At 39.9% G+C, this 144179-nt stretch overlaps 5 protein-coding genes and 1 pseudogene across 5 annotated transcripts; 3 read left to right on the forward strand and 3 right to left on the reverse strand.

Moving 5' to 3' along the window:
• Positions 1-12424: 12424 nt before the first annotated feature.
• LOC135714669 (carboxypeptidase B1-like) lies at positions 12425-14020 on the reverse strand. Its single transcript, XM_065238050.1, has 3 exons — positions 13874-14020; positions 13593-13808; positions 12425-13530 (listed from the first exon to the last, which is right to left on the reverse strand). Exons 1-3 carry the CDS (start codon positions 13942-13944, stop codon positions 12582-12584), a joined length of 1236 nt encoding a protein of 411 aa, XP_065094122.1. The 5' UTR covers positions 13945-14020; the 3' UTR covers positions 12425-12581.
• Positions 14021-23041: 9021 nt separating this feature from the next.
• On the reverse strand, positions 23042-24450 carry LOC135714657 (carboxypeptidase B1-like; annotated as a pseudogene).
• Positions 24451-38003: 13553 nt separating this feature from the next.
• Positions 38004-39543, reverse strand: LOC135714666 (carboxypeptidase B-like). Its single transcript, XM_065238048.1, has 5 exons — positions 39427-39543; positions 39167-39364; positions 38829-39104; positions 38522-38762; positions 38004-38457 (listed from the first exon to the last, which is right to left on the reverse strand). The coding sequence occupies exons 1-5, from the start codon at positions 39498-39500 to the stop codon at positions 38008-38010; spliced, it is 1239 nt and encodes a 412-aa protein (XP_065094120.1). The 5' UTR covers positions 39501-39543; the 3' UTR covers positions 38004-38007.
• Positions 39544-47037: 7494 nt separating this feature from the next.
• On the forward strand, positions 47038-48544 carry LOC135714661 (carboxypeptidase B-like). The gene is made up of 3 exons (XM_065238041.1): positions 47038-47177; positions 47230-47962; positions 48023-48544. Exons 1-3 carry the CDS (start codon positions 47089-47091, stop codon positions 48542-48544), a joined length of 1344 nt encoding a protein of 447 aa, XP_065094113.1. The 5' UTR covers positions 47038-47088.
• Positions 48545-75484: 26940 nt separating this feature from the next.
• On the forward strand, positions 75485-76998 carry LOC135714663 (carboxypeptidase B-like). Its single transcript, XM_065238044.1, has 3 exons — positions 75485-75620; positions 75675-76407; positions 76465-76998. Exons 1-3 carry the CDS (start codon positions 75532-75534, stop codon positions 76963-76965), a joined length of 1323 nt encoding a protein of 440 aa, XP_065094116.1. The 5' UTR covers positions 75485-75531; the 3' UTR covers positions 76966-76998.
• Positions 76999-77132: 134 nt separating this feature from the next.
• On the forward strand, positions 77133-94159 carry LOC135714664 (carboxypeptidase B-like). Its single transcript, XM_065238046.1, has 4 exons — positions 77133-77249; positions 77328-77537; positions 93088-93363; positions 93425-94159. Exons 1-4 carry the CDS (start codon positions 77173-77175, stop codon positions 94140-94142), a joined length of 1281 nt encoding a protein of 426 aa, XP_065094118.1. The 5' UTR covers positions 77133-77172; the 3' UTR covers positions 94143-94159.
• The last annotated feature ends 50020 nt before the right edge of the window (positions 94160-144179 follow it).

Here is a 144179-nt window from a genome sequence, read left to right on the forward strand (position 1 = left end):
CAATTTGCTATCGAGGGTGAGACCAAGGTAGGCTACTTCACTCGACCATTCAATGGGAGTGCTATCAAGATGGATCTTGACGTTAGCAGGCGGAACAAGCCGAGGTGAATTCGAGTGTGGAAACATAATGGTTTGTGTTTTAGCATGCATTGATACAAATCTTCCAGCTCTTGAAATAGTCGGACAGAACATTCAGGCCTGATTGTAGTTTACTCGCCAGAGCACGGATCACTCGACCCTTATCTGCGAACATTGACAGGATACCACCACCCGGCAGGGGAGGAACGTCTGATGTGAAAATGTTGAATAGGATAGGCCCAAGCAGGCTACCCTGAGGGACCCCTGCATCCTGCATCAACGTTGAACGTATCAGAGGGGACATTGTTCAAGTAGACCTGGAATGATCTGCCCGACAAGTAGTTTTTGATGATCTTCACGAGGTAGATCGGAAAGTTGTATCGATGCAGCTTGTACATTAGACCATCATGCAAGACATTGTCGAACGCCTTCTCGACATCCAACAATGCCATGGCAGATGTATTGGAAACGGACTTATTCCGCTTGATGATGTTAGTAACCCGTGCGAGTTGGTGGATGGTAGAGTGGCCTTTCTTAAACCCGAACTGCTCTTTGAGACAGATGTTATTATCATTTGAAAACACCAGTAGACGGCTGAGTATCAATTTTTCGAATAGTTTCGAGATGAAGGAAAAGAGGCTGATGGGGCGATAGCTTTTGGCACTAGTAGGATATTTGCCAGGCTTGTGTATTGGAATCTCTTTGGCTAACTTCCAGCATGCAGGGAAGTAGCCAAGCTCCAAACATTTGTTGAAGATAAGGGTAAGATGGTTGAAGAAGTCAATACTCAAGTTTTTCAACTCGAGGTTGACTACACCATCCATACCCACTGCCTTCATGTTTTTAGTGCTTCTAACAGCTGCTATCACCTCATCAGCCGATATTCTACTATCATCATGCACTACTACGGGGGTGTCAGCGACTCTAGACATTGCCTCCAGAACGGCAGTCCCATGGGGGCTCACCATGGTTTGGCCAAGCTTATGTGAAATCACAAAATGTTGGCCAAGAGCATTGGCCTTTTCAACTGGGGTTATGAGTAGGGATGGGTCCAAGTTCTGGTCAACAGAGGAAAGCGGAGGGATCGGCCTCGGCTTATTTTTAAAAATTTTGGTCATCTTCCAAAATGGTTTTGCACAATCTGGGAGAGAGCGAATCTTGTTGGCAAAATCGTTATTTCTGAGTTCCACCCAGCGTTGCCAGATTGTTTTCATGATTATCGGCATCAAATGATTTAAAAATCAGTATTTATCGGTATTCACTATTTTAATTAATTTTAATTTTTTTCAAACTTTTGGACTAAACTCGAAAGATGTACTTTCCATGTTAGTTGGAAGAAATTTCTGGGAAATATTTGAATTAGTCTCTTAATGGTACCGACAAAACTTCCAAAGGAAGAATAAAGAAGATGTCGTGGAGGAAGTTTGAAGGAAATTCTAAAAGATTTCGAAAAAAACATCCGATGGGGATCTTTTAAGACAAATATTGAGAAACTTCTGGCAAATTTTTGTAGAAACTTTCGGAAAAAATCCAGAAGCCAACCAAGTTTGGAAATCGCAATCCAATCCCGGAGGTGCCATTTCCAGGGGAAGTCAGGAGAAGCTCGGAAAAACCTTCCAATAAGTCGGAAAAAATACTACGGAGAGTGACTTATGGAGAAACTTCCAGAGGAATACGAAAGAAACTTCTGGGAGAACTCGATAGATACATCCGGTAGAACTTTAATTGAACTTCCTGGAGAAGACGGAAGAAACTTCCAGAAGACACTGGGAGAAACTTCCTAAGGTAGATTGGAAGAAACTTCTGGAAAAAGTCGGACGCCAGAAGGCGTACACTACAGTTGAAAGATACTTCAAGGAGAAGATTGGAAAATATCTGGAAGAAATAGATTTCTGGGGGATGTTAGCACGTTCCAGCAATTTTCCTGAGATTAAACATCCCTGAAAATCCCACAATTTCCCTGAGGTTTTCGGAACATTCCTGAATTGAACTTCGAAATATCCCATAATTCCCCGGAACTCCTTGAAAGTTCTTGCAATTTTTCTAAAGTTTATGGGTCTGTTTGAAGTTCTCTGATCATCTTCGAAGTACTGGGAACTTCCCTGATTATTATGGAACTACCGGAAAATCTCTTATCTTCTTTAAAAGTCCCTGGATCTTCATTAGTGCTTTCAATCATTGTTTTTTAAATTAATGAATATCAGCATAAAAGTTCTCTGATCTTCCCGATTTCTTAATTTTTTTTAAAGTTCTCGAAACTGCCGATAAAAACACTGAGCTTCCCTTAAAATGTTCTCACAATTTTCTAATGTTCATGTAACTTCCCTTACGTTTCTAACATTTTCACGAACCTCTTGGAACTCAACTGAAGTTTTCGGAAATTCCCTGAGTTTCTCGGAACTCATTTAAAGGTTCAGAAATCTCCTTGAATTTATATGTCCTGATGTTCTCAGAGCTTCCCTAAAGTTATCTCAATTCTCCTGAAACAAATGGAACTATCCTGAAAACCATTAAATTTCTTTGAAGTTCTTTGGGCTTGTGAAGTTTCCAAAATATTTCAGTTTCCTTAAGTTCATTGAAGTTCTCTGGGCTTTCCTGAGATTCCCAAGTTCTCAAATTTGAACAGAAGTTAACGAAACTGTCCAAACTATTCTAAAGTTTTAGAACTTCTGAACAGTTCCTAAATTTTCCTGAAACTAATGGAACCGCAATAATACTCTGGAAGCATTTCTGAAGTTCCGGAAAAGTTGAAAAAACTGACAGAAGGAGACGGAATAACCTTTCGAGCGAAGCCAGAAAAAACTTCCAAGGGAAGTCGAAATAGCTTTCCGGAAGGAATCAGAAAATAACTTACAGGGCAGGGTAAGGTGGACGGAAATTCCTAGGGAAAGTTGGAGGAAACTTCAAAGGGAAGATTAAAGAAATTTCAGGAAGTTCAAAAATTAACGTTTTTATGGGCCTATTTTTCCACTGAATAACAGTATTTCCCGATTAACAGAAATTATTGGGATGAACCATCAGCTGTTTCTCGGCTCCTTGGTTACCAAAAAACGCGAGAAAATGGAAGCCTCTTAGTCGAAAGAGTATCAAGCATAAGACATTTTTGAAGATGACATTTGTTTAGAGCAGCCTCAAAAATTTTAATTTTCAAGAAGATAAAAGTCTATCATAAAGTTTCCTCTGACAATTCAGTGCGGGCAGGCAGTTATCATTTTGATTATTAATAAAAAATCGGTATAAATCGGTACTAAAACTCAAAACTCGGTATTCTGAGAAACCTTTTCTGTATATCGGTATCAAGTTTGAAAATCGGTATAAATACCGATAAATCGGTATACCTGTCAACGCTGATTCCACCATCCTGGCCTGGATAATTTTGGTTAGCCTATTGACATTGGTCTTCAAGTGGGGCAGCCCAGAACGCTGGAACTGCCTACGAATGGTGTTACGGAGCCTGATAAGATCTTTGGTTGGGCTGTCAAGGTTCAGAGTATGACTCACCTGTCTGGATGCTGGTACGTGTTGCTCCCTGGCACGGGATATCGCCTTTTCGATGGTTTGCAGACACTGATCGACTTCTTCGAACGACTCCGGTAGGATGTCGTAATCGATTGCTGTGTCCACACAGCGCTGATATTGCTGCCAGTTGACACGATGGTAATTTCGCCGGGAAACTTGAAACCTATTGGCCGAGGAATCTAGTTTGGCCACCACCGGATAGTGGTCCGAGGTCAGTTCCTGATGGGCGATAGGTTGAGAGATGTTATCGCCAATGTTGCTGATGAAGATGTCGATGGTGGCATGAGCTGCGGATCGACTCAACCGGGTGGGAGTGTCCGGCCACAGGATGTTGTAGTGGGCTTCCTGCAGATCGTTGTACAAGATTGTGCCGTTCTGGTTTCGCCGACTATTGCCCCAGGCTTGATGCTTGGCGTTCAGGTCGCCAGCGATGACGAAATTTTGCCGCCGTCGTGTTAGCTTGACGATGTATCTTCGAAGGTCTGCGGTCGAGCCGTCCCTAATGTTGGTTTGCTTGGGGCAGTAGACCGCGATGATGGTGATTGGACCAAGCGATGTGCTCACCTCATCTCCGATGACTTCGATAAATTTCAGCTGGAAACCCGAAAGTCGGGAAGGAAGACATTCAGCTCGGGCTTCAAGTGAGTCTCGGTGATGACGGCTATGTCGATGTGCCGTTCGTTGAGAAAGTGAGGTGAATGGAGAATCGTCGACAGGTTCACCTGAGACAGCAGCAGCGTATGATAAACCAGGGGCGGTGGATGAACCTGGAATTGGCTGGGCCGCAGCAGCAGCGAGACGATGCTGAACTGTCCGACTGTTGGGAATCATTTGGATACTCGCAGGATTGGCTTGTTGGTTGTTGAGCGGAAGCGGGGCTAGGTTCGGAACATGTCAACAGGGCTGGAGAGCTGGGTACTGGACTTCCGTGAGTACAGGAGGCGAACAATGAATACGGAGGCGACCGACCTGGTTGTTGATTGTAGGCTTCCGGCGGATATAATATACTTCTTCTTCTTCTTCGCTTTTCAAGCTTATTGCATATCGCATATTAGCTTATTGCGTGCTCTCAACTTAGTGTTCTAGATGCACTTCCACCACCACCATTTTTGCATTGGTATAATTGTGTGGCAAGTCCAATCATACTTCTATGCCCAGGGAATTCGAGAAATTTTCCAACCCGAAAAATTCCTAGACCGGACCGGGAATTGAACCCAGCCACCTCCAGCATGGTCTTGCTTTGTAGCTGCGCCTTTACTGACTGAGCTAAGGGAGGCCCCAGGATATAATATACGGATATAACTAATGAACTCCATTCGCTTGGGACATCCGCGATTGGAGACTTGGTGGTTTCCACCGCAGTTGAAACACGTTGACTCGATGTCAGCATCTTGCTCACAGGACGCAGTTGAGTGAGTTCCAGCACACTTTCCGCAGTTTGTCTTCATATGGCGGTTTTTGGTGCCATGGCCATAGGAGAGGCAGTTCATACACTGCGTAACATCACGATGTTGGGGTTTGTATTGTTCCCAACTGATGATGACCTGAAACAGGTCCCGGATTTTGGATCTCAGAGCCGCAAGACTGATGGATCACTTCGTGAAGTGCACCAGGAACAATTGGTCACAGAAACTGGTATTGTTGATGGAACGCCGGTTTATCTGGAACACGGCCTCAGGTTTGAGCCGCTCCAGCTCGGATTTCACCGCAGCCGCTTCGAACGACGGTAATCCACGCAAAACCACCTTCAGTGGCTTGCTCGATGGCAGATCATGCGTGAAGAAGTCCACGTTGTTGTCCTTTAGGAAACATTCTATTTGATTGTACTCCTCCAGGCTGGAGGACATGATTTTGGTACCGATGCTGCAAAGCTTGAAGCGAGGCAGCAGCTTGTGTTTTGCTAGTTCGGCACCCAGCTTGGCAACATCCTTCACCGGCGTGAAAAGCGGGGGAATCCGCTCTCTTCGTGCAATGGGAACGGCGTCACCATTGCCATTTTCTTCCGGGAGTACTGCATAAAGGGTGTCCACGATGAAATTGCCACACTATGAAATTGCTCTAACTTTTTAACCGTTGGGTAGAATTTAATGAAAATTTGGGTGGATTTAGTTCATAGTGCATTATTTACATCCTGCAAGTTTTAAAGTCCTGTGATCAAAACTCGCGGAAATGGAGTCGAAAGAACAGCTCGTGCGTTATAAAATCTTGCGCATTCATCACGAGAACAAGGATCTCTCGCATCGTTCCATCGCTAAAACGTTGGGAATCGCGAATTCCACGGTGTCGCGAGTGATTAAGCGGTTCGAGGAACGGTTGACCACCGATCGGAAGCCCAGAAGTGAAGGAAAAAGTATTCCGTACAACACCAAAAATCACAACCGCGTAGTTGGGGCCTTCAACCGAAATCCGAACGCCTCCGTTAGGGATGTGGCTAAGAAGCTGCACCTAAGCCGAAGTTTTGTCCAGAAGACCAAAACTAAGGCTGGGCTTCGAACGTTCAAGGTACAAAAGGCCCCTAATCGCGACGAGAAGCAGAACAAGTCCGCCAAAACCCGTGCCAGGAAGTTGTACCTCAACATGCTGACGAAAATTGAATGCTGCATCATGGACGACGAAACATATGTGAAGGCCGACTTCAAACAGATCCCCGGCAACCTGTTTTCACGGCCAAGGATAAGTTCAGCGTTCCGGAGCATGTCCCCACTCAGAAGATGTCCAAATTTGCGAAGAAATTCCTGGTTTGGCAAGCCATCTGCACGTGCGGGAAGCGGAGTGCACCTTTCGTGACCCAGGACACGATGAACGGACAGGTGTACATAAAAGAGTGCCTCCAGAAGCGGCTGCTTCCTCTCCTGAAGGCCCACAACGTCCCAACAATCTTCTGGCCGGATTTGGCCTCATGCCACTACTCCAAGGACGTGCTGAAGTGGTTGCGGACAATAAGGTCAATTTCGTGCCGAAAATGTTCAACCCTCCCAACACTCCGGAGCTCCGCCCCATCGAGAAGTACTGGGCGATTATGAAGCAGCACCTTCTTAAACGACCTATGGCAGTGAAGACAGTCGAGGAAGTGAAGAAAGTATGGGTTTACATGCAAAAAACGGTTGATTCACAGGTTGTGCAGAATCTTATGGCCGGGGTTAAGGCCAAGGTGCGGGCATTTGCGTATGGACTGTAAATAAAATACGAGTAAAATGGTAAAATGAAGTTTAATAGTTATTTCTCAATCCCTGAAAATTTGATGGCAATCGGATGAAAACTCGAATTTTGCGAATCAATTTTGTGTGTGGCAATTTCATCGTGGACACCCTTTACTGGTTGGCTTGCAGTACCCGTTTTCCGGCGTCATCCTGCGATGCGCTGGGCTTGATTAACAATTTCTTTGAAGGGCCCGCTGCTGTTTCATTGGCACTATTACGCACAATTTGTTTCGTGTTTGCAAGTTCAAGTTAACTTGCCAGAACGCGAGAAGGTGGCGACACTTCCACGGCGCAACGCGACAGCACAAAACGAAACAAAATCGAAACGAGAACTCGAGCGAAAATACGGACTGAATGAACAGCTCAACAGTCGAGACAAGAATATGAGTATATTATCGGACTCGTATGAAACATTCAAAGGACTTCGACAAGACGATAGTCTTTGCTGTCTCCTGTTTAACATTGGACTAGAAGGTATTATGGAACGTGCGTACTTCAAAGAAAACGATCGATAGATGACGATGATACACACGGCATATGTGATTTTACAAGACATTGTAAAATCAAGCGTGACAGCGACCATTTCTAGATAGAGCTGGAATTAGGGCGTAACAGCTTTTGTAAACAATGACTTCTCTCGTTGATTTCAATTAACTCAAGGTACGCCTACACAAACCAACATATCCATCGAGTAGGGGAAGTCTTCCCCTACTCGATAGTGATGTCGATTTGCCAGGGAGAGTCATGACTTTCGAGAAAGCATCAAGAGAAGTCATTGTTTACAAAAGCTGTTACGCCCTAATTCCAGCTCTATCAAGATTTGTGGATTCTAGCAATCTTGTCCATAACATGTGGGCTACGATCTTCAGTAAAACCAGCCAGTTTACTGACGAACTTGACGTTGTCGGAACAACGATGCATTCTAAGATGCTATTGGCCGTGATAGAGCTCGCATAAGCAGAAGTGTGATATTCGATGGAGATGAGTTTGGGGTGGTGATGATGTCACCAACTACAGCAGATAGATTAGGAGCCGCATTATTGCCGGAATTCGTGCATACTATGTACTGTGGCAAACTATGGTACGCTAAATATCATCATCAACACTCAGGTAACCCACTCTCTCGATTCACTAACATGGAACCAAATATACTACACGGTAAGAAAAAAGTACCCAACGGCCAGTTCACTTTTACCTACTTTTGACTAGTTTGTCTCCTTTTCTCCTTCTAATGTTGTCAAAAACGGAGGAGCAAAACCACCCAACAGGGGTAGTAACGTGTGGGAACCCAACGTTGAGTATAATAATATTTACCTACTGTTGGGTACAACTAACTTACTTTTGCGTTGAAAGCTAGTGGAAAATTCCATACGAATTGCACACAAGTAAATGAAAACTACTTTGACCCGCTTTACCTATTTTTGGGTTCCTGCACTATAGTGCCGAGATGAGTGAAAAGAACTTACTTTTGGGTACTTTTTTCTAACCGTGTACATTAACAATATAGGTCACTTCTGGCATCCCCATACATTTCTCGGGAGACGTAACAACTAACTCCATCTATGGATGAAAAAGGCCCCCAATCAAACATTTTGTCAAATTTGATTCAAATCGGTTTATCGTGTATCTCATATTGTCAAGCAGCTGACAGTGCCAACCCATGTCAGGTAGAATAGATCCGGCAATGTGAATTTGTCGTCTCTCTCATTCTCCCGCTGCACTTATGGAACAGTGAGTTTGACGTCAAACTCGCAGTTCCATTCCAGAGCGAGAGAATGAAAGAGACAGCCGGACCTGATCTCTATGACATTGAGTGCCAACTGCGAGGTAACTGTCAAAACAACAGATTCTGTTCGTTCATTTCTCTTCTCAAAACAATCATTCGCCGAAATTTTCCAAGAACATTGCCAACGATTTGGCCTCGAGCTGTTTTATTCTATCATGGTATCAATCCATTGCTTCAAGGGTAAGTGAATTTAGTGAAAATTTCATTATCGCGATCATTGCCTTATTTTCTTATTTAAAGCTTGATTGAATATGTTCCCTGCTCAACTTCGACGAAAACCAACTTGGACTTGTACAAGTACTTTGTGCAACAATATGGTGATGAAACGTCGAAGGAATTCCCGGCAGCTTATTGTTATTCTGTGAAACAATGTCTACTGGTTCGGTTACTGCAATTAAGAATCGTTGCAGGGGAGCAGGAGAATGATCGACAAAGCTGATTATCGGTATGAAAGTATCTGCTACGCTTACTTATCAATTGATTGATAAATTGTTCAATCATATTTTTAGATTTCAACTGCATGTTTGGCACACACACACATTCGGTTTGAATATCTTTGCCCACGTAGTTTCCGTTCTTTGTTGCGTTGCAGCTCTACGAGCACGCGATCACTTATTTTCGCTGATTGCGAAGCTAAGGATGCCTTCAGCTTACTAACTTCTGCGTTAAGAGATCGAACTCTTGCTTTTAATTTGGAAGCTTGCTTCTGTTTGGATCGTAGGTTCTTTTTTAGTTCTACATTTTGTTGCTCCACCAAAACTAATCGTTCCATGCATGAGACTATGCGGTTGACTTCCCCACAGTAGTCGTGATCATGATCTATTTTCGGTGCCTTGATAGAATTGCTGCGTGTGTTATCGTTTACAACTGTAACAGTGTCTTCGTGTAGCCCACCTACTTCAACCTCAGCAGCTATCTCAATTTCATGTTCATTGAAGTAATTAGGATTTAGGATCGGTTCTTCGCAGGTACTGTCAGTGTTTGAAGACGTTTTTGTTTCGTAACTTCCAATTTGTCCACTTTCTGCCTCACCCGGATACAGAGATGGACGAGCATGTAGAAATAAACTGAAATTATCAATAATATTAGCAGATTTGAGTCAACAATAATACACTTCATACCAACCCTTGAGATTTATTGTTTGGGTTGTAGAAATCCGAGTCTCTAAAGTGTTTGGAGCAAATAAGGCTACTCTTGCTGACTGAGGGGTTCCGGCAAAAGCTCACCCAGGCCTCAACGTCCCTGAAATGTAGAATGGAAATCATAAGGAAAACGTTGTTTTACGGCATGCATTTTCGAACCTGTTTGTGCAATGAATTCGGTAGAATGAACACGAAGATGCTCTAACTTTTGCGCTGGAACATTCGGTTACCGCACACAAAGTACGACCCATACTGGCAACTATATATTTCTTCAAAGTACTTGAAAAATAGTTTTTTTTCTCACTGCGATCCTATATTCAATCAAGCCGTCAGCAGAAAAATGGAAATGGAACTGATTGTTTATGTTATTATGGTTTGACAATTAGGTGACAGAAGAGACGTCATTTGATATGGATGATATTAACAGTGTAGTGGTTGCCTTTTTCACCGTCAAAGCGCTCGTGTCGACCGAAAATTAGGTCGCCTGAGAAATGAAGGGTGACCTATATTGTTAATGTAGTATATTTGATGGAACCCTCATACTGTAACCGATCACTCGATCGAACCTCAAAACACAATCACGAACTGCCTTTGGTGTCAACGATCACGTTCTCGTCGCCTGGAGATCGTTGCAGTCTTAGAAAAGCTGATCCAAAAACCAAAAATAATAGTTGATAGTCGATAGCGAAAAACTAATAGGTGAAACCCAACGTTTAGAGGAAGAATAGGAAATAGCTGGAGTGATTGGACAGCCACAACTAGCCCCGATCTAAGCCTGACAGGATGCCGCGTAACGTGGGTAAATCACCCTTTCGTGGTACGTTACAGGATGACTGGTTCAAACTAGGGGAACTCATCTTAGTCCTTGTTACTTTTTATGCCTTGTTGACAGTGAAAAGACTCGGCTTTGTCCACCGAGGATGATCTTGAAACAAGGAAAACATAAGTTAGCTTGGGGCAAGACAGCTTTTGATCATGAGTAATATCTGAGTTAATTTTGAGTAACTCGCGTTGCTCAACATCAAATACGCATAGCAACCAATACTGTCAAGCAATGCAAATTTACGAATTTCAACAACTTTCGCCAATGGAAGGGCAATTGCACTTTCGTATTGTACGTGTACGAATGGAACTACAAGCTGCCCCTCAAAATCGATGGAAGATTTTTATTGTGACCTTACGGAACAGTCAGAGATGTTTGCCTTTACTGCCATGTTGACGACGTTCGAGTACTACAAACATTAGCAACCACATAGTACGGATTCTGATGGACAATCCCAGTGCAGCTTCAAAACAATATCAAAGGGACCTTCGGACAATCCAAAGAGGGAACATGGACTATCCCAGGAGAGATTCCGGACAATCCCAGGGAGGATTTCACTCAATATTAAGAGGGAATCATGACAGTCCATGGGGGACTCCAAACAATCCAGTTAATTCAAAAGGAGATTCTGGACAGTCCCAGTATGAACAAATTAGATGTGGTGGTTCCTGCATCCTATCGACAATCGCTTATTGACAAACTTCATATAAGTTTAAGAATAGAATCAACTATGAAGTTGGTGAAATGGGAAAGAATTTCCACTTGCAGCGGTAGCCAGTAGGACTTCTGATGGTAATCTGAGGATACTGTTGGAACGGACAGTTGATGAAGCTTCTGTTGAACGATGGAAGAAATTTGCGGGAGAGGGTTGAAGATTCATCGAGGGCAAGTTTAAAAAAATTTCCGGGACATATTGGAAGAAACTTCCATACAAAGTCGGCCGAAACCTCCTAAATCCCTTCCGAAGAAGCTAGTCGAAATTTTCAATGGGAAGTTAGAAGAAACTTCCAGAAAATTTCGGAAATTTTTTTCGAAGGGAATTCTGGGGACGTTCAAATTTTAATAAATAACTACCGTAAATTATAACTGGTCCACTTGCTAAAGATATTTCCCAATTCCCGGGAATTCCCGGGATGAGTCTTCAGCTATTTTCAGATTCCCGAGTAGCTAGAAATGGCTGGGAAATTCAAACACAAACAAAACCACACCAACAAAAACTTTAAAGACTTTACACTTTACCCATGGATCCATAGAAAGCAAAAGATGCCTAAGCAACCGCTGGCCTGGACAAGATCCATCTTACTTGAATGAATGAAAACTAAATCTTGAAATCAAAACATTCTGTCAGACGCCGATTGTTTGAACATCGTTTGATGAAAAATGGCTACTTTGTTTATTTTTGAGTAAATATGAGTAACTCAAAATGACTCACTGCTAATATATTAACTCTGAGTACAGTTGTCTTGCCCCTTGTAAGTTAGTTAGTAGCGGTGCCGGTGGTGTAGTGGTAAGCGTGATTACCTCTCACCCCAGCAGACCTGGGTTCAATCACAGTCGGCGCTGCCGGCTCTCTTTAGAAGGCGTGATCAGAGATTTCAGGCCTCAGAAAATCCCGATTGAACCCAGGCCCTTTGGAGTGAGAGGCAGTCATGCTTACACCACCGGCGCTGACTCAACAACTTTGTTCTGGATAAGTTTGGAAAAATAGCAGAAGCAATGCTACGAAGCAAACTTAAAATGCAAATTCCTCGGCTTGCTGGTTTGTGCTATGAGGCAGACTTGCCATGAGTGACAGTTATCATTAAATGGTTTAATTACAATGGTTTATAGCAACATTAGAATGATAAAAGCTACCCTGTTCAGTTAAACCGCAAGCCAAGATGTCTGAAAATGGTATTCTCAGTTCAGAAGACACGAATTGCAAAATTCAAGTAGCGAAGAATTCAATTAAAAGTGGATTTCTATAGGTAATGCAACAAGCGTTATGACATCCCTTGTAAAGTACAGTTTTCCACTGCCTATCGTCAATTTATTCAGAATTTTTGCGCAACTTTCAATGCCATAGCTTTGATACCGACCCAGCTCTCCTTCACGCTAGCCTCTATAGCCGAAGGAGGAGGATTGAATCCACCGGTGCCACCACCGGGCAGTTCCATGGTGATTGAAATTGGAACTTCGGCTACTGCGTATGCCCAGTCATCACTTCCACCGGAAGCAGCGTACAGGACGTTGGTTGAACTTCCCACGGTGTATCTCGATCCAGTAGCCTGCTTGATAGCCGCTGCGCCAGCTTGAGCCACCTCGTCAATATCTTCCCATGTTTCCGGAAGATCGCTGGTCCATCCCCAAGGATACAGCAGGTAGTTTCCATACGAATGAAGCGTTAGATAGAACTTACAGCTTCCCTTCAGCTTGTTTAGAGCATCACGAATGGCCTGGGTTTCCGGTTCGGAGAAAGCAGTATCACCACGATAGGTATCCGAACAGTCAGAGTTCGATGCACCAACTTCTCCCCAATGAAAATCAAAGTTCCGGTTTCCGTCGGTTCCCTTGCAAATGCCAGCAGGTTTACGAGTCTTGCGCCAAAAACGATCCGATTCGTGGGAGAATTCATATCCGTCGGGGTTCACAACCGGAAGAATGATCCAAGTCAGATTTGACAGGACGTCCTGATTTTCATTCGCATGCTCAACCAGTTGATCGATAGCGTACAAAGCTGTGGCAGGAGCAATCCACTCACGGGCGTGAATTCCAGCATCCAAGAAGATAACGGCATTGTTGGGTTTCTTGTTGATCGTGATTGTCTTGAGAGACCGGCCTTCGTGTGATTTGCTCACCTCCTCTACGCTAACTTGAGACGAGTACTTCCTAGCCAAATCTTCCAAGTACTTATTGATGTCATCGTGACGCAGATAGTTGTTCAAGATGTTGGCATCACGATGATGGCTACGTGGAAGCACTTCGTTGTAACTATCAAGCGTGCTGAAATATAATAGGAACTCATTATTGATGCACTAGTAAAACCTAAGCCATTGTGTAGGTACCTTTCAACATCAGTGATTAGCTCTCGGTAATGCAAGCCATGCTTGACAAGTTGGATGAGGAAAGATCGTTGGTCCTTTGGGGCTACGAGAACCCGTGCTTCATCGCCCAACTGTCTGCTGAGATGCCAGAAGTCAAGATCGAAACTCGATTCCTGAAGCTGACGAAGCACATCAGCATCTTGCTGGGTTTCCTGTACAACTGCGTACACCTTGTAGCTGCAGAAGATCAATGGTTAAATTTTAACACCAATGAACACACATTGTAAAATTTTCACTCTTACCCTTCGTACGATCGCTTGGCGGCCACCACAGCAAGCACGACTAACAAAGGCACCACTATCCTTGGAACCATTTTCCGTTGTTGACGATGATTGTAAAACTGCACTTTACTTGCGATGCTATCGGTGCACGAAATGAGACTAGTAATAATGCTCGAAGGGTACTTGTTCTTTTATACACTGTTTGTGCGATTATGATGTGATTAGTGATAACGTTACTATTTGTTGATAGCTGTCGTGTTTACAGAGAGATCAAACTAATATTGAGTGCACTTCAATCCAGGCCTCGCGTGTACAGGAGCGGGCTTTGAATGATATGGATTTGAATTGTTTTTTTTTCTGTTTGATGTGAATTAGTAGGATTTGTCATGATAGAGGTTATGAGCGATTTAAAAATTCGTCGTGTACCCAAGGATAGGGATGATGTGATGAGATAATAGCTTCGTTGATCTGTATAATCGAGCGTTGACTCGAGGTTGCATCATATAAAATGTGATGCTTTCGGTTAAAGTGTAATTGTAAAGGGTGATTTGTTGGATTACCTTTGAACGAAGGGTTTCACAGGATGTTGAGAGGTTATCAGTTTAGTATTAACATCGTTGGAGGCCACGTACGGTTTGGTTTGGTAGAAAGTAAGTTGGATAGGTTAGTTCCAAGATGAGCAACCGGCATTCCATGAGATGTGTAATCACTCAAAATAGTTGTCTCTTGAATACGTAGAACCAGATCTACGGTAGAGTGATTGAAATCGCTTCTCTGAACAATTTGCAATGCTTTTTAAATTTTTTGAAAACGTTTTAAAATCTTTCAAATTATGATTTTAGAATAACGAAATTTTCAAGAACACCATTTTCAAAAACACAAAATAAAAAAAATAATGCTTATCTGAGATCTGACCCTTCTTAGGTATTGATTTCATGTGTCGTATGATTGATTTTGGCCCGGGAAACTACCAAATGTTCGGATATGTCTAATGTGATCCTTGGTACCTGGGTCACCACCATTGTACTAGTTTTTAAATTCTCCTGTGATTTGAGGTGTCTCTTGATGGGTTTTAGTCCAAGTCAGTAACTGATCACTTCCCCTGGGCTATATACAGTCCGGATGTGTTCAGTGTGGTCCTTGATGTGTGCACTTGATATAGCCACCATTGCACTTATTTTTGAAATCGTATGTAACTTGAACTGTTGCAAGATGGGTTTTGGGTCAAGTTAGATGTTTGTTGCATCCAGTTCTTTCCAGTAGTTACTGAGAAACACTTCGCTCTAAACTGTGGAACGAAGAAATTCTGGAAACTTTTGAGAAGCTCTCGAAACTTTGGAAGAGTTTAGAGAAGCTTGAGAACATTTAGGTAAATCTCGATAACTTCAAGTATTTTTGGGAAAGTATAAGTAACTTCAGAAATGCTCAGAAAGATGTTTAAAGAAATCAAGCGTAACTATTCAAATCGACGTATCTGCTTTTGTAAAGAATCAATCGACGGTTTTTGGAGAAATGCAGATAACTGTGTAGAAGTTCAGCGATCTTGAAGAAGTTAGTTGATTAGTTATTTTTATTTTCAAAACATTCAGTGAAAGGCTGGTTGGTCTTGGACTTTGGAGAAATAAATTGTGATTTGGATTTAGATAAGAGGGTTGGAATTGCAGCAGTGTTCGTTATGGCAAACGGTACACTGAATTAAAGTGATGTGTTTGTGTTAAGAATCAAATTTAGAATGTGAAGGGGCCTAAATCTAAATTGTTCTGCTCAGATTATAATGATTATGATAGTAGTCTACCACTCATTGTAGCACGCAAACTAGTCTGATAGCTGTGGGCTCTTCTCACTGTTGAACTTGATCAAGCTTAATAACCTCTGATTGTCATCAGCAAATCGCTGTATGAAGGGCCAAAAACGAACTTGAAATGAGCCATCCAACAAGAAGATGGGGAGAAGAGCCCGCCCTTTATCCACGAAATATTAGCAACAGGATGTTGACATCTTCACTCTCTCCATCCAAATCGCTTCAATTGGGTGCAGTGATGGTCCCTCCTCATCCCGAATTTTTGATATATAGTAATATGTAATATAATAACCAAATCATCAGAAGTATATCGTCAACAAAAATATGTGAGTCGATTGAAATCTGCCGAAAATAAATGAGGGCTAAGTTGATTCTTAACATAGAAGCGTAGATGGATAGGTGAAGTCAAAGAATCAAAGGTGTTGACATGCAGAATCAGAAATCGTCGAGATTGAATGGGCATGTTTAAATATTGTTGATCTAATTACCTATAGTATAAATTTGCATTTCATCTAGCTATGATTGTTGTCAATAAAACTTACATTTCGATGAAGATGATGTTACCTATTTTACCTTTTATGTTATACCAATCATCACAGAAGCCAACCTTGAATCGTAGACCAGGTCCATTAACAATACATTCGTTCCGAGAAGGGGCTCTATAGTACCACTCATACTGTACACGGTAAGAAAAAAGTGCCCAAAAGTAAGTTCTTTTCACTCATCTTGGTACTATAGTGCAGGAACCCAAAAGTAGTTAAAGCGGGTCAAAGTAGTTTTCATTTACTTGTTTGCAATTCGTATGAAATTTTCCACTAGTGTTCTACCCAAAAGCAAGTTAGTTGTACCCAAAAGTAGGTAAATATGATTATACTCTAAGTTGGGTTCGCACACTTTACTATCCCTGTTGTGTGGTATTGCTCCTCCATTTTTGACAACATTAGAAGGAGAAAAGGAGACTAGTCAAAAGTAGGTAAAAGTGAAGTGGCCGTTGGGTACTTTTTTCTTACCGTGTATAATCATTTTCTTCTTCTTCTTCAAGTTCACTCATTACCCGAAATGAACGCTTCGTGCATCATAGATTTGATATGGTTAGTAATAACCTACAATGCTACAATGTTCTGCTCAGTAAGTAAAAAGGTCACTCTAAGGCCAACCGAGATCTTCATATCACATCACATCACTAATAATCGAGTTGTAACCTAGGCCTGGCGAAGAAGTAATGATTTTTGGACCAATTTGAACTGTCAAAATTGGAAAACTTTTTACTGTTATTTTAAGAAGGAAACAGATATGAGCTATTGAAATCTGAGTGAAAGTCAATCGTTATTTTTTTCGGAAATAACTTAAGAAAAATATGTATTTTCTGGACTTGGTTTTTATTCAGTACTTATCAATATCTAATCAAAACCAACAAAATTTTAAACTGGAAAAATCTTACATCATCAAAGATTTGCTACTGATTAATCTTTTCTTAATTTAACTTCTGTATGTTTTTCAAACGATATTAAATCAAATATAATGGCCCCCCAATTTTCCTGATGGTACCTTGGAGTTCATCCGATGTTTAAAAAAGAACCTCTGATGGTCACGGTACTTCCTTTGAAATCTTTAAATTTCCCTGAACATCTCTGGAATTGCCTAAAGCTCCCGCCATTTTTGTGGAATTCTAGGAACGTCCTGAAGTCTTAAAAATTTCCATAATGTTCTCGAAACTTCTTTAACATTTTCGTAGTTTCCCTGAAATTAATGGCACTGTTCTAAGGTTCTCTAATCAGTTCTTGAAATTCTCGTTCTTCTGAGTTCTCTGTACTTCTATCAAGTTCACATTTTTTTTTTAGTTTTTTAAACATCACTGAAGTTCTGCGGACTACTTGCAAATATCGGAGTTTCTTAAAATCTCGTTATTTTGCTGAAATCAATAAATTTGCAATGATCTTTCGTGACATTCCCTCAATTCTCGAAACAGCCCTACGAAACATTTTTTAATATGTTTTTGCATTTTCCTGATGTTCTCAGAATTTCTCTGAAGTTTTCTGATCTTTCCTGACGTTATCTGGAATTCTATGAAGTTCCTGCAGTTTTCCTGAACTTTAAAAACTTCCTTTGAGTTCTTTTTTGTGGAATTCCCTGAAATTTTTATTTAAGTTCCCGCTATTTACCTGAAGTCAACACGAAATAATAAATGCCGTTCTAAGACTTTCAAATTATAGAAACAAATTCATCATAATTTAAAATTTTCCCCAATAGTGGCTTTTCTTATGTTAGCGATACTACCAGAAACATCTCTGAACTTCCTTGGATGCCCTGAATTTATCAATATATTTTAAAAGCCACGGTAATTTGACTATAGTAGTGCCTTGAAGTTCTTTGGTATTACTTGAAGTTCCCGTAATTTTACTTACGAAAACTTCTTAAAAGCTAACGGGACTTTGTCTAAACATTCTAATTTTTCCTGGACTTCTCTGGATATCCATGAAGTTTCCTAAACTCTCGTAGTATCCATTGGCGTAGCTGGAGGGGACCTCGATAATTCTGGAGGGGACCTAGATAATTCTGAAGGGGGCCAAGATAATTCTAGAGGGGGACTGGGCCCCCTGGCACTCCCATTAGCTATGCCAATTGTAGTATCTCATAATTCCTTGGAACTCCATGAAACTTGTTACAATGTTCCTTAAATTGGAACTGCTTTGAAGATCTCTGATCGTCCTTGAAATACTCGGAACTTCCCTAAATATAATAAATCCAACAATCAATACGAAACTAACGATTTTAAATTGGCTCACTACTTGACTAGCCTATTGGCCCCAAGCAAAAGATTAACGTACCCCATTCTAGTCGAAATTCTACTACTACACAATGTTTGTTTTGATTCGCTATGAAAGTTTGACAGATAAAATGAGGGGGTTATTTCGGGACCTTCTAGTCTAGTTGGTTCTTGAAACTACCATGACAATCATGGAATTCCCTTAAAATCTGTTCACAATTTCCAGATGTTCATGTTTCTTTCCAGAATTGTAATTAAAATCTCGGAACTTCATAAATTCCCTGAATTGTCCAGAACTTGAAGTTCCTGCAATTTCCATGAAATTCGTTGGTTCTTTGATTTGTCTTAATAATCTCGGAGCATTCCTAAAGTGGTCCTAAAGTTTTTGGTACTGCTCTGAAATAAATTGAAGCTCCCAAATTTCCAATGAAGTTTTTTAAAAGTTCTATGAAGATCTGTGGACTACTTGGAAATTCTCAGAACTATTTTAGGGTTCTCGAAATTGTCCTGAAGTTCATGGAAATCACCGACAAACTGACATGAAACTTAAACTTAACTTTCGCTCGAAAATCTATAACGACCGATTCAAATGTGCAGCGATACCATCTGTCAAAACCATAGAAACTCTTCATCTAGATAAAAATAAATTGCTTGTCCAGAATAGATCACACACGAACCAATCCATACATTTTGCACTTGTGTTCATGGCTTAGAGAAACGTTTTCCGCGAACACGGAGACAGATGTCGGTAGTGTGCATTGAGGAGAAATTTCGTGATAATTTCTATGGTCATTCATGTCGGTTTGTCGGTGATGCAATTTATGATCAAAGCACAAAACTGACATCTGCCGCCGTATTCGCGGAAAATGTTTACCCGCGATCACACGTGCAATTTTTTTTTAGTTGGTTCAAGTCTAATCTATTCTGCATAAATTATTTTTATCTAGATAAAACATTTCTATGGTTTTGACAGATGGCATCGGCCGTTATGGATTCTCGATCAAGAGCTAAGCATAAGTTTCATGTCGCTTTTTCGGTGCTTCCATCGTCGATACCTCACAAATCATAATAGACGGGTGCACGGCTGGATTTGAGGTCACTCACTCAAGATAAAATCTATTGACGGCAATCGAATGTGCAGGAATACAGGCGCACCTGCGTAGGATATCGCACCCATTCAAACACACATGGGCCGGGACCAACGGCTTTACTTCCCTTCCGAAGGAAGACGTGACCAGAAATTTTTATGCCTCAGAAAAATCCCACCGACCTCAGCTGGGATTGAACCCAGACCCATTGGGGTGAGAAAGCAGTCAAGCTTACCACTACACCACCGGCTCCGGCCACACTCAAATCCATCAGTGCACTCGTCTATTCATTCATGCAAATTGACGTGACCAACATATTGAGGATTGTCTCATATCTCCGATGTTATTATGACCAGGGCTGGCAAATGTCATTTTCAATGAAAGATCTCACGCGATATTTACAGAGATACTTCGGTCACTATCATTGGATGAGAAAATGATGATAGAGATTTTCTTCAAAATCTCATCGAATTTTTTGCCATGACAGAACGTGACAGTGTTGTTATCATCGTAATTACTAGCTCATTTAATGCTATTAAAGTTACTTGTACCGAACAAATCTTAATAATATATTCACTCCACCGATTACATACGGTTGTTTGCTTAAATTCATCTAAATCAGTTAGAAATGTTGATGGCAAAACCGCATAAGAATTATTCTCATGAGTGCTTGATCATTGAAAAATGACAAGAAAGCTAATGATAGGTAGTTTCGTCTCGTGATGGTGAGAGGACCTGTTTTCTCATCGTCACATGACGACCATGATATTTACCAGCTCTGATTATGACTGACAAACCGACATGAATGACCAAACAAATTACCATGACATTTCTGATCAAAGCACAAAACTGATATCTGCCTCCGTGTTCGCAGAAAATCTTCATCCTGGCCACGAATACGGGTACAAAATTTATGAGTTGGTTCGTGTCTAATCTATTCCGGAAAATTATTTTTATCTATATAAAAAGAATACTGCATGGAGATGAAAAACTATCCAAAATTAAGTACTATTCACTCAATTCTCGGGTTCAGCCTAATAACCCACATTTGAGTAAATCGCATATAGCAGTTTCCATTTAACACCAGGAAAAACAAAATTACTTGCACACATAATCTAGCTCTGTAAAATCTCCAACATTCGGCATTTACTTTTGCTGATATATCTGCAAAATATCTGTTTGTTAACTGATATCTCAGCAAAATGTTATTTGTTAGCTGAGTCTAGGCAATTGCTTTACTGAATCTCAGCAAAATAAATTGCAGAATCACTTGGCTGTTGGAATCTCAGCGCAAAATTTTAAGTGTATAATCTTCCTAAAATTAAGTTTAATTCACGTAAATTTGAGAATATGCAATTTACTCAAAAGTAACTTATTAGGCTCAACTATATCCACTGACAAACCGACATAAATGACCATAGCAAAAACAGTAAATTTTTCGACCAAAACACACTACTGACATCTGGCTCCGTGTTCGCGGGAAATATTTAGCTAAGCCATGAACCCGCATGCAAAAGTTATGGATTGGTTCGTGTCTGATCTATTCTGGACAAATTATTTTTATCTAGATCAAAAAATCCTATGGTTTTGACAGTTCGGATCACTACAGATTTAAATCGGCCGTTTACGATTTTCGAGCATAAGTCAGAATTAAGTGTCATGTCGGTTTGTCGGTGCTATATCGTTGGGTAAAATCTCTCGTTCCTTTATTGACAACAATAACGAGTGCAAGTGAGAGGCTCAACTCAAAATTAAATAAAAAGAACTCAAATTTTGGGTAGTATTTTTTATCCGTATATGGTTTTGACAGATGGGATCACTGCACATTTGAATCGGCCGTTATGGATTCTCGATCAAGAGTTAAGTTTAAGTTTCATGTCGGTTTGTCAGTGTTATTACTTTGCTTGATTTAATGATTGTTTGCTAGAAATCAGCGATGAAAGTCAAAAGTGACAGTTACGTTATGTTGAGGTATATCTGTATACATTTCAACAACCTAATTCCGATCCTTAACCCCTTCAAACCTTCCCCTTTGCATACAACATAACCGCATTCGGCACCTCGCGGTTGTTCACCTCGAGGAAATCGATAATCTTATTTTTGCAAAATCCCCTCTAATCTTCAGGTAGTTGTCCTCCGCTTGCAGTCGATTGAACAGTTCCACAAGTGACAAACCGACTTGACGCTTAATTTTGGCTTATTCCCAAAAATCGTGAACCGCCGATTTAAATGTACAGTGATCCAAACTGTCAAAACCATAGGATTTTTAGATCTAGATAAAAATTATTTGTCCAGAATACATCAGACACGAACCAATTCATAACTTTTGCATGGAGGTTAATGGCTTAGCTAAATATTTCCCGCGAACACTGAGCCAGATGTCAGTAGTGTGCTTTGGTCAGAAATTGTATTGTTTTTGCTATGGTTATTCATGTCAGTTTGTCGGTGGTTCCACGGCACCGCAGCCTCGCAGTCATTATCGCTGTCATACTGTTCCATAATCAACGCCAACCAACGCGTGTTTCCGGTTTCAGGAGGATCCGCCGATGAGCTTCGGAATCGACTTGGACCAGGACTATACAATCAGTGTTTTAGGAAAAGATTTGCTTTGCTTTGCCCAGTTTGCTTATTAAGGTAAAATTTCCGTGATGCAGCAGTGATTTTAGACTGGATAGGGGAAATAGCTCTAATGGTGGCCTATGCATCTAAGATTGGGCCCATCGCTAAAAATCTGCTATTTATCAATTTTATCTAGATGAACGCGTCATTGGGACGGTACTGGAGAGTTTTGGTCGCTATTGAAAATTTAGTCCATTGCTGAATTTATGTATGGGCCAAAATTAGGGGCATTTAGGCCGACATTTCATCCATTTCCCTTATATCAATTTATCTTATTGCTCTTCGTTTTCTTGTACAATCACAAACAAACAATTACAAAAGTCATTTAAACTTCAAGGTTGCTCGATTGGTACGCTTTGGCACAGCTTAAACATTCGGCACAGATTGAGGTGTGCATAGCTTATTACCCCTTGAAGACGGAAGAACCTTTCGACTGAAGCCAGATGAAGCTTCCAAGGGAAGTCGAAATAACTATCCGGTAGGAGTTGGAAAACAACTTACAAACTGGAAGAAAACTCCAGGTGAAAGTTGAAAAAACTTCGGTCTGGACGCTGGCTCGATACTTAATTCACCCTCCTCGCGTTAGTTGATATACAAAGTGACGAAACCTTCGTTTTTCCTGATTTAAATTGATTTACAATTGATAGTTTAATTCTGTTATTTGCTCCGAATACTTTGATTATAGCACGTACCTACAAATTCTACACGATGATAGGAAACTTTGTCATAACAATGAAAAATGGCTTTTCCAATTAGTTCAGGAATGTCGGCTTTATTGCGAATTTCCAATGACATTCTATTGTGACCACTCGGATGATAAACCTACATAATCACTGCTATAAATAAACATTTAGTAGAGATTACTCAGCCACTTGAAACCTTCCAACTGGCAAAACCGACCTATCGCAGTTACTCTATACCTGGATTTCCACCGTCTTGAGTGCCATTGCCCGGATTCCGGTAAATGCCTCCTCGAGAAATGGTTTAATGTTTGATTCGGCCGGGTGAAATCCCCTCTCATCGCCGGGCAGTTCCATTGTGATGGCGACCGGAATTCCTGCGACGGCTAGTGCGTAGTCATCACTGGCACCTGCCGCTTCGTAAAGTACCCTGGCCGCTCCACCTACTTTGTAGTCTGTGCTATGCGATCGTTTCATGGCGGACGCTCCGGCTCGTGCCACCGCGTCCATGCTTCTCCACTTTCGGGGAAGGTCTTTTTTGTAGCCCCACGGGTAGAGCAGCATTCGTCCGTAGGAATGCAGCGTAAGATATAACTTCACTATGTTGTTCTTGGATAGCAGCTGATCGCGAACGGCTTGCGTCTCCGGTTCCGAAAATGGCATCGGTCCGGCAAAGGTGTTGACGCATTCGTATCGGGATGAACCTTTTTCTCCCCAGTGGAAATCAAAGTTTCGATTCCCGTCCGTACCGGTGCAACGTTTAAATGGGCGTCTCGTTTTGCGCCAATATTTGTTCGTTTTGAGTGAGTACTCGTAGCCGTCCGGGTTGACGAGAGGCAAAATAATCCACGTGAGATTATTCAGCAAATCACGATTTTCATTCACGTGCTGAACTAATCGATTCATCAGGTATAGGGCAGTTGCTGGAGCTATCCATTCCCTGGCATGGATTCCGGCATCGATGAGTATTGCTTTGGATTGTTGGCCGCTTGAAATGGTAACGGTTCGTAGAGGCCTTCCTTGGTACGATTTACCGACAATTGTCACGGTAACCAAATCCGCATATTTACGTCCCAGGTAATCAATGTATTTATTAATTTCGTTGAAGTCCAAATATCTACTGGTAAAATCCAACGAATCTGTAGATCGATACTTAGCATTTCGTTCCGATCGGGCACTGTTTGCACACTCAGTTATGTTTGAATTTCTAACGTAGAATCCCAATCGATTGCGTATTAACTCCTTCCGAAACAAATATTCGACTTCATCTGGTACTAGCACGTGCGCTTCTTCATTAATCAAAGTCGTGAGCAGCCAGAAGTCCAACGACTCATTGTTATTACTAAGCGATCGCAAATATTGTGCTTGGCCTTCGGATTTTGGCACTACTCCATACAGTTTCGCTGCCCTAGAAAGCAGAATATTATCACATGTTGCACAGGTTGTAAATCATATAGCACTGGAAAACGCTGATAGCGGAACAGGTAAATTGAAAACTATTACCCTACCTATTGCATGCTGCACTACTAACGGAGATTGTCGTTTCGATACTGATAGCGTGGAGAAGTAGAAATGCAAACCGAAACATTTTTCCGTGGCCGGTTTCGTTTGTACTGAGCTAAAATCGACTCAGGAGCTATCATATATGAGCTTTAAAAGCTGTCAATTGTTATGGAAGTATATATATCGAGAGCTGGGTGACGATCACAGATTTTATGCAGATTGTACGGCTGATTGAGGGGTGTTTATCGACGGTGTTGCCGTGGTTTGCGGTATGAATATATTTATTGGCAAAAGCTCTCGAAATAGGTAACGAACGATCGTGCAACGATCGGAATAGTTAATAAGCGCAGTGAGTGACCATAATGCCAAGACGCGTGTGCCTAGCGCGAGTGTGTATTTAGAACTGAGTCTCATATCGGATTCGTGGGTGATATGTTTGATTTATGCTAACGACTATTTGAACTTTATTTAAGTGCTTCTATAATTAGATTAAGCCTTTTGATAGCTAGGAATGATGCATTTGAATTGGCTTATTTGGTTTTTTTTTACTATCGGAGTGGTCTTCAGATTCATTCACATAGGATATTTGGATATTGCAAAAATAAAATTAAAATTAAAATTTAGAAACAGGAGAAACATTTCACAAAAGAAAGTTTTAAGATATACAAATAAAACTTTTACAATTTTTTTCTCAGTGAAAACCATTCCGGGTAACGGTATCCGTTTCTATTGGCCAGCATAAAAAGCGGGCAAGGCAGAAATAATCCGATTGCGGGTTCGGATTCTCATAAATAGGTTCACCTGCTTTCTTTAGCAGTTCGTCGTTACCAAGAATGTTGGATTGATTATAGTGGCTAAATCCAGTCGCTGAGTCAGGGCCTCCGGCAATCCTCACCACATAACCGATCGGTACGTTTCTGAAGTCGGCACAGAGTTCAATGATCTTGGATCTTACGTCATCTAGTTCGAGGACCCGTTCGACATCGTTCTTTATTAAATTCCGAACGGAAACGGAGGTCGACAGATAAACGTTTTCCGAGTTAGGTGAAAAACCGATATGAAATCATATCTGCCTAAGATACCTGAAACTTTATGCCAAATTCGTTTTATATATTTTGATATAAACAGCTCTGTTAAAATTGACTAACAATTTTCGGTTATTTCAGAAAATTGTTTCATAGTAGAGTTAACCCAAGTAAAAAAAATGGGGAATTAAACGATTAAAATCACTTCCAAGTTCCGTAAAGTTCAAATAAAGTTCCTATCGAACCTTCAAGTTCCATGAAGTTCAAATAAAGTTCCGACAGAACTTTCAAGCTCCATAAAGTTCAAATAAAGTTCCGACAGAACTTTCAAGCCACATGAAGCAATCCGCACAAGTCTTTATTAGTAACAAAATTTAATGTACGTAAATATGAACTGATCAGTGGCCCAAAAAAATCATAGTTCTTATATTTATGCAGTGCATTAACGTTCAATGCAAAAATAAAAAAATAAATAAAAAGTAATTTCTTGGATTCGAACCCGTGTATTCGGCATGCGATCTACGAACGCTAACCACTGGGTCACAAGTGTGTTGGAATATCATGCGGGCAAACACCAATTTAAAATTCATCAAGGTGTTGTGTTTCGTATTCAATTCAGCCAGCTGGCACTGAAAACTCCAACAGTAGGCGGGACAACAGCTCACTTTACTATATCTTAGAAGACGCAGCGGTTCGTGGTGGGGCTCTCACGCAGAAGGACTGGGTTTAATTTCAAGCAGCTCTAATTCTACTACTAACACCGACAAACCGACATGAAACTTTAAACTTTAACTCTTGTTCGAAAATTCATAACAGCCGATTCAAATGTGAAGCGAATCTTATCTGTCAAAACCATAGAAATTTTTAACTAGATAAAAATAATTTGTCCAGAATAGATTAGACACGAACCAACTCATAAAATTTGCACGCGTGTTCGTGGCTAGGATAAACATTTTCCGCGAACACGGCGGCAGATGCCACTTTTGTGCTTTGATCAGAAATTTAATTGTAATTTGTATGGTCATTCATTTCGGTTTGTCGGTGCTACTAATGCTGATAAATCATTACACATTAATACCTGCATTTAGAAATAACTCTCATAAAAGTGCGAGCTATAAATATAGAGGACAAAAACCTTTTTTACTTTATTTTCTAAAAGTTCCGTTAAAGTTCCGCCAGAAGCTGCTTAGAATGCTCTTGAAATATGATACCGGAACTTTCAAGTTCTTATAACGAATTAAAAATGAGGCTGCTTAGAATTCTATAGACTACCTCCAACCAAGCTGCTTAAGCCACAAATAGCCTTTTATCAGAACTTTTGGTTACTTGGGAAAGCATTATTATTCGCCACCCTTAATTCTTTTTTTCGTTTACACCAGTGATATCAATTGTTTGTTCAGAACTGCAAAATAAGTTATATCATCAAATTTAAATAAATAACATTCGTTTTGAATTAATGAGTACGAAGTTTAATAACCTCTAATTGTACCAAAACCAAAAACGAATCCATGAGCTACATCGCTCACATGCATCCACGTGATAAATGTGAATCTCCTTCCAACAACAGGATCATACAACCGGTAAAAAAACAGGTCTTCCAAAAGGAGGATTTCCCAATGAGTGGGAAGAAGAGCCCGCCCTCTTTCCACGAAATGTTAAAGACAGGGAGTTGACATTTCCATTCTCCCCATTCATTTCGCTTCAATCGGGTGCCGTGGTGGACCGTCCCGTACCCAGCATATAATCCACCACGGCTCCATCGGCCGACAACGCATCTGTTGCCGTTAGCGCTGTAAACGTAGCTCATCTCCTGCGCAGAATGTTCGAGGACTACGGACCAAGGTAGATTCGTTGTTTTTGTCCGCTAGCGAGAGTGATAATGATGTCATTGTATTGACGGAGACCTGGCTCGGAGACCGTTTATACAGTATTCAGCTGTTCGGGAATGCCTTTTCGGTTTATCACAGACCGTAATGCCCTGAACAGTGCAAAAACACGTGGTGGAGGTGTCCTAATCGCTGTTTACGATGCTCTAGAACAGCTGTGGGTTAGAATCACTACGCCAAGTCGAGTAATTAGTGTAGGCGTGATCTATTTGATCTATCTGCTAGTTCAACGCTTATCGACGGTTTCGCTTTACATGGCCTTACGCAGATCAATGGGTTATCGAATAGGATCGCTTGCTTTCTAGATCTAACGAAGCTGCAACACTGGCATGCACCATTTTGGAAGCCATAGAACCTCTGATCTTTCTTGATGCAGACCATCCTGCTTTAGACGTCCTGATGAACCTCCCAGCGCCAATCATTTTTGAGGATTGTTCCGAAAATAATCGTACACTGAATTTTAGTGCTGCTATTTCCGGTATCGACTGGCGACCATTAGAATCAGCTGGATGTGTTGACGATGCCGTTGAATATTTCAATCAAATGATTTGGGATATCATGGCTAAATTTGTACCTATTACCCGCACCACTTGCGTCGACTGAAACGGTATACGACTAAATCGCTACAAAGATACTGCCAAAATCGTTCGTACATTACGAAGCAGGATTTCAATCGTACAAGTAACCTATTGGAAATACAACAGATTCCTGTATCGACGATATGTCTTACGTACGCAATCATCTCTTCACAGAAATCCAAAGCGTTTGTCAGTTCATCTCGGTGAGCAAACCGCTAAATCTGAATCGGAGAAATGCCGCCTTTTTGCTCAAAATTTCATGGGTTCGTTCAATGAATCTTCGGCCTCACCAAATCAAGTCACGATTGCTATAAGCGATTCTCCAAGAGATGCATTTGAGCTCTTCAACGGTTGAAACTCTCGTTTGCTGCCGGCCCAGACGGCATTCCGGCGTCCGTTCTGAAGCTGTTTTCGGAGTCGTTGCTCACTCCCTTGGTGAAGCTATTTAATCTGTCATTACAGGAGAGCATGCTTGGCATACACAGTTTTCGTCACGAACTGCTCATTTGCTAATAACTTTGCACACAGTTGACGGAACATACTTCTTTTTGAAGCAATAGATAGAATAGAGTGTAAGCTTGTTATAGATATGGAAAAAAAGTATATTTTAATGCTAGTAGTAAACTGTATTTGTTTTTGCGTTGTAAAAATGAGGTGAGAAATGCTCACTACACATCTCGGAATTTAAGTGTTAAATTGATTAGTGTTGATTCAAATATTAAGCTTTACCTAATCTTCGCATATCTATAGTAAACTATGAGCCTAATCTATCAATTACTGTAAAGAAAAATAAATTTCAACATCTGTGTGAAAAGTTATTACCAAATGAGCAGTTGGTGTGTACAACTGTGCATGCCAAGCATGCAGGAGAGTAAATTTCCTGAGGCGTGAACATTTTCGTATATGTTCCCCATCCACAAGAAAGGTGATAAAAGGAATGTCCACAATTACAGAGGCATCACATCACCATGTTGCTACTCCAAAGTATTCGAGATCATCATCAAGAGGCGCTCTTCAGCTCTTGTAAAAATTACATTTCCACGGCTTAGCATGGATTCTACTCAAAACGGTCCGTTACAACCAGAGTGTAAAATTATTGACTGCTTAGGCTGAGTGTGAAAGCACTACACTATTCAATTCATTGCTCTGTCTAGACCGTTTGTGCCAACCAGGGCCCCACAAAGTCACTTTCAATCGAAAATCGTCAAGTGACGATGAAGCTGTCAACCATCACTTTCAATTGAAAGTCATTCTGTCTTCTCTTCGAGCAGATCGCCGTCAACATCAGTATGGGTATGTTTTTAATCGGGGTGACGTCTAGTGATCGAAAATTGATATGCGGCGCTATTTATAAATCCAAGATGGCGGCTTCCAGTTTAATGTCGTTTTCGTTTTTGCGGTGTAGCACTGGTGTAGTGTAAGCAGGAATAACCGCGAGCCTTTGACAGCTCAACACCATTTGTTTGTAAACAAAGGTGCATCCTATATCTACACCCTAAAATATTTCGGTGTACGGCAGTGTAGCACCAGTGTAGCTACACCGCAAAAACGAAAACGGCATAAGAAAAAGTGGGAAATGCTGTCAAATACGTGATGTCTAGAGGATGAAAATCGATATCCGACGCCATTTTGAAATCGAAGATGGCAGCTTCCGATTTACGAAAAAGTGGAAATACAGTCAAATACACATCAAAATTGATATTTTTGTAATGAGTATGAAATGTATAGATCGAAAATTGATATGCGGCGCCAATTCTAAATCCAAGATGGCGGCTTCCGATTTCAGAACAAGTGGGAAATATTGTCAAATACCCATCAATATAGGTATTTTCGCAATCGTGATGGCATCTAGAGGCTGAAAATCGATATCCGACGCCATTTTGAAATCCATGATGGCGGCTTCCGGTTTATAACCCGTTCACATCACAGTCTATATCACGTAATATAGGCTGTCTTGCAATAAGCACTCATATATAGGATTTCCAGTGAAAACTAGATGTATGAGTGCTCATTGCAAGACACCGTATTTCACGTGATATACGCTGTTATGTGAACGGAGTATTAAGAAATAGTTGTAAGTTCTATCAAATACCCATACAAACGATTTTTTTTAGAAACAGGGTAACGTCTGGAAGCCGGAAATCAATATCCGACGCCGAAAATTGATGTCACGCCGTCTTTAAACCCAAGATGGCGGCTTTGGTTCAGAAAAACTGTGAAATACTGTCCAATACCGATCAATGTTGGTTTTTTGAAACCGGACTGACATCTAGAAGCTAGAAATAGATGTGTGACGCCATCTTGAAATTAAAGTGGGTGTAACGGTTTGTATCGATAATTGGAGGCGAACCAGCCTAAGGCTGAAAGCCTCCTAAATAAAGCTAAATTAATTAATTAATTTGTATCGATACAGGTAGCAACACGCATTGATTATGGAGACGGATTCCCCAATGTTTTCAGTAACGGGTTTCAGATGAAGAAGATGATAACGAAAGATACAAAACGAGTCGGTAGGTAGAAAAACCGAGCATGACGAGTCGGTCGGGGAGTTGTATTTGGAACGCGGAATTGATCGGACGGTAAACGGGAAGAGTCAAATATAAAACGTTACAATGGCGACGCGGATGAAAATTGGTGGGTAAATTAGAAAATTAATGTGATTCTATCGAGAAAAAAAACAGTGTCTGGGAGATAATGCAAAGTAATAATAAAAAAAAAAGGTTTTTCATTGCGACAACCAATGCATTTAATATAAAATGTGTGAAAAAAAAGCACATGGCGTTCTGCGAGAAAAAAATACTATGTGGAAAAAAGTGGTTGGAAAAGATGGCGTCGAATACAGAGTGAATAGAACAACAACAACAAAAATTTAGCTGAAAAACAATGCATTACCATGAAAATGCAAGAAATGTCAACGTATTTTTATGTTATTTTTTTTGGAAACAAATTCAGTGAAAAAAAATGCATACGGCAAAGAAAAATTTCACAGCACAAAAAAAAAAAACACCATCGAGTTTAGAATGTTATGCTAGCAGTTGAAGGTGTGAGAGCTTCAGCGTGGAATTTTTTTTTAAAGTGTTGCTTTGTGCAATGCTTGATAGAATGTTTGTTTCGTACAGAGTTATGCTTCGTGCAGAATTTTGCTTTGTGCAGACTAGAGATTTGCTTCGTGCAAGGTTATGTTTTGAGCAAAGTTGTGCTTCACACAGAGTTATGCTACGTGCAAGGTTGGGCTTGCTTCGTGCAGAGTTATGCTTCGTGCGAGTTATGCTTCGTGCGAGTTATGCTTCGAGTAAGGTTATGCTTCGTGCGAGATTTGCTTCGTTAAAGGCAATGATTGAAGCGGAGTTGTGCTACGTAAAAAACAAAAAAAAAAATGTGCTCGTACTGAGTTATGCTTAGAGAAAGGTTATGTTGATTACGATGAAACCGGAAACATTGTGGTGCTTCAGAGCTGGAATATGAATAGAACTGCTTAATTTTTGAGAAACGATAGTATGGAAGGATGGAGTATTTGTGTAAGTATTAGTATTTTTTTCCTGATTTTTTTTTGCAGATGCGGCTGTAATGCCAGCGTTAAAAGTTTTTAACGATCCCAGGAATGATTGGTTAAAGTGGAAAAGAGCGTTTGAACGATTCGTAAAAGCAAATAATGTGGATTCGGATATGGAAAAATATGATCTCTTACTGGTACTAGGTGGCATTGAGCTTCAATCGTATTACGATAAAGTTCTAAAATGGGAAGTACAAAGTCCAGCGAATGATGGAAGCGGAGAACTAGTTCTTCTGCAATTCGATTCAGCTATTACGTCACTCGATAAATACTTCGCACCACAGTCGAAAAAACGATTCGAGCGGCATCTTTTTCGAGCCATGAAGCAAGAAGATCAAGAACCATTTGAAGAATTTGTGTTCAGATTACAAGATCAAGCGAATAGATGTACGTTCGCGGATGTCGATGATATGATTGTTGACCAGATAATTGAAGGTTGCAAATCATCTGATCCCAAAAAGCGGCTTTTGACAGAGGATGTGACGCTGAACAGCTCAATTACTCTAGGTAAGATACTCGAAGAAGTACAGAGGCAGACCAAGAAATACGAAAGGCCTCCATCGATGATCGTACAGCGCATATCAAACTATAAAGCTGAACCGTCTAGCAGTGGCCAGAGTAATGTGAGGAAATGCTATAACTGCAATAGATCCGGCCATTTCGCAAAAGAAATAGAAAAGTGTCCAGCGAAAAATTCTGCGTGTCATAATTGCGGTACAAAAGGGCATTTTAAGATATGTTGCCGCAAACGCAAACGAGATGAGACCGGTTTTCGTAAAGGATACCAAAACAAACGTGTCAGCGCAATTTCAACGACAAGTGAGCATAATAAAGCTGTTTTCTTTGTTAGCCACGACGAGTTGAACGAAGTACTTTTTATGGACATTGGGGGCATAGTTACATCTATGCTGATCGATTCAGGATCTCCAGCGAATATCATTAACGGCCAAACATTCGAGTTTTTGAGGACTAACAACACACATATTTTGAATGAAAAGAGCCCCCAGCGAGATGACCTGCAACTGAAGTCGTTTGCCTCCGATGAAAACATTGTGTTCAGTGATGCTTTCGAAGCAGAAATCAAGATTCCTGGTGAGGATTCTGGAATTTGGTCTCATATTCTAGTAGCTCCACGAGGCCAAACGAATCTTCTTAGCAAAAGCACAGCATTTGCTTTGGGTGTACTTAAAATTGGCTACAATGTGAACCAGATTAGTGCAAACAGTGTTGTCGATCAACTCGAAGAATTCCCAAAGGTACCAAACGTTCAACTCAAAATCCAGATTGATGATAAAGTTCAACCTATTGTACAAGCTGTACGGAGATTCCCTATCGCTATGGAGGCTGACGTGGAGAACACAATACAGGAACTTCTACAAAAGAACATCATCGAGCGGGCAGAAGGACCATTGACATGGGTCTTTCCTTTAGTACCCATTCGTAAGAATGACGGAAGAATTCGTCTATGCGTGGACATGAGAGCGGCAAACAAGGCAGTGCATTGAGAAAATTTTCCAATTCCCAATATCGACGTGGCAATGGCTTCAATTCCCAAGGTATGTAATACTTTTATAAAAAAATATAAATAAATAAATGTGGAGTTGGTTGGAAATGCTAACATGAAGCTTTAGTGTGATGATTTATTAGCTAGAGAATGATCTTTAGAAGAGGGTAGGTGGATAGTTCCGTTAGAGTACGGCAGTATGAAAATTGAATAGAAGTTGAAAATGAGCGAAGGGCCATTAAAGCGACAGTTTTCAAGATGACGCACATTTTTGCCTAGCCCGTACGATGTACGCGGGGACTTGAAGTATGTCTCCAAGTCCACAGGCTTCATAAACATAAACATAAACTTTGTCGGAAAATTCATTCCCAATCTTGCTGCTATGACACGTCACATGCGATCATTGCTAGTGAAGAAGAGTTCATTTACTTGGAGTGAAGAGTATTCACTGGAACTAGAAGCTATCAAAGCAATACTGGAAAAGGTTGAATCTCTAGAATATTTCGATCCTAATGACGAAAGACTATTGACAACAGATGCTAGTCCGTTTGGATTAGGTGCCATTTTATCAAATTAAAGATGGTATTCCAAGAACAATATCTTGCATTTCGAAGAGTTTGGCAGACCATGAAAAAAAGTACTATCAAACGGAAAAAGAGTGCCTCGCTATAATATGGGCAATGGAAAAGCTTTACATTTATCTCTACGGAATTCATTTCACGTTGGTGACGGATTGTAAACCACTGAAATATTTGTTTAACAAATCGCAGTCTAAACCATCAGCTCGAATTGAACGTTGGATTTTGCGGTTATTGAGTTTCGATTTTACCGTTAAATACGAACCAGGAGAACGAAATTTAGCAGATTCATTGTCTAGATTGTCACAAGGATTACAATGTCCTCAAGGCGAACCTGATGTTATTGTGTGGCTGTCGGAGCAAGTACGACCAACCGCTTTAAGTATAAACGATATTGCAAAAGCGTCTCTCGAGGATGATGAGCTTCAGAAAGTGAAAAATGCCATGTATTCAGGAAACTGGGCTGATGTTCCAGGGGTTATAAAACTGCCACTATTAAAGATGATTTATCACTGTATGGGGAATTGATCCTTCGGGGTGACAGAATTGTTGTACCTTAGGGTTTAAGAGAACATGTCATAAATCTTGTACACCGTGGACATCAGGGAGGCACCTCCATGAAAACGCAACTAAGGGCTAAAGTTTGGTTCCCAGCAATGGACAAGATGATAGATTTCTTTCTACAAAATTGCAAACCCTGCAAAATGACATCCCTTCCCGATAAAACTAATCCTATGTCCCGGAGAGTTCCTACACAGCCATGGCAAGACCTTGCTATAGATTTTAAAGAAGGCCTTCCCGGAGATATATCTCTGCTTGTTGTAGTTTGTTATACTTCTCGGTTCATCCAAATCGAAGCAATGAAGCCAGCGACTACTCAACGAGTTATAGGAGCACTTTTGAAAATGTTTAGCTCGTTTGGAATTCCTAGATCGATTACAGCCGATAACGGTCCCCAATTCAAGGCACTTGAATTCAAGAACTTCTGTCTCAGTTATGGGATACATCTTAACCTTTCTACTCCATATTGGCCTGAGCAAAATGGTGCCGTAGAAAGGCAGATGCGCAACATAGGGAAACGGGTAAAGATCAGTTCCATTCAGAACACTGACTGGAAAACTGACTTGTACGAATACTTGATCCTATATCACTCAACTCCTCAAGAGACTACTGGAATTTCACCGAGTAGAATGATGCTCGGAAGAGAAATTTACAACGGAACACCATCAATTCATCAGCCTCCGGCATTATTTTTGGAACCTAGCAAAGACAAGGATATGGCGTTGAAGGAGTATCACAAGCAGAAGGCAGATGAGCAGTGCCAGGCTAAACATCATAAGTTGGAAAGGGGAGGTACAGTATTGCAACGGAACCTAAAGAAAGGAGCATTACAGCCAAATTTCTCAGAACAAGAGTCTGAAGTCGTGGACATCGAAGGAAGTGCTGTTCAGATAAAATCCAACGAGACAGGTAAAAGTTACATCCGAAATAGCACACATCTTAAGAAGATGGATAAGCGATCAGAGTTGCCGGAAAAGCAAGACAACGCGACACCACGATCAACACATACGGGGACAATGACAAATGAAGAAGATGGAGAGTTGTTGACCGACAACAGAGACACTTCGACAACAAACAGTCGTATGATGTTGGAAAGACAGTGAAGGGCTCCAGCTAAATATGAAGATTATGTACTGTAAACTGGTAAGTGAAGTTATACAAGACTCATAAAATATTCATTCAACAGAAAATTTTGAATGTTAATTGAATTAAAAAAAAAGGAGGGATGTAACGGTTTGTATCGATACAGGTAGCAACACGCATTGATTATGGAGACGGATTCCCCAATGTTTTTAGTAACGGGTTTGAGATGAAGAAGATGATAACGAAAGAGACAAAACGAGTCGGTAGGTAGAAAGACCGAGCATGACGAGTCGGTCGGGGAGTTGTATTTGGAACGCGGAATTGATCGGACGGAAAACGGGAAGAGTCAAATATAAAACGTTACAGTGGGTAGCTTCCAATTTCAGAAGAAGTGTCAAATAGCCTACAAATGCCATCATATATCGATTTTCAGCATCTGCGCGTGGTCTCCGTTCCGAAAATACCCAGATCTTAGGGTATTTGACACTTTTTTCTGAAACCCGATGGCCGCCATATTGGATTCCAAAATGGCATCGGATATCGATTTTTGGTATCTACACGTTGTCCCCATTCCGAAAATACTAATATTGTAGGGTAGTTGACACTTTCTGAACCCTGATGGCTACCATATTGGATTCCAGTGTGATATCTGATATCGATTTTCGGCATCTACGCGTTGTCCCTGTTCTGAAAATAATCATATTGTAGGGTATTTTAAACCTTTTCTGAAACCCTATGTCCGCCATATGGGAGTCCAACGTAGCATCGGATATCGATTTTCGGCAGCCAGGCGTTGTCTCCGTGCCGAAAATACCCATATTGTAGGATATTTGACACTTTTTCTGAAACCCGATGGCCGCCATTTTGGATTCCAAAATAACATCGAGTATCGATTTTCTGCAGCTTCGTGTCGTCCTCGTTCCGAAAATACTCATATAGTGGGGTGTTTGCGACTTTACCTGACCCCGACGGCCGCCATCTTGGAGTCCAGAATGGCCTCGTTAATTTAATTTTCGTTTCATATAAAATAATATATTTTCACTGCATATAATCTGGATGCCATCCATCTGAAGCACTCGACGAACGAAACAAGTGATAGTCCAGTCATGTTTGAAAAGAGGAATGTTCATCATGCACCGTTTGAAAAATTCATGTAAATTTCTGCGAGATATAGTGCACATAAAATTAACGCTAGATTTGGCATAACTTTACGCGATATTTAGTGTAAATTTAAGCGCAATATCGCATAAATTTGGAATATTGTATGCAAGCTTGTAAACGATTCCACTGTTTATGCCAAGTAAAGCTCAAAATTAAACGAATGGAGATTTTACGCGATAGTTAACATTCAGAATTTTTTTCTGTGTGGCATTTTTCCATAGAAAATCCTTTTGAGCAAGCTTGAGAAATTCGGAGTGTCTGGATCCTTCATCTCGTGGTTCAAATCTTACCTTACATTGCGTTAAGCTTGGAGCTTCTCGTTCTGAAGTGTTCACGACCGTTTCCGGTGTTCTTCAAGAAAATAATCTGGGACCCCTTCTGTTCCCGCTTTTCGTCAACGAACTTTCGTGTCTACTGCCACCGACGATATCAAAATGTATATGGTTATCAATTGCATCGCTGATTGTGAGGAGTTACAGCTGATTGTGGATCGTATGCAGAGTTGGTGCTCCCGTATCTTCTTGACATTCAGCATAAACAAGTTCAATGTGATATCATTTCATCGCAAACGAAACGATATTATTTTATTATTCCATATCCGGGCAAACGTAAGAGAGGATAAGCCAGATCAAAGATTTGGGAGTAACACTCGACTGTGAATTGATATTCTCACCGCACTACAATGACATCCTGACTAAAGCTAACAGGCAGCTTGGCTTTATGTTCAAAATATCTGAAGACTTTCGCGATCCGCTTTGTCTGCGGGCGCTGTATTGTTTGTTGGTACGTTCAATCTTAGAGTATAGAGCTGTCGTCTGCTGCCCGTAGCAAGCATGCTGGATAGCCAGATTTGAGAGTGTACAGAGAAAGTTTGTTCGCTACGCGCTTCTTCATCTGCCCTGGCGTGACACGGCTAACTTACGTGGATCGCTGTCGTCTGCTTGGAATTGACACCTTGGAACGAAGAAGACGGAACGTGCAAGTTGTGTTTGCTGTTAAGATCATTCCCAGCGAGATTGATTCCCCCGAATTACTTCGGCAGCTTTTGTTTTACGCACCTTAGAGAGTCCCGCTGTCTAAATTTTGTACATCTCGCAACTCGTAACCGGCAATATGGGTTGAATGAACCTATCCTTGTCGTCGCTAATGCCTTCAATGACGTCTATGGCATCGTTTGACTTTAATTTGCCGTTAACCCTTTTTATTAGAAGACTGTCCTGAATTAGAACGAGCCTTGTTTTTGTTTCAGTTAAAGTTTTTTAATTCATTAAGACGACCATATGTCAGATAAATCATTGAAACAATACATAAATAATTGTTAATTTGATTTAACCTTTGATCGGAATTTTCAGTGAACCGTCAGAATGTAAAATAATAATAATTTTTCAAACCTTTTAATAAGCAATCATTAAATTTGAATTTTAAGAAAATATTTGTGGCTTTATTTGTTTTCTGCTGGTACTGTGTGAATATACTCGATTTTCTCCGTAAATTTTACTTAAATCATAATTTGGGTTTTCCAAATCTTTAAATCCGATTATCTCCGAAAACATTGCCCTATTCGCGATTTGATGGGTCTGTCTGTATCTTCATACCCGATTTTCTTCGTAAATTTTGGCCTAAATTATGAGTTAGGTTTTCCAAATCTTTAAACCCGTTTATCTTTTAGCTCTCTTAGCTTAATCATTTATCACCCAAGAAGAAAATATAAGGAAGTTTACATGAAATGCAATCTGCTTCTGCTTCTGAGGAAGTCTACTTTATTGTTCTAAATATCCTCAGCCATTGATTTATAGATTTGGAAAGCAGCCTGAGCTACCCGTTGGATTTCAGTTGCCGGTAAGTCGAATCCTTGATTGCCTCCTCCAGTCAACTCCAGCGTGAAGCCATACGTGAATCCGCCCGCTCCAACAGCGTAATCATCGCTGGCTCCGTAGGCAGTGTACAGAATTTCCGCGCTGTTTCCAACAGTATAATCAGGACCGCCAACGGCCAGGACGGCAGATCTAGCCTTTTGTCCCATGGCAATATGTTCAACAGCGTTTGAAACCGGAATGAAAGGCCACGCATAGCCAAATGGATACAGAATCAAATCCCCGTAAGTATGCACGGCTAGATAAAGCGTCAAATTGTTTCTGTAGCGGTTCATCAGGGACACCAAAGCCTGGGTTTCTTTTTCCGATGCTGCGATCGCGCCAGCATAGGTATCAGAGCAAGCCTGAAAGAGAATGAAGTCACATGGTCTGTTCATTTTCAAACGTTATGCTTCAAAAGAGACTTACGTTGGCGCTGAAGTTCCACATGTAATCAAAGTTACGGTTTAGATCAACACCCGTACATAGAATGGTAACCGGGAATCGGTTCTTACGCCACATGCGGTTAGAAGTGTGACTGAATTCGTAGCCGTCTGGATTTGCAACTGGAACAATGACCCAATCGTTGACCAGCATATCCGCGTACATATCGCTGTGCTCGACCAATTCGTGAATCAAATACATTACAGACATAATTGCACCCCATTCACTAGCAAACGGAAGGATAGAATGAAAACAAAGGTACTAGAAGTAATGATTGCAGAAGGATTCTTACCGAGCGTGAACTCCACCATCGATGAATACGACGGGCTTTGATCCGCTGACCTGTCCGTTAGTGGTAGCGATAGTGATAGATTTGATTTCGCGATTTTCGTGAGTCTGGCCAATAACTTCAACCGAAACCAGACTTGGATATTCAGCAGCCAATTCGTCCATATAGTCGTAGATCTCCTGTGTACGCCAAAAGTGTTCAAAGTCGACGGTGCTTCGGCCGGAGACAACTCGTGCCCTTCGGTACTCCTGATCATATTTACGTTCAGCCTCAATGGTTCTGTGAAACAATATACTCTTTAATTATATAATCCTGGCATATGCACCTTCAAATTCACATACGTTTCCACATCATCGATGATTAATTCGTGCGAAAAATGATTTGCTTTTAGGAAATTTTCAAACTTCTCCTGCAACTGAGGGTGGATCATGACTCGTCGTCCGGATGGATCCCAAAAGTCAACACCGTCCACGTCTTCCCATCGTTTAAGCTGAGCCAGTTGTTCTTTCGCAGCAACCTGGATCTGGTAAACTTTGTAACTGAAACGGAAATGCAAGTTCAGGAATTCCACTCGGTGCACTGCAGCAGTTTTGAAAATTACTTCCTATACGACACCTGCTCGGCAGTGGCCAAAACGGCCAAAGCCAGCATCACGAAAGCTACCGTGCACTTCATTCTAACCCTGCACCTTTACCAAACTTATCGCATTGGCTTCTGTGCTGAATGCCGTTTGCTGTTTTATAGCTGAATCATAATCTTGGACGTTCCGCATGTAGATAATATTCTGATACGATTGACGAAAAAGTGATTGAACGGGTCACATAATAGTGTTCGATACAGGAAAATATTCTTGCTATGTCGTATTTTCCATTCGTGAATAATTTAAAAAGTTATCTCTAGCAGAGCTTTAGATAATTCTATGGTTGTGTATGATTTTGTCAGATGATTGAAGTGACATATCTGAACTGTAAGCATGATTACATTTGTCATATTTCGATACTTTTCAATGCCGGTTTAGGTAACCATATTTCCGATGTCCGTCATCATAAATTCTCTGAGAAAACCCAACCAGGCGATTATCGCTATCAGATACTAGTATCTAATGGTTTCGATTGTTTTCATTGCGCTCGTCATCAACTGAGTTATCAATCCCTTTTGTGTCGTTTTTATTGAAAATGTCTGGATTTAATTAAAGTATTTATTTGCACATAACAGTATAAATAGGCTGTCGACAGATGCAGGCCACTCTCGATGTGTGTCACGAGATCGTCTGTTTACTCGGCAGCAAACCATTTTATGGTCCTCCTCATTGTTCTTCATCAGCAGTTCTTTCGGTCGATGCGTCGTCGACTTTGGAAAACAATCGTTTCGTTATGAGTGTGTGAGTGCTGACCACGTTTTGCGTCCATTGCTGCAATGGAAGCACTTTGCCCCAGCGATACTGCCACTGGAAGCGGATCCCGTTCTGATGGAGGAGACTTATTGGATAGTGGCTCTGTAAAGTTAATTCAGTTGAGCCTAATCGTGTTGAGAGGGTTCTTGTCCTTGGGCGCCATCGGCACGTTGTTGGCGGCACACCACTCTATGGCCTTTTTTCCGTAATGGTAGGGTGCCAAATCCGGTTTTTTAAATGCACGATTAAAATAAATGCGTTAAGTCGACTAAATTTTGATCGTAACACCCTTTACATATTTTTCAACCGGTAGCTTTTATAATCTTATACCCCGTTCACATTACAGCCTATATCACGTAATATAGGCTGTTTTGCAATGAGCACTCATACATAGGATTTCCAGTGAAAACTAGATGTATGAGTAATCATTGCAAGACATCGTATATCACGTGATATACGCTGTAATGTGAACGTGGTATTAACCTTTCAGCAATGGCGTAGCTAGAAAATTTATCTGTAGGGGCCTAGGAGGAGGACTGTCATATTTTTTTTTTATTTTGCCAAACTATAGTTAAATAAAAACTCGCGAAGATACTATTCAAACAAATTGAAAAAGAACAGAAAATCAAAGTTTCTATGAAAATACGTACTTTTGAGAACTAATTTTTCTCAAATATTAAGAAATTCAACCCCACGTGTGGATTCAGCAAGTTATATTCTATAAAGTACAAGCCTTTTTTCAAAGATAGTAGGAGCCAAAATTCAGTTCGGCAAAACAGAAGAATCAAAATTCTATGATAATACCTACTGTTGTAATTATTAACTACATAGGTTCGTCCTTCACGTATGGATTCAACAAGTTCCACTATATAAAATCAAAGCACACATTTCAAACGATAGAACCGAAATCCAACCAGGCTTAAAAAAAGTAGAAGGGTCTGTGCCTAGGGGCACGAACGGAAGCTTGACATAGGACCGCTAGTGGGCGGAATAAATGTGAAGAGCATTTAGTTCTTTTAATTGATCTATTATCTATTATCTCAACTCTTTCCGTTTTTGAATTGTAGGCGTACCAAATTTGTAGTAAACTTTTTCAAAGAGAAAGTTGATTAAGAGAATCAATCAAAATCCCTTGCACCCCTGCTTCCAAGTTTGGTTACAAGATTACAACTCTGGAGAGCATTTTGTGTGGTCGTTGGTTCTGAATATGGACAAACAAGCACAGATATAAAACAGCAAAAAAAGGTTATCTTCCATTTAATTCCACTTAATTAATTTCGGTATCCATGACAGATACGTATTTCGACTACAATGTGCAATCTTCATCACTGTCATTCCCACTAAAGAATACAGGTTAAAGCAGAATGATGTGCAACCAAGTGGTATAAAAGCTACAAAGACTCCTCCCATTATGAGTAGTTTGCTATCAAGTAGCGACACTGGCTCTTTTCTTTTTGCGTACACGACGAATGAGAAAGACCCAAATTTGAGTTTAGTTCACTCATAATCGCCAAAAATGCAGGAACTCAGCGATGAGTAAATTTGTCTCATGGTTTCCTGTGGAAAACCTAAAAAATCTGCCAGAAAATGAGGAAGTTGACGAAAATTTTATTCAGTCTCGAAGTAGTACCAATAAACAATCTTTACTGTTCTCAAATTTGGGAATTTTTCCCTGGAAAATCCTGGAAAAAACCTGGAAAAACATGAGGAAAATTTACTGATCGCTGCACTTTATTTCTTATTTCTGAGATAACTAACCTCAAATTTGGGTCGTTCTCATTCGCCGTGATATCACCTTGAAAGATATCGGCGCTGGTGATTAGCGTGATTACCTCTCATCCCAGCAGGCCTGGGTCCAATCTCAGTCGGCGCCACCGGCATGTTCTAAGGCATAACATCTCTGATCAGACACAAATCTTGGACGGTTGTGACACCACTCATGAAATTGAAACTCCTGGTTTACTGGACTGCAACAAACGTGAAGTTCCAGTTTTTTTTTGTTATAAGTTTTGTGAGAGCTGATATCTGTACTCTTGAAATTTTTATGTGGTAATGAGATTGATCCTCAGCGATTCAACTTCAAAACGCTCAAAATAAATACACGCACAAAAACGGAGTGCACAATTTTGCATCAATGTTATGCAACATTTCATGATTGATCGAGATGATATCAATTAGTCATGAATCCCTCCAATAAGTTCTCGGTACATATTTTATCTACCGATTGAACAAATAAAAAAAAATACTAAGGCTGTGTTCCATTCGGAAAATTTTCAAATGTGTGCTGAAAATACCTGGGACGAGATGATTCAAGGAGAAAGTCGGCGAAGAGAATCTTGTCAGTGTTACTTAACACCTAATGCAATGTTCAGCTTGAATTGTTTCGCTTAGCTGTAGCAATGTAAACAGAAAATCGATGAAGAGAATCGAACATTACAAGTAGGCCCTCTTGAACGCTCACTATTTATGATAAAAGAGATAAGCATTGCAAGTCCCTCCTACTTGAAGAATTATGCAATCGAATGGCTTGCTATGCCTCGCCCCCATCAGCAAAAAAAAAGACTGGGGTTGTATAAACCGTTCTACAGCATAATTTTCCAAGTAGGAGGGACTTTCATAGCTAATCTAAAAGCATAAATAGTGGTACCGTCTGATAATTTCAGTGCTTGGTACAGAAAACTGTAATCTGTGTAGGAAAATCCTTTTTATCGCCACAGAAACACCCGGTTCCCGTTTTCTTATGCAATATAATGAATGTGCGTTTACAAAACGCACGAAATCCTAAAAAAAAACATATTAACAAGAATTTTGACGTACGACTACGTTTGTGATTTCTGTATGGGGGTACACTTTGTGAAAACCGAAAATGGAACATGTAACAAAATTATGAAAGATTTTGATCGTCAACAACCAGCTCCTCCTGGACCAATTTCAATAATTTTATCACCAATCGATCAGAAATATTTTGGCGCATTTGAAAATTGCACGAATGAAAATTATCACCGATTGCCTGCGAAAATCGATTTCCCTAACACAGATTTCAAAGTTGAATTCCACCCGGTCTCACCACACGGTGTTTATTCAATCACCGCGTGGTGAGTGGTGGTGTTCTCCAGTGCACAACAAAAGGCTCCCCGCAAGCAGCTAGCTATCAAGGCTGCCCTCAACCGATGATCGGATTCAGTTCCAATCACCGTGTGTGGTGGTGTCCGGTCATCGGCAACAGCAGCAGTGCTTTCGGGCGTGGCGTTGAATATTGTTCTCCAGTACACAACGAAAGGCTGCCTGCAAGCAACGAGCTGCGCCCACATGAGCAGCCATAGAAGGAGGAAGTAGCCGCTCCGCTATTGATCGGAATCAGTAGCTCTTCGTGAGTCACTGTGGGGCATCTATGTCAAGCGCGTCATACCATAAAGTATAAACAGAGATAACCACGCTCAAGTTCCTATTCCTACGCAAAACACAAGTTACTGCTGCAGTTAACAAATAAGATTCACGTCACCATTGTGTACAACCCCATTATTTTACATATGTACCGAGAATTACATGGAGGGATTTGAAGCTAAAATGTTCTGATCGCGAAATATTGACGATCAATACCAAAATTTCGCAAAATGTCCAATCCGTTTTGTGTGGTGTGTGCTGCTGATTTTCAGTGTTGCCCAATGATTGGGGAACTTTTATAAATAACGTAGTAGTTGAGGGAGGAGAGGGGTTTCAGAAGTTGAGACCGGCCATGTATTAGGTGTATTGCAAAACGCGCTCCGAAGGGGGGTTAATTTGTCAAAAATATACGTAATTTATGGATGGCCCTAATTTTACTTCCTAGCAATGGGCAAGTTAAATTTAACTCGTGGTTAAAAGTGACAGATGAGTTATCCAATAACCCTGCTATACGAGCGTGGTTATTTCGGACCGACTAGAAGTTAAACTTTGGTAACCGTGGCTGAGTTGTTTGAAAACTGATCAATTTCCGGCATTTTCGAACATTGAAAATAACTTTCGAAATGTCACGATTAACCACGAGTTAAATTTAACTCGGCAATTGGTACACAGCCCACGAAGTATTTCTCGATTACTTTTTCGAAGGGACGTATCAGCTTTTTTAAACAACGTATTTGATCGTCGATTTTTCGTAACTGGTAGCTAACCCACGCATGCTAATACTACCATCAGATAGAGGAAATTTTCCCCTACCTGATATAGTGGTGTTAGTATGTGCGGTGAGCCAAACCGACGATAAAATGCGTTGTTTACAAAAGCTGATATGTCCTTTCGAAAAAAGTAATCGAGATTTACAGTTATCATTCAGGCAAGGAGCGCTTGTGCCATTGAGGTGACTCCGCTACCAGTAGCCAGTAATCTCGACGGGAACGACGCGCAAAGTTTGAGGTGCAAAAATCGAACGCTGCGCGCTTGACAGGAACCGCCTTCCTACTGCTGCTGCTGCTGCCGCTACCTGCTTACCCGCCGTCCGAAGCGAAAATGAGTTGAGGCACATTAGCAGCACTGTTTTATAACTTCTCAGATTCAAGCAGCACGATTTGCAACCAAATGGTACTCGATTATTACGACTGGGTTTGGGGAGAACGTTTATTTCATGAAAGCAGTGATAAAATTATCACTTTTTATTTGTACATTTTTAAAACAGTTTTTTTTATGAAAAATTGAAGAAGCGTTTATTGTAACAGTTCACGAGAGTTATTTTCTATCGATTGGTGTATTTGGATTTTAGTTTCATCTATAAATGACAAAGTTATAAGCGTTCAAAATCTTGCACCTTTTCGTGACGGACGCAATTTTAGATTTTCGATTTACCCCAGTACCTTCCCGTAAGACGTAGTTTACGTCAAAAAATGGGGATGTATCACAATAGATCAGAAAAATGGTCGCAGTGATGAAAACACCCGACCAGGATTAAAGAAATAGTTCACGAAGTCCTGTAGACAGTTCTTTAAATTCGGTTGTAACCCAAATCGCGCACGATCTGTCTTTAGAAATGTTCAGACCTAGTTACTCTAGAAATCCCCCAGAACACCATGATGTCTTTTGAACTACTCTCAACTTATAACAAAGTTTTCAGGAATCAGGATCGACCTCCTCTGAAGTGAAAAAAATCCGAACAATTTTCCCCCAGCTTACGGTACCTTCAATGTTTCAATTCAAGATAACCATCCTCATCGGTCGTGTTATGTCTGTGCAATTAAATTGATAAGCACTGAACGCGATTTTTTTTTATGAACCCGACTGGGTAAGATAACGCATTAATTGCATATTCAGCTAGATAGTTTACGTGGAAGATAACATGGGCAAGGCGCATGGTACGAAAAAGGGTACGAAATATTGGACTTAGAGACTTTCTATGGCGATGTTTATTACGCAGAATGGTAAAATTCATACACTGTGATCACATTGGCGGAAATCACAATTTTAGCGCCCCTTGGTGAGCTGTCAATTTGTTAGTTATGTGTCAAAAAGCGAAGTGATTATTTTGAAGTATATTCGATTTAAAAATCATTATGCTCACGAAATGAAGCTCTTTCAGATGATGTTCAGCACAGGGGTTGAAACAGTTGACGAAACAGTTGACAGTCTGTTTGTATTCGAACACTCATGCTCTACCGTCGTCTCTCTCACGCAACACGAGCGGTAGAATAACATTCGAGCTAAAAGAAAATTATCAAAATAGCTATCATATAACATGTGTGATTTCGTTGTAATTCCTTAATTTGGTGTAAATCAAACCATTTCTGATCAGAAATATTATTACTAGGACATCATTACTTGCTATTTTCAGAATTCACACAAGTACAACATCAGCAGCTCTTAATATGAGAAAAACTAAAATACATACATACGTGACGGTCTTCGGCGACCGTATCGTGTAACAGAGCCTGTCATATGACATTTTAGTTTGGTACTGTACTATGATAGCTTGTTTTGCAAGTGTCGGAGGCAGTCAATTATCACAGAAAATGTGTCGACTACCGTGACCGCTTACAAGACTGGTTCAGCAACAGATATTTTATTTATTTTTTTCAAAATTAAAAAGCTCTATTGGGTTCTTTATGATTTTTGAGGTAAATCCATATTCGTAATCTGCATTAAAAGTGGAACCGAAATCCAAAATTTCCTCAATTTTGGTACAATGGAACTATTCAAAATTAGTGCTATTACATTAACAAAAATCACCATCGTAGCACCCCTAGGTGGGATTTTGTATGGGAGCAAGCTGTAAATCTGTTAGTTTAGTGTCAAACAGTGAAGTTATTCGAGATGAAAGTCTAAGGGTTAGAAAAAATATCGTTGTGCTCAGAAAACGAAGCCGTAAAAATCGATATTTTTTTTTCAAAATTAAAATGCTATAAAGATCCCAATTGTGCGGGAAATTGATACTGACTTGATAATGCCATGAGTGTAAACTTAAATTTCATTTCACATAATGTAGGCACCAGAGAGAAGTATTCCTTACAAGTTTGCTAGCAAGATGGGTGTTTCGTACAATATTTAAGATCTTCCATTACATATCTCATGACTTTACACGTTATTTTTAAAACGTGTGTAACGTAAAGCGCTCCATTTATGTGCATCATAATCAATTTAAATTTACTCTACTTGTTCCATCTATGCAGGTTTGAGATAACACTATGAAATGTTTCCCTTGTTGTGGGGATTCCTCTTGGCGATGGTTCCCAACTCAAATGGGTGCGATGGGTCAAAAACGATTCGTTCCATCTAATAACATTTGCGTGCTAACAAAGCAGATGCTATAAAAGTCCAATAAACCGGTTGTTTTGTGTCGAAGTTGTACGTCGAGCGATCGTCTGTTGCTTGGTTTATCAGTTGGACGGTCGCGCTCATTCCGTTAGGATGATACAGATTTTTGGTGCAGTTTGGCTGCTATCAGCTCTGTTGGCCTCTGCTTTCAGTGCAGATGATATCGCGGTCTCGTATAAAAAGTAATTTGCGCTTAGTTTGTTTTGTGACAGTAGCTGACATTCTCTTTTTCAGTTATAAACTGTACGATGTGCAACCGTCGACACGTGCTGAATTGGAGCTGCTTCACCGGGTGAGCAGCGAGTTGGATTTGGATTTCTGGAGTCCACCTGCTCTTGATCGAAATTCATCGGTGATGGTTAGTCCTTGGAACGATGATTCATTGAAGGCGTACCTGAGTGATCATAACGTCAAGCATCGAGTTTTATACGACGACGTTCAAAGTGTGATTGATCGTGAACATGTTTACAACCAAAACCGTGCTCGCAAGCGTCGTAGCGTTGAACAGACTGACAAAAGAGCTAGTTTTGATTACTTTTGGTCCATGGACGAGATCTATCAGTACTTGGACTATCTTGCGTTAGAGTATCCAAGTTTAGTGCGCTTGAAGGACTACGGTAAATCATATGAAGGCCGCCCGATAAAAGTCATCACTATCAGTACTAACGGAGAGGTGGATGATTTTCGTCCAATTGTGCTAATTGACGGTGGAATTCATGCTCGGGAATGGGCGGGGCATATGTCTGTGCTTTACCTGATCCATCAATTGGTGGAGCGTTCTGCGGAGAACATGGATCTGTTGAACAAAACCAACTGGGTTATCATGCCGGTGGTTAATCCGGATGGCTATGTGTACACGTATGAACATAATCGATTGTGGAGGAAAAATAGAGCACCAGTCAATATGCTCTGCATCGGAACGGATTTGAACAGGAATTTTCCATTTAGGTGGAAGTATTATGATAGTGTAAGTATCAATTCTCCTTCACATGGTTGTCATCATACTGAACTACAACACTGATTTTAGCAATGTTCATCTGGATATGCAGGTCCCACACCTGGATCAGAGTTGGAAACACGAGCCGTCATGCTGATGATGGCGAATTATGCAAAAGCTACCAAGGTCTACTTGGCGGTACATTCATGCGGAGACTACATCCTATATCCCTATGGGTACGACTACGTTGATGCACCGAATAAGGTTCAATTGCAGGAACTGGGAGACAAGGCCGCTGAGGCCATCAAAGCGATCGGTGGCCCTGAATATGCCGTCGGAAGTGCATCTTTCTTGCTCTATCCAGCCAACGGAAGCGATGATTTTATCTACGGTAGCTACGGTGTTGAGTACGTATACACGCTGGAATTGTCGTGTGGCGCCATGGTCAGTGATGGATTCATTATCAGTGTTGCGGAAATGCAGAAAATTAGCAAGGAAGCCTTCGAGATGTTCAAAGTATTCGGCAAATTTGCCGGTGAACAGAAAATTATCCCATTGGGTTCGAATCGTAAAAATAATACAGCTCCGTACTCCTTATCGGACATGAATTGATCAATAAATCGCAAACGAATAAACAATAAATACACAACACTAATTTCAATGCGTTCTTATCGGAACGGAGTCAATCCGGTGTCCAAGATAATCGATTCCGCTGATAAGTCACGTCGTCCAAGTCGTCTACTTCAATCGAGTCATTCGAACGGTCGTTAGTTTCTACATAAAGTTCTACCGGGCAAGATGAAACTGTGGCTACCGGTGTTGGGATGCATGCTTCTGGCACTAGCAGCTGGAACGTACGGGATAGAGTTTACCGAGTAAGATAGGCCGAACGCGTCGCAGTGGATTTTTTTTGTTTTATCCAATCACGGGTGCCACGTGCTTCTGTTTGCAGGTTTCAGTTGTACGTGATTATTCCAGAAACGCGTGAGCAGCTGGATCAGTTGCACGAGCTGGTAAAGGATAATAACTACGACTTCTGGGATGTTCCACGGTTGAACCGAAAGGCTCGGGTGATGGTGAGCCATTACGCAGAGTCGAAGTTTGAACAGTTTCTGGAGCAGCACGATATTGAATTTGATCCGATCGCAGACAACGTTCAACAGTAAGTATTCGTACCCATTGAAAAGAGCGTATTGAATGATTTTTCGTCCACGGGATTAGCACCTAAATAATAAGCCTGCTGACTTTATTGTCTTTCTGTTGGTAGGCAATGGAATACAATTATCATCAACAAACTATAGCTGAAGTAACGTAATATAGGCTGTCTTGCAATGAGCAGTCATACAACTAGTTTTCCCTAGGAAATTATATGTTTGACTGCTCATTGTAAGACAGCCTGTATTACGTAATATCAGCTAAAGTTTGTAGGGGCTACGGGATAAGATGGTCACCCTAAACATAAAGTAAAATTTAACCAAAACGGTTTAAAATTTCCGCGATCAATAGATCTTTAGGGTAGGGATAAGAGGGGTATAGTGAGCACGTGGGGCATAATGAGCATCCCTTAATCCAGGCCTAAACTTTTAATTGTTTCTAACAAATTTATTGGTAGTAGGTTCAATATCACCATTGCAATGATTAATGACCAATTAATTTGTTTCGAACGAAAAGAAATCCAAGGCTAAAGCACAAGAAGCTTACTATGCCCCTCCTGCCCCTACTCTCCCTTATTACATTGATTTTCAGAAAATTTCATTTTCATTTGATAATGTTTTAATACGAACCAAGAAATACTAAATAATAAAAAAACAAACGGGGTAAGCTGGCCACATGCAATATCACATGATCCTGGCCAACACTTAGAAAATATTACCGAACTCGGTTTGATTTCAACCGAGTTTTTATCTGCTGAACGCTCGGTAGTCTGTTCGGTTCAAAAAAAAAAAAAAATAACCGAGCTGTCGTTAGTTCTTTTTGCTACTCTCAATCTGTCAAAGTTACCGAAAATCTCGGTTGACGAAAAATAAACATCGGTTTACTTAAGAATTACCGAACGCTGTCAAACAAACCGACACACCTGTTGTAATTAATTATATGATTTGAGTAGTAGCTATTCTGAAGATCCGAGAGATGTCGCCCCTTCAGTGGTAGGAAAATCATTTTTGCAGTATGGAGAATATCAAAAAATCCACGATTTGTGACTAAACATGCTTTCACAGAAGGAAACAAATAAACGAGTGTTTACCTTATCGCCATAGTAATGTACTCGTGCAATTTTTGTGCATCTAAAACTGCCCATAAAGGCGATAATGAATAAAAACTGAAAATTTTCATGCATTTCCAAATGGTTTCCTACCATTCCCATACATTCAAAAGTGACTGGCCCTCTGGATGTGGATGATGTCAAAGCTACAAAACATGATTAATTATGGAATTCGGTTTTCACTTCAAATCCTGCTTTGAATTTTGATTAAGGATACGTTGCTTCGAATTTTAATAAAAATAAAATCAGTTTTGTAAAAGAAATGCATGAAATATATTTATTTAATTTGTTTTGGCGAATAAAAACTTCCGTAACGCGAAATACAGCGTGAAAAAGTGCAATCAAAATATATCACTGACTTTGAAGTCATTCCTATTCCAATGGCTTTTAAAATGCCTTTGCAAGCCAGAGACATAACCTTGCATATTTTCACGGCAAGAGAAACAAACTATAGCACAAGATGCCTGCTAATAAAACTATACCGTTAGTTTCAAATACTCACAAAAGATCTCAGTCAAACGTGCATCCTCCTGTTGCAGCTGCTCCAGAACTTTTTCCATTTTTACTTAAGTTTTGCACACGTCCGACGAGCCCACGCGAGAAAAAATGGCTGCCTAATTTTAGACTCAGCTTAGAGAACTTAGTTTTCGGTTAAAATTTCCGTCGCGAAGTTGAGCGCAAGTGGAACGCATGACGTTTAAGCGTTTGACGTTTAACACGCTTTAGCGAATATTCGGTTCAGTTTACCGAGTTTCTCGGTTTTCACGTAGCGAATTCGTAAATGTCGATACATTATCGTACTTTTCGGTTCGGTCTTCATTTCTATTTGTCAAATTTATACTATTTTACCGAAATTCGGGTCTGATTCGATAAATACGTCTGAAAAAAATGTTTTTCAACCATTTATTCGGTTTCTCGTTGGTAACCGAAGGGGTCGGTAGAAAATTAAACCGAGTTCGTTATAATTTTCAAAGTGTGTAGGTAAAGGCGAATTGGTTAGAGCACAGTAGTACAAAAATTTTCAGTATGCGGCGCTAATGTGCTACTCAATTTCCTGTATGAAATAAACGTTGAAATTGTTTCTATGTAGAAAGTTTCCGTCTTCGGGAAAGTTGATCAGGTGACCAATGTTTTCTAATTTAGTTAGGGCTAGTTAGTTCAGAAATCTCTCACTATGTCACACTGGTCAGCGAGTGGACTTCCCGTAGATATCCTGACTTCGTAGATGATGATGGTTTCAAGATAAAGCTTACAGATAAACAGGAAGTTCACATGCACACTAGCACCGCGTAGTAAGAGATTTTCAAATTTACCAGTGAACCATCACCATTTGGAATGCATTGATCATCTTATGTATAATGACGGAAACAGAATCTTCCTAAAAATCCAGAACTTAGTTTTATTAATTTACTGTTCTTACGGGTTTCCAGTGGACTCCCTGAAAAAGCCTGATATATTTTAGAAATTAAATATTATTATTTACTGCATTCAGTTTCAACCTTGAGGCATAAAGCGCTGGCCAGATTGAGCAGTTATAACATGTTATAACGGTTGTCAAATAATTGCAACACAGAATCCACCATCAAGATAGCGCTATAACATGTAATAACTCTGTAGTCTGAACGTACTATAACACATGCCAAACAAAGGTGGCCGTCTTACCCCGATACAGGTCAAACTGTCGCAGATTATTTAATACCTAATAATTAAAAGAAAACTTTCTATTTTTCTCTGAGTACATCGACTTGTGTTTTCCTTAAAGTAACGTTACTTTTACATAATAGATTATATGATAGCTCTTAAACAATAAATGCCGTAAACGCAAATTAACAAATGCAGGCTGCCGCCAAAAGCACCAACTATACTTTAGAAAATAATTCTGCATCATTATGTTTTATTTATTTATTTATTTATTTGTTTGTTGTCAATCAGTATAGACCGTTTTACATTTTTTTTTTTTTATAATATGTCTTGAGAACAGCTAGCTGACGTTATGCAAGGAATTAAAATATTGCTTTAACTTGGTTTTTGTCATTGTAAAGTCAATGTTATCGAAGTGCTTATTATATGTGTCCATCATTTGGTTTAAGGGTCCAAATTTGGCATAATTCGTACGATGACGATTTGTAGCAAATATATTTCTATGGTGTGATGGTGTGTGTGTGTATTCCCTCTAACCCTCACTGGCCGGCAGTGTTATTATGGAAGAACTCTCTCTACAATGTCACATTTATGGTCATTGTAGACAGCTTTAGTCCGGGAGTTAGACGGTGATAGCATAGAGGTAACTCTAAGATCAGAAGGTCCCGAAGAAACGAGCTCAACTTTTTGGCTCAGCTCTGGTACTCTCTTCGGTCCCAAGCTAATCGATTCACCCCTCGAAAAACTAATAACCCCTCATTTTATCTGTCAAACTTTCATAGCGAATCAAAACAAACATTGCGTAGTACTAGCATTTCGACTAGAATGGGATACGTTAATCGTTTGCTTGGGACCAATAGGCTAGTCAAGTAGTGAGCCAATTTAAAATCGTTAGTTTCGTATTGATTGTTGGTGATAGCTCTATTGCAGATCCAGCAATCAATTTCAGAAGGTCTGGAGAGTCACGCCCATTCCGAGGTTACTTTCACTTACATTAAGCCCCGCATGTATGTATTACCTCTATCAATTGGATATTAGTATTACACACACACTTCCAGTTTCAAAAAGTTCATTTGAATCCTGGCACGTATTTAGTTTATGTTTTTTTTTTTAATTATAAAAAGTATTTGGACTGGTCCCACCATGTTAATTCGATCCTCCAAATTCATGCGTTCCGTAATTTTCTCTACGTTTTGCATCTCATTTCGCGATTCACTTTTGTCGTAATAGTTACTTCAACGAACACAAATTGTCTTGCATTGCCATGGTCATGTAGGGGGAGGTTCACGTCTACACGGAGAACAAATTCGTTAAGTTAAGATAACAATCCTAATAGTTACTTTCACATGGAAAAATATTGTTGTTTGAAAGAAACCTATAGTTATTCCAACATTAATTTGACCATCAACTCAATCATATCTACCTAATAGATTCAACTGTTCATCTTGTACTCAATTCAACTATAACTTTGATCATCTACAACAACCGTCAAATGTAATTTAGTTATATAATTTGGTTTCAAGTGATCATCATAAATCCACATACTTTTAACTTGTGATGCGTAGAGCAGGCAATAGGACAGCTGGCTCTCACGCAAATGAACAAGGGTCAAATCTTAGTTGAATGTTCTTGTTCACCTTTTTTATGATTTTGCAGTTGTGTTTTTGAAATCCATAAAGAAGCAAAACAAACTTCCTTAATATGTCGATAATGAAGAGCAGTTCGTTTAATAAACATTGTACAATTTTGCTTACCTAACAAAAGTTTTCTTGAATCAACTAAAACATAGTTGTATTTTGAAGTTTGACGTTTGTTCATCTACTGAAAAATATAGTTGAGCCAACCGAGGAACCAACTATGGACTATAGTTGTTGCCCTCTATATATAGTCATATCAACTATAGTATCGGGTTATCTCTAAAACAATTGAACAATATAGTTATTTTGACCGGAAAAATAATTTCGTCTGCTATAATTTGTTCTCCGTGTAGTGCTTTCCAAAGGAACCTTTCGCGACCACCAGTTACCACCCGTCCATTCTTGGGCGTATCCAGTGAGGCATCTTTCATATTGCTCGCAATCTCCGACACCGGCGAGAGTCCAGCAGCCGAGCACTTTTGCAAGTGGAAAACTTACTGATAAACGGCAACGTCAGCCACCGAATCACCACCAACACTCGCGACGGACACGTAATCAGCACGTTCCCGGGCGTGACGAATCTCTCAATAGAACTACACGCCGAAAGTGTGCCATCCGAACTCTTAGAATCGGGCTCCTGGGAAGCACTGAAAACCTACACCGAACAATATAATTTAAGCTGCGTCGTAGATTTTGGAGGTTAGATTCAAGGTCAACCGAGTCACTCAAGGCAATCACAGGCAACACACGATATATCACTAAATGCTAACTTTATGTTACTTGAAACTAAATTTCAGCATACCAATTAACAAATTTAAAGCAAAAATGTTTAATTCGCTGACGAAAAATACGCAGCAAAAGAAAAACACGTCAGACTCATTTCGTAAATGCTTAGATGGTGTATATAAATTTAAGGATGACAATAGTTCTATTGAATCAATGCGATGTGATACGGTATCGTTTACGAAAGAAATCATAGCAAATTCACGACGCTTTTTTAATGTTTGGATATTTATGAGCATACACCGACCTGTGTAAGATGGCAGAGGAAATACAGTCCAACCAAGGGGTGGTCACTCTACACACTTGTTTTGCGCCAACTTTTTTAAAAGTGTACCTCAGTGTGCCGCAGCTGTACCGGCAGTGCCAAAAAGTCATTGAACTGACATTTGATTGCTTGTGAATAATACCTTGTTTGGCAACCCGGTATTTTAACAGCTCTTGTTTTTGTTTTGTTATTCAATGTTTTCAAAAACGACACGGACTCCAGTTGGGACTACACACTGGATGCATCCGTCTCCAGGAATGCCTGCAACGGACGACGGACGAGCTTCGTTGCTACACGATCTTTTCATCTTCGGCGGAAGGCCGACCCCGCACACCGAACGTCAATCATTAGTCAACCAACTCTTTTGGGAGCTGGTGGAGGAAACGGATTTGCACCGAATCATCCGTCGGAAAACTGGAAACCAACACCGACCGGAACACACGTCGGACTGATGAAGGACGCACCGCTGCAGGACAATTCGATCAGCTTCAAGGTCTTCAGCGCCTCCAAAACAATCGCTTCCCAGGCCAGCAAAAATCGCATTCTCCTCTTCTTCAATACCCCACCCGTATGCCGTCCGAGGATCTGCTGCTGACTGCATTCACCACCAAGGACTGCCACCCGTCGCAAGTGCGAATGTTCCCGCTGAAATCGGAAGTTGGTCGAGTTCCCGAGCGTAGCCCTGGGGGTGAACGCTATCATGAAGTGCAACCACAGCGCGATCGATCTCAAATGCACAAAACTCCCGTTCATTATGAAGCTGTCAGTTGGAAGTGCAAAAAGGCAGGAGTAAAAATAATTTGTTGAACTATTTGAGATTTTGCCAAGACGGTCCTCCGCCATTATATGTTTAACGATGGAATGATTGGTGTAGCAGCCACCGCCATGGATGTATTCTTGCAGTTCGAATGGTCGGATGGTATAGTTTTTGTTTGGTTGTTGACTTTTCGATTGAAACTCAAGCACCGCTTGTCGCGACCGGCCCAAGATTTCCAGCGTCGGCCACGGCTACACTAATTAGCGATGCAGTTCCCACAGCTGCTGCTGCTTCCAATGCTGCCGCTGCTGCTGCTGTTCCGTTTCCTCTAAAATTCGTAAAAAAAAGACGGACCAGCAGCAGCATTGGAAGCAGCCGCAGTCGCAGCCGTGGGAGCTGCATCGCTAGTTCGTGTAGCCATGGCCGGAAACCTCGGTCAGGTCAAGATACCGCTGTTAGCTGTTCTTCATCTGGAAGGAAATGTGGATGTGACTGCCGTCACAGGTGTAACGATTTTGAGAATCCATGGCGAGACTTGGTGGAGATTCACGGTTGTTTTGAAAATAATTTGATTAGGAGTGGCAACATCAATAACATTTTGACACTGCACACTGCGCAGGCGCAGAAAGATTTCAGTGTTGCCAGTAGCTTTAAAGATCATAAAAATTGTAACCATGGGTGCCAAACAACGCCAATGATTGCACCCGGGTGTGCCCAAGTTTGATTTTGGCACACTGTGTAGAGTGACCAACCCCTTGAGTCCAACCTAACTTGCGGAGTGCATCCAATAGAAACTGCTTTTGAACGGACGGTGATTGAACAAGGAGACTAAACTATGCTGCAATATTCTAATATCGATCTTACATAAGCAATGTACAATGTTTTTATCGTATACGGATCGTGAAAGTTATAGCAGAAACGTTTTATGAAACCAAGCATGTTGCTAGCTCTGTTAATAATTGTGTTATAATGATCGGTGAAAGTAAGTTTTGAGTCCAAAATAACACCTAGATCCCTGACTCTATCAAACTTTTCTACGATCTGGTTTCCTAAAGTGATTGTTATATCGGGTAGGATTCGTTTTCTACTAATGTTAATTGAGTTACATTTTTATATTTAATTGTTGCAGGTTTTTTTTTTACACCAAGTATGGAATCTCTGTATTTCTTCTTTGAATGTGATGATGTCTTTGGCGTCTTTTATTTCCAAAAAAAGTTTAATGTCGTCAGCATAGATTAAAACTTCAATTTTTTAATAATGGAAGATATGTCATTGACGAAGATAATAAAGAAAAGCGGACCTATATGGGAGCCTTGAGAAACTCCTGAAGTGACATCAACGGGATTTGATGTCTTTCCTTTGTATTTTACTATTTTAGGGCGGTCAGTTAAATGTGATTCAAGCCACTTGAGGAGTGCGTGATGAATTCCCATTTTTTGAAGTTTAAAAAGAAGCATGGGTATGTCAATTCGATCAAACGCTTTGCTGAAATCTGTATACAACACTTCTACATGGTTTCCGTTATCCATTGCATTCAAGGAATAATTAATTAATTCGAGCAAATTCGTAGCTGTTGAACGGCTTTTAAAGAAGCCATGTTGCATAGTAGTTATTCTGTATTTAATTTGAAGAAAGAGTTTTTCATTTACAATCGCCTCGAAAAGTTTCGGAATGCAAGAGATAATAGCTCTACCACGATAATTATGTATGTCGGATTTTTTGCCGATTTAAAGATAGGCACTAAAAACGAGTTTTGCCATATTTTAGGGAAGTTTCCGGATTCCAGTGACATATTGAAAATCCAAAATAATGGAGCAGTAAGTTCAGTTGCTAAAGTTTTCATAAAAACTGGCGGAACACCGTCTGGGCCAGAACCTTTAGATGCATCTAAATTGTTTAAACCCTTTATGATATCATGAGCCTTGATTTGACTTACGCTGAAGTCTCTTGAAAATTCTGGATAAGATTCAAAATATTCACTGTCACGGTCCTCTTCTGAAAACGTCGTGTAGATTTCTTGGAAGAAATTTGCACTTTTGTTCTCACCTACCCTACCCAAGTAACAATCTAAATGCTTGGAAGATTTATTCTTATTTTATCATTGTTTTATCATAGCATCCCTTCCAGCCTGTGGTTGCATTACGGTTTTGTGTGCTTGTCATAAAATCAGGCCGTCAAGTCGTCTATAAAACTGTTTTATGACTACTAAATTAAAACTCAGACTTCATAGTTTTAACGGTAGCTGTAAGGTGGTTCTGCACCACTACTTATAACTGAAGAATAAAACCAAAACAAAACATACAATTATGTTTTATGGTACACTTTTTATGACCGATATAAAACATGAAGCAGTCTTAGACCTTCATTAAAGCTTCATTACAACTATCATCTTTATCAGAGGCCTAAGATTCACAGATAAGAAATATACTGCTACAACAAAAAATACTCTGAAATTTTTTGTCATTATAAAAAACAAATCTATTCAGATATATGAAATGAAAACCCCTTCAGTGCTTCTGAACACGATGAAGATGAGACGATCGACAATATGAAATTCCTGGAGGAACTACAGTTATACGATCCCTACATAAGGCACAGTGCGGTGAAGGAGCTCTTAAAAATATTGAACAAGCGGCTTTCCGATACACTTCCGAAAGATCCACAAACCCTTCTTAAAGCAACGCCGACAGTTTCACTAAATCCGTTTGGAGATGGCCAGTATTGACATCACGGCTTTAAACCTTGTATTGAAAAAGCTTTTAGTGGATCCAATAAGCATTTCTTACATCTTGATTACAAGCGAAAATAGGAGGATCGCTTGGAATGTTGACTTTTTGACAGGTGGTCATGGTTTTTGTTTTGTTTTGATTCGCTGTACCGAATAAAACCAGCAAGCTAGTTATATAGCTTAAATATAACTTAACGCTCTCAATTTGGACTACGAAATGCTAAGATACAACCATTAGGTTTATGTTTTGCTATAGAATTCCAATCTAGGAGAATATGTTATATTGAGGTATTTTTAAGGAGTAGCAAGTTATAACGAAAAAAAATGTCGCCGTATGAACAAATTTCACACAGTATGAATAATTACGCTTTAATTGATAGGCAATAAAACACTTTCATACGTCTATGTATAATTAAATAATATGTGACTGGTTATTGCTCAACAGTAGTAACAGTTTTGTACTAAATAGATAATCTTTGAATGACTCTTTAATGCATGGTGCTAATGCAGACAAATTAAAAATATCCTTATATTTTAGTATTCATATGGCGCACTAAATTTATGCTCCTATTTGGTATAATAATCACCATAAATATTGCACGGCATGCTGTGAAGCATATACAGATTGGTTTAAAATTATAATAAAGTCGTCTTATTTTCAATGTACAATAATATCATCCATTATTACCAACTGACAAGGATCATGATTTCACATCAAACATCGAAAGAATAAAACCACAATAAAATATTTCTCAATATTAACTATCATCCAAAAACCCCAACTTAAAACCTTCAAAGTTGTCAAAATGTTTTGCGTATCATGTTTTATCAACTTCTTCAGGAGCGATTTATGCGGTTGTAATATAGTTTTATGGTAGTCATTAGAAGGCTGTTAAAACTTTCTGACCTGGAGGAGGTTTTATGTTTTCATTTTTAACAATCACGTCTAGAGTGTGATAAAACTGACATAAATCCTATGCTCCTAAAGTAGTTCGCATATCAAGTTTTAATGACTGCATTAAAAATGGGCCAATTGGCCATGACATGGCTGTATTGCGGTTCTCATGAGATTGTTAAAGCAATGTGGTCGTCAGTGAAGGTTGTATAATTTGGTTATATCAACTGCTATAAAACTTAAATAAAACAAAAATTGTTGCTTGGGTATCGTCCAAATGCATCTTTGATGTAAAATTATCAGATCTTAATTTGGTTTTCACATAATTGAAAAAGTTCCTAGGACAAGATTTTATTTCAAGTTCAATTTTTAAATTATACTCCTCAAATGCCATATTGACGGCCAAATTTAACTGATCGCAAATGTCTAAATAGTATGCCAAAGCTTCTTCACTATTATATTTTTTTATAAAATTTGTGCGCTTTTTGCTTTCGATTTTTTAAATTTTTCAGTTCCTTGTTGTACCAAACCGGATTTTTTGCATGACTCTGACGTCTTCTTCTTTTAGTTGGCACTTCTTCAAGTATTATTTCAAACAACACATTGTAGAATACGTCAACTGTACATTCAACATTTCCTGTAGTTCTTAATATTGCTTGCCAATCGACAATGTTCAATCTATTTCTAATGTTATCATAATTTGCAGAATTTTAATCAAAGATTTCATCAAATTCGCAGTCGTTGGTTCTTTCATTTATGTGAACGAATAAAGAATATTCTACTGCTGTGTGAAACATTTCATTTCTCCATATGGGAATTAACGATTCAGTCTCACAGAAATCTTCATAAGTATTTGTTAATAAAAGGTCTAAATAACAATTTTTTTGATTTTTCACGTGGTTAATTTGATTAAGTCCTAAATTTGCAATTTTATCAAAAATGAAAAGGAGTGTTTCATTTTCCCCAATAACTGGAAGTAAGATGCTTTCATTGCCCATATCAGAAATAAAGTCAACATTGCGTGGGTAAAGTCCCCAGATATATATGTACTTTTACTTCAGGGGATAAACTAAAGAGTGATACGGTCAAAATTTGGTCAAGGGAAAACGCGTGTAAATCGGTGAAATCGTTAATTTAAAAAATCAAATTAAATTTCTTTTTCAAGTTCAATTAGTATAAAATTCAGGAAAAATATTCAGTTAGGCTTCCGCTTTTCCAAATCCGAATTGCCGGGCCTTACGCTTGTCCCCTGCCATCAGATTTTGTACAGCCACCTTGTCCACCTTCTTCGCCGCAGAAAGCCAGTTTGCCTTGAACTGCTGCTCGCCCTTAGCAGTTTTTTTGGTCTTCTTTAGGTTCCGCTTGACAATAGCCCAGTATTTCTCAATTGGGCGGAGCTCTGGCGTGTTGGGAGGGTTCTTGTCCTTGGGAACCACCTGCACGTTGTTGGCGGCGTACCACTCCATGGCCTTTTTACCGTAATGGCAAGATGCCAAATCCGGCCAAAACAGTACGGAACAACCGTGTTTCTTCAGGAAAGGCAGCAGACGTTTATTCAAACACTCTTTCACGTAAATTTCTTGGTTGGCAGTCCCGGAAGCTATGAAAATGCTGCTTTTCAAGCCACAGGTACAGATGGCTTGCCAAACCAGATATTTCTTTGCGAACTTTGACAGTTTCATGTGCTTGAAAACATCTGCTACCTTTCCCCTTCCTTTTGCCGTATAAAACTCCTGTCCCGGAAGCTGCTTGTGGTCGGCTTTGACGTAGGTTTCGTCGTCCATTACCACGCAGTCAAACTTCGTCAGCATCGTCGTGTACAGCCTCCGGGATCGCGCTTTGGCCGTCGTATTTTGTTTATCATCGTGATTTGGAGTCACTACCTTCTTGTAAGTCAATAGTCCGGCTCGTTTTTTGGCTCGATGCACGGTTGTAGACGATACACCCAGCTTATTTGCGGCATCTCGGAGAGAGAGGTTAGGGTTTCGCTTGAAACTACCGGCAACTCTCTTTGTCGTCTCAGCGGCTTCCGGTTTTCGATTTCCCCCCGATCCAGACTTCCTGACGTTCCCCAAACACTTTAATTACATTTGTAACGGTTGATTTGGCAACTTTTAGCGATTTTGCCAACTTTGCGTGCGAGTAGCTCGGATTTTCGCGATGCGCGAGCAAAATTTTGATACGCTGCTCTTCTTGCTTGGACGGCATTTTGACAACTGAAGAGTGAATTCCAAAATCAAAATAGGAGCAACATTCTACACACACACACCTTCAAAATGAGGGGTGTTCAGGTTTTTTAAATGCAAAATTGAAAGAAATACGTAAAGTTGATATTGACCAAATTTTGACCGTATCACCCTTTAGACAAAATTTCTTCCGCTTTTCCAAAAAACTTACCATACGTGTCCTTATGAGCATTGATTTAAGGAAAGTATACAGAAGCAAAGACATGTGTTTCGTCTGCTACTTGCTACTCTTTAAATTTAGTAGCCATAACGATTTTTGAATTCAATTGAGTCGAAATCGCAATTAATACTCCACCTCCCGATTTTCATCCCAACTTGTTACATTAGCCATTATGACAGAGTAAGTAGAACTTAATATATTTTTTATTAATTTCATTCATTTTGCCGGCGCTTTTCATGCGGTTAACATTTTGACAATATACCAAAATTTCTGTAGTGGTCTGAAGATTTGGTGAAGAAGTTGATGGCAACCTGTCATTCATAGAACTATTATCAAAATTATTTACCCCTGATCCATGTTCCAAATTTGTTTCGTTCTGCAAATCGTCGTGATCTTCTTTATTTTCTTCCTCTATGGAGCGTGTTAGTTTCGTAGAAAACACGAGTGCCTCTCCTTGATGTAGAGAAGTCGTCAAGTTCTGGATAATGTCGGGGTCTGCCGGATCATTGTCTTCCTCCAAGGGGTGCGTCAATTTCGTACAAAACACGAATTCCTGCATACACACGCCTCACATGATGCAGTTGCAGCCATCCCGGCAAGTGCACTGGAACGGTACGTGGGTGAGTGATGCAAAATTTGAAATTTTCGCTCCACAATACTTAAACGATTCCAAATCTGATCGTGACTAACCTCTCAAAATTTGAACCCATTTGGTGAGAAACTGAGATGGCACAAACCCTTTGAAGTTTGTATGGGAATTACTATGGTAAAACCAAAATTTTTGTTCATGTCTATCTAATAATTCACCATATCGGTTTGCTTTAAAAACTTTCAACTGTACTTGTAGGAAATTTTCCCAGCTACAACTTTGCTCAAGACCATTTTTTGATTAAATGCAAGGATCGAAAGTTATCAATTGTTCAATGCGCTGATGTCTTATGATCATGCTCAATCAACTGATCAGCAGGCAACATTGGTGTTTCTGGGGCGTTGAATAGGACACAAAAATCATGACTACTATGTCACACTGCAAAATACAGTGTTGCCTACAGAGCAGCTGCTTGATCATGTCATAAGTTTACCAATTTATTAAATAATTAATAATTTTTTCTGTCTCGTTTTACATAGAAACGATCTTCAGCAAAGTTGTAGCTGAGAAATTTTTCTTTAATAATGGCTATCGAACTGTTTTGCAGCCCAATATGGAAAAAGACTAGAAGGCAATGAACAAAAAGTTGAGATTTCCCATAGTAATTTACATGTAAACTTAAAATGGTTTGTGCGAAGTCTGTTTCTAACCAAATGAGTTGTAACTTTTGGAGGCTAATCAGGACCCGATTTGAAACCATTTAAGCACTGTGGAGCGAAAAAGTCAAATTTTGCATCAGTCTAGTGGGTATACATCGCATGCCGGGTAGGGGTTTAAGATTTCCCCTCGTTGGAATTGCATTGTGGGTCGATGCTCTCGATCAGGTGGCAGTAGGTTGTTTCTATTCTGACTAACGAAGTGAACATTACTATGATCGTTGTTGTAGTTATCGTGGTAATTAGTGTGGTTGAAGTTACTGCGATTTATATCACTGCTGTGGAAACTATTACGGTTAGTGTTGTTGCTTCGATAGTTTTTTTTTCCTTTATTTGTTTTCCGTCGATCTTGTTTTCCGTGCTGAGCACCAATGCTACCGACGCCAGAGAGGCAGCTCCCACACCTGGATCCTACCTATCGATCCATCAACTCATGAACCGGGGACCAACGGCTTTACTTCCCTTCCGAAGGAAGGCGTGATCAGAGATGTTATGCCTCAGAACATCCCGGCGGTGCCGACTAGGATTGAACTCAGGCCTGCTGGGGTGAGAGGTAAGCACGTGTACCACTACACCACCGGCGCCGCTTATGTTTCGATAATTGTTAGATAAGTTATTGTTGTTGTTGTTGCCAAAATTGTTGTTGTTGCTGAGCAAGTTTTGTTTTCGTCACGTTCTAAGCCTTTCCAGCTATTTTTGCTGTATCAAACGGCGTGATTTTCGGGCATCGTACTCGGTCCAGTCTGCCTTCCATACCTTCCTGGTTCCAAGTAGACGCCACCCTGAGTCATCGTTGTTGTTATTTAATTCCAGCTCCAAGCTGGGGCACGAGTCAGATGGCGAAGGCAAAGGTGCAGCGCTCCATGTTGAGGCTATATTTGCTGACAGTGACTTCAGCTCGTCAAGAATATCGAGTTCCAGCACAGAGTTAGAGCTCATGGAACAACTTGCCGAAATGTCGAGCGACAGCTGGTTCAGTTGATTTATTTCATTACTGATCTTTCGGAGCTCGGTGCATATATCAGACGTCACAGTTTTCAATGACGTAGACAATGTATTTCGTTGCCATCATTGCTGTATCGAAAAGCGATGTAGTGTGATTTTTGATGGCAACGACACTGCCAGCTAAGGTGCTGTTTCTGTTAATTGCGGACAGTTCATTTTTTATGCCTACCAGCAGTATCTCAAGACCTTCGACAGCTTCCTGGACAATTTGAAGATTTTCTTGCTGCATCGCGAAACGACGTGTCACCTCTGTGTTGGCATGCAGTTGCTCCGTTAGAAGTTTTTGTTGAGCCGCTAATCGATTGAATTCTAACTTTGCTAGCAGATGCTCTTGACACGAGTCACAGCATGGTAGAAGATGAGAATTAAAATCCCCTACTTTTTTTTTGTCCTTCCTGCGTAGAGAATTCCTCTGTACGGTTATTCCTGCGCAGGCTGCATGAAATGTGCGTATGCAGCCAGTGCATTTTCACATCAGCAAATCAACGGAAGAGTCAAATGAACAAATTTCACAATTCATATTGAAACGAACGGAACCAACAGCTATTTTTTTTTCCTTTGGTTTGTTTTTTCCGTCGATCTTGTTTTCCGTGGACCTGAACCCTACCTATCGACCCATCAACTCATGAACCGGGGACCAACGGCTTTACTTCCCATCCGAAGGAAGGCGTGATCAGAGATGTTATGCCTCAGAACATCCCGGTGGCGCCGACTGGGATTGAACCCAGGCTGCTGGGGTGAGAGGTAATCACGCTTACCACTACACCACCGACGCCGTTGGAACCAACAGCTATTGCGCGAAATTAATACAGCGAGAACGAAACGTACGCAAAAAAAGCACAGAACGCACGTGGCTAGGAATGATTAAAAGACGCGTCCAAACCGACTGACGATCGATTATATTTTTGACGATCGATAATTCTTTGCTTCAATCATCTAAAGGTCATTCCAAAGAAAAAAGTTAGCGTGAATCTTAGAATTTCGTTGCAATTGTTAATTTTGTTTTCTGTCGAAAAATATTAAACGGGGAATTTCTGTAATTATTTATATGAAAGCACGTATTTAAAAAAACTACGTCAAAAATAAGAATTCAACTTATTTCCATTCGGATAAATATAATTTCACATGGTTATTTCTTTTCCCTAAAGGTTTAAAGTGGTTTTCAGGTCTTTTGGTTGATTGTCATCTAGCCGAAAACCAATTGACAGAATGTCATTTAGCTGAAAGCCGTTTGGCTGAACGCTATCAGGCCGAATACTATTTCACCGTTTTCTGATCAACTACAAATCGATAAACGGTCTTATTTATTTACATGCTGGACTCTCTCAGAGTATCGCTTAATTAGTGTCGAAAGTGTTTTTCATGAATACAATTTTGAAAAACTTTTGAAATAAAGACTGGAACGTGCAAAAATTGGTCGCCAAAAAATCGTTCCTTTCAGTCAAAATTTATTTCACAAAAATCTTCTTATTTTTTTTGGTACCGTGCCGATTCAAATTTTGGACACTTAAACTCGAATTTCGGACACTTTTAAAAGTTGATTATCTCGGTCGAATATGATCCACATGTCTTGTAATTTTAAATTTTTTTGTCTAGTGCCCTTCACGATCATCTAACATTATTACTTTGTTTCTAACTGGATGTAATATTTAATTAAAAATGAAAGTGTCCGAAATTTGATTCGTCCGAAATTTGAATCGGAACGGTAGTTCAATTCATATTTTTAAAGAAATACATGTTCGTTTATTTTTTTTTGGTTTGCCTAATCCAAACTGCCGTGCCTTCCGCTTAACCCCTTCCGTTTAATTTTGCACAGTGGTCTCATCGACCTGATTCGCCGCCGAACGCCAGTTAGATTTAAACTGCTGCTCGTTTTCCATGGATTTATTAGTCTTTTTTTTAGATTCCGTTTGACCAAGGCCCAATACCGTTCGAAAGGGAGGAGTTCTGGGTTGTTGGGAGGGTTGTGGTATTTGGGTACCACAAACACGTTGTTCGCATCGTACCACTCGATTGCCTTTTTGCCATAGTGGCAGCTCGCCAAGTCCGGCCAGAACAGCACAGGTCTATTATGTTGCATTAGGAATGGTAGCAGCCGCTTTTTCAGGCACTCCTGGACGTAGATCTCTTGATTGATGGTTCCCGTAGTAATGAAAATGCCGCTTTTTAGACCACACGTGCATATGGCCTGCCAGATGAGATATTTTTTCGGGAACTTCGATAGTTTGAATGGTTTTGAAAATTTCTACCACATTCCCTTTTCCTGATGCGGTATAAAACTCCTGTCCCGGAAGCTGCTTGAAATCCACCTTCACATAAGTTTCGTCGTCCATGACGACGCAGTCGAGCTTTGTGAGCAGATTCGTATACAGCTTTCGGGACCGCTGCTTTGCCGACGTGTTTTGTTTGTAATCTCGGTTCGCCACCTTCACCTTCTTAAACGTCGACAACCCGGCTCGTTTCTTGGCCCGCAGCACAGTAGTATGGGAGACATTGAGCTTGCCAGCGACGTCCCGGGTGGAGAGGTTAGGATTCGGCTTCGTCGTCGCTGCCACGTCCGGATTACGATTGCCGTCGCTTCCAGGCTTCCTGGTGGTCGACAGACGCTCCCCGAACACTTTTAAAACGTTTTTCACGGTCGAATTGTCCACATCCAGCAATTTTGCCAACTTGGCGTGTGAGAACGGATTCTCTTGCTGCGTTAGCAAAATTTTGACAAGCTGCTCTTCTTGCTTGGCCGTCATTTTGAAAACTGGAAAGCAAACGGTGAAAACTCATCATAGCAACCATTGTATATACACTCAACTTCCAAATGCAGCATTTCAGGTTTTTTTTATGCATTTTTAACAGAAATACACCAATTTGAAGTTGACCAATTTTTGCGCGTTCCAGACTTTATTCAAAAATTAGATTTGTACGAAAAGTGATCAATTCTCCTCAAGTATTCAGCCGAATGGTATTCGACTTTACACTCAGCCAAACGGCGTTTGATCAACTAACCGAACACCTTAGTAAATGTAGTTCAACTTTGAGGTTGAACAAATGTGAACGAAAACTGGGTGGAGGGAAAAAGGCAGAATTTCCAGAGGTAGACAGACAAATGCACAGTGGTCCAGGATAGGAATTCAGCAAAACAAAGGTCCTAGTGTATTTATCTTAAGTTTAAGTGATGTAGTGTCTTTTATCAACTTTTTCAACTTCTAAAGCTTGTTCTTTTGGCCGTCTTCAAAATTAGGGTGGTCCTCAAATTTTGGTTATAGAAAAACTAACTTTTTTATAATTTAAAATAACAACGCATGATCTTCAGCTAAGTTGTAGCTGAGATGATTGCAAGCTCCTTAGTTATTTTTTTTACCGTTCTCAATTTGTAGAAATTTTTATGTCTTAAATTAGGGCGATCTTGAAAGAAAAAATAGTTTTTTAGCTCTCACTTTTAACTTTAATTTTTCAGTAAAAGTGATCTTCAGATGCTTTTTAGGACTTGCTGAAATACAAATTTTTGTTGAGTAAAGTAAATTAATATCTCTGTTCCGTTGAGCGGTGACCAGGCCCTACGTTGTGTTTTAATGTCTTTCCGGATCCACGCACGTTTCAAAAACCAACCGAATTTTTGATTTCATCCACTAACAGAAACATTTCATGTTCCATGCAATTGGAGGCGAACCAGCCCAAGGCTGAAAGCCTCCTTAATAAAGCTAAATAATAATAATAATGTTCCATGCAATGCTTTTATTCCATGCAACGTGACGATCAAAACTGCGACTAACTACTCTAAAAAGGTTGTGATCCAACTCGATTTTTCTACTCCTATACTATAGTGCGCACTTGTGTTGGTGCAAGCGCTACTCGCATCTGTCAACTAACAGGGTTCGGCAACCTGATACCAACTATATAAAAATGAATTTCTGTCTGTCTGACCCTTATAGACTCGGAAACTACTGAACCGATTGGCGTGAAAATTTGTATACAGGGGTTTTTGGGGCCGTGCAAGGTTCTTATGATGGTTCGAGACCCCTCCCCCTTCTGTAAGGGGGGCTCCCATACAAATGAAACAGAAATTTCTGCATAACTCGAGAACTAATCAAGCAAATGGAACCAAATTAGGCATGTGGGGCGAGTGTGGGGGTATAAGGAGATAATCATAGGGAGTAGCCCCTTAGATAATAGGGGGGGGGGGGGGGCTACGTACAACATAGCATGCTTTTTTTTAAATCGGCGCATAAACTCAAGCTAATATCGAATCCCGAGCAAGACCGGGCACACTCAGCTAGTCTCTTATAATTTACGAGATAGCATCTTCTCACTGGAGCAATAGAAAATACTGCTTTTGTCTTAAGTTTATGTGGCTATCGGTCTTTTGTGAGCAAACATCCTAGAAGGTCAAAAGGGTAATTTTTTTTATAAAAATAGCTGAAACAGTAGACCTTAACGTGTGCAATTTTGTTTCTTGGATTTGACGTAGGCCTACGTATGTGATTTCTATATGGGGGTACACTTTGTGAAAACCACAAATGGAACATGTAACAAAATTATGAAAGATTTTGAACGTTAAGAACTCAGCTGCCCCTGGACTAATTTCAACCATTTTTATCACCAATTGATCAGAAATATCCGTAAAATTTAAAACCTTATCATTTTTCAAAATGTCACTTATGAAAATCGCACGAATGTGCAACTGTTGCTATTATAATTAAAAGTATCACCGACTGCCTGCAAAAGCGATTTCCGTAACACAGATATCAACAGTTAAATTTCATCCGGTCTCACCAAACGGTGTTTTTTCAATCACGGCGTGGTAAGTGGTGGTGTTCTCCAGGACACAACGAAAGGTTCCCCGCAAGCAGCTAGCTAACAAGGCTGCCCTCAACCGCAACCTCAGTTCCAATCACCGTGTGTGGTGGTGTCCGGTCGTTGGCATCAGCTCCAGCAGCAGCGCTTTCGGCGTGTGGCGTTGAACATTATTCTCCGGTAAACAACGAAAGGCTGCCTGCAAGCAGCGAGCTGCAATCCACATGAGCATCCCTAGCAGCACACTTGTCACTGAAGAATTGTGTTATTTCAGTTACAATCAAGTTGCAGGAACTCATTTCTATGGAAGTGTGTTGCTTAGGATTCATAGAAGGAGGATGAAGCCGCACCGCTATTGATCGGAATCAATAGCTCTTCGTGAGTCGCTGTGGGTCATCTATGCCAAGCGCGTCACCCTCATTCAGACAACATACATCTCACCAGCCTGTGTTGAACACCCTAATAGCTCAGCATTACTCAACCATCACGACAAAACGGTCCTTTTCAGGAGCACCGTAAATTTGTTAGAGTTTTTATTGACATTTGTCAAGGTCATCAATCGGATGTCACATAATAGTGTTCGATACAGGAAAATATTCTTGCTATGTCGTATTTTCCATTCGTGAATAATTTAAAAAGTTATCTCTAGCAGAGGTTTAGATAATTCTATGGTTGTGTATGATTTTGTCAGATGATTGAAGTGACATATCTGAACTGTAAGCATGATTACATTTGTCATATTTCGATACTTTTCAATGCCGGTTTAGGTAACCATATTTCCGATGTCCGTCATCATAAATTCTCTGAGAAAACCCAACCAGGCGATTATCGCTATCAGATACTAGTATCTAATGGTTTCGATTGTTTTCATTGCGCTCGTCATCAACTGAGTTGTCAATCCCTTTTGTGTCGTTTTTATTGAAAATGTCTGGATTTAATTAAAGTATTTATTTACACATAACAGTTTAAATAGGCTGTCGACAGATGCAGGCCGCTCTCGATGTGTGTCACGGAATCGTCTGTTTACTCGGCAGCAACCATTTTGTGGTCCTCCTCATTGTTCTTCATCAGCAGTTCTTTCGGTCGATCGTTTCGTAATGAGTGTGTGAGTGCTGACCACGTTTTGCGTCCATTGCTGCAATGGAAGCACTTTGCCCCAGCGATACTGCCACTGGAAGCGGATCCCGTTCTGATGGAGGAGACTTATTGGATAGTGGCTGCTCTGTAAAGTTAATTCAGTTGAGCCTAATCGTGTTGGGAATGTTCTTGTCCTTGGGCGCCATCGGCCAACAAAGCGGCACACCACTCTATGGCCTTTTTTCCGTAATGGCAGGATGCCAAATCCGGTTTTTTAAATGCACGATTAAAATAAATGCGTTAAGTCGACTAAATTTTGATCGTAACATCCTTTACATACTTTTCAACCGGTAACTTTTATAATCTCATACCCCGTTCACATTACAGCCTATATCACGTAATATAGGCTGTCTTGCAATGAGCACTCATACATAGGATTTCCAGTGAAAACTAGATGTATGAGTGCTCATTGCAAGACATCGTATATCACGTGATATACGCTGTAATGTGAACGTGGTATTAACCTTTCAGCAATGGTGTAGCTAGAAAACTTATCTGTAGGGGGCCTAGGAGAAGGCCTGTCATATTTTTTTTATTTTGCCAATAAATAAAAACTCGTGAAGATACTATTCCAAAAATTGAAAAAGAACAAAAAATCAAAGTTTCTATGAAAATACGTACTTTTGAGAACTCATTTTTCTCACCCTCACGTGTGGATTCAGCAAGTTATATTCTATAAAGTACAAGCCTTTTTTCAAAGATAGTAGGAGCCAAAATTCAGTTCGGCAAAACAGAAGAATCAAAATTCTATGATAATACCTACTGTTGTAAATATTAACTACATAGGTTCGTCCTTCACGTATGGATTCAACAAGTTCCACTATATAAAATCAAAGCACACATTTCAAACGATAGAACCGAAATCCAACCAGGCTTAAAAAAGTAGAAGGGTCTGTGCCTAGGGGCACGAACGGAAGCTTGACATAGGACTGCTAGTGGGCGGAATAAATGTGAAGAGCATTTAGTTCTTTTAATTGATCAATTATCTATTATCTCAACTCTTTCCGTTTTTGAATTGTAGGCGTACCAAATTTGTAGTAAACTTTTTCAAAGAGAAAGTTGATTAAGAGAATCAATCAAAATCCCTTGCACCCCTGCTTCCAAGTTTGGTTACAAGATTACAACTCTGGAGAGCATTTTGTGTGGTCGTTGGTTCTGAATATGGACAAACAAGCACAGATATAAAACAGCAAAAAAAGGTTATCTTCCATTTAATTCCACTTAATTAATTTTGGTATCCATGACAGATACGTATTTCGACTACAATGTGCAGTCTTCATCAGTGTCATTCCCACTAAAGAATACAGGTTAAAGCAGAATGATGTGCAACCAAGTGGTATAAAAGCTACTAAGACTCCTCCCATTATGAGTAGTTTGCTATCAAGTAGCGACACTGGCTCTTTTCTTCTTGCGTACACGGCGAATGAGAAAGACCCAAATTTGAGTTTAGTTCACTCATAATCGACAAAAATGCAGGAACTCAGCGATGAGTAAATTTGTCTCATGGTTTCCTGTGGAAAACCTAAAAAATCTGCCAGAAAATGAGGAAGTTGACGAAAATTTTATTCAGTCTCGAAGTAGTACCAATAAACTGAGTGGATCCAATCTTTACTTTTCTCAAATCTGGAAAAACATGAGGCAAATTTACTCATCGCTGATTTCCTGCACTTTTTTTTCTTATTTCTGAGATAACTAACCTCAAATTTGGGTCGTTCTCATTCACCGTGATATCACCTTGAAAGATATCGGCGCTGGTGATTAGCGTGATTACCTCTCATCCCAGCAGGCCTGGGTCCAATCTCAGTCGGCGCCACCGGCATGTTCTAAGGCATAACATCTCTGATCACGCCTTCCTTCGGGAAGTAAAGCCGTTGGTTCCCGGTTGAGTTGATGGGTGGATTGGTAGGGTCCAGGTGTGGGGGCTGCCTCCCTGGCGTCGGTAGCATTGGAGCTCAGTACGGAAAACAAATCTCGCGTCACTTTTCAATAGGTCCTATCTACATTGATCGATTCTCTTCATCGACACTCTCTTTCGTAAATAACTCGGCTTCACAAATGTTTCCTGCCGTCTTCGTCGAATTAGATGCTAGATTGTTGCTTCTTCCATCGAAAATATCCGGCCGTGGCGATTCAAAGTTGATCAAGGTTGATCAAAATAATTTGTACCCCTGCTTCCAGTTTGATTACATGAGCATTTTGTGTGAACGTTGGTTCTGAACTTGGTGGCCCTGAAAAGAGCCGTTTTGTTGCCAAAGTTGGTGATGATTTAACCTCCGAAACCAAACAGAGTGCGTCTCTGTCACTTCAAAACGTAGATGACATCCATGGCCACTTACGCGTGGCGTGTTTAGTGTAGGTGACAGCATCATTTCATTTTTCAGGAACACCTTCAGCACACCTCGTAAATCAGACCGGAGATACGTCAGACACCGCCACGGTGAGCCAGACGACGGATGGTGGTTATCTTGAAGAATTTGCGTTTGGTTCTGAATATGGCGATGAGTGTGCAAAATATTACGCAATTCCATCCTCCCTATTCGTACGCGCCCGAGGATCGGAGGCAAATGCCACTTCGACTTGTTTCGTCTACATACTACTCTCTGACGACTGTGCTGGGGAAGCAGCATATGCATATAGGTAATTGGTGGATTTGTTAGTTAATTCGACGCGTTTGGACAATGCTGGACATTTACCAGTTTTTCTATAATTTCTTGTTGAAAATCAACATTCGGGAAATACCAGCTGGCGATTTGTTTTTTGAAAACAAATTATTTGTTACTTGAAAACAGGCAAAAACTCACAAACAGGCTGCTTTATCATGGTATACAGTGTGATAATTCAATAATCAATAAATTATCTCAACATTTAGTGGCAAACCATTTATAAATTTTGATAACATACAAAAAATTCTATTAACCACATTAAATTTCATATGTAAGCGCCGATTGAAACAATCTTTTCGACGTCACTGCAAGGGTGATTGATTAAACGAAAGAAATGAATCGTACGGAATGAAAGCCGAGGAAAAACTAATTGCCTACAATTCCACACCTTCTATAGACAGGTTGAGCCTTGATAGCTAGCTGCTTGCGGGAACTGATGACCTTGACCAATGTCCAAATAATACTCTTGGTAATACTTTTTGGTGGCCCTGAAAAGGACCGTTTTGTAGTGATGGTTGAGTAATTCTGAGCTGGGTGTCCAACACGGATGAGGCTGTCGAACTGTATGTCGTTTGGAACGAGGGTGACACGCTTGGCATAGATGACTCACGAAGAGCTACTGATTCCGATCCATAGCATAACGGTGCAGCTTCTTCCTCCTTTGATGGTTGCTTATGTGGGCTCTGCAGCTCGTCTTGCGTTGTTACTGCAGAACAATTTTCAACGCCACACGCCGAAAGAACCGCTACTGCTGCTACTGCTGCTACAAATTTCAACGACCGAACACCACCACACAGTGGTGTGGCCGTTGGGAGCGTGTGGTTCGGAGTATGGCGATGAGTGTGCAAAACATTACGCAATTCCATCCTCCCTATTCGCACGCGCCCGAGGATCTGAGGCGAATGCCACTTCGACTTGTATCGTCTACTTACTACTCTCTGACGACTGTGCTGGGGAAGCAGCATATGCATGTAGGTTAGACTGATGCAAAATTTGAAATTTTCGCTCCACAGTGTTCAAACGGTTTCAAATCAGGCCCTGATTAGCCTCCGAAATTTAAAACTCATTTGATAAGAAACTGACTTGGCACAAACCATTTTAAGTTTATATGGAAATTACTTTGGGAAAACAAAACTTTTTGTTCATTGTCTTCTAGCCTTTTTACATATTGTACTGTTAACAAATTATATTGCTATTCTAATGGGAATTTTTATCAGCTACAACTTTGCAGAATAAAGTTTTTAAGCCAAACGTCAAATTAAATAGTTATTAATTGTTTAAGAGATTAATAATCTTATGGCAAGATCAAGCAACTGTAATGTGGGCAACTCTGTATTCTGCAGTGTGACATAGTAGCCATGATTTTTGTCCTCTATTCTACGCGCCATAATCACCAATGTTGCCTTCTGAACAGTTGAATGAGCATAATAATTAGGCATCAGTGACTTGAATCATTAATAACTTTTGTTCCTTACATTTGATCGAAAAATGGTCTTCAACAAAGTTTTTTGACAAGCTCAGCTATCATTTTCTAAAGTAGAGTGCACTGGTGAATTTTGAGATAGATATGAATCGAAATTATGGTTTCTCCATAGTAATTCCCATATAATCTTCAAATGGTTTGTGCCAAGTCAGTTTCTCACTAAATGAGTTCAAATTTTAAGAGCCTAATCAGGGCCCAATTTGGAACCGTTTGAGCACTGTGGAGCAAAAATTTCAAATTTTGCATCAGTCTAATGTAGGTAATTCGTAGATTTGTTAGTTAATTCGACGCTTTTGGACAATGCTGGACATTTACCAGTTTTTCAATAGTTTCTTGTTGAAAATCAACATTCGGAAGCATTGTTATCGATGCGTAGCCATATTTCTGATCGATTGGTGATAAAGTTATTGAAATTGGACCAGGGGCAGCTGAGTTATTAACGTTCAAAATCTTTCTTAATTTGTTACATGTTCCATTTTCGGTTGTCACAAAGTGTACCCCCATATAGAAATCAAATACGTAGACGTAGTTCTTTAAATTCCGATTACATTACCGATTAAATTCCGAATTCCGAAATTACCGATCATTTTGTTGCAAACATAGGCGGATTTATTGGAAAAATCCGAACAATTTTCCCCCAGCTTACGGTACCTTCAATGTTTCAATTCAAGATAACCATCCTCATCGGTCGTGTTATGTCTGTGCAATTAAATTGATAAGCACTGAACGCGATTTTTTTATGAACCCGACTAGGTAAGATAACGCATTAATTGCATATTCAGATAGTCTACGCGGAAGATAACATGGGCAAGGCGCATGGAACAAAACAGAGTACGAAATGTTGGACTTAGAGACTTTCTATGACGGTTTTTATTAGGCAGAATGGTTAGATTCAAAGAGTTCTACGTCAATTCAAAACAGCACTGGAACACTGCGATCACATTGGCTTAAATCACCATTTTAGCACCCCTTGGTGAGCTGTCAATTTGTTAGTTGTCTGTCAAAAAGCGAAGTGATTATTTTGAAGTATGTTCGATTTAAAAATCATTATGCTCACGAAACGAAGCTTTTTCAGCAGTAACAGATACCTATATTTTTTTTTTCAAAATTAAAGAGCCGAATTGGAACCGAAATCTAAAATTTCATCAATTTTGGTACAATGGAAATATTTTAAATTAGTGCTGTTACATTAAAAAATCACCATCTTAGCACCCCTAGGTTGGATTTTGTATGGGAGTGTCAAACAGTGAAGTTATTCGAGATGAAAGTCTAAGGGTTAGAATAAATATCGTTGTGCTCAGAAAACGAAACCGTAAAAACCGATATTTTTTTCAAAATTAAAGATCCCAATTGTGCGGGAAATTGATACTGACTTGATAATGCCATGAGTGTAAACTTGAATCTCATTTCACATAATCTAGGCACTAGAGAGAAGTATTCCTTACAAGTTTGCTAGCAAGATGGGTGTTTCGTACAATATTTAAGATCTTCCATTACATATCTCATGACTTTACACGTTATTTTTAAAACGTGTGTAACGTAAAGCGCTCCATTTATGTGCATCATAATCAATTTAAATTTACTCTACTTGTTCCATCTATGCAGGTTTGAGATAACACTATGAAATGTTTCCCTTGTTGTGGGGATTCCTCTTGGCGATGGTTCCCAACTCAAATGGGTGCGATGGGTCAAAAACGATTCGTTCCATCTAATAACATTTGCGTGCTAACAAAGCAGATGCTATAAAAGTCCAATAAACCGGTTGTTTTGTGTCGAAGTTGTACGTCGAGCGATCGTCTGTTGCTTGGTTTATCAGTTGGACGGTCGCGCTCATTCCGTTAGGATGATACAGATTTTTGGTGCAGTTTGGCTGCTATCAGCTCTGTTGGCCTCTGCTTTCAGTGCAGATGATATCGCGGTCTCGTATAAAAAGTAATTTGCGCTTAGTTTGTTTTATGTGACAGTAGCTGACATTCTGTTTTTCAGTTATAAACTGTACGATGTGCAACCGTCGACACGTGCTGAATTGGAGCTGCTTCACCGGGTGAGCAGCGAGTTGGATTTGGATTTCTGGAGTCCGCCTGCTCTTGATCGAAATTCATCGGTGATGGTTAGTCCTTGGAACGATGATTCATTGAGGGCGTACCTGAGTGATCATAACGTCAAGCATCGAGTTTTATACGACGACGTTCAAAGTGTGATTGATCGTGAACATGTTTACAACCAAAACCGTGCTCGCAAGCGTCGTAGCGTTGAACAGACTGACAAAAGAGCTAGTTTTGATTACTTTTGGTCCATGGACGAGATCTATCAGTACTTGGACTATCTTGCGTTAGAGTATCCAAGTTTAGTGCGCTTGAAGGACTACGGTAAATCATATGAAGGCCGCCCGATAAAAGTCATCACTATCAGTACTAACGGAGAGGTGGATGATTTTCGTCCAATTGTGCTAATTGACGGTGGAATTCATGCTCGGGAATGGGCGGGGCATATGTCTGTGCTTTACCTGATCCATCAATTGGTGGAGCGTTCTGCGGAGAACATGGATCTGTTGAACAAAACCAACTGGGTTATCATGCCGGTGGTTAATCCGGATGGCTATGTGTACACGTATGAACATAATCGATTGTGGAGGAAAAATAGAGCACCAGTCAATATGCTCTGCATCGGAACGGATTTGAACAGGAACTTTCCATTTAGGTGGAAGTATTATGGTAGTGTAAGTATCAATTCTCCTTCACATGGTTGTCATCATACTGAACTACACCGATTTTAGCAATGTTCATCTGGATATGCAGGTCCCACACCTGGATCAGAGTTGGAAACACGAGCCGTCATGCTGATGATGGCGAATTATGCAAAAGCTACCAAGGTCTACTTGGCGGTACATTCATGCGGAGACTACATCCTATATCCCTATGGGTACGACTACGTTGATGCACCGAATAAGGTTCAATTGCAGGAACTGGGAGACAAGGCCGCTGAGGCCGTCAAAGCGATCGGTGGCCCTGAATATGCCGTCGGAAGTGCATCTTTCTTGCTCTATCCAGCCAACGGAAGCGATGATTTTATCTACGGTAGCTACGGTGTTGAGTACGTATACACGCTGGAATTGTCGTGTGGCGCCATGGTCAGTGATGGATTCATTATCAGTGTTGCGGAAATGCAGAAAATTAGCAAGGAAGCCTTCGAGATGTTCAAAGTATTCGGCAAATTTGCCGGTGAACAGAAAATTATCCCATTGGGTTCGAATCGTAAAAATAATACAGCTCCGTAGTCCTTATCGGACATGAATTGATCAATAAATCGCAAACGAATAAACAATAAATACACAACACTAATTTCAATGCGTTCTTATCGGAACGGAGTCAATCCGGTGTCCAAGATAATCGATTCCGCTGATAAGTCACGTCGTCCAAGTCGTCTACTTCAATCGAGTCATTTGAACGGTCGTTAGTTTCTACATAAAGTTCTACCGGGCAAGATGAAACTGTGGCTACCGGTGTTGGGATGCATGCTTCTGGCACTAGCAGCTGGAACGTACGGGATAGAGTTTACCGAGTAAGATAGGCCGAACGCGTCGCAGTGGATTTTTTTTTGTTTTATCCAATCACGGGTGCCACGTGCTTCTGTTTGCAGGTTTCAGTTGTACGTGATTATTCCAGAAACGCGTGAGCAGCTGGATCAGTTGCACGAGCTGGTAAAGGATGATAACTACGACTTCTGGGATGTTCCACGGTTGAACCGAAAGGCTCGGGTGATGGTGAGCCATTACGCAGAGTCGAAGTTTGAACAGTTTCTGGAGCAGCACGATATTGAATTTGATCCGATCGCAGACAACGTTCAACAGTAAGTATTCGTACCCATTGAAAAGAGCGTATTGAATGATTTTTCGTCCACGGGATTAGCACCTAAATAATAAGCCTGCTGACTTTATTGTCTTTCTGTTGGTAGGCAATGAAATACAATTATCATCAACAAACTATAGCTGAAGTAACGTAATATAGGCTGTCTTGCAATGAGCAGTCATACAACTAGTTTTCCCTAGGAAATTATATGTTTGACTGCTCATTGTAAGACAGCCTGTATTACGTAATATCAGCTAAAGTTTGTAGGGGGATACGGGGTAAGATGGTCACCCTAAACATAAAGTAAAATTTAACCAAAACGGTTTAAAATTTCCGCGATCAATAGATCTTTAGGGTAGGGATAAGAGGGGTATAGTGAGCACGTGGGGCATAATGAGCATCCCTTAATCCAGGCTTAAACTTTTAATTGTTTCTAACAAATTTATTGGTAGTAGGTTCAATATCACCATTGCAATGATTAATGACCAATTAATTTGTTTCGAACGAAAAGAAATCCAAGGCTAAAGCACAAGAAGCTTACTATGCCCCTCCTGCCCCTACTCTCCCTTATTACATTGATTTTCAGAAAATTTCATTTTCATTTGATAATGTTTTAATACGAACCAAGAAATACTAAATAATAAAAAAAAAAACAAACGGGGTAAGCTGGCCACATGCAATGTCACATGATCCTGGCCAACAAAATTGCACAGTACACACTTAGAAAATATTACCGAACTCGGTTTGATTTCAACCGAGTTTTTATCTGCTGAACGCTCGGTAGTCTGTTCGGTTAAAAAAAAAATAACCGAGCTGTCGTTAGTTCTTTTTGCTACTCACAATCTGTCAAAGTTACCGAAAATCTCGGTTGACGAAAAATAAACATCGGTTTACTTAAGAATTACCGAACGCTGTCAAACAAACCGACACACCTGTTGTAATTAATTATATGATTTGAGTAGTAGCTATTCTGAAGATCCGAGAGATGTCGCCCCTTCAGTGGTAGGAAAATCATTTTTGCAGTATGGAGAATATAAAAAAATCCACGATTTGTGACTAAACATGCTTTCACAGAAGGAAACAAATAAACGAGTGTTTACCTTATCGCCATAGTAATTTACTCGTGCAATTTTTGTGCATCTAAAACTGCCCATAAAGGCGATAATGAATAAAAACTGAAAATTTTCATGCATTTCCAAATGGTTTCCTACCATTCCCATACATTCAAAAGTGACTGGCCCTCTGGATGTGGATGATGTCAAAGCTACAAAACATGATTAATTATGGAATTCGGTTTTCACTTCAAATCCTGCTTTGAATTTTGATTAAGGATACGTTGCTTCGAATTTTAATACAAATAAAATCAGTTTTGTAAAAGAAATGCATGAAATATATTTATTTAATTTGTTTTGGCGAATAAAAACTTCCGTAACGCGAAATACAGCGTGAAAAAGTACAATCAAAATATATCACTGACTTTGAAGTCATTCCTATTCAAATGGCTTTTGAAATGCCTTTGCAAGCCAGAGACATAACCTTGCATATTTTCACGGCAAGAGAAACAAACTATAGCACAAGATGCCTGCTAATAAAACTATACCGTTAGTTTCAAATACTCACAAAAGATCTCAATCAAACGTGCATCCTCCTGTTGCAGCTGCTCCAGAACTTTTTCCATTTTTACTTAAGTTTTGCACACGTCCGACGAGCACACGCGAGAAAAAATGGCTGCCTAATTTTAGACTCAGCTTAGAGCAACCTGGTCTATACAAGGTGTGGAATTGATGGCCTGTACATATTGGTGCAGTTCGTTTTTCACTCGGTTTACAGTCGGCTTCGCACGATTTGCTTCTTTCGACGCTCAAACACGCTCGTAGCTACGTCATAACGTTTGTTTCAATCAGCGTTTGCATTGGATATTGAATATGAATTATAGAATGTCTGTATGAAGCCAAAATTTATGAATGTTTTTCTACTGAATGTTGAGATAATGTATTGATTATTTTATTAGCACACTGTATACCATGAAAAAGCAGCCTGCTGGTGAGTTTTTGCCCGTTTCCAAGTAAGGAGTTCCTATAATAATACAAAACGCCTGCTGATATTTTCCGTAAACTTTACAAAAGCATACAAGCAAGCGCAATCATCATGCAAACATATCTAGAATTTGCTGTACTTCATATTTCACAAATTTTCTTTCGACTGCTATGACGTCGTGGTCATCCTCTCCCGCAATGTTTACCTTTTTCCCACTACCAACACATACGTGAGGGCTAGATCTCCACACCTTGTATAGACCAGGTTGCTTTGGAGAGGGATGGTGAGGGGTGTCCCCCCGCCACCCGTGTCCCCTCGAGATCGTCAAGTCGACGATGACAGGAGCACATATCGTGGTAGGGGTAAACAATAGTTGCAATTTCCAAACCTACGACTGGATGCCTTCCTTCAAATAACAACTAAAGTGCGGTAAAAAATCGGTAGAACTGTTTCAAACACACAGTTGGTACTTGAGCGGGTCGATTTTCATCTCTTTTTGCCAGTGGTGGCGGGGGGACACCCCTCACTATCCCTCTCCAAAGGGGGAGTTTGGTAAAGAGAGATGAAAAAACCGATTTGTACCTTCCTTAAAAGTTGTTCTAGCTCGCTATTCTAATATCTATATGCAATCTTCACACTGCCATACTCTAACGGAACTATCAACTCTATGCTTTCATCTACTCCATCTATCGTATAAAAATTACCACTACAGTCTGTTATTTGAAATTAGCATCTTCAAACAAAATTTCTTGAAAATTAACCTTTGCGTCTCTGACGTATTTTGCTTTCCTAAATGTTGGCTCTAGTTTTCTCAATTTTTTTGCTGTCCTAAATTTGGCTCTAGTTTTCTCAATTTTTTACCGATTCAAACCAAACACCCTGCACATAATCGAGAAATTACCATAGTTTCATAAGTCACACTTGTTTGTCACGTCGCGGTTCTGTATTTACATGGTTATTCCTTGGGGTCTGTCCAATGGTGAGACATTTTCATGATATCTTTTTTTAATTCTAATATGAACCTATCACTTTTTCCGAATCGTATTTATATATGTGACTACACAATGATACACAAGCACGACTTATTACTATGTATACCGAAAATTATAGGTTTTCCAAATTGTCCAGGACATCAGTTGAATTGTCTACTAGGTCAACCAAGACTGTAATAATGTGTAGTATGGAAAAATGTCCAATCAGATTCAAAGTGTATATGTGGATCATGCATGATCTATTTCCGAGTAATCCAGATGTTCAAGGTTCTTCAAATCGTCCTGGAGTTCAGATAATTTGATCTACTATATCAACCGAGATTGGGACAATGTCTTTAGTATCGAAATATTTCCAGACAGATGCACTGGGTCTATGTGGATCATGCATGAACTATTGCCATGTATACCAGATATTTTAAGTTCTCCAAATCGTTCTGGAGTTCAGATGATTTATTCTACTAGATCAACCATGACTGGGATAAAGTCTGTAGTACAGAAATATATCCAAACAGATTCATAGTGTCTATATGGATAATGTTTAATTATTTTCACGTATACCAGACGATCTAGGTTCTCCAAATCGTCATGCAGTTCAGATGATCTGTTTTACTTGATCAATAAAGACTGGGATAATACTGGTACTATTGATATATCGATTTGAAAATCCTAGAACATTTTGGCATACACGGAAATAGGTTGGCATGATCCACATAGACACTTTGAATCTGTTTGGATATATTTCGATACTACAGACATAATTGCAGTCCAGGTTGATATAGTAGAACAAATCAACTAAACTCCAGGACGATTTACAGAGCCTAGAATATCCGGTATACATGGCAATTACTCGCAAATACGATTCGTTTATGATTTGATAACGAAAAATTTTATGCTTATATTGGAGATAAAAAAAAACAATGAAAATGTCTCACATTGGACAGACCTCAGGGAATTTCCGTGTAAATCCGGTGTGACTTATGGAATAGAGATCATTTCTCGATTATTTGCATGGTGTTTGGATTTAATCGGTAAAAAATTGGGAGCCACATGAACAACAAAATTTATGACAGCAAAATAATCCGGGACGGAAAGGTTACAATGAATTCCACAATTTTTGTGGCAGCACATCAGTCCCTTCGCGATTTTCGCGACATCATTTAATGTTTCCGCGATTTTCGCGACTGAAAGCTCAAATACGCGACAAATCCGCGAAAATTGCAAAATCATCGAAATTCGGGAAATCCGCGCCTGTTGTAACAGCCCTGCAAATTGTCTTGCATTGCCATGGTCATGTAGGGGGAGGTTCACGTCTAGTGCTTTCCAAAGGAACCTTCCGCGGCCACCAGCTACCACCCGTCCATTCTTGGCCGTATCCAGTGAGGCATCTTTCATATTGCTCGCAATCTCCGACACCGGCGAGAGACCAGCAGCCGAGCACTTTTGCAAGTGGAAAACTTACTGATAAACGGCAACGTCGGCCACCGAATCACCACCAACACTCGCGACGGACGCGTAATCAGCACGTTCTCGGGCTAATTCACCAACCGGACCGAGTTCAAAATCGCCCACGGTGACGAATCTCTCAATAGAACTACACGCCGAAAGTGTGCCACCCGAACTCGAAGAATCGGGCTCCTGGGAGGCACTGAAAACCTACACCGAACAATATAATTTAAGCTGCGTCGTAGATTTTGGAGGTTAGATTCAAGGTCAACCGAGTCACTCAAGGCAAACACAGGCAACACACGATATATCACTAAATGCTAACTTTATGAACACTTGAAACTAAATTTCAGCATACAAATTAACAAATTTAAAGCAAAAATGTTTAATTCTCTGACGAAAAATACGCAGCAAAAGAAAAACACGTCAGCTTTCAAGCGCAGCCTACTGCGATCAGACTCATTTCGTAAATGCCTAGATCAGTGCTGCAAAATCTCGACAGTACACGGTGATATTGACAATTCTGCTTTGGTCACTCATTGGATCCAGCAGTCATAGTCAAGGCAAACCATGTCAATTGTCAATGACAATGCTCTCAGTGACGAACATGTGCAGATTTATTTATTAGTTAAATTTTTAACGAAATTAAATGACTTGAGCAAAACAATTACATGGATCCATTTTAGTGAATAAGTATCTACGTCCTGAGCTACTTGGATAACAATAATGTGACACAGAATGTACTAAATTACACTTTTTGTTACCTGACGAATCTTTGTCATTGACGAAAAAATGAATGAGATTTTGGCGAAGGTTTTTTTGAGGATCAAGTCTGTCAGTGACTATGTGACGAACAATTTAGTCAATATCGCGCGAAAGTCTGTCAGTGACAATGACAAATCTCAGCACTGGCCTAGATGGTGTATATACATTTAAGGATGACAATAGTTCTATTGAATCAATGCGATGTGATACGATATCGTTGACGAAAGAATTCATAGCAAATTCACGACGCAATATTTGGATATTTTTTGAGCATACACCGAGCTGTGTAAGATGGCAGAGGAAATACAGTCCAACCTAACTTGCGGAGTGCATCCAATAGAAACTGCTTTTGAACGGACACTATTCTTTCTTCGTGTGTGATTGAAAAAGGAGACCAAACTATGCTGTAATATTCTAATATCGACCATACATAAGCAATCCGCAATGTTTTTATCGTATACGGATCGTGAAAGTTATAACAGAAATTTTTATGAAACCAAGCATGTTGTTAGCTCTGTTAATAATTGTGTTATAATGATCTGTGAAAGTAAAATTTTGAGTCCAAAATAACACCTAGATTCCTGACTCTATCACACTTTTCTACGATCTGGTTTTCTAAAGTGATTGTTATAACGGGTAGGATTCGTTTTCTAATAGTAAATGAGTTACATTTTTTTATATTTAATTGTAGAAGGTTTTATGACACCAAGTATGGAATCTCTGTATTTCTTCTTTGAATGTGTTGTCTTTGGCGTCTTTTATTTCCAAAAAAAGTTTAATGTCGTCAGCATAGATCAAAACTTTTAATTTCTTAATAATGGAAGATATGTCATTGACGAAGATAATAAAGAAAAGCGGACCTATATGGGAGCCTTGAGGAACTCCTGAAGTGACATCAACGAGATTTGATGTCTTTCCTTTGTATTTTACTATTTGAGGGCGGTCAGTTAAATATGATTCAAGCCACTTGAGGAGTGCGTGATGAATTCCCATTTTTTGATGTTTGAAAAGAATGTCAATTCGATCAAACGCTTTGCTGAAATCTGAATACAACAATTCTACATGGTTTCCGTTATCCATTGCATTCAATGAATAATTAATTTATTTGAGCAAATTCGTAGTTTTTGAACGGCCTTTAAAGAAGCCATGTTGCATAGTAGTTATTCTGTTTTTAATTTGAAGAAAGAGTTTTTCATTTACAATCACCTCGAAAAGTTTCGGAATGCAAGAAATAATAGCTATACCACGATAATTACGTATGTCAGATGCCGATTTAAAGATAGGCACTAAAAACGAGTTTTGCCATATTTTAGGGAAGTTTCCGGATTCCAGTGACATATTGAAAATCCAAAATAATGGAGCAGTAAGTTCAGTTGCTAAAGTTTTCATAAAAACTGGCGGAACACCGTCTGGGAGAGAACCTTTAGATGCATCTAAATTGTTTAAACCCTTTATGATATCATGAGCCTTGATTTGACTTACGCTGATGTCTCTTGAAAATTCTGGATGAGATTCAAAATATTCACTGTCACGGTCCTCTTCTGAAAACGTCGTGTAGATTTCTTGGAAGAAATTTGCACTTTTGTTTTCACCTACCCTATCGTCCAAATGCATCTTTGATGTAAAATTATCAGATCTTAATTTGGTTTTCACATAATTGAAGAAGTTCCTAGGACAAGATTTTATTTCAAGTTCAATTTTTAAATTATACTCCTCAAATGCCGTATTCACGGCCAAATTTAACTGATCGCAAATGTCTAAATAGTATACCTAAGCTTCTTCACTATAATATTTTTTATAAAATTTGTGCGCTTTTTGCTTTCGTTTTTTTAAATTTTTCAGTTCCTTGTTGTACCAAACCGGATTTTTTGCATGACTCTGACGTCTTCTTCTTTTAGTTGGCACTTCTTCAAGTATTATTTCAAACAACACATTGTAGAATACGTCAACTGCACATTCAACATTTCCTGTAGTTCTTAATATTGCTTGCCAATCGACAATGTTCAATCTAACTTCTAATGTTATCATAATTTGCAGAATTTTAATCAAAGATTTCATCAAATTCGCAGTCGTTGGTTCTTTCATTTATGAGAACGAATAAAGAATATTCTATTGCTGTGTGAAACATTTCATTTCTCCATATGGGACTTAACGATTCAGTCACACAGAAATCTTCATAAGTATTTGTTAATAAAAGGTCTAAATAACAATTTTGTTGATTTTTCACATGGTTAATTTGATTAAGTCCTAAATTTGCAATTTCGTCAAAAATGAAATGGAGTGTTTCATTTTCCCCAACGACTGGAAGTAAGATGCTTTCATTGTCCATATCAGAAATAAAGTCAACATTGCGTTGGTTAAAGTCCCCATATACATGTACTTTTACTTCAGGGGGTAAACTAGACAAAATTTCTTCCGCTTTTCCAAAAAACTTATCATACGTGTCCTTATGAGCATTGTTCGGTGGAAAGTATACAGAAGCAAAGACATGTGTTTCGTCTGCTACTTGCGCTTTTACCCATACATGTTCGAATTCTTTAAATTTAGTAGCCATAATGATTTCTGTATTCAATTGAGTCGAAATCGCAATTAATACTCCACCTGCCGATTTTCATCCCAACTTGTTTCATTAGCCATTATGACAGAGTAAGTAGAACTTAATATATTTTTTATTAATTTCATTCATTTTGCCAGCGCATCTCATGCGGTTAACATTTTGGCAATATCCCAAAATTTCTGTAGTGGTCTGAAGATTAGGTGAAGAAGTTGATGGTAACCTGTCATTCATAAAACTATTATCAAAATTATTAACCCCTGATCCATGTTCCGAATTTGTTTCGTTCTGCAAAATGTCGTGATCTTCTTTATTTTCTTCCTCTATGGAGCGTGTCAGTTTCGTAGAAAACACGAGTGCCTCTCCTTGATGTAGAGAAGTCGTCAAGTCCTGGATAATGTCGGGGTCTGCCGGATCATTGTCTTCCTCCAAGGGGTACGTCAATTTCGTACAAAACACAAAATTTCTGCATACACACGCCTCGCATGATGCAGTTGCAGCCATCCCGTTAGGCAAGTGCACTGGAACGGTACGTGGGTATACATCGAATGCCGGGTTGGGGTTTAAGATTTCCCCTCGTTGGAATTGCATTGTGGGTCGATAGTAAGCCTGCGGCGGCCTGGAAAACCGATCTTTCGCTGCCGCAAGAAGCTCTCGATCAGGTGGCAGTAGGTTGTTTCTATTATGACTAACGAAGTGACCATTACTATGATCGTTGTTGTAGTTATTGTGGTAATTAGTGTGGTTGGAGTTACTGCGATTTATATCACTGCTGTGGAAACTATTACGGTTATTGTTGTTGTTTCGATAATTGTTAGATATGTAATTGTTGTTGTTGTTGTTGCCAAAATTGTTGTTGTTGCTGAGCAAGTTTTGTTTTCGTCGCCTTCTAGCCTTTCCAGCTATTTTTTGCTGTATCAAACGGCGTGATTTTCGGGCATCGTACTCGGTCCAGTTTGCCTTCCATACCTTCCTGGTAGCAAGTAGACGCCCCCTGAGTCATCGTTGTTGTTATTTAATTCCACCTCCAAGCTGGGACACGAGTCAGATGGCAAAGGCAAAGGTGCAGCGCTCCGTGTAGAGGCTGCTATTTGCTAACAGTGACTTCAGCTCGTCAAGAATATCGAGTTCCAGCACAGAGTTAGAGCTCATGGAACAACTTGCCGAAATGTCGAGCGACAGCTGGTTCAGTTGATTTATTTCATTACTGATCTTTCGGAGCTTGGTGCATATTTCAGACGTCACAGTTTTCAATGACGTAGACACACTGTCTTTTGTTGCCATCATTGCTGTTTCGAAAAGCGATGCAGTGTGATTTTTGATGGCAACGACACGGCCAGCTAAGGTGCTGTTTCTGTTAATTGCGGACAGTTCATTTTTTATGCCTACCAGCAGTATCTCCAGGCCTTCGACAGCTTCCTGAACAATTTGAGGCTTTTCTTGCTGCATCGCGAAACGACGTGTCACCTCTGTGTTGGCATGCAGTTGCTCCGTTAGAAGTTTTTGTTGAGCCGCTAATCGATTGAATTCTAACTTTGCTAGCAGATGCTCTTGACACGAGTCACAGCATGGTAGAAGATGAGAATTAAAATCCCCTAATTTTTTTTTGTCCTTCATGCGTAGAGAATTCCTCTGCACGGTTACTCCTGCGCAGGCTGCATGAAATGTGCGTATGCAGCCAGTGCATTTCCACATCAGCAAATCAACGGAAGAGTCAAATGAACAAATTTCACAATTCATATTGAAACGAACGGAACCAACAGCTATTTTTTTTTCCTTTGGTTTGTTTTTTCCGTCGATCTTGTTTTCCGTGCTGAGCACCAATGCTACCGCCGACCTGCCAGGAAGGCAGCTCCCACACCTGGACCCTACCTATCGACCCATCAACTCATGAACCGAGGACCAACGGCTTTAAAGGGTGATACGGTCAAAATTTGGTCAATATCAACTTGACGTATTTCTTTCAATTTTGCATTTAAAAAACCTGAACACCCCTCATTTTGAAGGTGTGTGTGTGTAGAATTTTGCTCCTATTTTGATTTTGGAAATCACTCTTCAGTTGTCAAAATGCCGTCCAAGCAAGAAGAGCAGCGTATCAAAATTTTGCTCGCGCATCGCGAAAATCCGAGCTACTCGCACGCAAAGTTGGCAAAATCGCTAAAAGTTGCCAAATCAACCGTTACAAATGTAATTAAAGTGTTTGGAGAACGTTTGTCGACAGCCAGGAAGTCTGGATCGGGGGGAAATCGAAAACCGGAAGCCGCTGAGACGACAAAGAGAGTTGCCGGTAGTTTCAAGCGAAACCCTAACCTCTCTCTCCGAGATGCCGCAAATAAGCTGGGTGTATCGTCTACAACTGTGCATCGAGCCAAAAAACGAGCCGGACTATCGACTTACAAGAAGGTAGTGACTCCAAATCGCGATGATAAACAAAATACGACGGCCAAAGCGCGATCCCGGAGGCTGTACACGACGATGCTGACGAAGTTTGACTGCGTGGTAATGGACGACGAAACCTACGTCAAAGCCGACTACAAGCAGCTTTCGGGACAGGAGTTTTATACGGCAAAAGGAAGGGGAAAGGTAGCAGATGTTTTCAAGCACATGCAACTGTCAAAGTTCGCAAAGAAATATCTGGTTTGGCAAGCCATCTGTACCTGTGGCTTGAAAAGCAGAATTTTCATAGCTTCCGGGACTGTCAACCAAGAAATTTACGTGAAAGAGTGTTTGAATAAACGTCTGCTGCCTTTCCTGAAGAAACACGGTTGTTCCGTACTGTTTTGGCATCTTGCCATTACGGTAAAAAGGCCATGGAGTGGTACGCTGCCAACAACGTGCAGGTGGTTCCCAAGGACAAGAACCCTCCCAACACGCCAGAGCTCCGCCCAATTGAGAAATACTGGGCTATTGTCAAGCGGAACCTAAAGAAGACCAAAAAAACTGCTAAGGGCGAGCAGCAGTTCAAGGCAAACTGGCTTTCTGCGGCGAAGAAGGTGGACAAGGTGGCTGTACAAAATCTGATGGCAGGGGTCAAGCGTAAGGCCCGGCAATTCGGATTTGGAAAAGCGGAAGCCTAACTGAATATTTTTCCTGAATTTTATACTAATTGAACTTGAAAAAGAAATTTAATTTGATTTTTTAAATAAACGATTTCACCGATTTACACGCGTTTTCCCTTGACCAAATTTTGACCGTATCACCATTTACTTCCCATCCGAAGGAAGGCGTGATCAGAGATGTTATGCCTCAGAACATCCCGGCGGCGCTGACTGGGATTGAACCCAGGCCTGCTGGGGTGAGAGGTAATCACGCTTACCACTACACCACCGGCGCTGTTGGAACCAACAGCTATTGCGCGAAATTAATACAGCGAGAACGAAACGTACGCAACAAAAAAAAACACAGAACGCACGTGGCTAGGAATGATTAAAAGACGCGTCCAAACCGACTGACGATCGATTATATTTTTGACGATCGATAATTCTTTGGTTCAATCATCTAAAGGTCATTCCAAAGAAAAAAGTTAGTGTGAATCTTAGAATTTCGTTGCAATTGTTAATTTTGTTTTCTGTCGAAAAATATTAAACGGGGAATTTCTGTAATTATTTATATGAAAGCACGTATTTAAAAAACTACGTCAAAAATAAGAATTCAACTTATTTCCATTCGGATAAATATAATTTCACATGGTTATTTCTTTTCCCTAAAGGTTTAAAGTGGTTTTCAGGTCTTTTGGTTGATTGTCATCTAGCCGAAAACCAATTGACAGAATGTCATTTAGCTGAAAGCCGTTTGGCTGAACGCTATCAGGCCGAATACTATTTCACCGTTTTCTGATCAACTACAAATCGATAAACGGTCTTATTTATTTACATGCTGGACTCTCTCAGAGTATCGCTATTATTAGTGTCGAAAGTGTTTTTCATGAATACAATTTTGAAAAACTTTTGAAATAAAGACTGGAACGTGCAAAAATTGGTCGCCAAAAAATCGTTCCTTTCAGTCAAAATTTATTTCACAAAAATCTTCTTATTTTTTTTGGTACCGTGCCGATTCAAATTTTGGACACTTAAACTCGAATTTCGGACACTTTTAAAAGTTGATTATCTCGGTCGAATATGATCCACATGTCTTGTAAATTTTAAATTTTTTTGTCTAGTGCCCTTCACGATCATCTAACATTATTACTTTGTTTCTAACTGGATGTAATATTTAATTAAAAATGAAAGTGTCCGAAATTTGATTCGTCCGAAATTTGAATCGGAACGGTAGTTCAATTCATATTTTTAAAGAAATACATGTTCGTTTATTTTTTTTTGGTTTGCCTAATCCAAACTGCCGTGCCTTCCGCTTAACCCCTTCCGTTTAATTTTGCACAGTGGTCTCATCGACCTGATTCGCCACCGAACGCCAGTTAGATTTAAACTGCTGCTCGTTTTCCATGGATTTATTAGTTTTTTTGAGATTCCGTTTGACCAAGGCCCAATACCGTTCGAAAGGGAGGAGTTCTGGGCTGTTGGGAGGGTTGTGGTATTTGGGTACCACAAACACGTTGTTCGCATCGTACCACTCGATTGCCTTTTTCCCATAGTGGCAGCTCGCCAAGTCCGGCCAGAACAGAACAGGTCTATTATGTTGCATTAGGAATGGTAGCAGCCGCTTTTTCAGGCACTCCTGGGCGTAGATCTCTTGATTGATGGTTCCCGTAGTAATGAAAATGCCGCTTTTTAGACCACACGTGAATATGGCCTGCCAGACGAGATATTTTTTCGTCTCGATAGTTTGATGGTTTTGAAAATTTCAGCCACCTTCCCTTTTCCTGATGCGGTACAAAATTCCTGTCCCGGAAGCTGCTTGAAATCGGCCTTCACATAAGTTTCGTCGTCCATGACGACACAGTCGAGCTTTGTGAGCAGATTCGTATACAGCTTTCGGGACCGCTGCTTTGCCGACGTGTTTTGTTTGTAATCTCGGTTCGCCACCTTCACCTTCTTAAACGTCGACAACTCGGCTCGTTTCTTGGACCGCTGCACAGAAGTATAGGAGACATTGAGCTTACCAGCGACGTCCCGGGTGGAGAGGTTAGGATTCGCTTCGTCGTCGCTGCCACATCCGGATTACGATTGTCGTCGCTTCTAGGCTTCCTGGTGGTTGACAGACGCTCCCCGAACACTTTTAAAACGTTTGTCACGGTCGATTTGGCCGCATCCAGCAATTTTGCCAACTTGGCGTGTGAGAACGTCGGATTCTCTTACTGCGTGAGCAAAATTTTGACAAACTGCTTTTCTTGCTTAGACGTCATTTTGAAAACTGGAGAGCAAACGGTGAAAACTCATCATAGCAACCATTGTATATACACTCAACTTCCAAATGCAGCATTTCAGGTTTTTTTTATGCATTTTTAACAGAAGTACACCAATTTGAAGTTAACCAATTTTTGCGCGTTCCAGACTTTATTCAGTAATTAGATTAGTACGAAAAGTGATCAATTCTCCTCAAGTATTCAGCCGAATGGTATTCGACTTTACATTCAGCCAAACGGCGTTTGATCAACTAACCGGACACCTTAGTAAATGCAGTTCATGGCTAAAACTTTGATGTTGAAAAAACGTGAACGGAGACTGGGTGGAGGGATAAAAGGCAGAATTTCCAGAGGTAGACAGACAAATGCACAGTGGTCCAGGATGGGAATTTAGCAAAACAAACGTCCTAGTGCAAGTGTCTTAAGTTTTAGTGATGTAGTGTCTTCTGTCAACTTTTTCAGCTTATAAAGCTTGTTCTTTTGGCCGTCTTCAAAATTAGGGTGGTCCTCATTTTTTTGTTATTGAAAAACTAACTTTTTTCTTATTGAAAATAACAACGCATGATCTTCAGCAAAGTTGTAGCTGAGATGATTTCAAGCTCCTTTGTTATTTTTTTTTTCTATCTCTTACCCTTCTCAATTTGTAGAAATTTTGATGTCTTAAATAAGGGTAATCCTGAAAGAAAAAATAGTTATTTAGCTCTCACTTTTTATTTAAAAAAAAAGTGATCTTCAGATGCTTTTTGGGGTTTGTTGAAATACACATTTTTGTCGAGTAAAGTAAATTAACATCTCTTATAATTTACGAGACAGCACCCTTTCACTGTAGCAAGAGAAAAGACATATTGATTTTATCTTAAGTTTATGTGGATATGGGTCTTCTGTGAGCAAACATCGAAGAACATAAAAGGTCAAAAGGGTAAAAAGTTTATAGAAATAGATGAAACAGTAGGCCTTAACTTGGGAAATTTTGTTTCTGGGTTTTGACGTAGTACTACGTCTGTGATTTTTATGTGGGGGTACACTTTGTGAAAACCAAAAAATGGAACATGCAACAAAATTATGAAAGATTTTGAACGTTAATAACTCAGTTGCCTCTGGACCAATTTCAACAATTTTATCACCAATCGATCAGAAATATTTCTATTTCTAAAATTTAATACTTTATCATTTTTCAAATTTTGATTAATGATCATCGCACAAATGTGCAACTGTTGCTATGATCATTAAAATTATCACCGATTGCCTGCGAAAAGCGATTTCCCTAAAACAGATTTCAAAGTTGAATTCCATCCGGTCTCACCAAACGGTGTTTTTTTAATCACCGCTTGGTGAGTGGTGGTGTTCTCCAGGACACAACGAAAGGCTGCCCGCAAGCAGCTAGCTATCAAGGCTGCCCTCAACCGTATTCAGTTCCAATCACCGTGTGTGGTGGTGTCCGGTCGTTGGCATCAGCTGCAGCAGCAGCAGTGCTTTCGGCGCGTGGCGTTGAACATTGTTCTCCAGTGCACAACTAAACAAGAAGAAGAAGAATCCACACAGCTATTGATCGGAGTCAGTAGCTCTTCGTGAGTCGCTGTGGGCCATGTCAAGTGCGTCATACTCTCAAATTCCTATTCCTACACAAAACACAAGCTCCGGCTGCAATTAACAAATAAGATTTATTATATAAGACCACGTAGTCCTACGTCACCCCATAAGTATGTCCCTAGTAGTTTTTATTTGTCTTTTGCTTCTTTTCTACTCTGGAGCAAATTCAAAAGTTTCTCATTTAAAGAGCACTCTGAGGAATGTGACTTTTATCTAACCGCACCACTCTTTTTTCCGTTCAGATTTGTGTTTTCCTCAATGTGAATGTTTTTTTTCTCAAAGCTGTGAATAATGTTTTTTGAATCATAAGCTGTAAAGTTTGCTCTTTGTACTCAATGTGTGAGGAAATAACAATCCTGGTTATTAGTATCTTCACAGATAAAAGTATCTTCACAGATAAAAATTTGAATAGTGATGTAAACATTCATTCACGTAAACTTGTATTTCATTTAAGAGATGAACTAGCCTATGACTAAAAATCTCTCAAATAAAGGAAAAAAAAAATGTATTTCATTTAACGCAACCGAGCAACTTGTAAAAAATATTGTTTAAAACAATGGGCTTTTGTATACAATATTTGCTACATTGCATGAAATGTCTCAGAACTTTACATGATATATAATGTAAACTTGTATGATATGTGACGCTCCCTTTATGTGCATCATACTGAACTGAAATTTACACTACTTTTTCGAACTGTGTTCCACTAATACTCGACTTGTACAAGACACTGTAGAAATGTTTACATTGGAGATTAAATACGCGTATCTGTCCAGGATAAGTCAGTTAACTGGACATTATTATCCCTACTATCTTTCTTTAAATATTAATATTTTGTTTACATCCACCACCTGTTTTCCACAACTAGAATTTTAAACAAAGAACGTCGATCCAACGATGCCTTCCACAAGCGAACGAAGCGGGACGTCACTACACAAGCGGAAGTTGATTTCGACCACTATTGGACTTTGGATGAAATCTATGCGTACGTGGAGGATCTGGCGGCAAACAACCCAATGGTGACGGTCTTCGATATCGGAACCACACCGGAAGGAAGACCAATCAAAGCGCTAACGATTTCCTCCGCTGGCCAGGTTAGCATGAACCGTCCGGTTGTCTTTATGGATTCTGGCATTCATGCGCGGTAGGTTTCCTGAATTTCAAAAGTACCAAATCTTGTTTTAAAAACCATTTTTCACCTGCAGTGAATGGGCTGGTATAATGTCGGTTATGTACATGATCCAACAGTTTGTCGACCTACCAGAGCAGTATGCTGAACAACTAGCCAACACCGATTACGTCATCATTCCTGTAATGAACCCGGATGGATACGTCTACACCCACGAAGTGAACCGACTTTGGAGGAAGAACCGTGCGCAGAACAACATCTTGTGTGCCGGTGTCGATCTTAATCGAAACTTCCCATTCAAGTGGGCTTTTACCAGCAATGCCTGTACCAATACTTTTGCTGGGATGGAGCCTGCCACTGAACCGGAAACTCAAGCAATGATGGCCTTGATGGAGCAGTACAAATCCGCTATGGCTATGTACATTGCCGTGCATACTCACGGGGAGATGATCCTGTGGCCTTGGGGTTACGATTTCATCCATTGTGACAACTCGGAAGAACACGACACCCTGGGCAGGCAGGCTCGGGATGCGATTGTTGCTGTGGGAGGTGACGAATGGACGGTTGGAAATTCCGCTGATGTTCTGTACAAGGCTTCAGGGGCTACGGACGATTATGCTTTCAATAGCGGAGCTCGAGTGGCGTTCACGATTGAGCTGACTGGAGGAGGACTGGAAGGGTTTGATCTGCCGGCGTCCCAGCTTGGCAAGGTCACTAAGGAGACCATGGAAATTTTCAAGACCTTTGGCAAGTACGCTGGAACGTTGCCACTGCCATCAAGTGAGTTGCAGTAGATACGGGCAAATGATTAACTTTGCATGAGAAAATTAAATGAGATAAAATAAAATTTACGAATTTACGAATCATTATCAACCGGTAAGGTATGACTGACATAATTATTTTTGATTACGAACCGAACGTGTACCTGAATTACTGAAATCAACCAGTGTGATGAACCACGTGACAGATGATTGAATAGGTTCATTAGCGTGTTTTACCACCAGAGTGTCAAATTGTTTATCAATTATCACATCGGCAACTGACCTCAGAAATATAGAAAAAAATGTTTCTACAAACGACACTTATGTTGGAATCGATCAATAGTGTGTTTGCTAGACTCCACCACTTTTTCTGCCAGCCATGCACGCGATGATAAATGCACGCTAATGATGATTTAATAGTACCCCATTATAGGTTATATATAGACCTTTCGGGAAGCGTGTCCAGCTCTAAATATCTCTACCTTAGGAGGCGTTGAACGTTTATGAATACTTGTTGATGATTTGTTTTTCGTCGGTAATGTGGTAAGCGTGATTACCTCTCACCCCAGCAGGCCTGGGTTCAATCACAGTCGGCGCCGCCGGGATGTTCTGAGACATAACATCTCTGATCACGCCTTCCTTCGGAAGGGAAGTTGGTTTCCGGTTCATGGTAGGGTCCAGGTGGGAGCTGCCTCCCCGGCGTCGGTAGCATTGGTGCTCAGCACGGAAAACAAGATCGACGAAAAACAAATCAATGAAAAAAAAAGTTAATCATGAAATATACAAAGAGGCATTAAATTTACATCACAAAACAGATCCCTAAAAGGGCTTTAAGCAAATTTTAGCAAATTATAATGAAATTATAGGGCGTGTTTTAGAAGTTAAAGTTAAATTATCTCTGAAAGTTTAAATTTCAAGAAAGGTCATTTTGTTTTACTAGCAGTGAAAAATAATTAAATTGGCATAAGAATTTAAAGAACTTTAATGAAAAAAAAAAATCAATTTAACGGGAAAATCAAAATTATTGGAATCTTACACGGATAAAAATTCTGAATTTTAATTGGCTGGCAAATGACTGGAACAATGCGTACCACCGGTACTTCGCGTACTTGAAGGTTATAAAATAGACCCGTCACGCAAGTGAAAGTGGTCCTTAGCCTCCTGCCCAGTAACTCCTATCCCTTCCTCCCCGCGGTGCCAGCTGGGGTACGAGTAACCTTAGGGAAAATCGGGTAACCAACCCCGGTGGGAACTTTGGTCGTATGCTGACAGGGAACGGGGAGCTGCATCCTTTTCGGAGGATGTGGCATACAAAACCCGAGCGTCTGTTAACCATGTTAGGGGCGGTTCAAACAGCGTCTGACCGGCATCCAGCGGCTGAATACGAAATGCGTCTCCCCGAAAGCTATACCCAAGATGGCAGTCCCATCACGGTGGATAGGAGACCTTTGGCCAACCTACTGTCTCCGAAACCTTCAAATTGTTTCAGAAACCTATAGTGAAGGATTACGAACTGATTTTATGGCAACGACTTTTAGTGCTAAACAACGGACAAGAGTTGGAACATAGAATGTACTGACGCTAGCCCAACAGGGTAAACTGGCACAACTCGCCAGTGAGACCCGCCGTATGAAGCTAGAAATCCTGGGACATAATGAAGTCCGCTGGCCGAACTTTGGAGAACACAAGCTGCCGTCGGGACAGGTACTATTATATTCTGGCATGCGAGGTGAAAACGCTCCGCGACATCGTGGAGTTGGCTTTCTGCTTAGCGCCCAAGCACAGGCTGCGCTCATCAAGTGGGAACCTATCAATGAGAGAATAATCGTTGTCAGATTCAGAACACGGGTCCGAAACCTTACCATAATACAATGTTATGCGCCAACCGATGCTGCCGAATTGCAGGACCAAGAGAACTTTTACAGTCAACTGAATGATGTCGTGGATAAGACTCCAAGAGGTGATATCAAGATCTACACAGGCGACTTCAATGCGAAGATCGGCTCCGACAACTTGGAGTATGAGTGCATTATGGGACGCCATGGTCTCGGAGGTATGAGCGAGAACGGCGAGCTGCTTGCAGAGTTTTGTGGCAACAACGACATGGTGATCGGGGGTTTGATCTTCCCCCACCTCCCATGTCACATGGGTCTCCCGTGATGGATATACAGATAACCAAATCGACCACATCTGCATCAGCCGAAAATGAAGACGGAGCCTTCTTGATGTTCGGAATAAACGCAGCGCTGACATCTCGTCTGACCATCATTTTCTGGTCGGTGAGATCCGCCTACGCATTGCGCGGGTTCAACGGCGGGAGGAGAGACTCGGGCGGCGATTCAACACACGCCGACTGGAATATCCAGAAGTGAAGAGATCGTTCGTCGAAGAAATCGAGGTTCGCGCAGCTAATATTCCGGAAGGTGGCAGCGTAGAAGAACAGTGGACGAGCATCAAGAATGCCTTTATTGAAACAAGCGAGAACAACCTGGGTGAGCTGCGCACTCAGAGGAAAGAGTGTATCACCGATGAAACCTGGAGGAAGATCGAGGAGCGGAGAGAAGCAAAAGCCGCGATAGAGCTAGCAAAGAACGAGGCCCGTCAGCGGTATTCGGCTCTAGAAAGGGAAGTTAAGCGCTCCTGTATACGGGACAAGCGAGCGTAGGTGAACTCCCTGGCTGATGAAGGGGAGAAAGCCGTAGCAACTGGCGATATCCGACTCCTCTATGATGTTTCACGACGCTTGATTGGGGCAAGGATGAACCCACGGATGCCTGTGAAAGACGTGACTGGACAGTTGCTCACTGACTCCACTGACCAGTTGAAACGTTGGTTTGGCATCAACTATTCGTTAATATCTGGAACATCGGGACTTTTCCGGCCGACTGCATGCAGGGCGTCTTGGTTAAAGTCCCCAAGAATGGGGATCCAACTGTATGCGACAACTGGCGAGGCATCATGTTACTGTGTATTATTCTCAAAGTTCTGTGTAAAGTTATCCTTAATCGGATACAGGAGATGATCGACGCGACTCTCCGACGACAGCAGGCAGGATTCCGTGCTGGAAGATCCTGTGTGGACCATATTGTCACGCTCCGCATCACCTTGGAGCAGATCAATGAGTTCCAAGAGTCCCTGTACTTGGCAGATATTCATTGACTACGAAAAAGCTTTCGACCGACTAAACCACGAAAACTTGTGGGGCGCTCTGAGACGCAAGGAAGTCCCTGATAAGATCGTCAACCTCATCGAAGCGCAGTACGAGGCTTTCTTATGCAGAGTGTTGCACAACGGAGCTTGGTCTGACCCGATTCGGGTATTCGCGGGTGTGAGGCAAGGATGTATATTATCACCGCTACTGTTCCTCATCGTAATCGACGAAATCATGGTTGGAGCCGTTGACCGTGTACCGAACCGTGGGTTGCTGTGGCAGCCTATTACCCTGGAGCATCTCAACGACTTCAATTTGGCTGATAATGTTGCGTTATTAGCACAACGGTGCTCTGACATACAGAGTAAGCTCGACGACCTTGTGGAAAGCTCCTCTGAAGCAGGTCTAACCATCAACGTCAACTAGACCAAATCGTTGGATGCCAACACGGAAAACCGTTCCAATTTCACGGTAGCTGGGTAGGCCGTGGAGAAAGTCGAAAGCTTTCAATATCTTGGCAGCCAGATAGCGTCGGACGGCGGCACCAAGAGCGACATAGGTGCACGGATTAAGAAGGCGAGGGCTGCTTTTTCCAGTTTGCGAAAAGTATGGAAAGCGAATCAGATCAGTCGACGCACCAAAATCCGAATTTTTAACTCGGACGTGAAGTCTGTGCTGTTATACGCCAGTGAAACATGGTGTGTATTAGCGGAGAACACTCAGAAGATGCAGGTGTTTATCAACCGATGTACATAATTTGTGCCTGGTGACCCCACAATTGGATTTCAAATTCCGAGCTTCATCGTTTGTGCCATCAGTAGCCGATAGAGATAGAAATTCGTGAACGGAAGTGGAGGTGGGCCACACACTACGACGGAGTGGAAACGAAATCTGTAAGCAAGCACCGAACTGGAATCCAGCAGGACATCGCAGCAGAGGCAGACCCAGAGGCTCGTTGCGGTGGAGCCTAAACAGTGAAATTTGAACGTTGACCGAAATTTGACTTGGACACAGGTCAAGGACAAAGCTAGTAATCGCCCAGGATGGAAATCCTTCACAAAGGCCCTTTGCACCCCTGGAAGTGCACAGGATCGTTAAGTAAGTAAGATGTAAACATTCATTCACGTAGACTTGTGTTTCATTTCACGCAACCGAGCAACTTGCAAACAATGTTGTTTACAAATATGGACTTTTGTATACAATATTTGCTAAATTGCATGAAATGTGTCAGAACTTTACATGATATATAATGTAAACGTATATGAGATGTGACGGTCCATTTATGTGCATCATATTGAACAAAAATTTACACTACTTTTTCGAACTGTGTCGATAGGCCACTGTTGAGAGCCAATCTTCTACAACAATAACTATCTCAAAACGCCAATCGTGAATGAAGGGATCGTTATGGAATAAATATCACAGAAACTGAAACAGTTATGAATCGGGCAACTATACAGTCATCATTATGCAAATGCTATTTGCAGTTATACCTAGGTACGTTGAAAATTAACATCTCTTTTTGCTTTTGAAATAACCTACAAGTTCTGCAATTGCGCCTTTTCTTATGCATGTGGGCTAGCCTAGATGTTTATTAGACTTTTGGCTTTCTTATCTGTAATAACTACTCACAAGCGCGGAAAGACAGGGGCGCAGCTTCTTGAAAATACTTGCATTTCGTTCTAGTCAGGGTTGCTTTTGGTTGGTTTTGGCTACCGGAATAATGATTTTCGTTCCCAAAGATACACCAACAACACACCGAACTATGATTGTGGAATCTCGGTTCTTGCATAGTCCAAAGCCATCGTACTTTATCATCCCATTTACTCACCTCACCCTCAAATGGATAAAACTTTTCCAATAATTCTCACTTTCCTCGCCCCGACAAACTTGTCGCATAGCAAAACTAACGCTAACCAAATTGAAAGTAAGTTCGCTGTCATGTTGTGAAAAAGTAGTGCAAAATGTCCAAGAAACAGACGATCAAGTGGAAAACTATCCCATCCCAGCTAAACTTTCGATTGTCTCATAAATATTAATGACAGTATCAGATAAAAAAAAGAAACTTTCTCCGTTGAACTGGTCAAATCACTTCCATCGAGTGGTTTATTTCAACGGGACAGTGTATGGAAATTTATTTGCAATTGGTCAAAATAATGTGTTTATCATTATGGACTGAATTCCGCCGATTCTATTTTCGCCAACTATGACTGTCAGTCGTTTGCTAGCCAGGAGAGGAAAACAAAGTTTGCCGCTTTGCGGTTGAATAATTGATTGAAATTTATCGACAAATTCAATATCGAGTATTATCGAGTCTATTACTTTCCCGCAAAAAAAAGAAGCTCTCACTCACCTCTCTGGGATTGAGAGTTCAGTTCGCCACCAGAGAAAAATGGATATTCATTGCCTACTGGGCGGTCAATGCCGATTCGAGGCCGATTGAACGGCAAAGTTTTTAAGCCTATAATATTGTTCAACAATGTTTGAGAAGGTATTTGGCAGCAGCAACGGAAAGAGCATAGACCGAGTGGCATTGACACTATACAGGCAACTTTGGAAGCAAACAAAATAGAACGGTGGGCCGAGGGGAAGGGAAAAACGGAACCCAATGAGCAAGTGACGGCGAACAGCTAGGAGAATAGAAGATCATGGAAGTGGAAAATGGCTCCGGCAGCTTAGGGGGTGGAGGTGAAAAATGGCCTGGAAAAGTTTTTGTGACTATTTCCCTTAGGGAAATGGAAAAAAGATGTTGCTGGGCGTCATGATGGAAAACAATTACGGGATAATAAAAAAAATATATCTATTTGCATTTTGTGTTTTTTGATATCTTTCCTTGTTGGTGATGCTGATTGTGAAAGGACAAATATTTTTCTTCTTGCTATATAGTTTTGACTTTATAAATAATAGTCGTTTATCGTTGTAAATGATATATACTGCTTGTATTGCTTAGTTACATCTAGTTGCATCGTATTTGCGCATGTGCATGACACTTTGCACCAAGGTTGCAAATACTCATTTCAGTTAAAACATTGTTTTTTGACGTAGCACTACGTTTTTGTCGACTATACTGTGATGCAAATCAAAAAACATGTGTGGTAAAGTAGTGTTAGGTTTTGAACGCTTATAACTTTGTCATTTATAGATTAAATAAAAATCCAAATACGCCAATCGCTAGGATATTACTTTATGCATCTTCTGAAATAAATACTTTTCCAATTTTCCATAAAACAAACTGATAATTTTATCACTTTTTTTCATGAAATAAACGTTTTCCCAAACCCAGTCGTCATAATCGAGTACCACTTGGTTGTCGTACCTTTGCTCATTACCGCTGCGGACGGCGTGGCACTGGGTTCTGCAGCAAGCAGGAGCGAATCAACGGTTAATGTGGTTTACATCTATGCGGATTTGCTAGTGCTAGTGTCCTAGCACTGTGCAAAAAAGTAGCCAGCATAATGTAAGCAGGACATGTGCTTGTTGGCTAACACTAGTACACGGTGTAATCACCTTGACAACCATCGGTGAGGTCGAAGGAGACTTAGGTTCATTTATAAAAACACCCCCCCCCCTTCTTAAACTTGACAAAGACATGAACTTTAATGATATTTTTTTTCCCGATAAATAACAATTAACAAAGCAGTCAGTGGTAATGCGTATTCATCCACTGATTGGGGCGCTGGTGGTGGTCCTTCAACTCGAGGTATTTTTTTTAATGCGTTTATTTTTCCAGGCTAATTTGCTGTAGCTTTGCAGAGCCGATATTCATCGTTTGAATTACAAAATTACTTAAACCTAACGTTAGTTAAGCGTGGGCCGAATACTCGCGGCTATCTCTAGGTTAAGAGTAACAAATTGTAAAAAACGGATTTCAGGGTAGGGATTGAGAACACAAGGTTTTTTCAACCAACTCAAGGTAGGAAATTCTAATTAATTTGTAACAACCTTTGGAACCGCATACGTTCGACACGTAAGGTAGAGTAATGAATTTTGGTTGGACCTATTTTGACCGGTGCTAATTTAGTCCAAGAAAGATTAAGAAACTTCTTCTAAAAGCCAACAAGAAAAATAGTTGTTTTAATGATTAGCATAATTTCGGTTTAATCAAGTGTTCAAAAATAGTTCACTTTATACTAATTTTCTGATCAACATGGCTCACTTTAGAACGTCCACAAGAGAATTGTTTGCTTACATATTCAAAGTTTTTGTGCAGTATAATCCTACTAAAAGATGTAAACTTTATGGTAGCAGACCAATTTTGCATTAAATTTATTCAAAAGTTTGAATATTTGACAAAATTCCTATTTTATATTTGTATCGTGGTTGGACCTTACTTTTTCCTGCATTGGCCGTCAGGGTTGCTTCGATTTGTTTAAAATTTGCTTCGAGCGGAACAACATGATTTTCTGTTTAGTTTCCTAGTCACAACTTTCTTAAACAGAGCATAGAGGAAGTAGATGAACTCTCATGTGATTTGAGGCATCGCATAATGGGTTTTGATTCAAGTCTAAAACTGGCCACTTCCATAAGGGTTTCCGGAAATTGATTGGATCCTGGCTATTCCTAATAACTGCCATTGAACTGGTTCTTGCTAGGGGCATCCCACTCTAAACTTTAGTTCCAATATTTATTAAATATGTTTAAATATCTCGTAAGTATCGCTAAGTATTTTTAAGTATTTTATTTCTAGGTTTTATTCCCATCATAGTAACGTTTGTTTTATGACCGGTTGCTAGTGCTGTGTTTGTTGTTTTGATCTGATCATTTTTAAGAGTATAAAATGAGTTTATTTGAAATGAAGTGTGAATTCATTGTAAAGGGTAAGTATTTCAAATCTGCCTACGAAAGGATATAAAAAAATGTTTGTTTTTCAGTGATCTTAAATGTGAAAATGAAGTACACCAAGTCTTTTTGATCCGTTTACTTTAACATCAGAATCCTAGAAGACGATTGTGGAACCATAGAGCTTTAAATGTGAACAGTCCCTACAATTAAAGAACATTCAATTACTGTGCCCCTTATTATGGATGTCACTTCACGGTGAAAACTTATCACTTCGTCACAGTGAAGTGATTCCTATTTGATTTGTACGGCAATCACGGCTCTTATTATGATTATCACTTCCTGATCACCGTGTAGTGACACCCGTAATATGGCCCTGTACCTTCAGTATTGCGTGTTCATCATATGGAAGTGTTCCATATTTGTGGAAGAACGTATGTTGTTGTTGACTGTATATATTATGAAATAAAAGTTGAACACAATGAAACTGTTTGTTCTCAAGACTACTAAACATTTAACAGACTAATCATACTTTATCAAACCACCGAATCTATAAATAACAATAATTTGAAAATAACAATATGGGTTTTTAAACGATAAAATGAAACATGGAAAATGGAGCATTTTTGTAAGGTTATCGTTCAGCTCATTAATCCATTTAATGAGCATGCCCCCAATATCGCCACATTTTTTATAATTTATCCACTAGAAACTAGTCCAAACCTCTAAGGGAGCATCGATTAAGTACGTCACGCTCTGGGGGGAGGGGAGTGTTACAAATGTGTGACAAGCAGTGGAACAAAGTGACGAATGGGAAGGGGGAGTACATTTTCTCTATTTTTTGCGAGGAGTGCTTAATGCATGCTTTCCAACTCAATGGTTCCAACACTATTGGTTTTTAGGGTGAAATAATAGATTTTCTTTAAACGAATTCTGTTGGACCATAATGTCCCCATGGGAATGTTCAAAGTAAGCGTCTGTAAGAAAAATATCAGGTGAATTGAATGTTATGATAGTCAATTTTAATAACCGTTCTAAATTTTGTTCTGTGCCGATTTTTCGATTGAACTTGTCTAATTTGGCGACCTTTATGAGCTTCAAGTAGAAGGGCATCGTATGCGGAGAAATCCATGGGAATGATTGTTCATTTCTGCGGCCCATAATGCTACGGAAGCTATGAGACTCGGCTCTCCAGATGCCACAAGTTCCGATACCAGCTGCCATCAGCTTAAATGTCCGTAGTCATTATCACAGGAGCAAGATCCTAGTGGGTGAAAACCTCCGTGAAAACTATACTTATAGCAAGATAGTCAGTTCCAGATCTGTATTTTGAACGATACATTTAAATGAGCAATAGTCGAAAGGTTTCAGTGGCTATCAATATAGCTTACTCTTGGGACTGTATCAACGAGTGGCGTGTAGTTAATTCTATGAATATTGAAACTCACAATTGTTTGACACCGGGACTTCTGCGCCGTCTCTGAAGGGGACGTGTCTACATCCCTTACTGCTGGTCTAAGCCAAAGGCCTGTTTTGCTCCCGGGTCTCCGGGCTTTGGCGAGGCAGGGAGAGTTTTCGAAACTATGATAAACTTTACAAAAAGGGTTAATTTAGGCTTTAATTGAATGGTTTTATTGATCCAATGGCGGGCGGGAGGTGAAACACTTACGCTGCTGCAATAGAGAAACTGGTCGCTGTCTATGTCAAGCTGCAGATCCTCGTGGCTATCGGCAGCTGTAGTGTGAACTGATCCCAGATCCTGGGAGACCACGGACGTTAGCTATCCCAGAGGTTGCGATCTTGGTCTCCGAAAGGCACAGTATCACCGCCTTATAGGCTCTTCACACACTACCTTCCAAAAGTTCCAATCGCAACCCGTCACGAAACGCATAGATGGATATCGGCTACAAATTAACCGTTAACTTTCTGAGCATACTGAACACTGTTTCTTTTCCTATCGTCTCACAATTATACGCAACAAAAAACTGTTACCGTTCGATAACAATATAATAAATGTTAAATGTACACAAAATCAGATAAGATTTGAATCAAAACGTCAGAAAAACAAACAAATTAAATTTGGTTAAAGGCATAGCAACCGAGCAAACAAACCATCGCTAGATATTTCTTAAGTATTTATAAATATTCCAAGGTATATATAGGTATATCAATAGAAATACCAAGTTTAGAGTGGGATGCCCCTAGGGTTCTTGAATTTTAATGTGATTCAATGGTTTCTGACCATATTCAGAAACTGGACACTTCTCCGGAGGAATCAAAACATGGCCAATGTGGCACAGGGTCCTCCAAATGGCTACCATGTAACTAGTTTTTTTTTTCATTTTAATGTGATTTGAGGTGTCATATGATAAGTTTTATTTGTTTGAGGTCGCAATTAGCCTCATGCCTCAAATAAACTGCAGCATGTTCCGGTCATATTTCCGGAACCGGTTGACCGATTCCAAAAAAATATGTGCTCTATGTGACCATAATACCTTTCATTTAGCGTCTGTTGATTAGTTTATGACACAAATGGTACTTTATATAATAGGCCCAACCATCATGCCATTTTAGCTCCAAACATGATTCAAATTCATTGCTGCATAAAAACGTTCAATAAAATCCTATTATGAGAACATAATTCATTCTTTAGTATTATTAGAAACTAGAAAGGTAGACTTTTTCACCAAACACACATTTTTCATGTCCATATGTTACCTATTCATAGAAGAAAAAAAAACACGACATTCATTTAGACACAGTGCAAAAATTACATAAATAGGTCCAACCAAAATCCATTACCCTATACTGGGGCAAGTTGAAACGCGTGGGGAAGTTGAAACCACTGAGATTATTTCTAATATAGTAGTTAACGGTAGTACACAATGCCTCTCAGAAATAATTACAGTGAATATTCACTTCCGCTAAGAGATGATACACGTACGTTGAACCATAACCGAAACATTGAAATACTTGAAGATAAAGTATAAATAGTAAAAAATGCATGATATTCACCAATTTTGCGTAGTTCTACGTCATACTGCGGTCGGGTCTAGGACACAACCCTTTGTTTCTTTAATTATGAAATAATTAGATCCCATGATTTTATTTTGAATTGGTAGGATACATGAAGAGGTTGCAAAGAATGTGTTTGACATATTAAACCTGTTTATTTCACATCATGAGAGTCACAATCAGGGTTGCTTCCACTCACTTGCTATAAAATTATATTTTTCGGAATTATGCAATCATTAGATGATATAATGATATGTTGTACTTGTAGGTAACGAGAAGAGGGTGTGAAGTATGTGTTTGACTCATAAAACCTGTCAATTTCGCTTTCAGAGCGTCACAATAAGCGATCTTATGATTCGTGAGCGTTCACTCAAAGTGAGCACTCACGAGTCGTAAAATCACTGATTGTGACGCACTGAAAGCAATATTGACAGATTTTATATGTCAAACACATACTTCACGTCCTCATCTTGTAACTTACAAGTTCTAATTATCACTATACCATCTCGTGATTTCATAATTCTGAAAAACATTTTTTTATAGCAAGTGAGTGGAAGTGTGACCAGGGTACAATCAGCGATTTTTCACACACTCACTCACTCACTCAGTGATCAGAAAATCGCTGATTGTGACTCCTAGAAAGCAAAATTTACAGGTTTTGTGTTTCAAACGCATACTTTGTAACCTCTTCTTGTAAGTTACAAATAAAACATAGCATATTTTGGTTTTATTATTCCGAAAAACATTATTTTAGCTGAAATGAGTATTTGCAACCTTGCTTTGCACAAACAAACTGGTCCGCTAACCAACGGTCTTTTATGTTCCGTAACGCTGCACCCCGAGCAGGAGCGAATATTTCGATACCTTAATTTGGTATGGATGAGCTTGACATAAGAGGTAAAATACCAAAAAAATAATACCATAAAAATCTTCTCACAATACCATTCCAATACCAAATTATGATAAGGGTGATACGGTCAAAATTTGGTCAATATCAACTTGACGTATTTCTTTCAATTTTGCATTTAAAAAAACCTGAACACCCCTCATTTTGAAGGTGTGTGTGTGTAGAATGTTGCTCCTATTTTGATTTTGGAATTCACTCTTCAGTTGTCAAAATGCCGTCCAAGCAAGAAGAGCAGCGTATCAAAATTTTGCTCGCGCATCGCGAAAATCCGAGCTACTCGCACGCAAAGTTGGCAAAATCGCTAAAAGTTGCCAAATCAACCGTTACAAATGTAATTAAAGTGTTTGGGGAACGTTTGTCGACAGCCAGGAAGTCTGGATCGGGGGGAAATCGAAAACCGGAAGCCGCTGAGACGACAAAGAGAGTTGCCGGTAGTTTCAAGCGAAACTCTAACCTCTCTCTCCGAGATGCCGCAAATAAGCTGGGTGTATCGTCTACAACCGTGCATCGAGCCAAAAAACGAGCCGGACTATCGACTTACAAGAAGGTAGTGACTCGAAATCGCGATGATAAACAAAATACGACGGCCAAAGCGCGATCCCGGAGGCTGTACACGACGATGCTGACGAAGTTTGACTGCGTGGTAATGGACGACGAAACCTACGTCAAAGCCGACTACAAGCAGCTTCCGGGACAGCAGTTTTATACGGCAAAAGGAAGGGGAAAGGTAGCAGATGTTTTCAAGCGCATGAAACTGTCAAAGTTCGCAAAGAAATATCTGGTTTGGCAAGCCATCTGTACCTGTGGCTTGAAAAGCAGCATTTTCATAGCTTCCGGGACTGTCAACCAAGAAATTTACGTGAAAGAGTGTTTGAATAAACGTCTGCTGCCTTTCCTGAAGAAACACGGTTGTTCCGTACTGTTTTGGCCGGATTTGGCATCTTACCATTACGGTAAAAAGGCCATGGAGTGGTACGCCGCCAACAACGTGCAGGTGGTTCCTAAGGACAAGAACCCTCCCAACACGCCAGAGCTCCGCCCAATTGAGAAATACTGGGCTATTGTCAAGCGGAACCTAAAGAAGACCAAAAAAACTGCTAAGGGCGAGCAGCAGTTCAAGGCAAAATGGCTTTCTGCGGCGAAGAAGGTGGACAAGGTGGCTGTACTAAATCTGATGGCAGGGGTCAAGCGTAAGGCCCGGCAATTCGGATTTGGAAAAGCGGAAGCCTAACTGAATATTTTTCCTGAATTTTATACTAATTGAACTTGAAAAAGAAATTTAATTTGATTTTTTAAATAAACGATTTCACCGATTTACACGCGTTTTCCCTTGACCAAATTTTGACCGTATCACCCTTTAATGCAATACCAAACCAATACCACACAGGTATTCTTTTGGCATCCAAATATCAATTTTTGCTATTTACAAAGTATTGTGCATGTAATATTTTGGTATTATTTTTTGCCCGAGCAGGAAAAAATAACTTATTAATACCAAATACAGGTATGAAAATAGCATAACTGGCAACCTAAGTATGGTATAAGTAAGACAGACATAAGAGGTAAAATACCGAAAATAATACCTCACAAATTTTCTACGAATATGGAACTAATAATTAATTTAGTTAGTACAATAACAAACGGATAACAGACGCTGCTTTAGATGTCAGAAAACTATAGTATGTTATTTTGAAGGTCTTCTAATACCAATCCAATAACTCTTTTAGGTGTTATTGCCTAATAACTGAGAGATCACATATTGTTATTTTGGTATTCATTTGATATTTTACAAAATATTTCGATAACTGAATAATATCAAAACAAGGTTTTATACCACAAGCATACCAAAATCTGGTATCATACCACATTAAGATATTCATTTGTTATTGATTAGCTATCGGTTCCAGCTCGGGTGGTATTTGGAATCAGGTCAGAATTAGGTATGCATTAGTTATTTTTTCCTGCTCGGTTAGTGGTCCAGGGTTGGAATTTAGCAAGCCAAAAGTCCGTAGTACTTTTATTTTAGGATTTAAGCGTTTTTTTGAAATCCAAAATCTAACTTATTTGTTTAAAAAAAAAATAAGATTCAAATTGTTTCAAGAAGTTGTGGACGAGTTAATTTCAAGCAACTGCAATTGCGGATAAAAGTTTTTTTTGTATCTCTTCCCGTTTTCTTTTTTTTCCTTGATTTGTTTTTCGTTGATCTTGTTTTCCGTGCTGAGTACCAATGCTACCGAGGCCAGGGAGGCAGCTCCCACACCTGAACCCTACCTATCGACCCATCACATCAACTCATGAACCGGGGACCAACGACTTTACTTCCCTTCCGAAGGCGGGCATGATCAGAGATTTTATACTTCAGAAATTCCAGCCGGCGCCGACTAGGATTGAAGCCAGGCCCTTTGGGTGAGAGGCAATTATGCTTACCCCTACACCACCGGTGCCGCTATAAATGATTGTTATCCCGAACGTTAAAACGATTTCACAAATAATCTGAGTAGTTCCCCGAAACCGTCGTTAAGCACTTTTTATGATACTTTTCTATCAGGGGTCACGGTTAATCAATAGCTAAGTAGCTTTTCTTAATCCAATTTGTTTAATAATATATACAGCCATTCCTTAGCAAAACGATATAGTGGTTCTCCGAATGTCGTAAAAATTGGTAGTTTTGTACCTTATCGAAAAATATTAGACCGATATTTATTTTTTACCCTTCTTACAAAGAAGGGTATAGATATCATTTGAAAAACCGACTATCGATCCGAGGCTCAGAGGGCCGAGTGTCATATACCATTCGACTCAGCTCGACGAGATCGGAACATGTCTGTGTGTGTGTGTGTGTGTACGTGTGTATGTGTGTATGTGTGTGTGTATGTAACGAAATGAATGCGCTCACGTTTTTCAGCAACCGCTCAACCGATTTGGACAAACTCGGCGCCAAATGATAGGTCTTGGGGTCCCATTGAACGCTATTGAATGGTTTTGGAATCGGTGAACCGGTTCCGGAGATATGGCCGGAATAAGATCCGGTGAATATGGGCCTTCACGCTGGATTTAACGGAAAACGTATCAAAACCATCATGCGACGCATCAAATTACTACAGAATTCAAAAATAAGATCAATGCAAGTCGTGTTAAGTATTCCAGACCACATTGGACACACTTGGACATGTTCCGGGTACCCCGGGGAAGTTGCTTGAATATGAATTGAATTAAAACCCATTAAATCACATTAAAATACGATGATAAGGTGATTGATAGCCTCACCAAATAGACTACACCCGGATATATTCCGGGTACCCCCAGGCAGTGGCGTAGCGTCACTGGATGACACGGGGGTGGGGGGCTTGGTCACTGATAATGACAATAAAATAAATAAACTTGAATAAGTAAGAAGGGTCTGATCACACCATAGGTGGATAAATTCGGGTTTTTTATCTTGTCATTAGGATGACCAATGTCATGTTAGGGTGGTCAAGAACTTAATTTTTTTAAATTACTTTTTTCACAATATTAAATGTTGAACCGCTGGGCAAAATTCAAAGATTGAAATATTAAATGAAAGGTAATTAAAAACTATGATCAGGAAAGGAAAATTGAATTGATATAAACAGTTTCCCAGATGATGGTTGTAGTTAGTTTAGTACAACTTGGGCAAAGTTGCTAGACTATATTTTACATTAGTTGCATGGTCACTAGGTAAGAAAATGCAATAATGGAAGTTTTGTCATGCTAATGTTCATACCAATTTTTTAACGCAATGCGGAAAGCCGGGTTACAACCCCAAATTGTGCACAGTTGTTAAAAATGATCTTGATGACCCACCCTAATAAATCTATATGTATAAAAATGAATTTCTGTCTGTCTGTCTGACCCTTATAGACTCGGAAACTACTGAACCGATTGGCGTGAAAATTTGTATACAGGGGTTTTTGGGGCCGTGGAAGGTTCTTATGATGGTTCGAGACCCCTCCCCCTTCTGTAAGGGGGGGCTCCCATACAAATGAAACAGAAATTTCTGCATAACTCGAGAACTAATCAAGCAAATGGAACCAAATTAGGCATGTGGGGGCGAGTGTGGGGGTATAAGGAGATAATCATAGGGGGTAGCCCCTTAGATAATAGGGGAGGGGGGAGGGGCTACGTACAATATAGTATGCTTTTTTTTTAATCGGCGCGTAAACTCAAGCTAATATTGAATCCCGAGCAAGACCGGGCACACTCAGCTAGTATGTGCATAAAAATGAATGATCGATCATTGCAGTTTATTTATTAATGTTACAAGTATTTTATATTATTTATATTAAGTAAGTCTCTAAAATATGTCGATCATATACAAAGAATAAAATGAAATTAAATACCTGTCATCAAAATTCAGATAGAGCATTTTTCTGAACCATGAAATGATATTCACCTTACGATCAAAAGTTGAGTCTCAAAATGGAAAAGAATATTAATATGAAGCCAATGACAAAATAAGACAAAATAGCACAAATTGTTGTAGAGTTGTTTTATGTTTTATGAATCAAAATTTTAATATTATGAAAATAACAGTTTGTGATGTGATATAATATTTTGGTTTTGTTATTATGTGCTATGGGTAAATAACAAAATAATATCAAGTTTATCAATATGATAAGCTATGATAGTAAAATTTGCTATTGGATAGTTCTAGGTTTGCTATTCTCACCTTCTCGGGTAGTAGTACATGCCTGATTTAGTATTTGTACCATCTACGAGCTTGCTACGAGCTAAATACATCAATACTAGTTGAAATGCTGAGTCAAAAATACATATCCCTACAAAACTCTTTGACTGTATCATTCACTCCCTTCTTTAAACTACAACAGCTTCAGCTATGAATTATTACCCCCGGAATGGTCTCACGTTCCGTCAATATTTCTCCAATCGCCCACTTACTTAACCCTTCCGGCTAGAATATTCATCACGTTGTCGCTGTTAAAATTTATGACCAGTTGCTTTCGCGCTGCCTCCCCTCGTTGCTTTCAATTTGCATCAATCGAAAAGTGAAAATCCCCAAACGAACGGACGGACGAACACCCCTTCCAGTCCTGCTCATCAAAATTCATCCCATCAGGCTAATGTTCTGAGCTTTGCTGCAAACCCGGCTAACACGGATCCCCTTCGGATTCCGACTCGATCCCCGGCACATATCATAAAACCTATTTGGGCTTATAAAGAGATAAATTCGGAACCACCCAAGCATGTTTTCGGAAGACCAGCCGACGACGACGGCGACGGTTGGCAGACGACGGCGATGGGAAAAAGAAGTTGTAAAACATTTATCGCCTTCACTCCAATTCCAGACCCATACCTTTCCGGCTGCATTCCTCCAACCACACGTGTGACTATGTGAGGTTGTTCAAAAATTCGTCTTGTGGGATCATGGGTGTTGATTTTTGTTCCTTTCCTTCGGCTTATTTTCCTTTTTTTATGATATTTTCCACGGTCGGTGCTTCCTTTTTTTTCGGCGGAAGATGTGGCAAATTTTTCTGCTATTGTTGTACAAGATTTATCTCTTCTGTTGCCTTCGGGGAAGCGTCCTGGATGCGCGCAAAAACATTGGAATACATTTTGAAAAAGGTAGACCGAAGTAGAACATACACGAACGAGCGACTTCGACGACGACGACGGGATCGGATCAACACCGAGGAAGGATAAAAAAGAAAAGTACATGTTTGGGGATTGAGATATATAGACTGTCGAACGGGAACCTTTCTCTCGAATAATGTTCACTGAAGTGACGATGATGGAAATGGAAAATATTGAATGTATATTTTATTGGCCTCGTGGGAAATTTTCAGGTGGAAGGAAATGTTTTCTTTACGGTGGTGATGTGGTCTTCTCTATTTGCTTCTTTGTTCAAAGATGATATGTTGCACTTTAAATTTGTAGTGTGTAATCAAGTACGCTTCGTGAGCACTGCTGATCCAAGTGGGTATCGCAGTTATTGTTTGTCTTGTATTCATAGCTCATATAAATAGTTAATTTAGTAGTCCAGTATATTTCAAGAGTGTGCTAGATTTTATTACAGACTTCAATACGTCATATAGGAACGCTCTCATATGAGCCATTCAGAGTTAAAGTGGTACATAAGCCATTTCTACATTTTTTAGTTTTTTGCATTAACGGCATCTGATTTATTAGAATAATGAAGAAGTTTGAAATTTGGTTACAAAACCACATGTTACGCACTATTTAATTTTTTGTATACCGTACGCATGATAATGTTTGCACCATTAAACATTGTGAAAACAAACAAACAATCTGAAAATTTTCAGAGTGGAAAAAATCATTTATTCAAAAAAGATATGCTTGTAAGAACTTAAACCTATGTTAATCATCGATAGTATTTCCATTTAACGCAATTACCGCCTCAATTCGCTTTCGGAATGCTCGACAGGTTCTGATAATATAGTTCGGATCCATTTCCCTCCAGACACGGGTCAATATTTGTCTGAAGCTTGCTGTACTGGAGTGGCGTTTGGCTCAGGCCTTGGCCTTCATGACGCGCCACACTGAATAATCCAAGGGGTTAAGATCGGGACTGGATGGCGACCACATATCTTTCGGCCAGAACGGCAAATGTTCCTTCAGCCAATTTTGCGTGTGGTTCGAGGTGTGGTATTGTACTCCGTCTTGCTCATAGACCACATTCGGCTCCGGTCCATACTGCTTAGTAATCCACGGAAGGACATGCTTACTACGAATGCCGATATGCACCTCCGTATTCACTCATGATGGGTACACGACGTTAGGCATACGGTCGTTGGTCATACGGACGTTAGGCATAATATACGGTAGGCATAATGGACGTTAGGCATAAAGGACGTTAGGCATAATCTACCCGATGAATTCTAGAAGGATGATAATGGGGACCGTCTATTGATTGCTGACATCGGTGACAATAATGAAAGAGCCTTAATTTTTGGTATCGCTCCCTCACATCAGCAGACGGTTCTGCTAGTTTTCATTCTTATGACAACAAAAACAGAATTGTTGTATCGAAAAGTATGGGAGTAAATCCTGGAAGCAGCAGGTATGTTTTTTTTTGTTATTGATTGAAAAACCACAGAATTCGCCATTCTTCATTTCATGAGCTGTTCTTTGGCATCATCTTTTATTCAACCTTAGCTGTTTTTCAACCTTCATGAGCTGTTCTTTGAGGAATACCTTTTCTTCTTTGACAATTGCAATATGGGTGCAAGAAAATATTACAACAAATGTGTGATTTTAATTGATTTCAAGATATAGTTCAAGCTATGCTGAGTTTTTATTGCCTGATTACTTAACCGCTATCGCTACTAATCTTGGATCTAAGTAAGTATGTAGTTACGTCATTTACGATATGATAAATAATGGATTCCAACCTGTGCTTATTAAATACACTATGTTAGTATAACTTGTATCATATTTTATTCAATGCTTAGCCTAATTTAAGCATTGTTTACCATGCTCGAAACAGGTTTCTAGAGTTACACAGCTGCAAGGTATTTTATGCCTAACGTCCATTATGCCTAACGTATATTATGCCTAACGTTCATTATGCCTAATGACTTTATGCCTAACGTCCATTATGCCTAACGTCCATTATGCCTAACGTCTGTATGCCTAACTTACGTATACCTAACGTATTTATGCCTAATGGGGTACACTCGTGCCATCCTACTAGTTCAAACCAAACTCATTGCTTGAAATCCCTGCAATATGCGTATTTTTGGTACTGGTTGAATCAGGGCCGTCTCAACCACCCTTGGAGTCCCAGGTCTATTTTTTTTGTCAGGTCCTCTATGATTTGATATCAATTTTCAAAGAAGACCAAGGGTGTCTGGAAGATTGCGGGTATAGATCGGAATTATCTCATTGTGAGCATTTTTAAATTGTTTTATCTCGTGATTCCGACCACCTAGAAAGGTCGAGTCTTCAGCAAAGTTGTTCAGAAGGCAGTGTTTCTGAATTATGTCACTACGTGGCGCTAGTGTGCAGGAAAAATGTGAAACTGAATTGGGACTGGGAAGTTTGAAATCGCTTGAATATGAAGAGAATCAGTGCTGAAAATTGTGGAATCACTTGAAAATAAAGTGAATTATACATGAACAAGTTTGGAGTCACTTGAACAAGAAGTAAATCAAATCTGAAAAACTTGGAATCATTTGAATATGAAGTGAACCATACTTGAATAGTTAAGATCCACTTGAATGTGTATTGGATCAGACCTGAAACATTTGGAATCACTTGAAAATGGAAGAAATTCAAACTGAAAAGTTTGGAATCACTTAAATATTAAGTCAATCACTCCTGAAAAGCTTGGAATCACTTGAATATGAAGTGAATTTGAGCTTAAAAGTTTGGAATCACTTGAATATGCACACTTAGAAATAATTGATTTTACACGTGACGAAATCCATTTTTGACATAAAGGATCAGACGTAAACAAATATGTCATGTAACATTAAGTGCTCCGAGATTGAAAAGTTCATTACTCGACGAAAAGTACATTTGATTGAGTTGAATTGCGCGTCTTTTATGAGTCAATTTTATGTCAAAACTGACGCTCGTATATGTCAGTCTCAGATCACCTAAATTTACATTATTTTTTCTAAGTGTGTGTGAACCAGACTTGAAAAGTTAGGAATGACGTTATTTTTTTTTCTTTTTTCTCTCCTTGCTTTGTTTTCCGTACTGAGCACCAACGCTACCGACGTCAGGGAGGCAGCACCCAGACCTGGACCCAACCTATCGATCCATGGACCGGGGACCAACGGCTTTAGTTCCCTTCCAAAGGAAGGCGTGATTAGAGATTTTATGCCTCAGAAAATCCCGGCGGCACCGACTGCGATTGAACCCAGGCCCTTTGGGTTGAGTAGCAATCACGCTTACTGATACACCACTGGCGCCGCTTGGAATCACTTGAAAACACTACCAGTCATAAGAATGAAATCGCTTAGAAAAGTATTGCAACACAGGCTACCATGACCCAATTCAATAAAGTTCAACACCACTACTGAATCACATCAGGAAAGTTCTGAATCACTTCAGAAGTGTGATTGAAATTATTTCAGAATTTTCTGAAGGGTTTGAAATCATTTCCGCAAGTACTGATTCACTTCAAATAGAAATGAATCACTTAAGAAAAGTTTGGAATCATTTCAGAAAGTTTCATATCACTTCAGAAAAGCTCGGAATCACTTCGGAAAGTACTGAATTACTTTAGAAATTTTGGAATCACTGTGGGAAGAATTGAATTTGAATAATTTATGAAGAGTTTGGCATCACTTCAGAAAGAACTGAGTTACTTCAGAAAAGTTCGGAATCACTTGGGAAGGTACTGAATCAATTTCATAATTATTCTGGAAAGTATTTAATCAGTTCATTAAATCTTGAAATCACTTCTGCAAGTACTGAATCACTTCTGCAAGTACTGAATCAATTCAGAAAAAAATATGGAATCATTTGAGAAAGCCCTTAATCTCTTCAGAAAAAAAATCGCTAACACTTCGAAAAGTACTGAATCGCTTCATACAAGTTTGAAATCACTTAAATAAGTATTGAATTACTTCAGAAAAGTTTTGAATCACTTCGGAAAGCACTAAATTGCTTTATAAATTTTGAAATCACTTTGGAAAGTATTGAATCATTCAAAAATGTGTGTTATCACTTCGGCAGGTACTGAACCATTTCCAAAAGAACTGAATCATTTAAGAAAAGTTCTGAATTACTTCAGAAAGTACTGAATCACTCCAGTAATGTTCAAAACTGCTCCGGAAAGTACTAATTCATTTAATAAAAGATTGCACTGAAGCACTGAATCACTTCGAAAAATACTGAATCACTTCAGAAAAGTTTTAATCATTTCAAAAAATTTCAGAATCAGTTTTACATGCACACTAGCCGTACCCGGGAAAAATCCAATTCCATTTTCATGATTAAAATACCATATTTACCATGATTAAAATAACAATGATTCATGAATCCTGATGAATGTGGGCGTCTTAGTGGAATACCTGTATAATGAGAGAGACAAGGATTAGTAATTTACTCGACTATTAGTACAATACACTGAAGAAGTCTGCACATTGAGCTTGAGCTTGAGCTTGATTGACCGCCCACGGTTGCTACTCTGTTACTGCCAGATCAGCTGTAATTACACAGAGAACCAATAGACGATGCTTGGGACTAGCAATCATCCTCAATGTGTAAAAACTGGTGATCTTAAATTAGAAAATACCAGCGCCGACCGCGCCCGAACACAGGTCAAGAAAGGAATGGGAAGGATTGTGTTGACATGACACTCGCTTTGATGGAAGCCGAGAACACCTCTGCACTTCCACGAGGAATCACTGGGATGTTGGATAAGAGGGTTGGGTTTGCAGCAGGGTTCGTTTTGGTAAACGATAAGCTGAATTGATGTCCTAACGATCATATAAAGCGAAGGAGCTTGGGACTAAACCCACGGTCTTCTGCTCAGTAAGCAAAAACGTTTGCCACTAGGCAAACGAGCACCTTTTTAATCACCGAGTTGCTGTTATTACCATGTAGTCATATTAACAAATAAAACGATTGACGAATCTTGAATGTGGATGGGCCTGAGATTAGACTCATGATGTTCTGCTCAGTAAGCAAAAACGGTTGCTCTAAGGCCACCGAGCCCCTCATATCACATAAAACCGTTGCTCAAATTTGTGTATCCATTCAAACCCGGAACCAACGACAACAACGAGTTTCGCAAAATACACTATACACAAGTGATTTTACCATAAATCTCTTTGATTTGTAAGGATCTGGGACCGCGTTTTTCTTGCTCAGTAAGCAGGCCACTGTAACCGACGATCTTTCAAATCCGAAAACTAAAAACTACGAAAAAGTACTTAGGCCTTCATTAAGTTCCACTTTCACGCGACGTTCAATGACAGGGTCCTATCCAGGATTACATCTGAAAAATCCAAATCTGGCCAACGCCCACCCTAAACCTAAACCTGTTCTTATCCACCTGAAATGACTAACGAATGGAAGACTTTGACTACCCAGCCATGCAATAGTCTCATTCCGTGCCATATGACAACTTGATGATTCTATTGCGCTCATCTTCTTGCACCACCCAGGGGAGACTTGGTCCTGTACCCAATGCTTAACTTATCTCCATTCCACTCAGCTACTCGCAATTTCTTGTGATATAGTGGGCGGAATATTATTATATGAGATTATTCAATGCAGACGTCTTTCCAAATTTGGTAGATCGACAGGTAATCGGTGAGTTACCACGATAGTTGCTATTCAACAACTCGACAACGTCCCATCGTCAACGCCTGCTATGAGAATTCCCCATTGCAGACGCCAACGAAATGACGTCATCGAGCTATCGATCAACTACCCTGGTTATCGCCTGGTACCTTATAGCACGATGCTAGGAGGCGAACCGGAAGAATCGATGAGCTACCTTTCCCCCTACACTGAAGAAGTCTGCATATTGTAGACGAAATACGCGTATCTGTGAAGGATAAGCAAATAAGGTAGTGGAATTAAATGGAAATTACTAATCCTTCTCTCTCTCTCTCATTATAATGATTCATGATTTCGTTGTGGAAATTCATGATTTCAAAATTCAGCGGAATCATGACCACTTCAAGCGTTACCTGGAAAACCGTATTCACTTACAATTCGTATAATTAAACCAGATTTAGGATGCTTTTACAAAAACTCAAGTTTTTTCAAAAATCATAACTTTTTTGTCCAAAATTTCACCATCTTGACCTATAATGCAATATGTGACATTCAGTGTCCCCTAAAACATATATATACATGTATAAAAAAAAAAATACTTTTGAGAAAAACGATTTTTAACACTCAAAGTGTTTTTTGACGTAGGATTACGTTTTTCGGCAACATATAGGGGGTGCAATTTAAAAAAAAAAAACCAAAATCGACCACGTTACGAAAAGTGGTCAGGTTTTGACTTCTTATAACTCTGTCAATAGCGCATGGAATGTAATTCTAAACAAGCCAATCGATTGAAAATTACACAAATGTCCAACCGTAGCAACGGTGATTAAAATTATCACTGATTGCCTGCAAAAAGCGCTTTCCTTAACACAGATTTCAAAACCGAATTCCATCCGGTCTCGGCGAATGGTGCTTATTCAATTACCGCGTGTTGTGAGTGTTGGTATCTGGTCGTCAACAACAGCAGCAGTGCTTTCGGTGTGTAACGTTGAACATTGTTCTACAGTACATAACGAAAGGCTCACCGCAAGCAGGTAGCTATCAAAGCTGCCCTCAAGAGCCCTCGATTCATCGAAAAAGGAGAAAGAAACCGCACCGCTACTGATCGGATTCAGTAGCTCTTCGTGAGCCGCTGTGGGCCATCTATGCCAAGTGCGTCACCCTTGTTCCAAACAACATACAGCTCGCCAACCTCATCTGTGTTGATGAACACCCTAATAGCTCAGCATTACTCTATCACGACGGGACAATGCTTTTCAGGACCACCATAAATTTGTTAAAGAGTATTTTCTGGACATTTATGAAGGTCATTAATCGGATGTCAGTTTCCATATGTTTAAATCGAACATAGCATATATTTTTAAGGCAACATTGGGGGTGCAATTTCGAAAACCAAATTCGGATTTTATAATAGCCATAATAGCCATACGATACGAAATTTGCTACGAATCTGTTAAAATTAAGACTTTATTAATTTTCAAAAGGTCACTATTGACAATTGCACGAATGGGCAACTGTTGCTTTGATAATTAAAATTATTGCCGATTGCCTGCGAAAAGCGCGTTCCCTAACACGGATTTCAAAATTGAGCTCCATCCGGTCTCATGGAACGGTGTTTGTTCAATCACCGCGTTGTGTGAGTGGAGGTGTCCGGTCGTCATCAGCGTGAGCAGCAGTGCTCACAGCGCGTGGCGTTGTACATTTCTCTTCAGTACACAACGAAAGGTTCCCTTAGGCTCAAGAGCCCTCGATTCACCGAAGAAGGAGGAAAAAGCCGCACCGCCACTGATCGGATTCAGTTGGGGGCCATCTGTGCCAAGCGCGTCACCCTCGTTCCAAACAACATTCAGCTCGTCAGCCTCATCGGTGTTGAACACCCTAATAGCTCAGCATTACTAAACCATCACGACAAAACGGTCCTTTTCAGGACCACCATAAATTATTGTTTAAGAGTTAATTTGCATTGAACATTCGCTCGCCTTGCTGCCAGCTTCATCACCCCCAAAGCTCTTTGATAATGTATCCAGCAACCAAACGTTTGTGGTCAAATGCGTAACAGTATTGAAGTGGTACATAAATATTCTATGACCGAATACCACATGACCTTGTCAAATTAAGATAAGGTTTTCTCCAGGACGCTAGAAAAAGGTGAATTATTATGATTGATCGCGAATATCTCTAGATTGGAAAATTTGAGCAAGAAATTCCTCCAATCAATTTTCGCTTTTTCGAATAAACCAAAAATTCCGTGCGTTTTGTGCACGAAAATGCGTAATTTTGTCATTCCCGTGATGGAATAAGTGGTTTCCCTAATACAGACGATGAATATTGATACCGAAAACGTAATCCTACGTCAAATATATGGTCGTGTCTTGGATACAACCTCTTACTTTTTTATGTTACTTCATACGCGAAGTTTGCTATTTTCTACTCTCTTCTAAGATCATTCTCTAGCTTATAAATTATCACACTTAAGCTTAATGTTTGATTGCATTTCCAACCAACGATTTGTAAGTTTTTAATTTAAATTAAAAATTATAGTGATTTTTTTTTTTCAAACAGTTCCAGATGTTCCCTAAAACATTACCGAAGGTACCAAACTGATTGGACAAACATTTTTCGAGAAACAGTTTTCTGAAGATAAGCTTAACATTTTCCTATAGGCTTTTTCAAAATTAAGGCTCTATTTAAAATGTTGAACTGAAGATGCAAATTGGCATTTTTGGTCATGAGAAACATTTTTGAAAATTTTCAGCCAAATAAAAAAAAAATTCGAAAATTGATGGTTTTGCGAATTTGTCTGGAATCGCGATAACAATTGAAAACTAAATGATATCTGAAATAACCAGACTTGTTATCTAGATGATATCAGTTGGTTATTTACTTTTTCTCGTGGGCCCCTACTAGCTAAGAAGAACCAGCCTTTATCTAGCTTGCTCCACCGGTAAATCGGCCAATATATTTTTAATTATAAAATGTATGTAGAACAACAAGATGTATACAGAACTCACTTGAACGACTGTAAACCTATTTACATGGCAGTAAATCAACCGTTAACTACTCTCTGTACCGACGAGTTAAAATATCCTGTTCATCCATCGTAATCAAACAGTTCGTACATCTTGCCGTAAGCTTCTCCAGCAAACCGGATAAGCGGAGCATTCAACATTTAAAACATTGTTTGTAGCATTATAACTTTAGCAGAGGTACCTGAGTGCGTACGATGCTCTCACACTTCCTCTCTTTTCCTGAACTACATACCTACCTGCCTCCGATGCACTTTCTCTACTAAGCCTTCCAAATCCGTTCATCCTAATGTTCCAAGCTTAACCGTAAAGTTAAATGGAAGAATGAGTAGGTATCTATCTTCCAGTGGTGAAGCAATGAATCCGGAAATAAATTACATCGAAATTCGGCATGCATGTTTTCAACCGGGAGAGCATGTTCCGGCAGAAACTTTGTCGGACAGGACAAGGTTCCTTCGGCATGGTAGTCGTCGGGAAAGCAACCCATCCAAGAGAGGCCAGTTTGTTTTCGATGGAATTGTAGGTTCTGTGCACCTACGATTTGTAGCTGCTGGTGTAACAACGAGTGCTTCTTCACTGCCTGTAATATGCTGCAGCTGCATAGAGGGATTTTAGGATCCAATAGTGCATCTCCATCGTCTGTCTGTTTGAAGAACAATCTGTCCTGGAGTGATAGAAGATTAAAGTTGTTCACTTTGCAGATGAATGGTACGTCTGGGAATCAATTGGTTGAGTGGTAAAATTTATTTGCTGCAAATGCATCGAAGAGCGTTCAGTTAGAAAGGAAAGTAAACACAGCAGTAATGCTGTAATGCAACGCAATAAGCAGTGTTGTTGTAATAAAAGTTTATTTAAGTTAAATTTGCGATGATTACCTTTTAAAATAATCATAGCAAATTCCAAATACCATGGATGTCGTTCAGCTCTGCACCGCTTCTTTCTAACGGTCATCTAGAGACCTGCAATTTCTAATTTCGAGACGGGCGACAATGTTAAAAACTGTCAATTCCCAACGGTCCGATTTCATTTCCGGCAAATAAATTTTTAATTAAATGGCAGATGTTGCTCCCGGTGTGAATCATACGTGTGAAGTTGCCAGTGGCGGGGGAAAAGAGTCTTCTCAACTTGTTATCATCATCCCAATCGTTGCGCTGAAGGTAGTCATCGAGTTCGTATGTGTGACACATACGAACTCCAACTCACATGGGAGAGCGAAAAACTAATCTCTGCTTCATTCGGTTCATGTTGAAAAGGAAGTTGGATTCGACTAGACATCGGCAAAAAAAAAACGGAAACAGGAAATTTGCATCAAATGAAATGTGAAATTGCATGGGCAACCTTTTTGGAAGCAATAAATGGCCATTGGAAGTTACTTAAAAATTTATCAATAGTTATCGAAGCTTGCATACCAAATCGATGAGAAATTAACGTCAACAAACGTCCCATCTGCTCTGCCGGACTGAACCATCACTGAACACTATCACATCCACTCATGTGAGCTATAGGCGAGTGGACGATTCAATTTAGCTCATCATGTTTGGTGACGGAAGTCAATGCCTGGTTCCGTAATTTGTTCATTTCCGTCGTATAGCCGGTGGGAGTATTAAAGTCACCGTTGGACGGTTGCTTCGACACCATACGAACTGAACGTCCACTCCTGAGCTCGTACGATAAGCTATAAAGTATAAACTGCTAACAACTCACCTTTTAATTAAACTTTTCATCACCCTCATCATCATCAGTAGCAACATTCAGGACCAAGAGCAAACGGTCCTCTTTGGTTGATTTGATACCTACTGAGGCTTCACTCCGACCGGGTGCCAGGAAATGGAGTGGGAAGCAAGCATCATCAATGTCCAAGAATGTTCTGGTTGTTGAATGCCTCCGAGATAAGGTTCATGTAGTGCGAGCTGCTACGGACCGTGGAGAGCAGTTTACTGACTTGTCGACCGAGGTCTGGTCGCTCATCCAATTGCGGTTGAAGAACGACAAACACCCGGTGTGAATAAATTTACACCTGGTTAGCCAACGACCGACCGACCTACCGACTGACTGATGGGCAGGTCTGACTTTCTTCCCTGTATATTCCGAATATGTTGGCCCGTACTGAGATATGTGATGAAATTTGTCATGTTGATTTGACCAGAGGGCCAAAAGTATCGTATGATGGAGAACCAGCTTGATTGGTGAGCGATTTGTTGTGAATTTTGAAACAGTTTAGAGACAGTTTACTGGGAAATAGATATTGGGTACTATAGATTATGGAAAGTTTGGGATTAGAACAGTTTCATTTCCTTTGGATCCCGTCCGTTACCTTGGAATGCAAATCTACAATGCTATGGCAGTTCTTGTGGTAAAGCTATGTAGGTAAACGATCATCAACATGATTTATTTTTACGTTTATCAGTTGACGTACCCCGTTCTCATTACGATCGAGATATAGCGAGATGATATCGATAGCAAGTAGACTACGCTGCCGTGATATAGCATGACGTTTATGCCAGATCATAAATAAAAACAAAAATGCTTCAGAACCGTTTGAATCAAAACATAAACGGAATGAATGTGAACTTTTACGTATTATTTGAACTAAAATATTTACCATTTCCGGAGAACTTTGAGATTTGGGTGTAATTGCTTTTGTAAACAATCATGTCAATCGCTGATTTCTCGCGAATAAAAGAACAATCTCGTGAACAAACTATATCAAATGATAGAGCAACCATTCATCTACCTGTTTCGTCAAATGAAGTGTTTGTTTACAAAAGCAATTACGCCCTAATCTCGAAGTTCTCCGGATTTATGTGCTCGTAATACATATTAACAAGATGTGTGTTGAACTGTGAAGAATCTATATATTCCTGTTCTGCAATACAACCTGAATACTGAATGAATCACGATTATCACATAATTGAATCGAAAGTCAAATGGTCGGAATTCATAAGTGATAATTTCTCACAGATTTCAATCTAAAACGTTTTTTTTCTCAAGTTGTTATGGAATGATCATTTCGAACACTTCCAAGTAACATTGCAAGTTTTATCGAGGTTTTAAAGCATGCTACAAGTCTAAATCACGGTTTTCAGAACCCTTATAAAACCAAAATTGTTACTTGGGATAGCAAACATGCTGGTGTCCAGTATAACAGTACATAGTACATTACCAGCTTTTGGTGTTTATTATTATTATTATTATCTCTATTTAGGAGATTTTCAGCCGCAGGCTGGTTCATCTCCGGCTTCGCTTTTGGTGTTAACTGAGACTGAGATAGATGTCTGGCAATGATAGTTTTCCCTGTGGTCATGGTTCATGCTTCTGCACATTCATATTACAATTATAAACAGTAAGGGACTCAGATTGACAATTCCTATGGTATCTTTAAAAATTTTGTACCATCATTAATAGGGCTTCTTTAGCAGAGGCATTTCTTCCATTACAATTTATGTACTACTTAGCCAAAAATAGAATGGGTCAAGCCAAATGGAAGGGATCGGCAGGCTAATTTTTTTGCCGGTCTATTTACAATAACTTCAAAACAAACTTGTGTGTTGTCAACCTGGAAGGTAACATTCTATAGGAATTTTTAGGATACGGCTTGCGATATCCATTGGACTTCTCGGAAAAGCCCTTAGAACTTCTCAGGGGAGTTCCAAACGTCCCATGACTAGTGGGGAGATTCCCTTCAGAATTATGCCTTCGTCAAAAAAGATTTGGCCTATCTGACCCTCAAGCATTTTCAAGAGACATCAGACTGCTCGCACCAAAACTCTTGCCAGTACCTCTCCTCTGAACATGTGCTAGCTGCATGTGCATAGTTGGTACTACGGGGTAAGCTAGTTACTCTCTATGCATGGTGGGTAGTACTTTTGAAGGATCTTTTTCTTACCTTTGGTGGCCTCGGAATGACCAGCTGGTCACTCCAATATCTTTTGATCCAGATCAAAATTTACTTAAATTGGAGCATTTATTGAAGCTTAAAAGTTGTGACTAGTGTTGATTGAGTTAGAACATTTCTCCCAAAAAGTACCTTTTGGACTGCGGTTTTTGCTAAGGCGATCTAAAAAAAATAGCAAAGGTACCTATAATCATTTTTAACATACATGAGCATGATTGACCACCCACGGTTGCTAAAGCCCGATTCAAAGTAAATTTGGTCACATTCAAGTGATCATAACTCATGAATTAAACAACATTCATGGTTGCTCAAATTGTCAAACAAAAGGGTATTTATTCAGCTTTCAAACGATATATAACAAGTAATTACATTTCACCGTTTCGAACGAACTGTCGCACTTTACTTGTAATCGATGCCATCATGATCTGCACAGTCGCTGGTGACACTGTACCGGCGAACTTATTCCACTTTAAACGCATTTGTTGTGCATTTGTCACTTCTTTATCGCATCCTCGGAGTTTTCGCTTGACAATTGCCCAATATTTTTCGATCGGTCTCAACTCAGGGCAATTCGGAGGATTAATCTCTTTGGCGACGAAATTAACATTGTTTGTAGCATACCATTCTAGTACCTCCTTAGAGTAGTGGCAGCTGACTAGATCCGGCCAAAACATAACATTGATCTTGTTGCCGAATGAAGGGTAAAATCCGCTTTTTCAGACACTCTTTAATGTAAACCTTCAACGTCATTGTGTGAGATGTGATGAAAACCTTGGTTTTAAGGCCACAACTGCAGATTCCTTGCCAAATCATTAGTTTCCGAGCAAACTTATCAGCAAAAACAAATTTATACCTGGAAGGGACATCCCCACGACTAGTTGACAGGTAAAATTTTCGTCCGAGGATTTGTTTATAATCCATTTTGACATATGTTTCGTCATCCATTAAAAAACAGCCATCAAAATCGTGCTCGCTTTTTGGCCACTAAATTTTGTTTCAGGGAGCGATTCGAATGTTTACTGGCACAAAAAGACTTATATCCTTCTCTTGAAAGGATGTTACGCACGGTGGAAAAGTTGGAATCGTATTTCTTTGCCAAATCACGTATGGATACACCTGGGTTGATTTTCACGTACCTCAACACCTTTCTTCTCAGCTCTTTGTCCCTAGTGCCACTTTTATGATAGATGCGCTGTGCTCTACACACACTAAAATATCCTTGTAACGTTTGATTGCAAGACTCATCGTTGACTTTGGGAATTTTAACACTTTTGCTATTTTGAGGCAGGCCACGAAGGGTTCTCTAGATGTTTGTGCACAATTAATTTTCTTTTCTCAAGTTCCATGATCCGTAATTTCGCCAATTTCTTCGTCAACGAAACATCAACAAATGCCTGTCAAACGTTTTTTGTTCCAACCACCAGGGGCACGGTGGTGTATTAAGCCATGCGTCCAGATTTACTTCGAATCGAGCTTTACTCTGTTATTGCCAGATCAGCTGTAATTACCCAGGGAACCAAAAGACGATGCTTGGGACTAGAAATCAACCTCAATGTGTAAAAACTGGTGATCTCAAACTAGACAATACCAGCCCCGGCCGCGCCCGAACACAGGTCAAGAAAGGAATGCGTAGGAATGTGTTGACGTGACACTCGCTTTGATGGAAGCCGAGAAATCCTCTGCACTTCCACGAGAAATCACTGGGATTTTGGATAAGAGAGTTGGGTTTGCAGCAGGGTTCGTTTTGGTAAACGATAAGCTGAATTCATGTCCTAACGATCATATAACGCGAAGGAGCTTGGGATTGAACCCACGGTCTTCTGCTCAGTAAGCAAAAACGTTTGACTAGGCAAACGAGCTCCGTTTTGATCATCGAGTTGCTTTTATTTCCATGTAGTCATATTAACAAATAAAATTATTGACAAATATCTAACGTACGTCATATATCATCTAAACAAATTTGTGTCGTTACCGTTCAGCCCGAATTATATCAGTAATGGTTTTTTACATTAGAGGCCCGGGATAAATCAATTCAGGCTTGGGTGCTAACCCATGATCTTCTGCTCAGTAAGCAAAAACGGTTGCTCTAAGACCACCTTGCCATTGCCATTCAAATAAAATGACGCCCCCGAAAGCAGTTAACAGTGTTTTTCAAACCGGATCGAGCAATTTTAATATACTTATTACTTTTTCCGTGCCGTTACGCCCGAGTTCTAACTGATACGATATTCTACAATAGTGGCCTGGGATAGATCTTAACATCACTTCGCAGCAAGACTCAAACATGTGTATGAACCTGGGTCGAGCAAAAGCCATATTCTACCGAAAATAATGCTTTTGTACTCCACATTTTCCCAACAGTTTGCCCGCACGTTCAAAAGCAATATCGTACCTCATTAGTACAATAATACATTATTAATGAAACTCCAAACTAATCCTTAATACAATTAACGCGTAGCACACGGATCACACACGACTGAAAAATATACAAAAATAAAACTAACACACACCTACAATGCATCGAAATCTAATCGACCGAGTGTCAAACCTGCATGTTCGATGACTGCGATCATGACATCACACACATCAGACCTTACAAAACCATATTTTTTTCGTTCGACTCCAGCCGCACAGTCACATATGATAAACTTCTTATCCATATCACTTCATTTCTCTCGACAAGGGCATTTTATTCAATTTCACCTTCAAACCACTCCGTGCACAAAAACAATGCTCATCGTAAAAATCCAACAATAGATCGCGGTCGAGTAGCACCGGTAACAAAGCGAAGCGAGAGCACACCAACACAGAACAGAAGGGGAAGTGCAAACAAATCGGTGAATCAAAAAGTGCTCGTTTTTCTGCTCAACGAGCGATGTGTTGTGGTAGCGTTCCACACGGGCTTTCTAAATATGTGCACTCACACTATCATAGCATGCTGCCTATCTTAACTGCAGGCCGAAGATGCCTTCTACCGCTAGGTGCGCTAGTGTTCGCAAATGACAAGTGGAGCCACTTTCTGATTCGATGTTCCACTCCTGTGACCCCAAGCAACAGGGGGAAACAGCTGCACAAACCTTTGCAAACCAAATCATCGCTCCTGGGACACAAAACCAACAAAATGCGTGCACCGAAAAAGTTTACGCCAGCACAAAGACAGGCCGGATTAAAAAAAAAAAAAAACAATATAAAAGCACGCAGTGGAGCAAAACCACAACCGTTCTCGAATGATACTCAAAGCGCACTCAGCAAGGGTACCTCTCATCATTTTTCACAAAAATCTAACACCATCTTTTTAATGTATTGGCGTGTACTCACCATATTGAACAACTTTAGTTAAAGTTAGTTAGTTGTTGTAGCTCTTTGATGTGTTCTTAGTAGATTAAGAGCAGATCAATCTTAGGTTTTCCTTCACACTGAAACTGTGATTAATTTCAGTTTATTTTCTTTGACTCCTTTGTGGGACCCAATCATGCTTCTAGACTTTCATACGATTATAAACAACATATAGACGCATGGACTAAGGTCTGCAACCCCTTAAGCATTTTCCAAAAACTTCAGATATTCTCGAGAAATTCCAAGGTGTACATCAAAACCCTTTAAACTTCTCCATCCCAAACCTATGCACATACCTCAAATCTAAACTAAAAAAAATCTGAATTTTACTATCGCGTAAAATTTATCTTCGTTTAATTTTGAGCTATACTTGGCATAAAAAGAAAAATCGTTTACAAGCTTGCATACAATATTATTAATTTATGCGATATTGCGCTTAAATTTCCATGAAATATCACGTAAATTTTTGCCAAATCTAGCGTTAATTTTATGTGTGCTATATTTCGCAGAAATTTACATGATTTTTTTCAAACGGTGTACATATGATATACTTGTTTCAAAACACAATACTTCCGAAGTCCTAACTGAAAGTTTATTAGTTTATTTGATAAGACTCAACCGAATTAACTTTACAGAGCCGAGGATTCCTGTTCACTATACAATGCATCTTAAAACTATAGTCAAAAGCAACCCGGGGGCAACTTGACAACTTCAGTATATTGCCAGTGTACTCAGACAATTTGGTGCTGGTGGTTCTGTCAAACTCACAAGTTCCAGAAGGGTTATCTGAATAGAGCAAATGCGGAAATGATGTACAATAAATAAAATCCAAACTTAAAATTCATCTCTTTGTCGCGCGCCCACCAGGCCGGAACGCGCGTCCGACATAAAAATTAACATTAGTGATATAGGAAGTCCAGTGCTGCGAATGTCGTTTTGATTTTCAGTCTTATGCACAATTCATAATCAGTTTATGAATCTATTTTTTTTGTAGTCTCGTGTGTCTTTGAGCAGAACAGAACCAAAAGTTTAAATATATGATTTGTAAAACGAAAATATGTGTTTGTCATCGAATTAATCGAAACAAATGAGAATTGAGCGAGGATACTATCGATGATTTCGAAGCTATTGCTATTATCGTCGATGATGAACAAAAAAGAATGGGTTTGCAGTGAGTAAAAGCATAATTATTGCAGTATCCCCCGCTAATCCGACAAATTTGATAATCTGACTGTCAGTCAAGTTCGACAGACAAATCAATGTTACCAATATAAAAAAACTCCTTAAGAGACCGTAATGTCGGATTAACGAGAGCCGGAGTGGGGAGATACTGTATACGCAGCTAGTACTGCAAAATGTACAGTGGCAAGGGGTGCTCAACTCTGCACACCTTAATTCATGCCGAGTTATTGAGCGTGTCGAGAGCTGTGCCAAGCGCTGTGCTAAACGTGCCTATCAAGGTCAATTGTATATAATACAATCAAAGTGTCAATATTCAATGAGTTTGGCAACCCTGAAAGCTATGGCAAACATTCACCTTCATTCTCATTAGAGCTTTAGCAGGTCTGGAGGTGGTAGCGGAACTGGGATTGATGGCTATATTGGCTATACGTTCAAGCACATTTAACCCATCCACAATGTTCTAGCTCGATGTCTCTTTGAACTGTTCATGGACAGGTGTACAGTAAAAAAGGAGAAATCCGATCGATGATTTTCTGCCTATTAAATTCTCCCCCAGAACCTGAACGGGCGAGAGTTCACTCAAACCTACGGTATCGGTGATTATTTTCGGCCACCGCAGACTTCAGTGGAAGCGCCTGTAGGTCTGTATAGAACTAGAGAAGTTTCCCCTTAATCCATTCAGCTCTTCACAGATAATAAATGTTAGAGATTCGTGATTCAACAGCTTATATGTTGGGGATTAATACGTATTGACATCCTCCAGCTGATTGAAGTCCATACTAAATGAAACTAGTCTGAGAATAATATCCGAGGAAAAATGCAGGGCCATCCCAGAAGATCCTCGGGAAACATAGAGTAGGTGTCCACATCCCTGTTAAATAGTTGGGTTCCACTTGCTTAATATTGGTGAAATTGTTTGTGTGGCCTTCCAAATTTACCATCAAAGACAACTGTCGGGCATTTTTCAATCGAAAACAAATCGTCACTAGAGGTAACCCGTTTCAGCCATCTTGACTGCTGTATCAACAAGACGCTCTCAACCCCCATGATGTGGATGAACGAACCTATGGGATTTTTGCTGTGATTCAGAAGAGACGAACTTAGTTTTGTTAGGTTTGAAGAGATTCACGATTCACACTAATGAAATTCCACACATTACACTAGTTTACAGCATTTTTGAACTCGGTAAGGTGATGATCATTTCCAATGCAAAATCCTACGCTGAATTTAATGCCGTGGTCAGAAAAAAAATAAAGTAGAGCCATTTTTGAGATATACAAAAATTTTGATTTTTTGAATTTTGGACAAAAGTACGATTACTAAAATGTCAATATCTTTGGAACTAGTGCACCAATTTTAAATCTTTTTTTATGAAAATGAAGCTTAATAAATTTGCTATAATAACTTTCACTAGAATATTATTTCTTAATTAAAAATTTAATTTTGAAGTCATTTAAAAATTTACAGCATTTTTTTAATTTTTCCTGCGAATTTTCCATAAAAATCTTGTTTTAATCAACATTTTTAATGCGATAAAAAGATTCAAAAAATCATTCCATAATTTATTCTTAAAGTCCATTCAAAACCGGAGAAAATGAGCCTTTAATGGATGAAATCGGTTGGAAATTGTCGAAGTTATGAGCATTTTTGTAAAACACTTAAAAATGTTGCTGAAATACAACAGCTTTAGAGTTCCTTTTCTAGGTGTCGTTGTAAGCATCCAAATCGCATGTAAAGTTTTCATGGGAGATTCTTTTCTCTACATATCAATTTGATTAAGGCATATCAGGATTTAAAACCGAGTTGATACAAAAGAAATTTATTTAGGTTTTATTAAAAATGATTGAGAATCGAATGACTTTGTCTTCGATGTTTTGAACTTGTTTCTCGAATCAGAAACCAACAATAGTCACCCATCATTGCTTCATCCCAAAACCCTTGGTAACGACGTTCCATCATCTTCATTTGTTGGTGTTCGCCGTGCTCATCACTCTCTTCACTAAGATTTTCCGGGAAAAAATCCATGTTAGAATGTAGGAAATGTATCTTCAAAGACATATTCACACCTGTGTTCAGTGAAATAAAAGGATTTGAAATTAATTATATGTAACAAACACAATATTTTTGATTTATACCTATTTTCTCATAATTTTTGAGCAATTCATCAACGGCTTCCTCATAATCTGGGCTTCTGAAATTTCCTAAAAAGGTTGTGACAACACGCTGGAACGATTTCCACGCTTCTTCCTCATCTGGTGTCAAAACTGTATTGAATGCGGAATCATTGAGCAGTTTTTTGATCTGTGGGCCAACAAATACACCTTCCTTTATCTTTGCGTCAGATAAATTTGGAAATACTGATTTCAAGTACTGGAATGCCGGCCCTTCTTTTTGCAACGCTTTGACGAAATTTTTGAATAGCCCAAGTTTTATATGTAGTCGTGGAAGTATTATGCGTTCTTTTACCACAAGAGGATCATTTTTAACGTTGTCTTTACCAATTGTGAAATTATCCCGTTTTGGCCAATCTTTTCGGACGTAGTGTTCCTTACGAGCTCGACTGTCCCATTTACACAAAAAACACATATATTTTGTGTATCCCTGTTGCAATCCAGTCAACATGGCAACCACTTTAAGATCGGAACAAATTTTCCAATTGTGTTGATTGTAATTTATCAAATTGAGCAATAGAGCCATTGATTCATACGTTTCCTTCATATTAACGGCATGAGCTAATGGAATAGAAGGTTTCTCATTCCCTTGATGCAGTAAAACGGCTTTCAAGCTCAACTTGTTGCTATCGATGAATAAACGCCATTCAGCTGGATCATATGGCTCACCAAACTCTTCAAACAAGCCGTTTACGTCATGGCAAAAACATGCCTTGTCCTTTGTAGAATAATATTTGTCAAATTTCTTGTGACGATTCCTGTGACAAGAAATTTTGAACTCCTTGCTCAGCATGTTGTGTTCTTTCAAGCGTGATGCCAGCAATTCGGATTTCTCCTTCGATAAGTCGAGATCTCGCACCAAATCATTAAATTCGGATTGTGTAAACAGTTTTGGGTTTCTTTCCAATTCCACCTCGAAGTCTTCCTCGCATTCCTCCTTGAATTCCTCCTCACTTTTTGTAACGGTCGATTCAACAGAGGGCGCTCGTTTCCGCTTTTGATAAACAGGATACGGGACCGAACTTGAATGTGGAACAGGTCTTGTCATAGAAGCCACTTGTGGATACTCAACTGTTTTGTGACGTCCTTGTTGCTTAACTTTTGTCAAGCAGAAATAACAATCCGTTGCATGACAAAACGGTCGACGCCATATGGTGGGCATGTCAAAGGACAAATAGCGACTGACAGATAACAAATAAGTGAGTTAGTAAGTAAGACATTAACACTTATCAAAAATAGATGAAGTAAGATAATGTCGATCAGGAAAGAACAAAGCACTACCATGCTGTAATCAATTTACCTTGCGCCTGACATCCACCTAGCCAAGCACGTTTTGCACGAACTACATAATACTTTTGGATTCCACGGTTCGTCAAAGTCTCCAGGATCAATTTTAAAATAAAGCCTGTATGCAGTTTGCAACGAAGCAGTGAAATTGACCGATTTTGTAAATATATAGTTGCCACACGCGTAACAAAACTTTTGAGGATCATTTTTACACTTGAATTCACGTTTTGTCGTATACATCGTTAAGCAATGTTAAAGAAAGAAAGCTGTCAAATTGAGTTGGTTGCGTTAGGTTCTCGCCGAGCGGTCTCACAAACACTAGCGTAAATTATATTGTTGAAAATATCCCATTTAATTTTGCGTGACAGCTGGTAGTGTTAGTGAAATGCACCGTATGCGTACACGTCCGCAGAAAGCCTTACTGGAAGTGTTGCATGAATCTAGGAGCGGGACAACGGCCAATATTGGAACATTCAATTTCCATGATTTTACAAAAAAAATCATAACTTCGACAATTTTCAACCGATTGCATCCATTAAAGGCTCATTTTCTCCAGTTTTAATGAACTTTAAGCATAAATTATGGAATGATTTTTTGAATCTTTTAATCCCATTTAAAATGTTGATTAAAACAAGATTTTTATGGAAAATTCGCAGGAAAAATAAAAAAAAAATGCTGTAAATTTTTAAATGAATTCAAAATTAAATTTTTAATTAAGACATAATATTCTAGTGAACGATAGCAAATTTATTTAGCTTCACTTTCATAAAAAAGATTTAAAATTGGTGCACTAGTTCCAAAGATATTGACATTTTAGTAATCGTACTTTTGTCCAAAATTCAAAAAATCAAATTTTTTGTATATCTCAAAAATGGCTCTACTTTAATTTTTTTCTGACCACGGCATTGAATTCGGCGTAGGATTTTGCATTAGAAACGTTGGTCAACCACTAAAGTTCACACTTTTTATGTTGTTTTGTAAACTAGTGTTATTATTGACGAATTTCCATGTCGAACTCCACATGATTTATATCCCAAGTAACAATTTTAGTTTTATGAAGGTGCTGTAGACCATGATTTAGACTTGTAGAATGCTATAAAACCTCTAAAAACTGGAAATGTTACTTGGGTATGTTACCACACATAAACAGAATCCACCCAGAAGCACACATGAAATTTATGAGTCAAATGAATAGTATGTGTGGTTACACATAGCTTTTATGTGTACACATATTAAGTATGTGTCTGACACATAGATATCATTTGTTGATCACATTGCAAAAAATCATGTGTGGGACAAATAAAAATAATCTCTGAAACTTTTTTAGTGCAGAGAATACTTATAGAATGTTTGAACAATCCTCAAAAGCGGAAAGTATCCGTTTGTCGTTTTTAAACTCTTGTTTAAAACGTTTGACCAGTGACAAATTCTCTCACTAGCTTAGTTTTTGAATAAACAAAGTATTCATCCGAGTAGTAAACCTTAGCAACAATTGGCAAAACGTCAACACTGTCCTACTTGTCAAAGTGTGCCTTAACGTTACTTTACTCACCCCTTAAGAGAAACACGGGAAAGTAAACTTTTTTTACGGGCTAAGAACAAGCCTTCAGTACACAACTATGCTCAAAGCAATAATCTAAAGGATAATCAAATTTAAGAGCAAAAAATAACTGAAGATACCAAAGTATTATTCTTGCCATTCGATGGTATAAGAAGATGAAACTTGGTTCAATTTGGATGGATTTATTTCATTTCACCATGAAAATCATAAATAAGCTCTTTTCATATGGCATTCTTGTCTGTTGTTTGGCATCCACACAAGGTGAAACAAAAAGTTGGTTTTCCATAGAGAAATACCGTTGCGGTGGTGAAGGAAAATCCTTTTGTTTACGTCGTGTGGCGACATCTACTATTTGCAAGGGGCTACGTGAAACTACACACAGAAAAAAAGTACCCTAAATTTAAGTTCTTTTTACTTAATTTTGGGTAATTTAGAGTTTTGCATCCCACTCTCACTTTTTGTTGTTGTCAAAAACGAAACGAGAGATTCGACTTTCTCATGACTATCGTTCAATAAGCTATTAGTGAGTATATGAGATATTCTCTAATTTGAGTCAATTGAACTTAATTTTGGGTAGAAAATACTCATGAGTAAGTAATTATTTTTGCCGTAGTCAAATGTAAACTACTATAAGCGGTTTATTCAAAATTAGCTTATTGAACGGAACATGGAGATGAGTGAAAAGAACTTAATTTTGGGTAATTTTTCGGTTCCGTGTAAGGTTATCTGTCACCTTGCCGGGGACTTGGTCAAAAGGTACAACCCCATAAACATTTCTGGATAGAGCTGGAATTAGGGCGTAGCAGCTTTTGTAAACAATGACTTCTCTCGATGATTTCTATGAATTCAAGGCACGCCCACGCACACCAACATAACCATCGGAAAGCTGAAGTCTTCCCTTACCCGATGGTGATGTTGATTTGCGCGAGCGAGCCTTGAGCTTCTAGAAATCATCAAGCGAGTCATCAAGAGAAGTCATTGTTTACAAAAGCTGTTACGCCCTAATTCCACCACCTGCGGAATACCATCAGAATTTGACAATTGAACATCGCGAGAAACTACAACTACTAAACCTGCAAAACCACTCCTTTACTTGGGAAAACAATCTTTTCGAATCATTTGGACTATCAACGGTAATTTTAATTACAAGCTTAATTGCTATTTTTTGCTACCTTTCCAGACGCAAACTCAAAACCAACGTTAAAGTTAAATTTGACAAAGCTGCTGAAACCATCATTATTAACGATCTAGAATCATCATCTTGAACAACAGGAAGTAAATCGCTTACCACCAATTCAAAAGAACTATCAAACGAGAGGAAAACATTTATGGATGCACCAACGCCACTTCGCACAATTCATATGTAAACTTTGAGGACAAAAGTTATTTAGGAGGGGAGGAGTTATCAGAAGTAGCAGATTTCATGAGGAAAAGGCGCAGTTAGCTCGAATCAACAGGATGTTTAGTTATCGGACCACAGCTCGATCAACAGGATGGAGAGTCATCGGACTAAAGCATCAGCATAAAATTCGGTCAGATCGGTCAAAACTGAACCTACCCAAAAATGGGTAAACTGTGTTGGGAGTTACAAGTTGACAAATGAACAACAACGACATGAATCCGATCGACGTTGTTAATTTGTCAACTTGTCACTCCCAACATAGTTTACCCATTTTAGGGGAGGTTCAGTTTTGACAGATCTGGGTGGATTCTACCCAAATTTGGGTAGTTTTGAAATAGCGTGTAGGCCGCGTTGCCTGCACCATGATATGAGCTATATGAAGTACGAATCGTTATATTGGCGTTGATGAGAGCTCTGTAACTCTTTACTCCTACGGAGAAATCTCATATGTAACTGTCAGTCTATGTGTGAATCATGGCGGACTTTTTCTTATTCGCTCACTCCAACGCAAAACCTCATAATGAACTGTCAAAATGTGTGTGAAGAAACGTCACTTCGGCGAAGGCGGTGTCAAGGCGAATAGAATGACTGGTTATTTGTATGGGACGAGGGGGGCGACTCTATCTAAGATGCAGAAAAGATAGTGATTTGCTGTGGCTAGCTGCGTGCACTTTGAGTAGATAGAAAGGAGATTGATGACGATTCTGAAGATTTCCTGCAAAAAGATGATGCGCGATGCAAGTAGATGCGACAAATGAAAGAAGATTTATCGAAGATTGATTCGCTAGTGTGAGATTTGTTGAGCATCTAAACTTGAGATTTAGATGTGTCGCCCCCCTCGGTATGGGATCAGGGTGGCCAGATTATTTTTTCGTTATCGGTAGGTTCTCAAAACTTTCATCGGTAGTTATTGGTAGGCCGTCTTAAGAAGCCTTTCCCGAAACATGAAACTTTTGTGAGCGGAGAAGGGGGGAGGGGGGGGGGGGTCGGTTTTTGATGAAAACAAATTGAAGAATCAAAGTGACGGTTCACTTACAGATGTCGAGTGGGTGAAAATGGTAATGACGTTTTGATATCTGCAAATTGGATGACATTTTTTAGTACATCATCATTTTTGTAATTGCGGATCTTAAAACTAGGTGTCGCATGACCAGTTTTGGTTTTGCTATAATTCGCCAATTTCTGACTTTCAAATCGATGTTTTTTTAATAGGGTAAACGCACCAGTATTTACCATGGTCCTATTTTGACAACCTTTTGACGATTTTTCACGTTGTTTAAAATTTTGAGATGTTTAGTAGCGTTCAGATTGTTGAAACAAATCATATTCATTGGTGTACATAAACATTGTTTAATCGGTTTTCTGAGGTGTGGCCTAAATAGGAACCTTACGAGGTGTGGCCAAAAAACGGATTTCCTATGTGTCCATCAGACAGAGAAAGTCGATTAAACGTAAAGAAAAGTACCCAACGGCTAGTTCTCTTTTACCTACTTTTGATAAGTTTGTCCCCTTTTCTCCTTCTATGTTGTCAAAAACGGAGGAGCAAAACCACCCACAGGGGTAGTAAAGTGTGGGAACCCAACTTTGGGCATAATCATATTAACCTAATTTTGGGTACAACTAACTTACTTTTTGGTAGAAAGCTAGTGGAAAATTCCATACGAATTCCAAACAAGTAAATGAAAACTACTTTGAAACCCGCTTTAAAGGGTGATACGGTCAAAATTTGGTCAAGGGAAAACGCGTGTAAATCGGTGAAATCGTTTATTTAAAAAATCAAATTAAATTTCTTTTTCAAGTTCAATTAGTATAAAATTCAGGAAAAATATTCAGTTAGGCTTCCACTTTTCCAAATCCGAATTGCCGGGCCTTACGCTTGACCCCTGCCATCAGATTTTGTACAGCCACCTTGTCCACCTTCTTCGCCGCAGAAAGCCAGTTTGCCTTGAACTGCTGCTCGCCCTTAGCAGTTTTTTTTGGTCTTCTTTAGGTTCCGCTTGACAATAGCCCAGTATTTCTCAATTGGGCGGAGCTCTGGCGTGTTAGGAGGGTTCTTGTCCTTGGGAACCACCTGCACGTTGTTGGCGGTGTACCACTCCATGGCCTTTTTACCGTAATTGCAAGATGCCAAATCCGGCCAAAACAGTACGGAACAACCGTGTTTCTTCAGGAAAGGCAGCAGACGTTTATTCAAACACTCTTTCACGTAAATTTCTTGGTTGACAGTCCCGGAAGCTATGAAAATGCTGCTTTTCAAGCCACAGGTACAGATGGCTTGCCAAACCAGTTATTTCTTTGCGAACTTTGACAGTTTCATGTGCTTGAAAACATCTGCTACCTTTCCCCTTCCTTTTGCCGTAGTCGGCTTTGACGTAGGTTTCGTCGTCCATTACCACGCAGTCAAACTTCGTCAGCATCGTCGTGTACAGCCTCCGGGATCGCGCTTTGGCCGTCGTATTTTGTTTATCATCGCGATTTGGAGTCACTACCTTCTTGTAAGTCGATAGTCCGGCTCGTTTTTTGGCTCGATGCACGGTTGTAGACGATACACCCAGCTTATTTGCGGCATCTCGGAGAGAGAGGTTAGGGTTTCACTTGAAACTACCGGCAACTCTCTTTGTCGTCTCAGCGGCTTCCGGTTTTCGATTTCCCCCCGATCCAGACTTCCTGGCTGTCGACAAACGTTCCCCAAACACTTTAATTACATTTGTAACGGTTGATTTGGCAACTTTTAGCGATTTTGCCAACTTTGCGTGCGAGTAGCTCGGATTTTCGCGATGCGCGAGCAAAATTTTGATACGCTGCTCTTCTTGCTTGGACGGCATTTTGACAACTGAAGAGTGAATTCCAAAATCAAAATAGGAGCAACATTCTACACACACACACCTTCAAAATGAGGGGTGTTCAGGTTTTTTAAATGCAAAATTGAAAGAAATACGTCAAGTTGATATTGACCAAATTTTGACCGTATCACCCTCTACTTACTTTTTGGCTCCTGCACCATAGTGCCGAGATGAGTGAAAAGAACTTACTTTTGGGATCTTTTTTCCTACCGTATACGTTGGATTGGAGCTGCAAAACACATCGCGTTCGATCAAACTGGCTGACTACACGGAAAACAAAACATAGGCTTTGAACATTTTTCACAATTACTAAAGCTGTGTTCCAATGGTGAATTTTCACTTAAATATGACAGATGTAAACATTTCAAATAAACCTGCTATTCCAGCAGACTTATTTCCAACCGATCAGGAATTAATCTTGGCAAACACCTTCTCAAAAATCGGAAGATCATCAACAGAGAAATATCCGAACACTATAATTTATTTTCGAAGTGTAGAGTTTAAGTGAAAATTCACCAAATGGAACACAGCCTTGAGATCTGTGATTCTCGGTAGGAAAAGTATAAAATCGGTAGTTTTGAACCTTTCGTCTGTGAATCGGTAGGCATCCCAAAAAATCGGCAGGACTACCGATAAATCGGTAGGTCTGGTCACCCTGTATGGGATATCACCTAAGGGCCTGTTCATAAACTACGTAGACAGTTTTTTGGGATTCTTGACCCCCCCCCTGCGTAGACAATCGCCCAAATAAAAATTTTAAAATTTGTATGGACCGTGCATAATTGTCAACCCCCCCCCCCCCGTAAACTGTCTACGTAGTTTATGGACAGCCCCTAATATAGATCGCTGCTATATCACGAATCGCTCTATATCACGTGATATACATAAACACATAGAAATAGCTAATTTTACACGAGACGGAATCCATCTTTGGCATAAAGGATCAGACGTATACAAATATTTCATATAACATTAAGAGCTCTGAGACTGAAAATTACATTTGATTGAGATGAAGTTCACGTTTGTTATGACTCAATTTTATGTCAAAATTGACACTTGTATATGTCAGTCTCAGAGCACCTAAATTTACATGATTTTTTCTAAGTGTGTAGATCGTAATGAGAACGGGGTGAGGCAGTGCACTATTAACGTAAGGTATTCTTCAAAATCTTTCAAACCCCTCTTCCCCCATTACAAGATTTTGTAAGATTTTGATTAACCCCCTCTTCCGATCCCTTAAAATCTCTCTTTCTAAGATATTGAAAATTACCAGGTTTTAAATTTAAAGAAACAAAATTTTGCTAAAATATTTAACTGCTAAAAGAAAGGTGTCGACAGAATTAGAAGTCGTCGAGATTGAATGCACATGTTTAAATATCGTTGATCCAGTTACCTATCATATAAATTTGCATTTCATCTAGTTATGATTATTGTCAATCATACTTACGTTTCGATGAAGATTATGCTACCTATTTTACCTTTTATGTGATACCAATCATCACAGAAGCCAACCTTGAATTGTAGACAAGGTCCATTAACAATACCCTTGTTCCGAGAATGTGTACTATTATTTTTTTGTTTAAATTTGTTTTTGTTCATATATGTAGCTTTAAACTCCATCGGTGGCAAAATTTCATAAAATTCTGAGATCTTCGGTCCATTTTGTCCGATAATAATAAAAATCCTCAATAGTCATTTACTATTTCATCGAATACAAACCAGCTTGAACAAGTTATCTCTAAAGCTGTTTAGCTCTGCAAAGTTCGTGCAATTAAGGTGGTAATGGTAATTTTTTCATTAATTATTTGTAACGTTTTAACCAATCATCCCCAGTATTACAATCCAAAAGCTGGTGATTATGCAGTGAATCCTCGATCTGTTAATTTTAGGCTTTAAGCAAAAAAACAACAACAAAATGAAACTATTACTTTTTCACGTTCTCTACCGTATCACACAGTGCAAACACGCCAGATTTAGTGTTAAGTGGCGTGAATTGAAATTTATCACCCCGTCGAGAGTCGTTCCGGTTAATTGTTTGGAGGAAAGGAATCAAATTAAACGGCTCCATTCGTACTGAACTGGCACGGAGGCGGGGCGTGAAATTTATTTTTTTCGATTTTATTTTCAAGCTACCCTGCATTAGAGGGGGCAAACGATACCCATAAATAAAATTAACCCTTACTTTAGCGCTCGGCTCGTTGATGTTTGATCATACCAAACGGACGACGGCACAGGCGCTTTCTCATTAGCATATAAATTCGAGAAGAATCGGGAAACAGGAAATGAAACCGATAATTCAACGCTTCTTCGTTGGCTAAATCCACGGGAAAGAAATTCGATCACCTTGAAGTGAATTTCACATTGACTTCCAAGTTGGATTCCACCACCCGGAGAGAAGCCGGCAAGTGCATATTAATGAAGCTCACGTTTCGAAATGTAAATCGGAATACGAGAATATACCGTATCCTTACATTTGCCCGAACGGCTCCCTCGAGGAAAAACGAAAACATATCTGCACGGATAACGAACATGAATTGGATACATGTTATCCTACTTTTGTGGATGGTTATGTCTGATTTACTATCGCTATGGCGATGAAAGTTGACCCAGAAGTTACGCTTTCTTTTGCTACAGTTATTATCGAAGTCTTTCCGAACTAAGTGTCCAAAAAATGGCCATCATTTGAATACAACTGTCCAATTTTTACCAACGTCGGAAAAAGCCTACACCGAGAAGCAACGTTCAACACTGCAGATAATCCAATTAGCAACCGTTTGTGTACAGATTTACGTTCGGCATTCAATCAGAAGTCACGCTTGCATACACGCTGATGGACCAACCGTACATACATCAGATCATAGCGTTGGTCGTGTGATTGGCCCTATTGTTGGGTGACGCATGTAGCAGCAAGGTTTATGGGCAGATCTGCAGCAGAAAGTGCATATATGCACATATTGCACATACATAGATGGCGTCACGAATGTATGTGCTTTCATCAGCTAAAGTGCCCTATTGAGATTGATTGCTCATTGCGGGTGGATGATAAAAATCAGTTTTGCATATGTGGATCAATTTGCAACCGTGGTCTAATGCTATTACCTCAGCTGGTGCAAGGTTTATGCAACACTTACCTAGTCACATCCATGTGTAGCTTACCGTAAAATGTTGGATATGGTAAATATTGTAATTGAATACGTTTTGATTGAATGAGGTAGAAAGCTGCAAGACAAATATCATTCCATTAGCGCCGTTCCGTGGCAGGTTCTTAACTGCCTATAAAACTAACTGACTGACTATTAGTAAATCGTAGTTTTTTAAATATTAGACAATAAAGTGCATTACAATTTATATTTTTTTTGCTGTTAAATATTCATGCATTTTGCTTAAAAGTTTGAGTGTCTGATTTGTAATTATTATTTCTTGAAGTAGAATAAATCAATAAGGAGCTAATTTTGCACAAATGGTGTCACAGCATTTATACTTTATTTAAAAAAATTGAACTTGTATACAATATCTGTATTCCAAATCCTATCGAAAACTTTTTAAAACTGGTGTTCTTCAGGGAAGCATTACTGGGCTAATGTTGCTACACATTTTCCTATCTCCCTGGTTTGCTATAGAGTAAGCTCAAATCTTTGTTTGCAGACATGACACATTTCCGCTAAAGGAAAATGTTTTTGTGTTATTTGTTTCTTCTTAAAATTTTAAGAAGGGGTATTTTTCTTCCAATACTTTTTAATTTCAAGTCATAATATTATCTCATAGAACCCAGTGCTTTCTTAATGAAAATTTATAGAAGTCCTTTAGTCACTTAGAATGAGAAATTTTGTTAACTGTTTCAATATCTTATATTTATATTACTTTGCCTGATAATGCAGCCATTCCATAGCAAAACGATATAGTGGTTCTCAGAACTGGTAGTTTTGTGCTTCATCGCGAAATATTAGACCTGTATTTTTATATTGTCATTAGGGTGACCATTTCCATGTTAGGGTGGTCAAAAAGATAGATTTTTTTTTTCAAAAATGACTGTTTTCGAAAATTTATAACTTTTGAACCACTGGGCCGATTTCAAAGATCAAAATATTAAATGAAAGGTAATTAAAATACTTTAGGAAACTTGGGACTTTATATTGTATTGGAAATGGTCACCCTAATGACAGAATTATAAACTGCAAGAGACAGCCCTCTGGGATTGTACACAATGGTGACGAAGGACTACGTGGTCTTATATAATAAATCTTATTTGTTAACTGCAGCAGGAGCTAGTGTTTTGTGTAGGAATAGGAATTTGAGCGGGGTTCTTTCTGTTTATGCTCTTACGTATGACGCGCTTGACATAGATGGCCCACAGCGACTCACGAAGAACTACTGATTCCGATCAAAAGCTGTGCGGCTTCTTCCTCCTTCTATGGATGGTCATGTGGGCTCCAGCTCGCTGCTTGCAGGCAGCCTTTCGTTGTGAACTGGAGAACACCACCACTCACCACGCGGTGATTGAATGAACATCATTTGGTGAGACCAGAAGGAATTCAACAACTGTGTTAGGGAAATCGCTTTTCGCAGACAAGTGATTATTTTAATTATCTTAGCAACAGTTGCACATTCGTGAAATTTTCAATAGTGACATTTTGAAAAACTGATATAGTCTTAATTTTAACAGGTTCGAAGAAAAAAAACCTATCGATTGGTGTATTAAGAATAAACATTCATCATCTCTGGATCAAAATCAGACCACTTTCATGCCGCGACGGACTTAGGTTTTTGAAATTGCACCCCCAATGTTGCCTTAAAGTACATGGTATGTTAGATTTAAACATATCTAGATAGAGCTTGAATTAGGCGTAACAGCTTTTGTAAACAATGAATTCAACGTACGCAGACAAAAGCCAACATTACCGCCGGGTAGAGGAAGTCTTGCCCTACCTGATGGTGACCCGATTTATAACAAATGTCCAAAAAATACTCCTTTACTAATTTATGGTGGTCCTGACGAGGACCGTTTTGTCATGATAGTGAGCTACTATGGTGTTATACACAGATGGGGCTGGTTAGCTGTATGTTATTTGGAATGATGGTGACGCGCTTGGCATAGATGGCTCACAGCGACTCTCGAAGAGCTACTGATTCCGATCAATAGCGGTGCGGCTTTTTCCTCTTTCTATTTTCCAGCTCACTGCTTGCAGGCAGCCTTTCGTTGTGTACTGGAGAACATTGTTCAACGCCACGTGCCGAAAGCACTGCTGCTGCTGATGCCGACGACCGGACACCACCACACACGGTGATTGGACTGAATCCGGATAAACGGTTCAGGCCAGCCTTGATAGCTAGCTGCATGGGGGAGCCTTTCGTTGTGTACTGGAGAACACCACCACTCACCACACGGTGATTGAATAAACACCGTTCGGTTAGACCGGATGGAATTCAACTTTGAAATCTCTAAAGAGTCGAACCAGTTACAGACTGGAAGTCTCTTTAATAAAGCAAAAAAAAAACTTTGAAATCTGTGTTAGGGAAATCGCTTTTTGCAGTTAATCGGTGATGATTTTAATTATAATACATTCGTGCAATTTTCAATAGTTACATTTTGAAAAATGTTAAAGTCTTAACTTTAGCAGATGCGTCGGAATATTTCTGATCGATTGGTGATAACGTTAATTGGTCCAAGGGCAGCTGAGTTATTAATGTTCAAAATCTTTCAAAATTTTGTTACATGTTCCATTTTTGATTTTCACAAAGTGTACCCCCATATAGAAATCACAGACGTAGTCCTACGTCAAAAATACGGGTCTGCTATTTTGCGATAAGGATTAAAACTACATTTTTTTTACGAAATGCAAGCCAACTTTAGTCCAGCAGAGCACAGCCGATCTGCCGGTATCGCGAGTTTCGCCGACGCATCCGTTTTCCGTGTGCGGCATCGACTACTGTGGACCGTTCTACATCAAGTCAGCAGTTCAAAAGCGTGGTCCTAGAAAAACCTACGTGGCCATATTCGTTTGCTTCTCAACCAAAGCTGTCCACATCGAGATAGTGAGCGACTTGTCAACTCCTGCGTTCCTAGCTGCACTACGACGTCTAGTCACCCGCCGAGGAAAAATCGTCGAGCTCCATTCTGACAATGCTACTGCCTTCAAAGGTGCTTCGCATGCCTTGAATAGGATTTACCGAATGCTAAAGATTGAAGCTGCTGACCGTGAGCAAATCTTCGATTGGTGCTCCAAAAATTAAATCGTCAGGAAGTTTATTCCACCCCGAGCTTCACACTTCGGAG

This window comes from Ochlerotatus camptorhynchus, unplaced genomic scaffold (genome assembly GCF_037179485.1).
Source record: "Ochlerotatus camptorhynchus isolate MF236.1 unplaced genomic scaffold, CSIRO-AGI_Acam_v1.1 ptg000689l, whole genome shotgun sequence".
NCBI lineage: Eukaryota > Metazoa > Arthropoda > Insecta > Diptera > Culicidae > Ochlerotatus > Ochlerotatus camptorhynchus.

Excerpts from the sequence above, each read along its gene's own strand:
- LOC135714666 (XM_065238048.1), bottom strand. The coding sequence starts at position 39,500 with ATGAAGTGCACGGTAGCTTTCGTGATGCTGGCTTTGGCCGTTTTGGCC. Across the intron at positions 39,365-39,426 it reads GAGCAGGTGTCGTATAGGAA|TTACAAAGTTTACCAGATCC; the intron begins GTAATTTTCAAA and ends TTTCCGTTTCAG. Across the intron at positions 38,763-38,828 it reads GATGGTGGAGTTCACGCTCG|TGAATGGGGTGCAATTATGT; the intron begins GTAAGAATCCTT and ends TCCGTTTGCTAG.
- LOC135714664 (XM_065238046.1), top strand. The coding sequence starts at position 77,173 with ATGAAACTGTGGCTACCGGTGTTGGGATGCATGCTTCTGGCACTAGCA. Across the intron at positions 77,538-93,087 it reads ATCGCAGACAACGTTCAACA|AATTTTAAACAAAGAACGTC; the intron begins GTAAGTATTCGT and ends TTCCACAACTAG. Across the intron at positions 93,364-93,424 it reads GATTCTGGCATTCATGCGCG|TGAATGGGCTGGTATAATGT; the intron begins GTAGGTTTCCTG and ends TTTCACCTGCAG.
- LOC135714663 (XM_065238044.1), top strand. The coding sequence starts at position 75,532 with ATGATACAGATTTTTGGTGCAGTTTGGCTGCTATCAGCTCTGTTGGCC. Across the intron at positions 75,621-75,674 it reads ATCGCGGTCTCGTATAAAAA|TTATAAACTGTACGATGTGC; the intron begins GTAATTTGCGCT and ends TCTGTTTTTCAG. Across the intron at positions 76,408-76,464 it reads GGTGGAAGTATTATGGTAGT|CAATGTTCATCTGGATATGC; the intron begins GTAAGTATCAAT and ends CACCGATTTTAG.
- LOC135714661 (XM_065238041.1), top strand. The coding sequence starts at position 47,089 with ATGATACAGATTTTTGGTGCAGTTTGGCTGCTATCAGCTCTGTTGGCC. Across the intron at positions 47,178-47,229 it reads ATCGCGGTCTCGTATAAAAA|TTATAAACTGTACGATGTGC; the intron begins GTAATTTGCGCT and ends TCTCTTTTTCAG. Across the intron at positions 47,963-48,022 it reads GGTGGAAGTATTATGATAGT|CAATGTTCATCTGGATATGC; the intron begins GTAAGTATCAAT and ends CACTGATTTTAG.
- LOC135714669 (XM_065238050.1), bottom strand. The coding sequence starts at position 13,944 with ATGGTTCCAAGGATAGTGGTGCCTTTGTTAGTCGTGCTTGCTGTGGTG. Across the intron at positions 13,809-13,873 it reads GCCAAGCGATCGTACGAAGG|CTACAAGGTGTACGCAGTTG; the intron begins GTAAGAGTGAAA and ends GATCTTCTGCAG. Across the intron at positions 13,531-13,592 it reads CTAATCACTGATGTTGAAAG|CACGCTTGATAGTTACAACG; the intron begins GTACCTACACAA and ends ATTATATTTCAG.